The following is a 141,234-nucleotide window of genomic DNA, read 5'->3' as shown; positions in this document are numbered from 1 at the left end:
TTTCTAGGTGTTTATCCACAATAAATACAAGTGTATTTCTGTTTAAGACTTGATCCAAATGCTTTTAGCTCCTTCACTTTTTTTTTCTTATATATTCATTTATTCTCTTTGGAAAGGCAGATTTACTGAGAGGAAGAGAGACAGAGAGAAAGATCTTCAGTCTGCTGGTTCACTCACCAAATGGCCACAAAGGCCAGGGCGGAGCCTTTCCAAAGCCAGGAGCCAGGAGCGCCTTCCGGGTCTCCCACACGGGTGTAAGTCCGAAGGCCTTGGGTCCGTCGTCGACTGCTTTCTCAGGCCACAAGCAGGGAGCTGGGTGGGAAGTGGAGCATCAGTGCCCATATGGGATCCTGGAGTACAAGGCAAGGAGTCACTGAGATAGACCCTAGCTCCTTCCTTTCTAATGTCTAAATGCAAACAGAACTGGAAACAGTCCGGTGACCATGAGCAGGTGGATTGAAGGCAGAATGTGGGGTAGTTATACAATGGAATGGTACTCAACGATAAAGAGAATGAGTTATGGACCATGGCAACAACTTGAAAGAATCCCAAAACATTACACCCAGTGAGGGAACCCAAAGGTACATGCTGTATGATTACATTTATATAAAATTGTAGAAAGTGCAAACTCGCCTTGGGAGAGGTCAGTGATTGCCTGGGGACGGGCTGTGGGACGGGCGGGTGAGGAGGCCCAGGGGGGAGGAGGAGCAGAGGCTTGAGGCTTGATGGATGTGTCCGATATCTTACCTGCGGTGGTGCAGTCACAGGTGCACTCCAATGCAAAGTTGCTGCTGAAAGCTGTTAAATTTTCTTTAGAATAATAAAATGTAAAAACCTTAACGGTATAGTATTATGGGATGTGTTGCTTCATTGACGTTTATGTAATGTAGGAGTTTCAGATCGTACCTACTAGAAATGAACCAATTTGACGATCCTTGGAGGCTAATGCATAGGAAACCATGGCCACTTATGTACTTTGTAGAATCCCAACAAACAGGACAACATTGACGGGAACAGAGCTGCCACTCAATTCCCGGCTCTATCCATGGATCGTGATGTTCCTACAAAGTGAGGGCCTGGGGAGCATCTGACGAGAAGGAAACCACGGCTGATGGAAAACTCGGCCATGAGGCACCCTAGCAGGAGCCCTCCAGGCTAGGCTCAGCAGAATGGGGGCTGCCACACAGGAAAGGCAATGGGCAAGCAAGGAGCCAGGTGCCGCACAGGGGAGCTGTGGTTTCCTCTCTCCTCTCCAGCAGAGGGACCAGCAGGAGCAGGTGGGAGCAATCTTGGGTACGTATTCTGCTCATGTTTTTGAAAACACAAAAGATGCAATAGTTCCCTAAGCGATGTTCCTGTCCCTAGGGTCTCTGTCCTAGGATCCATTCTTCACTAAGGTAACTCTTTATAATGTCTTGGTCATGTTATTCCTGTTCAGATGCACCTGCAGTGACTCCTGCTGTGGGACAAGGTGAGGCGTCCTGCCCAGCATACCTACCAGCTTTGCAGTCTGCCCTGACCCCTCTCGCTGGCCTTGCAGCCAGTCAGCATGGCGGACTGGGAGCTGAGCACAAGAGAAAAGCCGCTGTGGATGACAAGCAGGGACTGTGTCTTCCATACGTCGATGCCATAATGCCAGCTGGACACTGGTTTGAGATGTGGTCTCATCACAAAGCACGCCTTTCCCCTCCCCAAACAAGGCAAGTGTGCACACCACTGTGAAATCACCGAGGGCCATCCCTTCTGCGTCTTACGTTTCACACGATTTGGTCACTTTCTGTGTATTCCGTGTTAGCGTCTTAGCCGGAGTGCCTTCACCCTTCACCTGGACCTCTGTCTGCCTGCGGTTGATGCTGCCTTACAGTCTCTGCAGAGTGAAACTGCTTCTGAGTGCCTGGCAAAGGCAGAAGCTGTCAGACAGCCTCAGATTCCAGAGGATATAATTACAAGCAATGCAAGCTTGCAAGCAAACTACACTTGGCAAGAGTTTAGCTATTTGAGTTATTCAAAACAAACATTTTTATATACTTAATAAAAAAAATTGGACCCTGCATCCACATGGGAGACCCAGAAGAAGCTCCTGGCTCCTGCCTTCACATCAGCTCAGCTCCACCTGTTGTGGTCATCTGGGGAGTGAACCAGCAGGTGGAAGATCTTTCTCTCTACCTCCCCTTCTCTCCATAAATCTGATCTACCTGTCAGTAAAAATAGATAAATCTTTTTAAAAAGAATAAAAAGAAAAAGGAGGAGTAGGGGAAGTTAAAAGTGTAAGTAAGGTTCAAGAACCTATATAATTATAGCAAAAATTATAAAAATATGCAGACAAAACTCATTGAGATAAATATAATAATTGAAATTTAAACAATGTATATGTTTAACAGTATATCAAAGTCTGGGAAAGATAGCTAGTTAATTGGAATAAAGATGTGAAAAAATTATCTAAGATGTAATAAGCCTGTGACTTTATACTAAAATGAAATTATGTTACTACAAAAATTAAAGGAAGGAGAGGATGGATGGGTTGAAGCAGGCGGGGGAGTGGGAAGGAAGGCTATCTCCTTAGAGCTTGTCTATAAAATCTGAAATCTGCTCTCTTTATTTTAGTAAATTATTTTTAAATCCAAAAAGAAACAACGACATAGAGAAGACAAGAATACAATGAAGGAGGGTACAGTACTAACACTAAGCCACCGAAGAAAAGGACAGTAGAGCAAGGGAAATGTCTGGTGGGATCTAATGGCTAAGAACTAATCTAGAACTAATTTAACACACAATGCCACAATGCAGAGTCTAACAAATGACAATGAAGATGAATAAAGAGCTCTGCTTTTAGAACACTCAATGCAGAGGGGTTTGTTTGTTTGTTTGTTTGTTGTTTGTTTTGCATCTTACAACTTTACTGAGTCATTCTTACCCATATTCGCCGTAGATTTTTGAAAGTGGTGACAAGTACCTGGGTGACCAAAGCGTAGCGCTTGTTTGGCAAATCTTCATCCTCATTACGTTTTCTGGGTGACCTTGTGTCTGTGTTATGGGGCGTTCCTTGGCTCTTTTGCTCACGTAGCTTTGTTGAACCTCGTATTGACAGCACATCTGGGGTCCCAATCTCTTTCATGCTGAACTTACAGATCTCTGTGAGTGCCCAAGCGGCCTGCTTCTTGAAGCCCACTCCACGGATGCACTTACAAATGGTGGTGGTGTACTCCCAGGTCAGCACCTCATTTGTGGCAGAACGACCCTTCTTCTCCCTGCCCTGCTTTTTTGTTTGTTTGTCTTTAAAGATTTGTTTTTTATTGGAAAGTCAGATATACTAGAGGAGGCAAGGACTTTAGCCACTGGGCTACTGCGCCGGGCCCCGCCCCGCCCCGCTTTACGGGAGCCATCTCGTAAGCTTGCGTTGGACAGGAGGAGCTCAGAAATTTGTGTGAGAAAGTGAAGAGAAAGTCTTAAAGGCCATCAGAGACACAGTGCTCTCAAACAAGATTAGACTTACAGCTGACGTTTTAAGAGGAACAATGAAAATCAGAAAACAGTAGCAGAATATCCTTAATATGCCCGACCGGAACAGCTGTAATATTACAGTCATGTATTCAGTGAATCTAGCTTGTAAAAGCAAGACATACAGAACATTTTCATGCAGAAAACTGAGAAAAATTTGTTTTCAACATGTCAGGATTTAAAACATTACCCATCCAAGAGCTCATAAATGATTGATTGATTTATATTATTTTATATACAAGGTGGAGAGAAAGTAAGATAGCTCTCATCCACTAACTCATTCCCCGCATGCCCCAGCATCCAAGGCTGGCCCAGCCCCAACTCCTTCCAGTCTGAACGCAGGTTCCTGAGCGGTGCTCTGCCTGCTCTGCCAAGTGCCCAAGTGCCCAAGTGCCCATTCCTAGGAACTTTTTTTAAAAATTTCTTTGTTATTTTTCATGTGAAAGGCAGGGATGAAGGGGAGAGAGAGAACCTCTATCTGCTGGTTCACTCCCTAGAAGGCCACAGCAGCCAGAGCTACACTAATCCAAAGCTGGAAGCCAGGAGCTTCTTCTGGGTCTCCCATACAGGTTCCAAAGCCCAAAGGCCAGGGCCATGCTGTGTTGCTTTCCTAGACCATTGTCAGGGAGAGGGTGTAGCAAGTGGGCGCCAGTTCAAGACCCGGCTCCTCCACTTGCAGTCCAATTCCCTGCTAGTGCATCTGGGAAACCGCGGAAGGTGCCCTGCTCAAACGTTTGGGCCCCTGAACCATGTGGGAGAACCAGAAGAAGCTCTAGGCTCCTGGCTTCAGCCTGGTGCAGTCTTAGTCACTGCAGCCATTTGGGATAGTGAACCAGGACAATCCATCTTCTCTCTCTTGTCTCTGTGTCTCACTCTCTTTCTATAACTCTGCCTCTCAAATACATTAAAAAAAATTAATCTTTAAAAAATTCCTTTGACAGGCACCGACAGAGAGAGAGTTTCCAGCAGCTAGTTCAAGTCCCAAATGGCTAGAGCAGCTGAAGGTAGGCCAGGACAGGAGCCAGGAGCCAGAAACTCAGTCCAGGTCTCCCACACGGGGAATAACAATCCAGTGATTTACGACACCACTGTTGCCTCCCAGGCTGTGTGTCGGCAGGAAGCTGGAGTCAGGAGCTGGAGCCAGGAATCTAAATCAGGTCCTTGGATGTGGGGCATGACTGTCTTCACCAACAAACTAAATATCCCTGTCTCTCCAAGAATCCTACGTGACGTAGCTTAGATAGAAGGAAAGTGATCTATTTCTAGACACAAAAAGTAGAATAATTATCAAAGAAAGGCAAATACATCCATGAACTGAAAAATGGTAGTGACATGAAATTGCTGTGGGGGCGTAAATAAAGCAAAATAGAACATGACAACAAAAGCTTGGGAGTTGGGAGACCAATTAGTGATGATAAACTTTTTTTTTTTTTAGATTTCTGTAACATTTTTATTTTTGGTGATATTTACATAGTTGGTCGGGATGGTAAGGATCGAAGGTTAGGGGAAAGTGGGTGAGAGCATTGCTTCCACATTTTCTCCTCCTGTGTCTGGGGCAGAGAGGGGAGAAGGGAAGAAGCTGCACCCAGCCTCCCCACCACCCCATATCATCCCAGGGTCGCCACTGTGGAGCACACTTTGGGGGCTCTGCCTCAGTGGTTTCCATAGCTGTGAAATGCTGTCCATCTTGCTGATCCAAGGATGAGGAAATCCTTCCAGAGTCCATCGACTGGCATAGTCCACCTTAGAGTCTCCATTAGCCCAGACATATTCTGTCAACGCTTGGCTGACCAAACTGTTTTGCCCTCCTTCCTCTGCTGTGGTAGCAGATGTCCTTTGCAGGCCCCAATGGACTGCCATATCTTCTATATGCATATGGGCATGCCGTCCACTGCTCTGTCTTAGCCACCGAGGAGGCTAAGTTCTGACACGGTCAGTCCACCAGTCTTGCAGTTCTCCCCATGGTTGGGAATTGTGGTTCAGCAGTTGGGGGGGTCCCCACAGAGACTTCACCCAAGGTGATCCCAGACCCGACTCTTGTGTGTGTTTATCAGTATGGAGTCCAGCTCAGTCTATCACCCACATCAGCCTATGCACACATCAGTGGTTGCAATTGCTGGATCAATTCTGTCCCCAGCCCCATCTCTTTCACAAACTAATGAATGCTGTGGCCTAGTCCAACCCAGCCCACTACACACTCAGCCATCCCATACATCGTTGGGAACTGCAGCCTAGTCAGAGCAACCCCCAGTAACCCCCACCAGGCCCGCCCCCAGCCCTGATTCTTGTGCTTGCCAGTATGTGCTGCAGTCTGTCCCATTCAGCTCACGTACACATCAATGGGTGTTGGAGCCTAGTTCAACCCAACCAACCCCGCAATCCAGCCCACACTCATGCTGGTGGGTGCTACTACCTACCAAGCCAGGCCCACCCTGGTTCTCATGCTCGCTAGTAGGAGTTGCAGTCTATCAGAGAGGTGCCCTCCATTTCCCTACTGGGCCCACTCTTATTCCTGGACCTTCCACTCTCTAGGTGGTTCTGAAGTCCAGCTTGACAGGATTTGCTCCCAGTCCCAGCACTTGCCAGCCAATGCTGAGGCAAAGACCAACCAGGCTGCACTTACTCTGGCTCATGCATGCGCCAGTGGTTACAATCTGTTAGCCCAGCCTGGCTCTCCCTCTAACCCAGTTCACATGTAGGCCAGCAGGTGTTGTAGCTCTGCTCAGCCTGGTCTGCCCTCAGTCCCAGTTCTCACACTTACCAGTGGAAGCAGTGGCCCAGGAGGGCGTCCTGTGCTGCTCCCCTACCAGTCTCACAGCCCTCTCCTCCCCGGGTCTCACGTGTACTGGTGGGTGCTGTGGCCCAGTCTGGCATGGACAGCCTCACTCAGCATTTGCTAACAGGTGCTGTGGCCTGGCCTGGTCTGCGGATGGTAAACTTTTCTATTGTACTTCCATTGTCAGCAGTGTGGTAAAGACACTCATTACCTCTGCATTTAGAAAAACTAAGTGAGGATGATAAAATTTCAAAGAAATTTCAAAGAAAAACACTAAAAGAATAAAGAGATTATGTAATTTCCAAATTACCAGAGGGAAATTAGAAATGAAAAAAAAAATCAAGATAAGGTTAACCATATAGGTGAAGAGAATGATGAAACAAGTAGAAATAACACCAAAACAATGGTAGGCAGAAGTCAAGTATGTCAGTAATTATAATAAATGCAAATGAATAAATGGGTCCCTTTGGGTCCCTTTAAGGCAAAGATAGTGTGACTAAAAATAAATCTAAGTATATGAAGCTTATAAGACATACATAAAAGATGAGGATACAAAAAGTTTGCAAGTAAAAGGATGGAAAAAGATGTGCTAACAGTATCTGAACAGTGTGCCATCTGTTAATGTCAGGCAAAATGGAGGAAGAGAGAGATTCTACCTGCTGGTTCATTCCCCAAACACCTGTAACGATCAGGGTTGGGCAGCAGGGATTTGGGCTCGGCCCAGGTCTCCACGTGTGTGGCAGGGACCCAAGTATTTCAGTTATAATCTGCTGCCTCTCAGACTGTATCAGTGAGATCACAGTATCCCCTGGCAGGCATAAGATCGGGGACCCAGTGAGATGCTGGGTTGGAGTCCCTAGAGCCATCAGCTCTTGAAGTGGCATTACAAGTGGAGGCTTAAGCCCATGTCACACTGTGCACCCTGATACCAAACAATGAAGTATTACATTTTTCTTTCATGGAAGAAATTCTGAAGAGTGATGCTTCAAGGAACTCATTTTGAACTAGTTCCCTACTTTCTCCCAAAAATCACCCAAATCTGCTTACTTTCACGTTTTTCCATCTCCTAGAAATGTCCTTGGTAAGAGAATGGTAAGTATCTTAGCCCCAGTGGTCATCAGAGAAGAAGTTAAAGCTGCAGGCAGGAGTCCCCGTTCCTGGTATGACCCTGCATCTGAAATCCATTCAGCTGCTGCCCTTCCGAGTTAGGAGAGATGGGACCTAAAGTTTTCGTGGGGGTTTAGGAACTGCTCACTTCTTCCACTCTAGGATTTCAAGTAAACAATAAAACTATCCAATCACAGTGTTGGAGTCAAGATCCCCTATGGCAACAGGGTTACATTGACAGAAGTGGTGAGTGGGTTTGATAATCTATTTTGTGATTCAGTTTTCCAGGGCAGATCTGGCCACGCAGGGCTCTAACCAGAGGAACAAGGATGGAGGAAGGGAATGAACACAGCTCGGTGCCCCCGAGGAGTCCTTGAGGAAGGCGGTGCTGAAGTGCTGACGCTAAGATGGAAGGGAACTGAGAGCCCTCCAAGGGCTTGCAACAGAGGTAATGGATTTCCCTCAGGGAGCAGGAGGGACAGACGTCAGAAAAGTGAGGGTGTGGGCGTGGGGGAGGCTCTGGTGCAGCCCTCTGAGTTCAAGAGGAAAAGGATTTTGAGGTCACGTGGGCCTGTTGAAATTTCTCTCATCCCTTCTTTGGAACGCAAATTTTACTTTCTTCAGCAATCCTCCTCGAAAGAAGACTGAATGATTTGTAGTCAGTTTGTGGTGAGATGATGCTGTGTTATATTACGTTTTTGTATCATCAGCTTATATTCCTTGGTTGGGAATGTTGTCAGGGAGGAAATGCTGTTTCGGCTTTTGGGAATGCCCACAATGCCTGTTGTGTGGGGCTGTTTGTGAGGGGCATTTGGTAAGTCATTGTCGGATGGAGAAGTTGCAAGGAAGAACCCATCAGATGTCCTAAGGCTCCCAGTGTTCCTTCTCACTCAGAGAGGATGGAGATGGCCTGAGTTGAACCCCCACACTTTGACCTCAGGGGGCCTGAGTTTCACCCACACAGGATCTATTTACTCTCCTCTCCTCCCGCTGTCCGGGAGAGTGATCCTGAAAGTAAATGTGGGCTCAAAGTGCTACGAAGGACGATGGTCCCTCTGGGGACCAGGCTGTGCCTGTGTGGACGTGTGTGTGGGTGGGGGTGGCTGTGGCGTGGTAGGCGGGAACAGGCAGAGACTCAACGCAGTGAGTTTGTGGAGGGGATTTGTCGTGTCCCCCTGCCCCGCTTTGTCCTCTCTCTCCTCGTCCCCTTCTTCTGCATTTGTCTGGGAGGATCCTGGAGTGTTCTTTTGATCAACTCAATCTTTCCCTGGCACTTGAGTTCTGATTGGCTGAAGGACTTAGAGGGGGGAAAAAAAACTTTAATTAAGTAGATAATCTCTTCTTTGGGCGTTTGGCAGCTCCATTTCACCTCCCCTTAACTCTGTTTGGGATCGCTTACACACCAAAGAAGTGGGGCTTGCAGAATTCCATCCCACTACCACTGAGGACAACACTCCCCACCCTGCCTCCCCGTCTCCCAGTTTTTGAGAGTTTTCTCTCCCTGCCGCTCCCGGGGCTATGTTTCCTAAGAAGCCTCCGGTGTGCATCTTTGTTTTCACCTGTGTCATCCAACTTAGCCACACCTGGTAAGTAACCTGGGCCAAGGATTCGGTAAGTGTATGCAATAAATCGGAGAAGGCTCACTTTCATTTCCAGAATTCTGAGAATCTTTGAGAGCTTTCCCAAGAGGAAAAAGAAATTTTCTCTAGAGCAGGGCTCTCACTGACTTATGGCTGATTTTAATACATCTTTAGGACTTCTACCAGTAAAGGAGCAATTTGAAAGATGGGGGAAGCTCCTATTTTCATAAATTGTCGTACCACAAATATTCCTGGTGCCTTGGGGGTAATGGATAGGAGCCCTATTTTTTCAGACCCTGATATGAGCACTGTGGAGAAGACCAAGTGGTTCAAAACAACTTCTACTGTGTGTTGAATCTGATCTTGGGATGGAGGCTGGAGACAAAATTCAGCAGGATCTTATTTTATATTTTCTCACTTTAATTTCCTTGGACTATTTGAGGTAATGGCTCATGTGGTCGTTTCCTGGACATTTACAATTTATCTGGCTATTAAAGCTGTACTGGGTTAACAAACATGGTTGAAAGCAGATTAGAAATCTAAACGTCTCGGCAACATTGATTTCTTTGGCTTACAAACATTTCTAAATTGTTCAGACAGCACAATAATATGTGTGAACGAAAACTGTAAACCACTGTAAATACTGTTACCATGCTTCTTGCTTAGTTCTTAGAAACTACATAAAGTGTCCGTACATGCCACTGTGAATCAGCAAGGGCACAATAACATCCAGAATTAGAACTGGGAAAGCAGGTGGCCAGGGCATGCAGAGTTTCTCCCCAATTCAGACACAACCTCGGCCTCAGTTCATCAGACCTGACTCTGACCCATCTATTTACCCAAAATGCGAACCCAGCAGCCACATAAACCGTGGAGGGAGGAAGAGCAGGAATTTCTTTGCTGAAATAAACTTCTTGTGCTAATTGAGAGTGTATTCTTATCACAAATGAGCCTAGCCATCTTTATTGGCGCCTTAATAGGAAGTATACCAACTTAATACAATCATGTGCAAATTAATGCAATCATTTGCAGCATTTCTGATTACAAATGGAACCACCAAAGAATTGGTTGGTTTTTAATTGGCACTTTAATTAAAAATTTCAACATGCAAAAAAAAAAAAATCTCTTCTCTCCCTGTCATGAGAACAAAAAGACAAAAGGGCTAGAAGACTATTGCTGGGCGTTTCTACTGATGCTCATGGTAGTCTTCAGCTGATTCAGTATCAGCAAAGGAGAAACACGAGATTCCTCTCCCCAGTCACCAGGGCAGTGCGAAGAATTGTTCTATAAAAAATACCTTAACTGTGTGTTCCCTTCCCTGCTGGAGCAGGTCATGTTCATTTCATTCTGACACTGACACAGCCACACTGAAAGGTGCCCGGGTTGCTTGTCTGTCCAAATTCAAGTGTCTGGATTCAAAAAGGGAAAAGAGAAAAGAGATGTGAAAGAAAGTTCTCATTTAAAAACAGGGTTGGAGAATCTTCTCTAAGCCTTGCCTAACTTTAAGGAGAAAATGATGTACAAATCTTCCCGTATTGTGCAAGTCAATTTTAGTTGCTTTTTCTTCCCCCCAATAAGCCCCAATTGGAATGAATCATTTATACTTTGCCAAACATCTGCTGTTGGTAGCAGTTGAAAAGTGAATTTTAGATTGAACATCTCTGATGATTGCAAGCAGGAAACCATTAGGGTTTTGCATAAGGTCATCAGCCCCTTTGTGTAGTGGCAGAGAAATTTGACCAATGACAGCCTTTGAGATGTTTCTCTTAATACTTCATTATCAATCTTTTATGTAAGAGCCTCAAAAGCATTTAACAAATAGGGAGCCACGATTTCTGCCTTTTGTAGGACTGTTTGAAATTACTGTCTGAAAAGAATCCATCCACGGAAGTCCAGGGCTTAAAAAGAAGAAAATAATCATGATAGTGACCCGCAATGTGGCATATTAGTAGGTAAACTAGTAAAACATATATATTTTTAAAAAATGTTTGCCATAGTTTCTTATTATGGGGATATTTCTGAAGATAATCTTTCATGTAGTGACTGGGGAAAAAATCTTTGTTTGACTTTGTTTTTTCTTAATCCTGTGGATCTCAAGATGGTAGTATGTATGGCAGCCAAGCGGATAGCGATGGTTATGACCAGCGCAGGAGATGAACCAATGGGACTTTTCCATTTTCTGGACCTTTGCTTAGCTGCAATGAACAGGCCTAGAAAATCTTTTTCCTCTTAATTGTTGATTTCATGTGATTCCAAGTGATGTTCTTAGTGACATTAAGTCTTACCCAGGTCTCTCTGGCTTGCTCTCTCTCTCCCACTCTCCCTCCTAACTCAGTTACCATATCAGAGAGGCGTGCTGGGATAGAGGGCAACCAGGGCGCAGTGACTTCTTAGGGACCCACAGTGGGGATTTAGCCCAGCTCTGCAGTAGGGGAGTGTTTACGAAACACCTGATGGTGCTGAGGCCTCTTTTGGTTCCCCACACTGAGGTCTATGGGGTGATCCTGGATCCACAACTGTTATCTGAGACACGTAGGGTCAGAGACTCCAGTTAAGCAGAAGGGTCTTTGAATCATAGTCTCACCAGGCATTGCACATAGCTCCAAGTATTGTTCCCGATGCTTGTGCTACCTATGCTATGTTTTTTTTCTGTATGTGTACGTGTGTGTGTGCACTTTTATTTTTGGGAGGGGGAGTATTTTTTCTTTATTTTTTCTTTATTTTCTTGTGCTACTCTTTTTAAATGCCCACCATGAGCAATAAAAATACCAACTCCTACAAGACTGATGAAATTCATCGTTGTTCTTGGTTGCACCTAGTTTTTCTCAAATTGAGTTTTTTCTACCCACAATTATCAAAAATCAAGATGTTTAAGATGAGTGGTCACTGAAGTTAGTGGCATTAGAAAGGCATTCTCCCTCTTGAAGAGATGGGGACTCACTGATGTAAAAAGGCAGGTGTGAGGAGCTGCTGTGGAATCTGGAGAGTAGGCGGCTAACATAAGGCTCACGCGCCCAACACCTTGCCGTCCAGAAAGAGCAGCTGAGGGCTTGGATTAGAAGCTGCCCCCTGGGGAGGCCAGAGGACGGAGAGCAGAGTCCCATTCTCACTGTTACTGTGGCTTTCCTCCCAGACCTGAGCCCTGTGTGTTCATTCTGGAGTGTCTCTCCCATCGTGCACAACAGCCACGACTTTTATGACTACTGCTGTTCCTCTTTTTAACAGCAAAGACTGTGCGGGCCAGGAAAGAGCTGAGTACAGAAACTAATTTTGTTGGTGTGAGTGATGCTGGAGGAGCTGGCATGAAGGGAGGGTGTATTTTCATTTTCCTAGGTTTTTTTTTTTCCAATGGAGGATAAAAGTCTCAAAGAAAGATTTCGTTGTGTGATTACATGGGATGTTTCAAAAAGGGATGAGAAGAGTTTTAACCCCAATCTTCTCTCTCTTCATGGGAAGAGATCATTAACAAACTTTTTATTCTTTTTTTGTCCCAGCTGCAACCATGGGTTTCATGCTGCTAATCCTTCTGGGGACTACTAGGAAAATCCTTCCCCCTCCCCTGGGCTCCAAGAACACTTTTCTATTTTCCCCAGAAAGCCAGGGAAGAATTCATAAGCTTAGAAAATGAGGTCCATGCAAGTTTTTATTAGAACAGATCTTTGTTTTTCAGAAAGCAGATTGCTCATACCAGGTAAAGGATCCATCAAGGTTAACAATGGGGGACACTCTGAGCTGGCTTCACATAAACAGCATTCCCCATCGACTCCCACCTGAAATAGACCCACACTCCAGGCTCATTACAGGCCAAACTTTTATGGGTTGTTTTCCTCCCTCTTTATGGCAAGCCCTTGTTATTGATCATATCATTTCTCTGCATGCGTCCTAGGTTAGCCTTTTCTCCCACCCAAGAGAAATTCAGACCATTGGGGACCATTTGAATCACCGTTATCTGGCCAATCCAATTCATTTATTTTAATAGGTTGTTTTTCAACTTTAGCACCTTGTGGTACAATGCAGATTGAGGTTGTGTGCCGGTGGTCCTAAGAAGACCCTGGCAGAGGCCCACAGTTTATGTAATTCCATATATGGAATTTTTAAAGGTGTCAGGCCAAACCTAAACCATCCTGTGTACCGAGGAATCGCTCCTTCATCCAAAACTGTAATCACCTTTGCTGCTGTCGGTCTTTGCCACTTTTCTGTACTCAGGTTCTTCGGGTTTACAAAATCAGACTTGGCAGTTTCATTTCATGCTAGAATCCAGGATAATAAATAATAAACCAATATGTGATTCCTGGGGCCCTGGTTGGCATTTCTGCATCTTAGTCCCAGGAGCCTGGAGAAATCTCTGATTCTATAGATTGCCACTTCAGAAGAATTCTGTTTCTTTTTAAAGTTTGATGCAATGAAAACTTTCCCTTTTTTAGTAGCTCTAGAATGATTGGACACATAATGCTAAATGGTAGATAAACTCTAACTCTACTTCAACCGTTATGAGTACCTGGTCAATCTTTCATCTGTACTTTCCGTAGTATTTCCAACTGCATATATTTCTCTTACTTTTAAATCTTCCAAGGACTAACATGTTTCAGCACAGGAAGAAAGATAGGGAAAGGAATCTTCATACTGTATCTGATAATACTACAGACTGTCACAGGCAGAAAGCAAATTAAACATCTTCCCCTCTGTAGTGACCGGGAAGGAGTTCCTGTGGTCCCAGGCTTTCTGGGAACAGCGCCTTGGGGGGTCTTTAGCAGTATTCACTTAGAGACCCAAAAGTGGAGCGAGCCCAGCCTAGTCCCCACTTAGGATCCTCAGTTAAATGCTAAGCACTAAAGTGCTTCTGAGGTTCATTGTCTCTCAGCAGAGCTTGCTGCAACGTGTGAAGAAGGAAGAGGAGGACAAGCAAAGCCAGCCTGTCGCTCCAAAGAATATCCCGAGATACACATGACACTCGTCCAAGGGGGGAAACTGGCATGGAAGGCTGTGAAAGGCTGAGAAAGGAATCTACCTGAGATTGCTGGTGGAGATCCGTGGTCCGCAGTTGTTGCCTGGGTCTCCTCTGGCCATCATTTGGCAAAGGCTGAGTTTAGGATAATGTGGGATCTGCAAGTAAGAATGACTGCTCCCGTGGGGCATGCCTGTTTAATTTTTTTTCCTTGTCAATTATAGTTGACTTAGTAATCAAGGTTTTCAACACTTTTTATTTTAGAGCACTGAATTATTACACAGAAATTTCACATTTACAAAAAAAAAATATGTTTAGAATTCTTTACAGAGCTGAAGTCCTTATGAAGAAAGAGATGCTGTTAGAATTAGTGCAATAGACATGAGATGTGACAGTAGGTTACTTATCCCTGGAGGTTTTCCTTTGAGATTCATCTATAAAACTCTTCCCTGGGCTCTGATCTCCACTGCAAACGCCTCTCCCTTGTTCTTTCCTTTCAATGCCGCACTCGTCTGAGTGCCCGTCCGCTAGGTCAGCCTGCGTGTCCTAACTCCTCACTCTGGAATCTGACCGCTGCTTCACGGCCCTCCTGAAGTTGAGCTCTCAACTGACGCCAGCTTTGATCCCTCTCCATGCGTTTGAAAGTGGGAGGAAACTTGGCTTTGTCTGTTTTATTTATTCATTCATTTTAAAGATACTTGTTTTTATTTTTGATGATTTTTACATAGTTGATTAGGGTGCAAAGGGCCAAGCGCTACAGGAAGGTGGCTGAGACCATTTTTCTTTTTTTTTTTTAAAGATTTATTTATTTTTATTGGAAAGTCAGATATACAGAGAGGAGGAGAGACAGGGAGGAAGATCCTCTGTACAATGATTCACTCCCCAAGCAGCCACAATGGATGGAGCTGAAGCAATCCGAAGCCAGGAGCCAGGAGCTTCTTCTGGGTCTCCCATGTGGGTGCAGAGTCCCAAAGCTTTGGGTCATCCTCAACTGCTTTCCCAGGCCACAGGCAGGGAGCTGGATGGGAAGCGGGGCTGTTGGGATTAGAACCGACGTCCGTATGGGATCCCTGCGTGTTCAAGGTGAGGACTTTAACTGTTACACTATTGCGCCAGGCCCAGAGACCATTATTTTCACAATCTCTTTTTTTTCCTTCCTGTGTCTGGGGGAAGCCACACCCAGCCTCACAATCTCCTCCGTACCCTGGGATGGAGAACAGTCACTCAATGCCATTTCAGGGTCCCCGTTGTGGGGCATGCTCTGAGTGCCCTGCTCAAGAAGTTTTGATAGTTCAAAACTTCTGAATTACTGCCAATTTCTCCACTCCAAGCATGATAAAAATCTCTCCAGAATCCACTGGTTGACATAGTCCACCTTAGAGTCTCCGTTTGCCCAGATATTCACTGCCAACACTTGGCTGGGGTAGGGAAACTTGACTTTGACTCTTTCACTATGTCTCTTTCCTGCAAGACTTTCAGTATCCGTGCCCTCTACCTTTAGTGTCTTTCCCTCTCTAAGAGGATACAGCCCGATGCCAATGATGGATACCTTCAAGTGGATAAGAATTAGCTATGCCATTTGTCCTGGAAAACATTTTTACCTTTTGAGCTGAGCCATTAATTATGCAATGACATGTGCCTGGTTTCAATACTCTTTTGTGTAGTCAGAGAGGGATATTACTACCAGCTGCCTTCTCTGTCAGTCTGTGTGTGTGTGTTCATTCACAGATGTTCTGTCACATGTTGTGAAGTATAGAAGGAGGCACAAACACACTCAGAAGGGGCTGTGTCTGCATTCTTTTTGGGTCTAACATCTGGAGAGTTCTATGGAAGGAAAAGCCCCACTGGAGCACCTCCCAGCTAGCACTCCAGCAGCTTCCCCGTGCTGGACCCTCCCCCTTGCCTTGCCTACCCCTCCCCTCTTCACTCCCTCTGAGCCAAATCTGCAGGTGAATCTGCAGTCCTATTCACTCCCTTGTACTCTCTTCTCCCCAGTGACAGCAAATATATAGACTCCCCGACCCATCTCTGGCTGAGGCCAGAGAGTTCATATGGATGTTGGGAGATGGTGTTCAAATTTAGGCAGAAGCCAGAAATGTCACACAAGCATGTGAGGGTGAGTGGAGAAAGGCAGCACAAAAGAAGGGATCAGCGGGCATGAAGACGAATATTGTGGGTGTAGAAGGTCACCCACATGACAGACCAGGACTGAGCTCCAAGCTCTTGCCTTGGGCCCTGGCCTAACCCTGGCTGTTGTGGACATTTTGGGGAGTGCTTTTTATCTCTCTTTCTCACTCTTTCTCAAATAAGTAAATAATTTTTAAAATGCAGAGATCATATGTTAGTAATTGGGCTTATTTGTATGGGTATGCAAGCCATAAAAAAACACCCAGAGACCTCTAAAAAACACCCAGGATTTTGCATGAGTCCAGAGTGCTGTAGGAGCAAGAGAAACAGGGGTGCAGGAAGCACAGGTATGCAGTGCCACAAACTCTGGACTCAGCCTTCCTGGGCTCCCTCCTGCCCATGCCGCTCAGCCCGCCCCATGGTGCTGGCTAACTATGCTGTGTGCCGGTTACTGCATCCACAAGAGGGAGGGTAGACAGTTCCCACCCATGCCACCACAGAGAGACTTCCACACACTGAAATTATGTAAAACAGAGTATTGTAGTGCAAAGAATGTGTAACTTAGATAAAGTATGGCATTGTTGTGGGAATTGAAAAATACAAATAATGCACTTAGGAGAATTCCTGACATACTTGGAAAGTGCTGGCTATTCTTGTGCTTTGAAAGTTAAAATGTGTATGGCAACAGTACACATATATACATATATATATATACACACACCTATATATATATATAAACAAATATATCATAGGATAACAATAGGACAAGACACTAACAGTTTTACTGGTCAGTGTAAAAGCAAAACTAGAGTTGTATATATAAATTGCTTCCCACTTTGCTTGATCATTGTGAAGCACAATTCCAGTTCCATGTAGCATGATGTGTGTCACGTCGGCTTTGGTGGAGCTGGGACTCGAGCGCTGCCCTCCGTGTGCATAGACCCAGTATTCTTGTCTGTGGTCTTGCAGTGTGTTCAGCTGCTGACAGAGCACAGTCATCGTCTCCCTGCATTGAAAAGGAGGTGAGAGCACAGCCTTCTCACACACTTGCTGCATCGCCTCCAGAATCTTCCTCATCAAATTCTCCATTCTGGGCCCAGGGTAGTAGCCTAGCAGCTAAAGTCCTCTCCTTGAGTGTGCCTGGAACCCATATGGGCGCAGGTACTTATCCTGGCGGCCCTGCTTCCCATCCAGCTCCCTGCCTATGGCCTGGGAAAGCAGTTGAGAATTGCCAAAGTCTAAGGACCCTGCACCCATGTGGCAGACCTGGAGGAAGGTCCTGGCTCCTGGCTTCGGACTGGTGCAGCACCGGCCATTGCGATCACTTGGGGAGTGACTCATTGGACGGAAGATCTTCCTCCCTGTCTCTCCTCCTGTCTGTATATCTGACTTTGCAATAAAAATAAATAAATAAATAAATAGAAATGGTAAATTTGGAAGTAATGAATTCATCCAATTTTTCCTAAACCTTGATCCTTCCCACCGTGATCAACCATGTAATAATTATTTTTAAAAATAAAATTTTTAAAAAGTGAGTCAGGAAAAAGCTGCTGTGAAGCTCCTCTAAGTGCTGGCTGCGGCTCCTAGACACACTTCCTCAGTGAGGCTGGCATTGTGGTGCAGTAGGTAAAGCTATGTCCTGGGATGCTAACAGCCCAACAGGGTACCAGTTGAGTCCCAGATGCACCACTTCTTTTTTTTTTTTAATTTTAAAAAGATTTATTTATTTTTTTTGCAAAGTTAGATATACAGAGATGAGGAAAGACACAGAGGAAGATCTTCCATCCAATGATTCACTCCCAAGTGACCACAACGGCTGATCTGAAGCCAGAAGCCAGGAACTTCTTCCAGGTCTCCCATGCGGGTGAAGAATCCCAAGGCTTTGAGCCATCCTTGACTGCTTTCCCAGGCCACAAGCAGGGAGCTGGATGGGAAGTGGAGCTGCTGGGATTAGAACCAGTGCCCATATGGGATCCCGATGCATTCAAGGCAAGGACTTTAGTCACTAGGCCATTGCACCAGGGCCATATGTACCATTTCTGATTCAGTCTGAATCACTTCTGATTCCCTGCTAACATACCTGGGAAAACAGAGCAAGACAGCCCAATTGCTTGAGTTCCTGCACCCAGGTGGAAGATCCAGATGAAACTCCTGGCTCTTGGCTTCAGTTGGCCCAGCCCTGACCATTATCGTCACCTGGGGAGTGAACCTGTGAATGAATGATCTCCATTTCTCTCTCTCACTCTCTTTCTCTGTTTCTCCCCTTTTCTCTCCATGATTTTGCCTTTCTTTTTTTTTTAAAGATTTATTTATCTTTATTGCAAAGTCAGATATATACAGAGGAGGAGAGACAAAGATGAAAATTTCTGTCTGTTGATTTACTCCCCAAGTGACTGCAATGGCCAGTGCTGCCCCAATCTGAAGCCAGGAGCCAGGAACTTCCTCCAGGTCTTCCACATGGGTGCAAGATCCTAAGGCTTTGGGCCGTCTTCGACTGCTTTCCCAGGACACAAAAGCAGGGAGCTGGATGGGAAGTGGAACAGCCTGTATTAGAACCAGCGCCCATGGGATCCTGGCATGTTTAGGGTGAGGACTTTAGCTGCTAGGCCATCATGCCAGGTCCATTGCCTTTCAAATAAATAAAATAAATGTTTAAAACCAATACTTAGGAATAAGATTTTAAATAATGGATTTTTGAAATGTAAGGCACATACCGTAAGCCCACCCTCTTAAAGTTTAAAAATAGGAGATGAGTCATAGATCTATTGACTTACACAACCCTCACCAAAATTAATTTTGTAACATTTTCATTCCCTCAGGAAGAACCCCTTATCCATTATCCCCCATTTGCCATGCCCCCTTCCCCACGGCCAAGCAACTGCTGATACACTTGCAGTTTCGATGGAACCAAGATTGTAAGAATTGCACGGATATAACTATGGGCCTTTTATGTGACTTCCTTAATCTAGAATAAAGTTTTCAAGATTCATTGACATGGTCATACATTCCTTTGTATGACCAAATAATATTCCATTATGAATATACTACAGTTTAGTTGTTCACACATCAATCAAGCGTTTGCTCCTTGGCTGTTACAAGCAGTGCTGCTGTGAACGCTGCAGTACACGTTTTTCTTGGACCTGTGTTTTCAGGCCCCCCAGGAGTGGAATTCCTAGGCCAGAGGGCATCTCCATATTGAACCCTTTGAGACTAACTTTGAGGTTACCCCTTGAGGCCAGAATATTTCCCAAAGCATCTGCTGCATTTTAGAATCCCAGCAGCTGTGTCTGAGGGTTCTGTTCTCTCCATATCCCCACCAACTCTTGATGTTGTCTCTCCTTTTAAGTGGAGGTGATTCTTGCTATGGTTTTTCTTTATATCTCCTTGATGCCCAACCATGTGAGCATTCTTTAGCTTATGGACCAGCTATGCTTCTTCTTTGAAGAAACGTCTATTTGAGTCCTTTGCCCATTTTTAAGTGGGTTTTTGAGTTGTTGAGTTTAACGCATTTTCTCTGTATGTTGGATACATCCTTCCATATTCCTTGGGTGGAAGGAGTCCCTAAAAGTGGGCTCCTTCATTCTTTTACTCAATACTTGTTATTTCTAGGCACTGGTAATACTTGGTGAGCAAAACACATCTCCCCAAGGTCTGCTTTATTGGAGCTGACAACGTAGTGGGAGGAAGCTAACAGTAAGCATAAATGCGTAAAACATGCAGAGTCAGGTACTAAAAGTCAGAGCAGAGAAAGCTGTAAGTAGTGGAAATCACGAATTTAAACATAACAACGAAGGAAAGTCTCAAGGAGAAGGACACATTTGACTGACGACTGATGGATATGACAAAGCAAGCTGTATGGACACCCACATAAGGAGGAGTCTAAGAACTAAAAGCAGCAAGGGCAAAGACCCAGGGACCACGGAGCCTGTGTGTGGGAGAAACCGTGAAGCATTCGGTATTCCCAAAGTAGGATGCCAAGAGGCAAGCAGGTGGAGCATGGCTTTACAAACCATGATTAGCTTTTGACTTCTATGCTACACAGCGTAAGAACCTATCAGAGAGTTTGAAGCAAGCAGTGGCATGATTTTATTTCTCTCTTGGAGCTAATCTTTAAAGAAACCAGTCATTTCAAGAGCAGCTTGTGGAAGAAGGGGGAAAGCAAGGAGATGTTTTAGGGGCTTTTAAAACAATCCAGACAAAAGACAGTGACAGCTCAAAGCAGGGACTAACAGTGAGACACTGAGAACAAGTTAGATTCTGGACACACTGTGAGGATGAAGCTGGTAAGACTTGAGGACATGTGGAATAGAGGATGAAAGAGAAAGAGAGGGGCCCAGCACTGTAGCCTAGTGGCGAAATCCTCACTTGCAACCTCTAGAATCCTATATGGGCTCCAGTTCTTGTCTTGGTTGCTTCGCTTCCTATGCAGCTCCCTGTTTGTGGTCTGGGCAAGCAGTCGAGGATGGTCCAAGGCCTTGGGACCCTGCACCCATGTGGGTTACCTAGAGGAAGCTCGTGGCTCCTGGCTTTGGATCAGCTTGGCTGTTGCAGTCATCTGGTGAGTGAACCAGCAGACAGAAGATCTTTCGCTCTGTATCTCCTTCTCTCGTTTTCTCCTTCTCTCTGTAAAATCTGCCTTTCCAAAAAAAAAATAAATAAATCTTGGAAAGAGAGAAACAAAGGAATCAATGACTTTACAAGATTTTTATCTCAACAGAAGAGGAACTGAAGAAGGAACAGGTTAGAGTGGTAACAGCCAAGAGCTGAAGTTTCGGTTCAGAGCTGAGTCTGAGATGCTTGTTAAAGGACAGGTGCTGGGAATGTAGCTGCGGAGCTGGGGCAGGCATTTGGTGCAATGGTCTGGCTATTGGAATGAGATACCTGTATTTCATATTAGAGCATTTGGGTTCGAGTTCTGGCTCCACTCTCGATTCCAGCTAATACAGACATCGGGAGGAAACAGGTTAATAGCTTACATAATTGGGCCCCTGCCACCTGCGCGGGAGATCTGGGTTGTTTCCTCTCTTCAGCCAAGCCCAGCCCTGGCCCTTGCAGGCACTGGGGGAGTGAATCAGCAGAAGGGAAATCTGTTTCTCTCTTTGCCCGTTTGCCTCTCTTTGTGTATCTCTGACCTTCAAATAAATAAATAGATTTTAAAGGATTATAGCTGAATACTGAAGTCTGGAGTTCAGGAAAAGATCTGGGAGTCACTGGGAGGGTTCAGAAAGGCGTACCAAGTCCACTGACTGGCAGCTGCTCTGCGTAACATCCTCCTTCTGGAGCATGGGAGGAGGTGTCCCCAGAGACACCAGCTGTGCCGTGTCCTGTCTGGAGGGAGTCGCCAGTCGTCCCACGGAGCTTCCACCTGCCGTGTTCGTTACTACAGTGCTTCCAAGCATAGGGCTCTCCCCAGGTACACCCATGCAAATGTGCAATTTCTCTTTACATCTTTCACAGCACACATTAACCGTGCTGTGGGTGATTGGTATTCTGTCTCCCGCCTCAAATGACATCCCACTATTGTCCCACTAATCAAGAACAAGGGCCCTGTCATTTGGTGCTCGTCACAGGACCATGGCCTTGTCTTGATATTGGAGATTCTGAATGTGACTCAGAATGTCTGTGGGTAACTCAAGGGTTCACAGCACAGCTCGCTTCATGAGAACATTGTCCAAAAGAAGCTGACAGTCTGTCTCTCCACAGTGCTTAATTATGTTGGATCCACCAATCATACGCTCTGGTGGACTCTCCCTCATAGCATATAAACCTTTCAATATTAGAGCCTTTTCTAGGAATAAAGAATCCTCTAGACTCTCTGCCCTTTGCGCCTGAAGGCTCCCATCTAGAACCTTATAGAAAGAATCTTCACCTGGGCTTATGGCAGTTTTCTCCTTTGTCACTCATTGTTATTTCACTTCCCTTCTGGATAACGTTTGGCTTAGGAAATGGGAGTCAGCTTCTCTGGCCTGGTAGTGTCCCAACTCTCAGAATCTCATTTCTTACCTCAAGTCTGCCCTGCTGAGTCAGTGTCAGCTCAGGCTTCTTTCCCCAAGGGGCCTGGCCAAGTCCCCAGACACCAACTTCTGGGGATTAGAGAGTGACCTTCAAACTCGGGGTGGATTTGGCCATTCTCAACTCACTTCAATGGCGCTGCTATCCCCAACACAGCAGTGCTGCTTTCCAGCTGGCTTAATCTTGCCTACCTAATTTGAAGAAGCAGATTAGTTTGGCCAGATTTTGTAGTCTTTCACGGCTTTCTAAAATGCAATTATATCCCTTTCAAAATCTTTTTCACCTTCTTATCTGGCAGCCTCCCAGTTTGGTAATAACTTTAATCTGAAATTCAAAAGTCCCAAATCCAAAATATTTTGAGGCTCAGGCCTTGTGGCAGAGTGAGTTAAACCTCTGCAGAGACACCCACACCAGCGATGGCATCCCGTTCAGTTTCCCATCAATGCACATGGGAACGCAGCCAAAGATGGCCCGAGTACCTGAGTCCCTGCCACTGCCACCCACATGGAGAACCATGGCCCAGCCCTGGCTACTGTGGATTCTTTCTCTCTCTCTGCCTTCCAAATACTTTCTTTCTTTTTTTCTTTTTTTTAATTTTGAGCACCTGCATGATTCCCACAAGTGGAAAATTCCACACCCTGTGTGACCAGCCATACTCATCCAGTCATAGTCAAAAGGCAGACACACTAAAAATAGTATATGAAATTACTCTTGAGTTATATGTATAAAGTATATATGAAACACAAATGAATTTCATGTTTAGAACTGGGTCCAATTCTAAAGGTATCTTATTATGCAGATGCAAATACTCCCCAAAATCTGAAATCCAGTCTATTTCTGGATCCAAAGGGTAAGGAGTACATAGCCTGCATTGATTTTTTAAAAACCTACCCACAGGGCCCAGCCCGATAGCCTAGCGGCTAGAGTCATCGCCTTACATGTACTGGTATCACCTATGACTGCTAGTCCTAATCCTGGCTGACCTACTTCCCATCCAGCTCCCTGCTTGTGGCCTGGGAAAGCAGTCGAGGACAGCCCAAAGCCTTGGGAGCCTGCACCCATGTGGGAGACCTGGAAGAGGCTCCAGGCTCCTGGCTTTTGATCAGCTCAGCTCCAGCCATTGTGGTCACTTGGGAAGTGAACCAGCAAATGGAGAATCTTCCTCTCTGTCCCTCCTCTCTGTATATCTGACTCTCCAATTAAAAAAAAAAATCTTAAAAAAAAAAAAACACGCACATAGGAATAGGCATTGTGGCAGAGCACGTTAAGCCACCCCTTGGGCCACCTGCATCCCGTATCAGAGTGCCAGTTCAAGTCCTGACTGTTCTGCTTCCAATATTGCTTCCTGTTAATGCATTCTAAGTGGCAGCGTGTGACAGCTCAAGTGCTTGGGCCCCTGCCACCCATGAGGGAAACCCAGATGGAGTCCTGGGTTCCTAGTTTTACCCTTCCCTAGCCCTGCCTGTTGGGGACATTTGGGGACAGAGCCCAAGGATGGAATCTGTGTGATGTGTGGGTACCTGTGGGGAAAACCACTAACTACATTCTCAGTGTGTTTTATATGAAGAGAGTCCAGCAAATCCTTTGGCCTCTAAGTGGAGGCTGAACTTTTCTTGGTCTAGTTGCTTCCCAAGATCCTTTCTAGTGGTAGTTTCTGATTTTTATCATTTTGGGAATTGCAGTTGACTATAAAATCCAAAACGATGATATGATTTTTATTTATATTCTTTTGCCTAGATGAGTTATCTGTACTGTGTTGTCTGTGTATAGTGTTTCCTCGGCAAAGGCCATTTCCCTTTCTTCCTGTTGCTTGTATTTGCTGAAGTCATGCTTAAAACGTGTGGAGGCAGAAACTGGTTGATGTCTCCCACTATCCTCTGATGCTTGCCCTTTTCCTAGGTCCGTGAACAATTTCCTGATGACTGGCCCAAAGGTAAGACAACGTTCCTTTAATTGGCATGGATTTATTAGCTTGTTGACTGAAGCCTGAAAGGGCTTGTAAAAAGTTTATGGGAAATGGACACTACGCAAAAGGATTATCCATGGACTTTCAATGGTTTTTGCATCAGACTCGTCATTGCATCTTCCATGAGTTTTGAAGACCCACGTTCATGTCCACTTCTTTCCATTAGATCCACAGCTTTATCTTGTAATGTGTGTCACAGAGGGGGTGAGGGACAGCTCCAGGTCCACACTGCACACTAATGTCAGAGCTGAGAACTCAGAAATTCTGATTTGGAGTTCAAGGCTAGGATTCCAGACATGAGTATGATAAAATGGCATTTCATCCCTAGACTTGCCATCGCCCCACTCTGGGATATGAATACAGGATGTCAGCCCACTCAGCCACAGATTCCTTGTATATAACAAGGTTGTGATGCTAACTAAGACAGCACAATTAAAACATTTAGGAGGGGGTGGGTGAGTGGGCAAGAGACAGCACCTACATCTGGCCTGAATGTTGGCTCATGTGCCCGCAGGCTTACCTGATCTACTCCAGCAGTGTGGCCGCTGGGGCCCAGAGTGGCATTGAAGAATGCAAGTACCAGTTTGCCTGGGACCGCTGGAACTGCCCAGAGCGTGCCCTCCAGCTGTCGAGCCATGGTGGGCTCCGCAGTGGTAAGGAGAGCCCCTGCCACAGCTCCTGGGAGCCCCTGGTCCCAGCCTCTGCCCCCACCATGCCTCTCCCTCTCTGGACTCTCTTTTTCCCAGTCGTCCTTCTCACCTAGACAGTTTTCTCCCTTTCCCAATAATCTCACTGTGCAACAGGTATACCTTGCCTCACCCCTAGTTCTCTGCCATCCTGGCCCTCGAATTGGCTACAGGGCAGTCTCAGGATGTAAGTAATGTCAATAGGAAGGTAGGAACTGAACTTTCTTTGGCCAGCTTAGCAGAGACGTACCAGCCCAGTGGCAGTTGGCCTGGAGGCCAGATTCCCAGAGACATGATAAAAGCACTCGTACTGGTCACTGCCCAGCCGTGGCTCTTCTCCAGACCAGCCAAGCAGGCCTTGGTGGCCACAGTGTCCTTGCAGGAGCAGTGGGGATGGTCCTTTACAACCTGCCCTTCAGATTCTTCTAATTCCCATGGCTTCCAGGGGCACCCTTCCCACTCAAATCCTTTACAATCACTTCTGTCACCAATGACTACCAATAGCTACAAGATGACTGACTTGAAAAGGCAGGAAGGGATAGGACAGCCTCAAGAAAAGGATGGATACCTTGAAAATAAGGGGAGATAGCGCAGGGTGGGGAGGGTAGTGGGAGGATTGTGTTCAAGACGGGCAGTGGGGCTGGTGTGTCTGGGCGCCCCTCTAACTCCGGACTTCGGTTCCTGCCAGCGAACCGCGAGACGGCGTTTGTGCATGCCATCAGCTCTGCCGGCGTCATGTACACACTGACCAGGAACTGCAGCCTGGGCGATTTTGACAACTGTGGCTGTGACGATTCCCGAAACGGGCAGCTGGGTGAGGAGTGCCATGGGGGTGGGTGGCCCAGGCCGGCGAGGATCACTGAAAGGCAAAAGAGGTGGGTGGGGTGGACAAGAGGTGCGTGCTTGTGTGAATACAAGGAAAAGCGTGGTGAAGCTGGGGAAAGAGTTTAAGCCCAAAGCCTCTGGTTCCAAACCAAACCATGCAAAATGTAACTGGGGCCTTCTCCTTCACGGAACCACACACATTGCAACAACGTGATGGGGTACCACTCCCTGTAGACTCAGGCCTCCAGACCCAGACAGAAGCCTAACTTCCTCCTGGGTGCCATCCCTCCACACCTACATCCACTTTTTTCTTAAAGGTTTTTAAAATTTTATTGCAAAGTCATATACAGAGAGGAAGATCTTCCATCCGTTGATTCACTGCGCAAGTCGCCACAAAGGCCAGAGCTGAGCCGATCCAAAGCCAGGAGCCAGGAGCCTCTTCCAGGTCTCCCATGCGGGAGCAGGGTGGCTTTGGGCTGTCCTTGACTGCTTTCCCAGGCTGATATGGGTCGTGCATGTCCTGACAAGTGTCCTAACCGGTGTCTCAACCATTGTGCCAAAGACCCTGGCCGATGGCATTTCACAGCATGCCTCTCCCCAATAGTGCTGGAGTGTTCCTTACCTCTTTCCGTACCGTTTTGTCCTTCCTGGACATCAACATCAGACGGGCCCCTGCACTCTGTGACCACTGGATTGGCTATATGCAGGGGAGGAAGGCCCCCAACACTTTACAGAGAATCTACTTAGCAAGTATTTACGTCATGGAGCCCTGAGCGGGGGATTGGCTGGGGCTGGAAATGGGTGCACAAAAGTGGCATAAACACATCTAGGCTGAAACTAATCCGGGCACAGGGCACTCATCCAACATTAATCCTTGCCTAGCTCATCCTTCTCCCCCACCATCCCCAAACCCAGTTAGAAGCAGCAGCCCAGGAGAGTGCTGAACCACCTTTCTCCCTCTGCACTTTTCCAGGGGGCCAAGGCTGGCTTTGGGGAGGCTGTAGTGACAACGTGGGCTTTGGAGAGGCCATTTCCAAGCAATTTGTTGATGCCCTGGAGACAGGACAGGATGCCCGAGCAGCCATGAACTTGCACAACAACGAGGCTGGCCGCAAGGTGAGTCCCGGGTCCCTAGCTAGCATCCTCCACCTGGATCGCCCGGCCACACAAGGTGCGGACAACTCTTTCATCACCGCCCAGATTGTACCCAGTGGGCTGACCCGGGAGCGCCCCTACTCTGGGCAGAGGAGCTCTAGCCACTGCAGTTCTTCCCTGCTTCTCAGTCCTGGTTCTCCCCACAGGCGGTGAAGGGCACCATGAAACGCACGTGCAAGTGCCACGGCGTGTCCGGCAGCTGCACCACACAGACCTGCTGGCTGCAGCTGCCCGAGTTCCGCGAAGTGGGAGCGCATCTGAAAGAGAAATACCATGCGGCGCTCAAAGTGGACCTACTGCAGGGTGTGGGCAACAGCGCGGCCGGCCGCGGCGCCATCGCTGACACCTTCCGCTCCATTTCCACCCGAGAGCTGGTGCACCTGGAGGACTCCCCGGACTACTGCCTGGAGAACAAAACGCTGGGGCTGCTGGGCACCGAGGGCCGAGAGTGCCTGCGGCGGGGGCGGGCCCTGGGCCGCTGGGAGCGCCGCAGCTGCCGCCGGCTCTGCGGGGACTGCGGGCTGGCGGTGGAGGAGCGCCGCGCCGAGACCGTGTCCAGTTGCAACTGCAAGTTCCACTGGTGCTGCGCCGTCCGCTGCGAGCAATGCCGCCGGCGGGTCACCAAGTACTTCTGTAGCCGCGCGGAGCGGCCACGGGGGGGCACTGTCCACAAATCGGGGACAAAAGCCTAACGGGCCCCTCTCTTGCCTCTTTTCCGTGATTGTCCCTGGCATCCTTTAGATACCCAGTCATAGAGGAGTCTAGGGGATGGGGACTCCAAAAGGGAGAGACTCTATCATGTATTTGGAGCTTGCCGGTTGCAGTCAGTGCCCCAGTTCCAGTGGGCTCTCCCAGAGTGGCCTCACAGCCCACACTGGGGCCTGAGGACTCCGTAAGACTCTGAGCCAGCGTTCCTTGGACCAGGATGAAAGCAGGCCTCCCTCCTCCGCCTTCCTAGCTGCCCCAGCCGTCCGAGCCTTAGGAACCAGAAGGGCCCTTCTCAGAACTGTAGGGCCCAGGTACAGCTGCGGCTTTCCTCTTTGCTCCGCTGACTGCCCAAGATCTCCACCACAGCTGCTGCAGGGCGTGGCTCAAGCTTCCGTAACTACTGACACAGACCCCTGGGAATCTCGAATGCTTCCCTACCCCTTCTTTCCTTTCAAGAGAAACAGAAAAGGCTGACCTAGGGGTAGAGGATGCCTTTAGGTGGGACTCGTGGAGACGGAGGTTGAGGCTGAATGACCCCTAGAGTGTGGATGACTTGCCGAGTAGCAAGAACCTGATTCATGCTTGTATGGCAGCCCAGATGGACAATCCGCCGGACTGCAGACGCGGGACTTGAAGGTGTAGGAACCAGGGGGCACAGTCATTTCCTAATCTGTACAGTGACTTTCTCCCAGCTCAAGATTTCCTCCTGAGGCAGTCAACCTTATCTCTTTGGCCTCCCTGAGCCAGAACACAGGTGAATAAAGCCAGTTTCCCACCAAGATCCTGCTCTACAGGCCAGATCCTGGGGAGCAGAAGCTGGGACACGCTTCCCTCTTGCGGCTTTGACAGGCAGGATCCGGGCCCTGGACCTCTTCCTTCCACAGGTTCACTTCCTGCAGTGTGACTGTGGCTCACAGGAAGGTCAGCACTTTGAACCTTAACTTATTGCAGTCAAGTGATATGTGCCCCTTCTCCCTGGTGATGAGCTCATTCTTGGGGCTATTTTGAGGCAGAATGGGGTAGAGGACAGAACCTCTAGGTTCCTTCCTTACATTTGCCTTCCTATACTGTTACTTCCCTGAAGGCCTAGGCAGTTGTGCCTGCCAGTTCCCTGGTCCTGGGAGTGTCCCAGACCAGTCCTGGAGGGAAGTCCCAGCTGCTACCCAGCCCCAACTCCCATCCCCCAGAGTACGGGAAGAGCTGGAGACCTACAGGCTGGCCTCTAGGAGGGGCTCCCACATTTCAAACTCAGCCTAGGGCCAGGGTCCGATGCCACCCCCCTGGTCTAACACCTATACTTCCTCTGGTCCTGCTAACGGGGACCGAGGATGGAGGCTCCCCTTTCTTAATGGGGGGACATGCTTCCCCTCTGGGTCTTCTCGTGCCTCACCCCAGCTCTGTCAGCAGAGCTCCTTCCCTGTTTTTGTCTGATTCACTTCCCGTCCCTGACAAGGAGCAGCGACGCCCCGACGGCCCCGGCTGCCCCACTTGGCTGAATGACTTTATAAGGTACTCGGAACAAACTCTGGCAGGGCAACGGGAAAACATCAAAGTATAACAGTGTGAACTGTGGTTCCTAATAGCTCACTCCAGGTCAGTCCCTGAACCACACCATGCCTCCAGGAAGGACTTTGGGTGGAGTGAGGGGTACTATTTTGTATCCCCAAAACAGGCATGGTTGATACTAGATTCATCTGAGAAGCATCCCTGAGTGCCCTCAGCACTTTTTTATTCCTCTCTTGCTGTATCCATTCGTTCATTTGTTCATTCAACCAACACCTGATTTAAGACAGCACAGCGAGCCACAGTGATGTCCCTGCTTCTGTGGAGTTCAAGGTCTTATCAATCACCTGTGTTTTCCTTTACAAATGTGGACAACTCCGGAATTGTTACCTCGAGGACACCTTGAGGGTCAGTTCATTAGCGCTGTTGTTGGATGGACTGACACTGAGCAGTGTCCATGCAATGAGTCCTGGGACCCGGGCCCCTTCCCTCCCCGTGTGTGGCTCCTGAGGAGCCCATCTGTCTGAGGAGAGCCGCAGAGGGAGGTCCTGAGAAGTGACCAGGGACGCTGGTTGGGGTGGGCGAAACAGTCTCCTTGCTGTCCCTGGCTTGTGAGCTTTCTTTTCGTGAAAGGAATCCCAGCTTCAGCTGGCCTTAGCAGCGGGTTAGGGCAAAGACAGAGACAGGGTCGTCCCCCGCGCTGGTGGCGCCGCTGGTTGTGGGAGGGAAGGGCAGGCCAGGGCACTGGCCTATTGTGGGTCTGGATTGGATGCTTCCACTCATTCATTTCCTTTTAATTAACCCGCATTCCTGGAGGAGAAATATTTATGTTGGCTACCCAGAGAGGCGCTCCTCAGACTGGAAAGAAAGGGGAAGAAAGCCTGTCTTAGCAAAACAATATCTCTAAAGAGCTCAGAAAGAGAAAATAGGGTGAACAAAATGCCATTAAAATAGCCTTCTACCCCCACTGGAGTCAATGAAAACTTCATTTCACATGCTAATCCGCCACTCCGCCCCTTTCTCTTCTCACAACACCTTTTCCGAAAAGTGTTTGGGAAAAGTCTTCACAGTCAGGACACAGCTCCCCGCAGCTCAGACTTCTCCTTGTGTTAGTTCAGCGCCCCAAGTGGGGCTCCCTCTCCAGCAGTGGCTTTTTTCTACCCCCTCCCCCTTTAATTTAAACAAAGACTTCGGAGTTCATCAACCTCCCACTGAAATTCACAGCTGCTGAACAAACTAATCCTCTCTCCCGGTCTTTCTTCCCTTCAATGGGCTCTTGGCTTCAAAGACACTTTGGGAAAGGACTTTGCTGGGGCTCACACTGCTTCATCAATAGAAGTTAGTGCAAGTATTATCTGAAGAGCAAGTGGCTTTACAAACAAATACTGCCTAACAATCCGTCCCTCCCAAACACACACATCTAGCCTGCAGACATGATGGGATTTACAACAGGATTAGGCCGGGTAGCCCCCGGCTTCACACCGAGCCCCTTTGTGCAGCTGAGCTCAGCCCAGAAGTGGTGTGGGGAAAACCCTGGAGCTGAATGTCAGGCCCGGATGCAGGCAGACGGGCAATCACACACACTCATACACACACACACACACCATGAGCAGCGTAGCCACAGGCAGACACACACGCACACACACACACACACACACACGGCCACAAATGCTGCAAAGGAAATAGATCCACAGCATAATCAGTGGGCCAGTAGGGCGGGATGCCTTCCTTTATTCAGTTCTCTTGACTTCTCTTGCCATGAGCCTCTCCCCAGCCTACAGAGGGTCCAGGAAGCAGGAATGGGATGTAACAGTAAAACAGGGCTCAAAGGACACAAATAATCATCGGGAAGATGACCGAGGAAACCAAACCAAGTCACTTTTTATTAAGTACATCAGTGCTTATGCAAATGCTGAGTGCAACCATGAAAAGGCAGCCTTGTTCCAGAACTGGAATTTTATTTGCAGAAAGAAGTCTAGGCTGTACTCTCAAGTTCAAACACAGGTGGAGGGCAGCCACTACCTACAGGCTGAAGTCCCTTAGCTCCTATTTTACGACCTAAGTCAGCTCCCAGCACAAGGCATTCCTGCTTCCATCTGCCTGCCACCTTCCCCAGTTACCCTTCAGAACGCTGGCACTCGAGAAGTTCCATTTCAAAAGCATCACGATTTCTTGGCCCAGATCAGTGTCCACCCTTCATGCTCAAGGCTCGTTCAGAGGTGAACAGCAGCCAACTCCACTCTAGCCCCTAGGGCTATGGGAGAATGTGCACTCAGGAATACAGAGTGAGAGGCAAGAGGGAAAAGGCAAGGTCAGGCTCATAAACCACTGAAGGGAAAAAAAAAAAAACACCACCCATGAGATGGGTCCTGGCAGAGGTAGACTCAGGGGAACTGATGCTGTTCACCCTCTCAGAACCCAGTCAAACAGAATATCTCTGGGGGAGAGACAGCCTGGCCAAGTCCCCCCTGAGTGTGGCACTAGGGAAGGGAGGGGTTGGCTCTGTGCCCTGCCTATGGGGCTGACAGACTGTTGGTAGACATTAAAAAGCTAGAGATAAAGGAGGAAAACACAGACGACCCTGGTTGTTTTGAGCCAAACTATGGCATCACATATGCGGGAGCCAGGCAAGGGGGTTGGGAAAAACAAACAGACCCTGTTGCAGAACCTCCCACCCCACTACAGGGTGATAAATGTGGAAGTGCTCTTCCAGCAGGAACAAACGGCTGCCTGGGTCACACCCGCAGCTTTTGGGCAATGGTGAGGACAGCCTTCAGGATGGGCATGAAACTCGACACCTCGCTGAAGCTGCTGCAGCCCATCACCTGGGTGTGCACCGCCAGAGCTTGCTCCAAGTGGCCTGTGTCCACACATCGGGCCACCTCGTGCAACCCAGCCAGGACCTGAGGCGAGAGCTGTGGAGGGACGGACTCATAGGTTAGCAGGCCCAACCCACCCCTACCCGGGCAGCGGCATACAAGGGATGAGAGAGGGCTCAAACACTGCACCCCAGTGCAAGCAAAGGCGGGTAAGCCATGGGAAACCCACGTCGGTGAGAACAACAGGCAGCAACGACTCCAGCCTCCTGGGCAGGGCAGAAAGCAGGAGGCAGGGGCACAGTAAGGTGGACTTACCGACCCCACGTAGAGCTTCTCATAAAGACATTCTAGACGCTGGGCTGCCTCAGCCAGCTTCCGCTTTGTCTTCTGCAGGCAAGGGAATGAATCCTGTCCCTAAGTCTCACAGCACTACCCAGGCCTACTAAGAATCACAGAATCATATTGGAGCTAGAAAGGCTTCATGCTGCCTCCCCAGTATCTTGGAGGAGGCAATGGAGGCCCACAGCGCTGTGACTGGCTCCAGCTGACCCCGCTGGCCCAGGAATGGTAGACGCCCTTATCCTCGCCTCACTCTCCTCCCAGTGCTCCCTACCACCTCCATGAGTCCAGTCCCATGGAGCTGCACAGACCTCTCAGCCCTCCCCTGCTGCACATGGATGAACTAGGCGCTTTGGGTTGGAGAATATCCTGGTGGGGAGGGGAAGGCGTGGTAGATTCCAGTTAAGAAAGTGTTCCATCTTTCAGACCCCAATTTCCCCATTTCTAACTATACCCCTAAACCTGTTATCTTTTTACTCTACAGAAGCATGAGACACAGTCAGCATGCCCCAGAGCAGCGAGGAAAGTCATACCAGGAGCCATTTATAGACAAGGGGTTTCAGCACATGAGAGGCGGAGAACGTGTGTGTGCGTGTGTGTGTGTGTGTGTGTGTGTGTGTGTGTGTTGGCGGGTACTGTGCAGCAATCCAGACTTACCAAGTCAGTGGCAGAGAGGGAGCAGCGGTGGAGAAGCGCCTCAAAACTGGTCTTCAAGGGCTGATGCTCCGGGGGCAGCTCCTTCCTGCTCATATCCGTAGGTGGCAGCTGCTGGAAGTGCTGATGGAGGGGCAGGGTGGAAGGACGCACAGGTGAGCTGTCCCTGTCACGGTTTCCTGAACAGCTCCCTCAGTCAGTGACTCAGGCTCACAGTGACTGGGTTCAAGCAGTGTCAGGAGAAGACCCCCAACCCCCTTCTAGGCCCTGACACTCAGGCCCTGCCCCTTCAGATGGACCTAGCTTGGGGAAGGAGGCCCACCTATTGTGTACTCAGAGAGGGCTGAAAGGTTTTTCAGGGGTGGCGAACACACTGTGCCTGTCACCTGTGGGCTGAGTTCTCCTGGAGCTCCAGGGGGAGCATGACGCACGCCAGAGGCAGGGGGCTGAGGGGCAAGGCTTAGAACTGGAACAGTAATTGGTGCTGGTGCCATAAATGTCTCTGGCAGCTAGAGAGAGACAGAAAGGCACATCAGGGTGAGCTGACCACACAGGCCTTGGTTTTGAGGACTGGCAGAAATTAGAGTGAAGAAGGAGCCAGAACAGGGCAGGAAGGAGGAGGGTGCTGAGGAGAGGAGAGAGGAAAGGGGAGAGGAATGTGAACAGCAGGGCTGAATTCTCTAAGGAACCTGAATGGGGATGCTGTATGACCTTTGCCCCCCAGAGGTTCCCCCTGGGGGCTGCAACATCTCTCTGGAATCCTTGGGAACCTGTGGAGTAAAAAGATAACAGGTTTAGGGGTATAGTTAGAAATGGGGAAATTGGGGTCTGGAAGATGGAACACTTTCTTAACTGGAATCTACCACGCCTTCCCCTCCCCACCAGGATATTCTCCAACCCAAAGCGCCTAGTTCATCCATGTGAGGCAAGACTCCCAGGGAGCAAGAATGCAGAAGCAGGACATCCTAGAAGGAAGGCTGACCTGGCAGAGAAGTCAGGGTGCCAGCTGTTGGGAAGGTGCTAGGGCAGGGAGCACCCGGCCCTCCAGGAGGACACATCACAGGGAAAGTGCCAGGACAGGCTGGTGGCTGCAGGCTTGGAGAGCTGGGAGCTGGTGGTCTTACAGGAGGCAGCAGGGATGGTCTCTGAGCCCCAAGCAGGCAGGTGGAGCCAGGCTGTATGTGTGGGGCTGCCAGGGGTGGTGGCGGGGCCGGAAGAGGCCACGTTCCAGGGAGCCCCACAGGGTTAGGAGCATGAGCCCCGTGTCCTAAGAGCTGTGGTTGAGAAACAGCTGAAGAACAGAAATAGTCATTTGCCAAGCATTTCACATCATGAGAGCACATCAGAGAGGAACTGTAGCAATAACAACAAACTGATAATAGTAATGATCAGAACTCATTTAAAAAAGACTACAAAGTACTTTTAACCATATTCCTTACTGATTTTCCAATAATCCTGTGTCACTTCATATGTTGCAGAGGGATACAAAAACTCTAAGTGACGGTGTTAGGAATTCAGACTCAGACTTGGAAGCTTTTCACGCTGGACAGATGCCACCCAAACCCGCACCAGCATGCCAGCTGCACTCCTGAGGTCTCTGTGCTCAGCCTAGACCGATGTCTCACCCACTCATCCACTTACCAGGCCTTCCCCCAGGGCCCAGAGGTAAAGACTGGGCCACATGGGGCCTAGGTATCCTGTTGTCACTCACAGTCTGCGTCCCTGGGCTCTGGTAAGGGCTAGGACAGGCAGGGGTCAAGGGGAGCACTGGTGGCGATGGAGGTATGGCCTTTGACCTTGGACACGGTGTCTGAGCCTGTGAAGAGGAAAGGGCCAGCTCTGGGACAGGCGCGGAAAGGAAGCCACCGAGAAGACAAGCATGAGAGACAAGCCAGGAAACCAAAACAGCTCCTCAAGAAACAAATCAGTAACATGGACAAACCTCTATAGAGATGTATAAAAAAGACAGAAGATACAAATTATGCTGGCCAAAAAAGGGACTGTCACACCAGCCCCTGATGCCATTGGAAGTACAGTAGAAGAAACTTCCAACAACTTTCCAGTCAAATTCAGCAGCACAGAAGGAAAGGTCCAGTTCCTCAAGAACTGCAGACCACTAAAATCCAGACAAAACTAAACTGAACAGCCCTATAGCTGCTGAAGACCCAGAATTTATTATTAAAAATCTCCCTGGAAATTTCTAGGCTTAGATGTTTCTACTAGACAATTTTACCAAGAATTCAAAGAATTAACACAAAGCTTATACAATCTCTCCCAGAAAATGAAAGGAACACTTTATAAGGCTGGTATTATTCTGATACCAACACCAAAGATGGCACAAAATAAAACTACAGACCAATATTTCTCAGACATTGACATTCAAAGATCTTCAATAAAATTTGACCAAATCCAAACCAAGGATGTACATATCAAGAAATATTTTACAACCTGGTGAGATCTGCCTCAGGTCAGGCAAGGTTCGCCTAATATATTTAAGAAATGAAGTAAAAAATGCAATTCACCATATCAACAAATTAAAGAAGAAAATTATATGATCATATTAAAAAAGTTAGTTGAAAAATGGAACTAAAAGATAATGCAAATTTACCACCACCTTTTTAAAGCCCCCTTGTATAAAATGATGCAAAAAAAAAAAATACTTGACAAAACTCACTCATGATCCTGTATACAGGTGCTATGTCCTGGATGTATTCCCTCCCCCAAAATTTCAAGGGTTAGAAATTTAAGCCCCAGTGCTTCAGTATTGGTAAGCAGAGCTTTTGGCAAGCGTTTAGGTCATGAGGGCTCTGCCCTATGAATAGCCTAATGCCAATATGTAAAGGGTTTCTGGGAGTGAGTTTTTCTCTCTCTCTCTCTGTTTCTCTCTCTCTCTATCTCTCTATCTCCTTCCCTCCATCCCTCCCTTTGACTTTCTGCCAGGTGAGGACACACTGCCCCTTCCCTCTGGGCTGCAACAACAAGCGCCATCTTGGAACCAGAGACTGAACTTGCTGGCACTTTGATCTTAGTTTTGCCAGCCTCCAGATCTGTGAGAACAAATTTCTGTTCTGTGCAGATTCTGTTATGCAAGTACAAAACAAACTAAAGATGCAAGGAACACAGGAAAACTTCCTCAGCTCATAAACAACATCTGAAAACCTGACAGCTAACATCACTTTTAATAATGGGCATTTGGTTAGAGCAGCTCAGTGGTTGCTTCAGGTGCCTGTATCCCACATCGGAGTGCCTGGATTCAAGTCACAGCCTCCACTCTCATGCCAGCTTCCTGTTAATGAGCACCTTGGGAAGCAGCAGGTGCTGGTCTAAGTGGTTGGGTCTCTGCCACATATATGGGAGACATGACCGAGTTAACAGCTCCTAGTTTTGGACTGGCCCAATCTAGGCTGTTGTAGGCATTTAAGGAATAAACCAATAGACAGGAAATTGGTCAATCAATTTCTCTCTCTCAGCTCCCTTAGCCTTGTCCTATCTTTCAATAAACAAATAAAAGTTTTATTTTTTCTAATAGACAAGAATTTTCCCTCAAAGATTGAAAACGGGCTGGTATTATGGTGCAATTTGTTATGCCACTGCCTGTGACACACACACATTCCATAAAAGCACTGGTTTGAATCCCAGCTATTCCACTTGTGATCCTGCTGGTGTGCCTGGGAAAACAGTTGAGAATGGGCCCCTGCCACCAAGTGAGAAACCCGGATGGAGTTCCTGGCTCCTGCCTTCAGCTTGGCTCAACCCCAAGGAGTTGAGGAATGAACCAGAAGATTTCTCTCTTTCTGTCTCTCCTTTTCTGCGTGTCATTCTGCCTTTCAAAAAATAAATGTTTTAAAATGTTAACAGCAATACTAGAAACTATGCATTCTCTCTCACCATTCTTATTTAACATAGCCCTAGTTGTATTACTCACTAAAAAAGGCAAGAGAAAGAAATTAAGCACATTCTGTTTGGAAAGAAAAAAGAAAGAGGGGGATGAGAAAAACTGTCAATGTTTTTAGGCAACATAAGTTATAGAAAATCCCAAGCAATCCACAGAAAACTCCTAGAACTAGGAAATTGCCTCAAGCAAGTTACTGGATACAAGATGCACACACAAAACTGACTGCATTTCTACATACTGACAACAAGGAGGCGGGTGTCACAATGCTAATTTCAAATAACAATTGAACCTGTGCTCCATGAAGCCAGAAATTTCTATTGTTTTGTTCACTAATATAGCCCAAGTGCTTAGAGCCATGCCTGGCACATAGTTTTTTTTTTTTTTTCTTGAATGAATGAGCAAATGAATTAACAAAGTCTTACCTGGTGAGGAGGCTGTCTGTCCAATCCAGAAGATGGAGTCTCTTTAAGTGGGTGGGTAGTTCGCACAACAACCCGAGGAAAGGGGAAAGGGGGAGGTGATTGGCCTGAGATGGCAGAACCCTGGGCATGAAAAAGCCGATCTCTCAGCTGCTGAACTGCTGGCTGTAAGAATTATAATAAGAACTGTGTTGGGTAAATTAAAAAAACAAGCAAACACCCTCTTAGAAGCCTGGCCTCATTTGGCCAACTTGACTGACCCCCTGCGTTGTACACTAGATGACTTAAGGTTTTCACGTCCTAGCCAGACACTTGGATGCCACCTTTTTGATGTGCCTCCTGCTGAGAATGCCCTGGACTGCGGCGCATTCTCTTTGAAGGCGTAGCTCCACTGTTCAAACAACTGCTTGTCTTTTTTTGACTTCTTCAGGCAAAACTGGTCCTTGGTTAGAATCTCCCAGAGCTTGGGGTAAGCTTCTGTTCAGTCATTGTAAGTTATGGACATCTAATCTTCACCACTGCAACCCCACCCCACCCCTGGAGACTAGAAGCTGTTTGAAAGGCTAGCTCTGATTTATCCTAGGAGCTTCAGCATTAGCACAGTGGGAGCTCTCGGACAGTGTTAGATGGCTAAAACGGTTTGCTCTCCCTACACAGCCCCTGCTCACCTGAGCACAGTTGACTGGCAGGAAGTTCATGGCAGTAGCCAGGCTGCCCTGAGCTGCCAGCAGGTTGGCATACTGAGTGACCCTGCAGGTTGTGGCAGGGCCTGGGCTCACCCCAGCAGGACCCCGCACTAGCTCCAAGCTCCTGTTAAGGATCATCACCTTTTCCATCAGCTCCTGTGGGGACAAGAATGAGGGCGGTTAGTCTCTCCCAGGCAGCTCACCCAGGATATCTCACCAAGGTAGAGGTGAGGGCATCTGACCAGACCCAGTGAAGCCAGTGGGTGATGATACATGAGACAAGACAGGAAGGTCCTTGACCTCGCTGTACAAGCTGTGAGGACCGGACTTAAGTGGGCCCACCCAGGACCTTAGGCTCTCACATTTCTGTCTCCTCTTTTTCTTTCTTTCGGCTGATATAACATTAACTACAGATTCCACTAAATCAATTGTTTTATGTGTGACTTTTGCTTTCCCATGAATCTGTGTACCCCACCCTATACTATCTTCTCTGGTCACTCAGAGAGAGCACCTGGTACAATTTAGATTCACGTAACTTTTCACAGCAGCTACAAGAAGGACCACGCTCACATTTAACTCAAATGCGGACTGTACTTGTATCATCAGACCCTTAATGGGAAACAATTATGCAGCATGACAGTCAAGCAGATGTTGCTCAGCAACCAGGAGGGGAGGAGGTGATACCTTACTTCGTTGCAATGATCTAGACCTTGGGGGGCCCTTCAGCCCTCCCTAACATCTTAGCTCCACCCAGGTCCAAAACACTTGTCAGTGATATCCTGGCATAGTCCCACCTCTAGCCTCTCCTAAGGGCCCTGCAGAGGAGTACCTGCAGAGCCAGGGGGGATGAAGCCCTGTGGCACTTGGCCCAGCACTCCACCAGCCGCTCCACACTCCCTGAGCACACATAACAGAATCTGGCTTCAGAGGTCAGTGTCCTGTCACCCTCCTGCTCCATGCGACTTCCCAGCATGTCTACAGAGAGATGGAAACTTGGTTAATGGCATGCTTTCCCTGATGTTTCTTCCCCCTTCTCCTGTTTGTAAATAGGTGAAAGATCACAAGCCATGAGACAAGTAGCTACACTGGCTTTAAGACAACACAAGCTAACACTGCTCTAAAGTCCAGGGCAAAGTTCTTATATCAGAAGCAATAGGAAGAAGTAAAACAGGACACTAAATGACCTCTACTGTGGCCCTTGCCTTCTGGCTGGGCCAGACCTAGGCCCTGATAGCATGGCCTGGGCTTCTAGAAACTCAAGCTAGTCCTTTATCTGCTGTGTGTGGTGTCTGATGCTCCCATGCTGGAGTAAGGCCACACCATCCTGAAGCCACAGGCCCACTCACCACAGAGCTCAGAGAAGGTTTCTGGCCTGGAGTATGTCAGTAGCAAGACCAGTGCCTCTCTCCAGTTCTTCAGGCTACAGGCACACACCATGTCCTTCCAGCTCTTCCGGACAACACAGGCCAGAAGCTGTGATGAACACAGAGGGAAGGAAGCCTTGAGCTGTCCATCGAGCACTGGTGGCAGGATGCGCTAAGAAAGGCCACTCCTGAGTGGGTCTGATCACCAAGGAGGGGCTAGCAGTGAGTGGGGATGTTCAAAGTAGAAAGGCGGGCAGACACTCTGGAGACTGTCCTAAGGTGTGAGCATCCCGAGCAGAGTTCCAAGGGAACCCCCCCAGCCTACCCCCCACCTTCTCCAGCCTGAGGGGCGGTTACCGAGGTGATTCCACTTTTCTTCTGGGCCAGGTAGCGCTCCTGGGTCTGCTTCAGCAGCTCTGCACTCCCAGCCTGGGCCAGGATAATCGCATCAGCAAAGCGCTCTTCTTTCAGACACAATTCCACCGCGGGGCCCAGTTCCCCCAGCAGGATTGCCTGGCTCAGAAGCCCATCTGCGTCTGCAGGCACAGGCAGCCCATCAGCATCAGCTGGCACTCAGAACCAGAGCCCTGTACCCTCAGCACACCCTGTCCAACTCTACTTGCTCTGACTTAAACCCCGGCAGTAAAATTTGGTGGAGTGTGGCAGGGGCCCAGGCCTCAGAGTAACTCTCAAGAGACAGGACTCAAGACCAGGGAGGGGACTTGAGTGGCAGTACCATAGGTGTGCAGGGTGCTTGCTCAGCGTGTTCATGGCCCTTTCCACAAGAAGGCAGGACAGGAAAAATACCTTGGGAGAAGGTCTCCCACAGGAAAAACCCAGGCATAAACATCTACAGCCAGGAAGAACAAATCCACCCAGCCTTTGAGCTGGCAAGCAGGAAGAGAATGTCTCCTCAAGTCCAAGAACTCTGGGACCACCTACTCCCAAGGAGAACTTCTCTCTCTCCAGGTAAGGTACCTTCTGTGGTGGGGATCTCCCAGGGAGTCATACTCTGAAGGACCAGCTCATCAAAGAAGGCAGAGGAGGTAGAGCCTTCCACCATGGGAGGTTTGGCAGCCTGGTCAAGGAAGCACAGAGGTGGCTACTTACCGTTGAGCCCAGAAGACAGGTGGCTATGGTGGCTCTCTCTGTCAACTGTGTTGTCTGGCCCCTAATGGAAGACTAAAAGAATAGAGGCCAACCCAGCACAGTAGCCTACTGCCTGAAGTCCTTGCCTCACATGTGCCGGGATCCCATATGGGCACCTGTTCGTATCCTGGAGCTGGCTGCTCTACTTCCCATTCAGCTCCCTGCTTGTGGCCTGGGAAAGAAGCAGTCAAGGACAACCCAAAGCCTTAGGACCTTGCACCCATGTGGGAAACCCAGAAGAAGCTCCAGACTTCTGGCTTCAGATTGGCTCAGTTCTAGCCATTACAGCCACTTGAGGGGTGAATCAATGGACAGATCTTCCTCTCTGTCTCTCCTCCTCCATATATATATGAAGCTGTCACCTGCCAGCATCCCACATGGGTGACTGTTCATTTCTAATCCAGCTCTCTGCTAATGGCCTGGGAAATGCAGCAGAAGGTGACCCATCTGGGCCTCTGCCATTCACATGGAAAACCCACAAGAGGCTCCTGACCCAGACATGGCAGTTATGACCATTTGGGGAGTGAACCAGCAAAAGGAAGACCTCACTTTCAAATAAATAAACAAATAAATAAATCTCTTAAGGAAACAAATAGAATAACCAAGTAAGGAGCGGGAAGGGCCCTAGATCATATTTAAGACACAGCTCCTCTCCCAGATCGAAAGCCTGGGGGCTCTGTGTCTCACTGTGGTGCTAAGAGAGTAGGGAGTCTGAACACTTGTGCCAAAGCTGGGCACCACTGAGAGCAAAGCAAAGGGCCAGGAAGGGAAGATGCCCTAAGGCAGGTCTCCTGTGTCACTAGGGGAGAGGCTGAGCTCCTACTGTACCTTGGGGTAGAAGGCCTGCTTCCTGTTACTATCCAACTCCTCCTCTTTGGTCTGTGGGCTGTCACCTTGTGTCGAGTCACTCTTCAACCATGTGGTTACCTGCAGAGGGAAACCCATGAGCACTGCTCTTCCTGGTATCTGGCCAAGCTTGCATGATGGTCTCTTCCCACCTCTACACCCCACCAACTAGATCGCTGAGATTTCTGATCTATGTTCTTGGGCGATAGTCTAATGCTAGGAGATAAAATACTTATATATACATAATTAGCCCCTGATGGGATTCTATTGTTCTTTGCAGCAAGCTCATGTTTCTGATGTGGAAAACAGCTTACCTTCTTCTTAAGTTCATCTTTACTATATCCTAAAAGCTTTAAGAATTTTGCTCTGGAGTCCGGCTCTAAGGTTACCTAAGGAGCAAAGGGACACAGAGAAGTTTCCATTAAATGAGCATGCGTCCACCTCACCCTGCTCCAAGCTGCACATCTGTGCCTGTGTACCCTCAGTTATGGTACTTGGCACTACCAGAGGGGCCTTAGCAGGGCCGTGCAGCCTTCCCTGCTTCCCAGCTGCAGCCTGTTGTCAGGACGTGGGTGATGTTAACAAAGCCCCGTGCTCCTTTGGTCTGAGAATCTGATGTCCAGTTCATTTCCTAGCTCTGCTACCCTGGGTGCCTGATTAAGGTTAAAATGCCAGCCAGTTTTAAAGACACTGCCTGCGGCTGAAAAAGTACATCTGGACTGGGGCAGGTGAGCTATAAGGAAGAGATGCTAATTCCCCTCTCTAGGTATCCTGAATTGCACACTCTTTCTTGTAACTGAGCAGGTCCCCTGCAGACACTCTGGAAGTTAAGCAACTGAATGTGGTGCAATAGATATTGGCTCGTGTGGGCCAGTGACTACTAAGTCAGGGCCACTGACACCAACCCAGGGTACACCTCATCCTCACTGGTGTTTCTGGCAAGTTGTTGAAGATTCTGAACCTCTGTAGGCCCCATTCACAGGACAGGCCCTGCCTGATTGCCTGGGTACTGCTGCTGATGCCCTATGGCACCCATCCATATCCTTCTGAGAAAACTTCTGCCAAGCTCAGACCACAGGAATTGTGGATGGCAGAATGACTAGCTGAGAAGACCACTGGCAACCAGTTTCTCATTCAGCATCTCCCTCAGCTCAGGACCAAGTCTTTCGGAAGTCCCCTTAATCTACATTAGCTGATCGGGGCCCTTCATTTCTTGCACACTGAGTTATATATTCTGGCCCTGATTTTTCTTATGATCTGTCAAGGAGACCTTCTCATTCAACACTCTTCCCTCAAAAATGCTCATCCATGTTCACTTTCCTGAACCTACCCAAAGGACAGCTCTCACATGGCTTTTCTGTCAGACTGCCCTGTAGGCAATGCAGCCCCTTGGTTCAGCAGAAAGAAGGTGGAACCCCTGACTGCTCCTCCATATTCTCCCCTCACATCTGCTCATGTAGGACAGCTTGTGATGCCAAAGCCAATGTGAAATTAAACTGGAACATGAATTGAATCACCCATGCCTCCAAAGGGGAGTGGGTCCTGAAACCTGGGACCTATCACAAGGACTTGCCACTGGTTACTTGGAACAAACCCCAAGTCTGCTTATGGCAAAGTACCCTTTCAACAACCCTCTTCCCTTGCGTTATTCTTTTCTTCCTTTCTTCCCATTACCTTAGCTGCCCTTTGATACAGCCTGTGAGAGCCAATCCTCACACTGGCTCTGCCAGAGTATCTAGGACATCAGCAATGGCTGCAACAAAGAATACCTCTCTGTGGTCCCTTCTTCCCAGAACTCGGCACCAGTGGCCTCTGAGCCTCCAGTAAAGAGAGCAGACTGCATTCAGAGAGCAGGTGTAAAGGTGGAGAAGAGGACAGTGCCCTGTGTCACAGCACTGGAGCTGACAGGGGCTGTCGGGGGCTGACAGGGGCTGTCGGGGGCTGACGGGGGCTGACGGGGGCTGACGGGGGCTGACCGGGGCTGTTTCCAAGCATCCTGCCATCAGGGGTCCTACCTTCAGGAACTGCCAGAGCATCTTTTCATCTTGCAAGGAAGCTTGGTGGCTCTTGTTCTGACAGTAATCCAGGAGTTTCCCAGATCCCAGGGCCTCCTGTAGCTCTACCGACCGAGTCAGGAATTCCAGTTCTGTAGTGACTTGACTGATGAAGACAAGGCGGGGGCAAGGCTGTGGCACCTGATGGGCAGGGGTGCTGGGGAGGCCAAAGGTAACTAGCCTCCCCCCAAACTGGGAAGGAAAAACACCAAGAGTAAAAGTCATACATTCAGTCGAAAACTAACAGCAAATCAGGAGCACAGCAAGGCCAAGGCTATTTGGTTGATTCAAGGATAGGCAATCAATAATAAAGCTTCTGGGACAGGAAAGGAACTAAATAGCAAAATCGTCTCTGAATTTGTAGCCTAAAACTTTTTAAATTGGGCTGGTACCATGGCATAATAGGCTACACCGCACCAGCATCCCACATGGGTGCCAGCTCGACTCCTGCCTGCTCTGCTTCCTACCCAGCTCCCTGTTTGTGGCCTGATAAAGCAGCAGAGGATGGGACCTTGAGCCTCTGCATCCATGTGGGAGACCTGCAGGAAGCTCCTGGCTCCTGGCTTTGGATCATCTCAGCTCCAGCCATTGCAGTCACTTGGGGAGTGAGCCAGTGGATGGAAGGTCTCTGCCTTTTCTTCTCTCCATATCTCTGCTTTTCCAATGAAAATTTTAATAACCAGCTGTGACTGCCAGGGCTGGGCAAGGCTGAAGCCAAGAGCCAGGAATTCCATCCTAGTCTCTCACAAGGATGGCAGGGATCCAAGAATTTGGACTGCCTTCTGCTGCCTTCTCAGGTGAATTAGTAGAAACTGGATTGAAAAGGGAGGAACCAGAACCTGAACCAATACTCTTATATACCATAATTCTGTCCTGCTTAGCTTAAAACTTCACCATCAGCTTGAAACTAAATGTCACAGGACTCCTCTCCTTTTCACCTATCCCGGGATCACAATTACCTGACTACATCAGTATTATCATTTTCTTCATTTCCACATAGCAAAGCAACAACAGTCTTACCTCTTCTTGTCAACATGCTCATGCAACACACCCCCTCATGCTATTTTCAGTGTTCTTTACTGAAATAGTTTCTAGCCTTTGGTTTTCTTCCCCTCCTCAAATCTAAGCTTTAGATGACCACCCATGGTTTGTACCACCTAAATGCGCCTTGGCCTGTGCAAGGCCACAGGACAGAGCCTAGGCTCCTCTGACTGCAGTGCACAAAGCCCCACAAAGCCAGAGTGAAACCTGTCTGCCCCAGCACCTCTTCCTTCTCATCTCTAACTGCTCCACATCCCCAAAGCTTCTTTATCAGTAGCATCACCACCTGGGGCATCCTTCTTACCAAACTAGATACTTTATACAAATCAAAGTTCTTCGCTCCAGTAATTCTCAATTAAAACTACCTGGAGATAGATCCTGTGACACAGTGAGTAAAGCCACTGTGTGAGATGCTGGCATCTCACATAAGCACTAGTTCAAGTCCCAGATGTTCCATTTCCATTCCAGGTCCTTGCTAATGTACCTGGGAAAGCAAAAGACCCAAGTACTTGGACCCCTGCTACCCAAGTTCTCCTGCTTCAGCTTGGCCCAGATCTGGCTATTGTACCCATGTGGTGAATGAACAAGCAGTTGGAAGGCCTCTCTATTCCTCTGTGATTCTGCCTTTCAAATATATATATATTCTTCAAAAAAAGCACATGCCTACTTGAAGAGCTATCCACAGTCTGCAAGCACAACCCAGACAATAAAAATAATCTAGGAGAATTCAGATCAGCCATCAGTATTTTTAAATGCTTTGGGTTATTCCAGTGGGTAGCTGAGGTTGACAATTACTGCTTTAGTCTCTATTCGGTTTCCTTTGCCAAGGCTCCCTTTCTTGTGCCTTCCAAGGCACTTCCCCAGTCAGAGTTCTGACTTCCCTTGGCATCTACAATACAAAATCCAAACCACAAGCATGTGTTGAGCAAGTTGCTTTAACTTTTTATACATCTAATGCACGGCAGTTTTACAAAGTGCTTACCTCTATTGCTACTTGAGGTTCCTGTCCATTCACTAGCTTAAGCTGGGTGGGCATTGCTCTGCACACGTTCCAGGTAAGAGACTAACATTCTGAGAAGTTAAGCAACTTGCTCAAAATTACTCAGCTAACAATGACAGCCTTATGGTACAAAGTCAGGCCTCTTGACCTCAAAATTCTTCACATTATAACTCCCCCAGTTTTTTTTAACCTTACCACCTCTTGGCTGTGGCAGTCTTACCTCCCTGATAAAACTGCTGGAGCTAAAAACAAGAACCTCCACTTCTATACACCTAGGTATTAAATTCAAACCTAGTCCTTATTTTTTAAGATTTATTTTATTTTTATTTGAAATGCAGAGTTATAGAGAGAAGGAGAGCCAGATAAAGATAGTTCCACCCACCGGATCACTTCCGAAATGGCCACAGTGCCCAGAGCTGAGCTGATCCAAAGCCAGGATCCAGGAGCTTCTTCCTGATTTCTTACATGGGTGCAGGGACCCAAGGACTTGGGCCATCCTCCACTACTTTCCCAGGCCAAAAGCATGGAATTGGATCAGAAGTAGAGCAGCTGGCACTCCAACTAGTGCCCAAATGGGAAACTAGGCTGAAGCCTAGCCTACTATGCCATGGTACTGGCCCCTAGTATTCATTTTTTAAGGATTACTTATTTTTATTTATTTTAAAAGCAGAAAGCAGAGATAAAGAGCTAAATGGAAAGAGATCGTCCATCATTGGTTTATTCCCAAATGTCCATCACGGTCACAGCTAGCCAAGCTGTAACTGGAAGTCAGGAATTCCATCCAGGTGTTCAACAAGGGTGGCAGGACCCAAGGACCTGCACAAACAGACACATAAACATACACACACACTCAGCTTGACGCTGAACCCATGAGAGGCTGCGCATGTGCGCGCACACACACACACTTACAGCAAATGAAACGCCTGCTGGTCTTCGGATCCATTTTGGGGGCTTTTTCAGAGGCGATATCAGGGATGCTTGTGCCACCTGCTCAGGTATCTGCATTGGCATGAAAGGCTGGCCTTTGCTGAAGGAAGATGAGATCTAGTGAAGAGAGATGCCTGCATCACCAGCCTGCAGTGGTGACTCAGCAGGGAACTCCACTTAGAAACTCCACCTTGAAGACTCCTTGGAGAAGCCACTGTGACTGTGCAGGGTAGGATGTCCCCTTTTTGGAGCCTAGGGCTGATGCTGCTTGTGAGAGTGGGTCTCCCATGCAGTGGGTTCTTGGAAAGCCTACTACAGTCAATGTCTATGACAGAGTGTGACATGGAACAGGTCTCCAGGAGAGAGGAACAAAGTCCACCCTCCTGAAGCAGTGGTCCCAGCACGAAGCCAGTGCCCTTGAAGTACTCTAGGGAGCTTCCATTGCCACCAGCCAAGGGGAAGGCTGCGGCAGAAACTGACGTCCTCCCAGGGAAATGAGCCCTCCCACACCCAGGGCTCCGATCTCCCAGCCTCCACTTCTTCTCAGGGCATAATCAACTCTTCCCCACAAACGCAGCAGTCCCTTAGCTCCAGGAGTCTCATCTGAGCCCTTCCAACCTTGTCAGCCTGACTCATGTGCTGGGCTTCCCAGTTTCCTCCCATCACAGAGCACACACTGATCCAGCCATCGAGGGAAGCAGCCGAGAACACTGGAGGGAGCCGAGGGCACCACTGCACATCCAGACTCCAGCTGCCCTGGGTGGGCAGCCTGTACACCACCTGGTAAGAGGGAGCACAACCATGAGGTCCCATCCAGTCCAGGAACTACCGACATCAGTGAGACAAACCTATGGGACTCCTGCCCCATCATCTCCACCCCAGCCTAGGCACAGAAGGGCCAGCCCACCTCACTGCTCTCCAGGTTCCAGCACAAGATCTGGTTGTCCTTGGCGCTACTGAGTAGTAGCTCAGCATCAGCCTGACTCCACGACATTGATAGGATTCCCCTGAAAAGTGGAAGAAAGAACTAACACTGTGAAATGTCTGTAATGGTTAAATTTCCTCACATACCAAAGGCAAATCCGGCCATATAAAATGAGTGCTTTCACTTCAAAATGAGGAAAATGAGAGTTTTCGAAAACAACTTCCACACGATGGCAAAGCCAAAACCCCAGCCAAAGGGACTGTGCCCTGTGGTCCCCCTGGGTTACCGCAGGATGGCCTCTTTCCACTGAGCACAGAGTTAAAAGGATTCAGAAGGAGTTAGTATGAATCACACAAGAATCTGTCCCTACCACTGTGTGCAACCAAAGCTCTCTAGGAGGGCTAGGGCAGTATGGCCCCCTGGTTGGAAGCAAGGGCGTGTGGAGCTGCAGGTGCAGGCACCACCATAGGACAGACAGAAGCCAAGCTGCTTTGTTTCGGCAATCTTAGAAAAAGTAACTTTGTCATCTGGAAAAATGGACATGATTCTCAAATCAGGGCACAGGGACTCTCACAAGAAGACTAAACACTGATTCCAATACTCCTAATGACTACAGCCCCTTCCCATTTCTGGAAGTTAGCTGGGCCTCGGATTGTTCTCCACGACCTCAGGGTCTATAGGACTTCCTCCAGGGTAGGGCTGGTGTGAGGACTGGGTCACTGTGTATTCACCAGCAAGGATACGAAGCCAAAGAGAACGTTCTTGAGTTATCCCGGATCAGTTACCTCCACCATGCCCTCAAGGATGCTGATGGCTAAGAGATGCTACCTGCTGTGGCTCTCTAGCACCTTCAGGGGTGAGGAGGCAAAGCGCAGGTCCCACAGCTGAACCACGGGGAGACGGTCATCTTCTGAACACACCACTAACTGGGTGGCTATGTCTGGGTGCCAGGCTAGGCCTGAGCAGTGCATCTGCAAACAAAGTAGACCCCAACAGATGATGTCACCTAATGATTCTGGCCATGAACTTCCTCTGCCCAACAGAAATCAAACACTTTGAGATTTTTGTGAATCTTCTATGTGACTGACAATACCATGTCCATCTAACAAGCAATATTCATAAATAAGTAAAGAAAGGCAGAAGTTTCCACATCAGCTCTGTTTAAATTCCCTGAACCTCCACTCTATAAGAAAACTACTAAGGAGCTAAATCTACATGCCCACCAGCTGAAAGCATACACTTGGCCAGGGGGGAGACTGCTAACTGCTGGACAGAGAAGCCAGTCCAGACCCACGTTCTGGCCTGCAGCACTCACTCTGTTGCTGTGGTCACTGACTTTGATGATAGGTTCATTCTTCCTGAGATCCCACACGACTGCCTTGCCACTGGGGTGAGCAGAAGACAAAATGTGTTGGACTTGCCGGTTCCAAGAGAGAGCCCTGATGTCTTCTGGGGGCTGCTTGGGCAGAAAGGGGACAAGGGGAAAGAGCTTATCACCTCCTGGACCATGTAACATCTGCTACTCCATCGCTCCCAACAGCCCATAGTAGGTTCAAGAACAGATGGGGAGCTATCCAAACCAAGACCATCTCAGGAAGCTTAGGGTTGGCTGTGGGAAGTGTCTGGGGTACTGGCATAGAAGTGGGGAGGGGGTGTCTCTCTTCTCCTTCTGGCCTCCCTTTCCCTTCCCCTTTCCCCGCTGATCTCCACTCCCGCCTCCCCCCTTCGCTCCCCCTTCCTGCTCCACTGGAATAAACCTCCTAAGATACAAAAAAAGAAAAAAAAAGTGGGGAGGGAATGGCAAGCACACATTACTTTTATTTCTACCCCAAAATTCTCCTAAGAGAATAGAGTCAAGATTGAGAAACAGCCCCTCACCTAGCACAAAGACAGAGGGAGAGGAGGAGGAAGGCGAGGGAAGGAGGAAAACACAGATGCCCAAGACTCGCACTTTCAGGGCACAAGGTACCGTCACATTCGTATTTCACTTACCGTACCGTACTGTAAGCATAAGATAGAGCAGCCAGGAAGCAAAAGGATGGGCCCAGTTACAGACTGACAGACACTTAGAGACTGAGGGCGCACAAGATCCCCGCTACCCACCCTACAAAAAGGGGCCTTACTCTCGCTTCCTCTCCTCTGAGCCCGGGACCCTACCCAACACTGCCAAAGCTAAACTGCGATAACTAGCACTCCCTCCCCTTCTCTCAGCATCTCCTCATCCCCTGCCCTTTATCTCCTGTCTGGAAGCTCCTGGAACAGCTAAAGACTTCATTCCAGCCACTGCACACACTCCCACTCCCCCAGTCTCCAACACAGCTCTAGCTGGCTGCGGGCTGTCAGTCTGTGGAGCTTTATTGCCCTCCAGTGGTAAACTTTGAAATCTCTCATGCTCTAGTTGGCTCCATGACTGTAACACTACAGGGAAAAGGCAACTGCACACTCTTAATAAGCAGGGCCCTCAGCAGGGGTACAGAGCCTCCTCACCTGTGACTTGGATCCTGGCATCATTGGCACACTCATATTATTCAAATCCCAAATGAAGATTTCTGAATCACTGGCCCCGGAGGCCAGGAGGTTGCCCTGCACGAAGAAAAGAGGTATGGAGAACACACCGTGCCAGGAAGAACTGAGAAGAGAAAAGGGGCCAAAGATCCCCATCTGGGCCTATCTAAGGCTTCCCCTGTAACAACCTGGAACAGATCCAGAGTTACAGACCAGAGGCCCCACACAGAATGCTTCCATTCAGACCTTTGCTCCATGGCTTGGCCATGTCTGACCAACTGAAAGGTAGTACCTGGAAGGGATTAAAGTCGAGGGCTCTGACAGCCCCCGTGTGCTTCTGTCTCTGGGCAATCACAGGCTCTTTCCCCGAAGACAGGATGTGGGTCACATTGTACAGAGTAAGCATGCCATTGTCCCCGCCGCCTGCAATAACCCCGGAGCCTTCCAGAAGCCCATTGCCAAAGCTCCCCCAGATCAGCTTGTGAAACCTACAAAGAGGAGGAACTGGCATCAGCATCAATTTAGGTCTATGTCAGGCAGATGGCGGGCTCCTCCATCAGCCTCTGCCATTAGCAGACATCCCCACTCCAACCCAGGAGCAACCTGTCTCTTTCATTCCTCCAACCCTGCCCCCAACAGAAGGGCACTGCCTTCTGAACAACTATCCTACTTCTATTACAGGAAGTAATACTATTGCTGGGCTGGGTGGCGATATTCTGTTGTTTTGTTGTTGTTGTTTAATTAACATTGGAGTTACATCACCTTGTGATAATTACTTCAAACAGATGATGTCATCTAAGTCTCACAAACCCAATACTTGGGTAATATAGCTTACGTACTTACTGAACTGTCTCTTTGGACTAGGCACTACCTTCAATACATGTATTAGCTGATTCAATATTTAAAAACTCCATGAGGTGTTACTATTACTTCTATTTTCAACCGAGGAAATGGAAACCAAGAAGTTACACAACTTCTGTACACAGAGCTTGTTGTTTATTTGCATTTGACATCTAGGAAATGCAGAATCCATGTTTAAAGTCAGGGTCATCTTATTGCAGAGCTGAACTCCTCAAATTAGAAACTGCAGCCTCCTGCTGAGAGAAGCATCCTAAATTCTTCTGTGATGGATAAAAAGCAGATCTCAGGGCCTGGCATGATAGCGTAGTGGTTAAGTCCTCGCTTTGCACACCTGGGATCCCATATGGGCACTGGTTCTAATCCCGGTGGCCCTGCTTCACATCCAGCTCCCTGCTTATGGCCTGAGAAAGCAGTCTGGGATGGCCCAAAGCCTTGGGACCCTGTACCCACATGGGAAACTTGGAAGAAGCTCCTGGCTCCTGGCTTCGGATTGGCTCATCTCTGGCTGTTGCAGCCATTTGGGGAGTGAGTCATTGGATGGAAGATCTTCCTCTCTGTCTCTCCTCCTCTCTGTATATCTGACTTTGCAATAAAAAAATAAATCTTTTTTTAAAAAAGAAGCAGATCTAAAAGCCAACAACATGCCATCTCTTCTCCCCTCTCTGCTATGTTGCTGCAATGGGCCAGTCCTAAAGACATGAAGGCACAAAGGGATAATTGGTACACTTGGAAGGCATTTTTCCTGCTTTCTGAGGATGCTTTCATCAAGACACTGAGAGTCTTGCACAAAGAAGTTGCATAAAAGAAAAGTTTGCCCTGGATTTCCTACAGAAAAATTCTAGTCTCTGGCAAAGCCCCAAGGGAAGGCATGCAAAATCCAGCAAGCCTTTTAGGTGGCGAGTCTCCCACTCCACGGCTGCTAGCCAAGGACATTTTTACAGTCCTCCAGAGAGCCAGATTTCATATGAAATGATGGCTCAAGATCCCTAAATGCAATAAAATATTCCCAGATCCTAGAACAGTCAGCGAAGGAACTGAGTGGGGTAATTAGGCAGGAATTTGCCTGATCTGTTACCAGAGCAGTCATCCTATTGGAAGTGAAGGGTTGAGCCCTAGTTCAGACCAGGTCAGCGTGTGAAAGCACACAACAGAGCTATCACAAAGGTAGTCCTAAGACTACTGCTGGAAAGGCTGTTTTCTAAGGCTGCCTGGAAAATAGGAACTGACAGATTTAAAGAGAAGGCATAGGGAGATGGGAATCAAAGAAATTTTACTTATTTGTTTATTAATTTATTTGCAAGGGAAGAGATTGAGAGAGAGATAGACAAAGAATGATTGGGTCAGGCCAAAGCAGGAGCCCAGAGACGAATTTAGGTCTCCTTCGAGGGGGGCATGTACTCAAGCACTTGAGTCATCACTGCTACTTCTAGGGTACGCATTCGTAAGAAGCTAGAATTTGGGAGCAAAGCCAGGCACTTGGATGTGGTGTGCAGCCATCCACAGTGGGTATCTTACCCACTGTATCAAACATGCTAAACACTCATGAAAATATAGGCTGACTTTTCTACTGAGGAAGTTTCCAGATCAAGGATGACAATGCAGAGAACATATAGCATCACTGAGTGATGGGTGCTACCAAAATAAACAGGTTCTTAGACTGTAATCAGACCCTTGTGAAACAGCATCCCTGGAGACAGGTCCCCGAGTGGTTCCAACAAGCAGCCAGGGCTGAGAATCCCTACAGTAGGGAGAGGCCCTGTGCCAGCTGCAAATAGCAGGGGAAGACCCTGAGTTTCATAAAGACAGAATTCTGCTTCTAGAAAAACGAAAAGAGATGAGGCTGAAAAGAAAAAACTGAGGCCTGTGATACCAGGACAGGATACTGGCTAAGCTCGCATGAGACCAAGCCTTAGCACCTTAACACTATTGTACAAATTCTTGCTTCCATCATATACTCACTTGGTTTTAGAGGTTCTGCTTTTATTTTCTTAGTAAGGTTCTCAATATTTACATTCGTGAACTAAGATGAAAAAGTTTTCCCACATCCTGGCCAAAATCCTTAGGGCAATTCAAGCCTCCTTAAAAGTCAGAGCGAGCAATGAAGACATTATCCAAGCTGGAGAACAAAGACTGTGGGAGCAGAACAATGGCCATGTGCGAAGTAAGCCTCTTTTCTGAACCCCATTAAACATCACGCTACTCTACGCCTACTATGCATCCTGAATTTACACTGGAGAAAGTAGGGCTGGGCATGTTGAATGATGTACCGAGAGAACGATAATCATCATAGCAAGAATATGAACCAGTTCTGATCGACAACAAAGCTGATGCTCTCTATTCAATAATGCTGATGCCTCTGACATCAACAAAATGCAGGGATTCAGAACAGGGAAATTAAGGAAAGTACCCCAAATAATATTTTTCTAGCATGGTATTGTCCCTTATATAAGCACCTGAGGGGAATCACAATGCTAAAGACCAAGAATTGAGATAAAGGTAGAATGAGGAAAGATCACACACTTTCTCCATTTTACCAGATGGAACCTGCAGAAGCGGTGACGCCACTCAGGGTGCATCAGGGTAGGCAGGTGGGATGCGGCAGATCACACTGACCTCATCCAGCCACAGCTGCTGGATCCTTAGTCCATGAAACAAACCACGCATTACTCTTGCAGAGATCTTTCTTCTTGAATCTAACGGTCCAGACGCCACTTGCTTTGGTGCATGTGCTAAGCCGTACAGATTCTGATTGCATCCAGAAGCATCTACCGACAGCGGCAGGCTCTCCCCTACCTACACATATATCAGCGCTTCAGAATATTCTTTCAGGGAGATTTCCCAGGCAGATAATATCCCTCAAGGATTAAGTGAAAGGGGAGCCTCAGAACCCAAATTCAGCTAACACATGGGCTCAGTAAAAAGGGCAAGCAGAGGAAGGGTGAAGATTTTTGAAAAGTATATGTTTACTAATGATGAAGAGAGTTAAAAAAAAAATAAAAGAAAAGGAAAAACAAAGAATGCAGGGAAGGAGAGACTGAACATCAGATCTGAATTCAAGTCTTGGCAGGTCTAAAGATTTGCTTGTAAGTAATTTTGTATAAACTTTTTAATATACATAACTGAAGAAATCAAAGACAACTGATTTATTTTGTCCAAAGCCACACAGCTATATTAGTATCATAGTCAAGGCTACAACAGAACTGTGCTTCCAGCTACATGGTACACAAGTTGACACGGAAAAGAAAGTAGAAATGAAAGTATAAAACCAAAGATGGACTCCCAAAGAAACTGTTGAACATATCTATCCCACAGGATACTGGACTGTCTGACATTGTCTGTACCAACAGTGTCAGGGAACCTTAAATAACAGACTGATGGACTTATGACTGCTTATGAAGGACTAGGCCATTGTAATAATATGGGGAATATCAGTCAGGGGTGGGAATTTGGAGAGGGGAAAGGGAAATCCCAGAATTATTTAAATTCAAAATTAAAATAAATAAAAATTTTTAAAAGAAAGTATAAAGGCAAGGATAAATGCTTCTATATCTCCCCAGTCATCTTGGTCAAGAGTGTGTGATCTTGACTTTTGAGTAGGTGACCTTACCCAAACTGGAACAAAAATGAGTGAGGAAACAAGAAAAGATGCTTTCTTCAGAAAGGCCTCAGCAGGACTGTATCAACAGTAATCTCTCACAGGTCCTTGCAAATGAGAATCAATCTCTGTCACAGTTACAGAGAAAAGGAGAAGCAGAAATGAAATAGTACCCATAGAGTTTACTGCACTGTTTATTTTGGTTACTGGCCCAAAGCCCTGAATGCTGGAGCAGTGGTTGGAAATGAAGTTCATGATTCTCAAGTTCAGAATTTACATACCAAAGTGTCCCTCCAGCCTCGTTGGCTGCACAACAGACAGCCCACCACTCCCTCCACCCCACCCCAAAAAGCTCTTAAGGCGCAAAGACTAACTGAAGACTGGCTGGAACAGCCAAAGTTTTGAAGTGTTAGATGGAAGGTTCACTTTGGCAACCCAGAACTTTGTCATAACATTCATTCACTCAACAAATATTTATTAAATATAGAAGTAGGCACTGCTATAGCTACTGCTAAGGACAAGGTGAGCAGTGAATAAAACAGAAAAATCTCAGCCTGCATGAATCTTAGAATTCAGTTCCAAGATTTCTCAAATAACTATATTGCCTCTTTCTTAGGAACGCTCAGGTGTAAGGAGCCACTGCTGTGCTTAAGGCATTGCTCGGCTTGTTGGAAGGGCCCTTGCCCACTGCTCACTTCTCTTGAATCTTAGAATTCAGTTCCAAGATTTCTTAAATAACTATACTGCCTCTTTCTTAGGAACGCTCAGGTGTAAGGAGCCACTGCTGTGCTTAAGGCATTGCTCGGCTTGTTGGAAGGGCCCTTGCCCACTGCTCACTTCTCTTATCTCCAGGAGAACAAACAAGCTTGATAGCTCACCCTCTTTCAGAAGCCCTTTCTGAAATACTTGCTTAGGGAATAGGAATATCTCCCAATTATTGCTAAATGGCCCAGTGCCTATTCTTCCAATGTTGCAAGCCTTAGATATATAAAGGAATGTAAAACACTGTAAAATAAGAGATAGCTTCACATAGTGTTATTAAAATTCAGGAAAGGATGAATAATAACTAACCTCTCAGGATTAGATTAAACCATGAAAAGAAAGAAAAGGGTACTTAACCTAAATATTTTAAAATTCTGATTTGAGAGGCAGAAAGAGAAGGCGGGGGGAGAGAGAGAGAAAGTGTTCTCATTAATGGATTCAATTTCTTAATGTCTGCCAAGAACCAGGAACTCAATCCAGGTCTCCCACATGGGTGGCAGGAATCCAATCTCTTGAGCCATCACTGTTCCCTCTTGGGGAAGAAGTTGGAGTCAGGAGATGTATCTTAAACCCACATTCTAGAATATAAGATGTGATTCTTAACCAGTATCTTAACTATTAGACTAAATGCTCACTCCTTTCTGCCTAAATGATTCCATTCATTTCTCAGAGGAACCAAGGAATGTACAAAGGGTTTATCAATCATCAGATGGAATATTGCCTTCTAGGCCAATAATCTCTAAGCAGAGTAGACAATTCATGGCATACCAGAAAAAAAGACATATATTTAATGGAAAATGCTGGAAATCACACTATATCAATACTATAATAACATACTGATATTATGCACATAAAATATGCATACGGTAATTATATATTATATACATAACTTTCACTTTTTCTCTGATAGTATGAAAGTGTGGAGGTTAAGATGTTGCATCCCCAATGGAGTATCTAGATTTGATACTCAGTTCTGGTTCCTGACTTCAGATTCTTGCTAATACAGACCAGGGGAGGCAGTGGTGATAGTTCAAGTAACTGGGCTTATACCAGCCTTTGGGAGCCCTGAACGGAGTTTCTACCTGCTGGCTTTGGCTCGGCCCAGTCCCAGCTCTCACAGAAATTTGGGAAGTGAACTAGAAGGTGGGAATGTTCTCATTCTCTCTTTGTGTTTCTCAAATTTTTGAAAAGTGAAGACCATTGCTTCAAACTATAAGCCCTCACCTGTACACACCTTTAAAAGACAGGGGTATAATGGAATGAATGTGACCTTTGAATTTAGATAGGCATGACTGGAATCCTAGCCTCTCAGTATTGCCATCTTCCCTGCATAAATTGAAAGGAATTGTGTCTATCTCTTAGGCTTATCTTGATGAGTGAATAAAAGGACAGAGTGCATAACACAGTGTCTGGCAGGCATACACGGGCTCACTGAACGAGAGTAACTAGCTTAGCAAGGCCTACAATGTTTCCCTATATCCTTTTCTGGCAAAAGAAAGAATGAGTCAGCCTCTGCTACATCAGCCCTGAAAGTCAGGAATCCCCACCCACCAGAATTAGTCAGTGCCTGAGAGCCATGAGGAGAGGACCATTTGCTCTCCTGGTGGGCAGAGAAGAGAGATCTTGTGTAAGATTATATCTTCATAAGAGCCAAGGGAGGAAGGAGCCCTCCTCTCCGGGTCCAGGGAGAGCTCAGGCCCACATGGGTCTAGACTTGTGAGCAACATCTTGATCACATGTGCTGGGACTGAAGCAGTTACTGCTACTGATCAGAAAGATGCAGTAGTTGTTTTCAGAATTCTCTTGCAAGATAAGCCCACAGTCAACTTCTCTCCAACTTGGAGGAGCTTTCTCCACTCACTTGTCTCCATGTGACCTCTGAGAGGCACATACTACTCCCAGGGTTTCTCATCAGGACCTGCCTCACACACCCATTAGCAATCTAGATGTAGTACCTGCTTGAGCCAGAAAGGACTCCCTTGCATTTCAATTCCAGAGAAGGGTCCCTGAAATCAACCTCAAAGATTTGCAGTGTACCACTTGTGTTAAAGGAGGCATCTAGCTGCTGGGCAGATGTTCCTAGGCCAAAAAGAAATAAGAATCGACTTAGGGTATAAATTGCTTAGAGAGTGGAGAGGAGCAAAACAAGAGGGTTGGGTAAATCTTTTTTTTTTTTTTTTTGTGGGGGAGGTGGTAAATCTTTTCACAAAGAGCAGCTCAAAGAGAGAGCAATAAGGCATGGCATGTCTACCTTGAGCCACGGTCCAAGGCTTTCTCCAGGTACCCAAACATTCAACATTCCCTTACTCATGCTGTGAGCCACCCCCACCCTCCCAAGATTCAAAAGCTTTCTCAGATACTCAATTCAGGATTTAGATACTAAGTTTCCCATTCACTTATGTATGTCCAGTGGATCCAAGTGCACAGAATATTACCTGTTGCCAGACACACAGGGTACTGATTGGCTGGGCTCCAAGCTTGCACAGCTGGTTGCTCAAGTTTCTTCAGCTTCATGGTTGGTCCTGCAAGTGGCAGAAAACTGACATGGCCAGTGGCCCATTCAGAATAGAAATAGCAAGTTCTTGGCTAGACCCAGGGAGCATCTGGGGACAGTAGATCTTGTTTCTGTCTCCATGAGATGGAATATTTCAGGGCAACACAGGACAACAGACACGGACAAGTCCACGTGCAGATTTTATGGGTTATGTTTGCCCAGTTACCTTAAGTTTTATGCTTTAAATCCCAAAAGGTATTTAACCCCCCAGGTTGCCACAATGATAATCAAAGGTGATAATCACTAAACCAGGTAGTCTCAGTGATTTTGTCCATTTCTTTGGATTTAAAAATAAACTTGCTGATCACTCCCAAATCCGTATCCCCAACAGAAATCTCTATCCTGAGCCCCAAATTCTTACACACAACTATTAATTACTGCTGTTTCCACTTGACGTGCTAGTCTGTCTACATTGGAACTCTGTTGTACCACTTCATCCCTACACATTTTTCTGTTCCGTTTTTAACCCAGAAACCTGAAAATCACCCTCGATCCCTCTTTCTCCCTTACTCCTTTCTAACTAGTCATTTACCTCCACAAATATCTTTATTTTTCCCTGCCTCCACTGATAGCTGTCCATCTGAAGATGCTGTCCTCTCTCAGTTTACTACCACATCTTACAAGCAGCTGTCTGCTTGCTCCTCACTTGGGCCAGCCCCCAAGCCACTCTCCACATAGCAGCAGGAATGAACTTCGAAATATTTGTAAAAATTTGATTTTTGCAACCTATGCTTTAAATCTTCCAGTGATTTTGATCACATTCAGAATAAAATCCAAATTCCAGCTTATAGCCTATCACTTCAACCTTATCTCACTGATTTTCCCCTTACTCACCATTTTTCATTTCTTGACTTGTTCCTACCTAAAGCCTTCGCAAATTCTGTTCCCTATACTGACTACTTTTCCCTTCCCTCTCTTCATGACTGGCATCTTGTCATTGGGTCAGCTTCTTAACCTCTCCAGAGAATTGAATCACTCAATCAAAAACAGCATTGGTTTTCTTTTTCCTGGTGATTTACAATTACACATTCATTGATTTTTACAGTGCTGGTCTCTTTCACTGGTATATAGGCTCGATGAGAGCCAGCACGGTGTCTGCCTTGCTCACCATGCTGTAAGTAGATCCCAAACCAATCATTAGTCCCCATTAAGGAATCGATAAGCACTTGTTGAGTGACTGTAAATATCCACTTTAATATATGGTTTTCAATCTAGTCCTAATACGTATTCAAAGTCCCCTCCTCAAAGGCTAGCAAATAAAGTTTGTTTTTTTTTTTTTTTAAATTACTCAACTTCAGGGAGGAAACCTGAGACCTACTATTACCTACCTGATTAAACTAGTCAGGTTGGTCTTGGCAAGATGTCCAGCGGACCCATTTGAAGTCAACAGAGGCACATCATAAGACTCACCAGTGCCACCTGCTGGTCACAGTCATTCTCATGTTTCTGGGGAAATACTAATAAAAATGGGAGCTGAGATTAGCAAAGTGCCTTTGACGTGTACATCATTCTCTCAATGGCTCTGTGAACTAGGTACTTTTGCAGAGCAGATAGCTCGCCAGGCTGGTATGTGAATCCCAGTTGGCTTCAAGAACCTGTACGTTTTAACCATAACCCCCCAAAATAGTTTATATTGCTGACAGTCTAGGAACGGGAAACATGTGCTCTTAATTCACTTTGTTCGAAGGCACTTGTTCACAAAGGGGGGTACCTATGCGGTCAGAAAGGCCAAGGCAGTGATGGGGTGCAATGCAGCTGGGCGGGCGCAGGAGGCGGGGACCGACCAGCAGACAAGAGGGCCACAATCAGGCGTGCAGAGGGCGCCGGCCACCCCTCCGGCCAGTCCCTGAAAGGACAGGCAGCACAGCCCTCAGCCCCGCGGAGGGGCGGCGCGCCAGAGACCCTAACCACAGCCCCTCCCGCCAGAGCAGCACACAGGACCCAGGACGAGTGGGAAGGGGTCCAGTCCCAGGACTGATGGAGCGGAGGTCCTCGAACGGCGCTCTGCCCCGAGCCTCGCGGGCGAACAGGACCCGCATGCGGGGGCAGGCGCTGCCCAGGTTTCCTCAGTGGACGAGCCCCCGCCGCGCTCACTTCAGGGTCTCTTCTGCGGGGTTGGCGGGACCCCAGGCCAGCCGGAAAAACCAACCTGCGCGGAGGGGCCAGGTCAGAGGTCAGGCAGGGCAGCCAGGGCTGATCCTCTCGGCCGGCGCTCGGGACGGCGGCTCCGGAGGACCAAAAGTAGTCCTGGTCCAGCCGGGCATTGCGGTCCACCGGTTCCTCAGGAGCAGGGCCGGTAACCCGGGCGGACTCAGACAAAATGAGGAGGATCACGGCTTTTCACTCAGTCTTCCCCACCTGCTCTGATTGGTAGGTCAGATCCTGCACTAGTTAAGTTCTGGTCTGTTCAACTCGAGCCAGACTCCCAGGGTAGCCTCTGAGAAAGGAAAATTACTAAGCCAACTCATTATCTACTTACTGAAGCGGGAGAACAGCAGACTTTAGCCCCAGGAGCTCTCAGTGGAATCCACTTAGTTGAAAAAGGTAAAGAAGCAATCGAGGCCGTATAGGAATGGCAGTGAGTGGTTCACGGTAGCTCAGCAATAACCGGTGCCCGGGAGATGCTGCATGGATTAAAGGCCAGGAAGTGTGTGGAGGGCATTTACAGCCCGGGGAGGTTTCTGGAACTCGAGATGGGTAGGATTCCTGGAAGCTACGCGAGCTATCAGCGGCCAAGGATGCAAGGGGCTTAACTGGTAAATAAGGTGGTGCCCGGCATCTCATTCCTCGAATGAAAGAGGCTGTGGGCTGGGAAGAAGCACATTGTTAAATACCAGCTCATCTCTACGCTAACTAGGAGCCGCTGAGAATTAAGAGGAGGGTTGCAATCAGAGGTGATGAAAAGCCTGCGTTAATACAGCGGTCATGATTGGAAGAGAGCGCGAGAGGCTCAGGACTGACAACCCTAAGGAGTCAAGATTGTTGCGATTTTACAACCTGGGAGACCAGAAAGAAACGGGATGCTCTTTAGAGCTAAAGAATGTAAGCAGGTGGAGAATCACATTTATGTTCAGGGAGTTGTTACACACATAGCCACAAAATTTCTGTGGGCAGCTTAAGATTTTTTAGTTGACCTAAGTTGATCCAAAACTTACTGAATGCTTGAATTCGGTATTCTTGCCTGGTAACACCCACAAAGGAGGGAGCTAGCGATTGTAGAGTTCCTTTTCACGTGGCCTTGGGACTCAAGAAGAAACACAGGGAACAATTTTAAGGAACTGTGTTTGGTCCACTTTATACTTATTTCTTGAACTTAGCACTAGACAAGACTTAAGTTCACAGTGGACCTTGGGCAACACCTAGCATCAGAAAATGCAGTGTTGGGCCCAGTGCAGTACCTTTCTGGGTAAAGCCCTTGCCTTGCATGTGCTGGGATCCCATATGGGTGCCAGTTTTAATCCTGGCTGCTCCTGCTTCCCATCCAGCCCCCTGCCTATTGCCTGGGAAAGCAGTACAGAACAACCCAAAGCCTTGGGACACCTGCACCCACGTGGAGGAAATTCCTTGCTTCGGATTGGTTCAGCTTCAAGCTGTTGCCACCACTTGGGGAGTGAACCAACAGACAGATATCTTTCTCACTGTATCTCCTTCTCTGTGTATCTGCCTTTCCAATAAAAATAAATCTTAAAAAAAGAATGAAGTGTTACCGGTGAAAACTCCAATAAATTTGAACTAAGTAGCACATGAGTAAACAAAAGTGCTTTTACCTCAACTCAGACATCTCTCAGGAATTCTTTGGGCTGGCACTTGGGGCAGTGGCTTAATCGCCTCCTGCAACACTCACACCCTGTATCAGGGCACCTGGTTAGAGTCCTGCTACCCCAATCCAGCCACCTGCAAACAGGCATCCTGGGAGGGAGCAGATGATGGCTCAAGTGATTGAGTCCCTGGCATTCACGTGGGAGACCCAGATGGAATCCCAGACTCGGCTTCAGCCTGGTGCATCCCTGGTTATAGAGGCGTTTCGGGAGTGAACCAGAAGGTAGGTCTCTTCAAATAAAATGGAAAATAAAAATCTGCAAGAAGTCCATTCACCTTGTTTTATAACTGCTAGTCTCCTAGGTAACTACCTGAAGGCAGTTATTTTGTCTTCTCCACTTTTCTATCCCTAAAGACCAGTGTGTCAATACATTTTAGACACAGATATTTGTTAAATGCACATCAAATGCTATAAAGGACAGAGAATTAAAACATAAAAAGCCAATGGGGGCCTGCAAAGTGGCAAATCAGAATAAGCACCTACTCCCTCATCTCACAAAGGCTGCTCCCACAGTAACAGGGCCCTCTACCTAACAGGAACAGACATGCTTCCACAGCTCACACTGAACTTGGCCTTTTTAAGAACACGTCCCTGAAGGAACACAAAGACTTCAGGCTGGTTCACTCAAAAACAAATGCAATGAGACTCAAAAAACATGGGCTTCCTCTTCCTAGTGCTGTGAAAGGAGTCTGGGAAATAAAGCACTAGGACTACAGATGGGGTCAGTAGTCATTGCTGAATACTGTCATCTCATTAAGAATCCATGACTCAGGTGCTGCTTTGGAATAGTGCACATAAAGAATTTTTTAGAGATCAAAGGCAAATATAGTCTAGGCTAAAGACACTACCTATCCTATTACGTTCACAAAAGAGAATACGGCATTTTTTTTTAAATTAATCACTTTTAAAAACTTTTTTTAAACAGGAAATAAACCTTATTTCAACTTGGGAGTTGGGAACATTTCTTCCTTCTTCCCTCACCCTGTAAATGGGAAGTTACCCTTACCACCTGCTATGCAAATGAACCCTTAACAACCTCAACAGTCCCAGTGAGATGAACAGACTGACATCTTCTGGAGCTAATAACCCCTCCTCCACCCCCTTCCAATTTCCACACAGGAAAACAGGGAGGAGGGCAGGCAGTGGGCAGCAAATAAAAGGAAAAGGCTGCGGCTCCTCACAGCAGTGACTATTCCTGGGGAAATGAGGCACACACACCACAGCATTCAGTTTTATTAGGGATTCCATTAAGATTCAATCTCTAAGAATGAGGGAGTCCTAGTTAGAGGGCACAAACGCCCACGACGCCACCTCAGATCTCATAGTGAGTCACGGGCTCGGGCTCTTTGCTGGGATCGCCGCCTCGTTCCAGGTACAGATTATTGTAAGGATACTGCTTCGGCCCCTGCAGAAAAAAAAAAACACCCAGGTCAGTGAGAATACACAGCCAGCAACACGCAGCTGCGCCCCTCTTCGAGCAAAGCATCATGTGTGGCCAATGGGCACACAGCAGCCCCTGGTCAGCCCCAGCCAGGTTAAACAGCACAAACCACACTCCTCTTCCATGCTCACCCCAGGGCGGAGAGAAACCCGCATTTTAAGAGCAGTGGTGCCTGTAACTGTGAGAAAGGGAAAGGGTGAAAGGGGGGACGGGGAGGAGGGAAATATAGAGGAGAAAGAGAGCCCCAGCTTTCTAAATGAGAAGACGCATCCATCCATCCCACTCTCTCTCGGGGTCGAGACAGACTCAATCTCCTTTAAGTCACTCAGCCTCTAATGGTTTCCCCACTAAAGTGGCCTAGCAAATGAGGCGTGCAGGAGCAGCGGTGGGGGAAGCACCGAGGAGACATGGCTGGGACGTGCTTTAGGGGCTGCTGGCTTTACCAACAAACAGCTGTCAGAGAACACAGCTCAAGGGGAGGAGGAGAGGGTGATGTGCTTACAGAACTGAAAAATGGAAGAGCCACACTGGGTTTCCTGCTCTCCTGAAGTGAAGTTAGTGCTCACCCCAGCCCTCCGTGTACTCTCCAGCATAGAGCCCCTGGGGCTCGGCAGGAAGGCTCGTGTCAGTGCACACAGGCATGCCAGCTACCTTCAGGACATTGATTATCTCTGCAAAGGTAGCACCAGGCAGCCAACTGCAAACACAGCAGCCGCCTCGCTTCTGTTCCTCTCCTTCCAATCCATCCTACAGATGACTTCCAGATCAATCTTCCTAAGAGCCCAGCCTTTACTATGTCACACTCCTGTTTAAAAACCCAAAATGGCTCCTTGCTGCCTACAGGCTGGCCAAGTCAGCACTGTATTCCCAGCCACAAGCAGTCTGCACATGCACACAGTAAGGGCTCCATAAATATTCGGTGAATGAATGCACTACTGCAAATCTCTTAGTGTGCAACAAAAGCCTCTTGGCCTGATCAACTCACCCCATGGTATGTTTTTACCACTGTGATCTAATTGCACGTCAATTTCCTTCCTTGTTTAAAAAACAATGATAACAACAAACACAAAACACTGACCCCTTCCCTAACTTGTACTCCCCCTCACTTGGGACTGGAGGGTGGTATCAGGTAGCCACTACCCCTTCCGGCTCACAAGCAGCCGGGAAAAGGGGAAGGGTGCACCCCACTCCAGACACAGGATTAAAGCAGCAACGTGTCTCTCATCTTTCCCTTCTTTGCCCATTCTACTCCTGAATGAGTTTCTGCGATTTCTTCACCTTTTAAATAAACTTGACAAAAACAAAACAAAAACACTGATTCTAGAACCTACTGTGGAGCTACTGAATTAGGATCCCCAGGAAATGAGGATTCCAGAATCTCATTTTTTTTTCTAGCGGCTCTCAGAATAAGGCAGCTGGTCTCCCAGGGTTATTTCATAAACCACTTTCACTCCAACTAATTGACCCTTCTTTTCCCTGCTTTTTTTTTTTCTCTCTCTCTCCCCCAAATGTTTTCTCCAATTTCCTGCCAACATCCAAATTCATTAAAAAAAAAATTTATTTACTTATTTATTTGGAATTCAGAATTACACATAGAGAGGAGAGACAAAACTAGATCTTCCATTGGCTGGTTCACCCCCAAATGGCCGCAATAGCCAGGGCCCAGGCCAGGCCGAAGCCAAAATCCTGGAACTTCTTCCAGGTCTCCTATTGCAGGTGCAGGGCCTGAGCACTTAGGCTGTCCTCTGCTGCTTTACCAGGTCATTAGTGGGGAGCTGGATTGGAAGTGGAGCTGCCAAATCTAGAACAGGCACCCATGAGATGCTGGTATCATAAGCAGTAGTTTTACCTGATACAAAACACCATTGCCCCAAATGTAGCAGGTGGTGTAGCCCCTCTCGATAATATCTTGTCCCACTTTGTACACACATTTGCTGTAAACATGGAAGCATCCTACCAGATCCCCACATGCTCAAATGGTGTTCAGTATCTCATTTATCTATCTTCTTAATTCAAAGCTGGAAAATTGTGGTTTTTTTAAAAAATGTATTTATTGGAAAGTCAGATATACAAAGAGGAGGCGAGACAGAGAGGAAGATCTTCCATCCAATGATTCACTCCCCAAGTGACCGCAATGGCTGATGCTATGCCGATCCAAAGCCAGGATCCAGGAACCTCTTCCGGGTCTCCCACATGGGTGCAGGGTTCCAAGGCTTTGGGCCGACCTGGACTGCTTTTCCAGGCCACAAGCAGGGAGCTGGATGGGAAGTGGAGCTGCTGGGATTAGAACCAGCATTCATATGGGATCCTGGTGTTTAAGGCGAGGACTTTAGCTGCTAGGCCACGCCACCCGGCCCGGAAAATTGTGTTTTCAAAACCCAAAGCTAGAGAACATATTTTCTATGTTCTTTACATTTACCAAATTTAACTATGCTTTTAGTAGATATTTGATTGCTTCTGGTACCATACTGAAAGTGACTTTCATGTCCGTTTTAGCTTGAAATTGACTGCACCTTGCAAGATTACTTGCTCCAACGCAATTGATAAGCACAATGCCCAAAGGGCACTCTGCAGACCTGATGACTCATTCCTCACCAAATCCTGACTCTTAAAATGTGGCCTGTCAGACAAGAGCACTCCGTGCTTGTGCCATACCAATAGGCAGAGCCCTCCTATCTCCTAAGACTTCAGGAAGACAAGTTTGGTATCAGCTGGATCCCTACTCCACAGACTTCACTCACTCAAAATCTGGGGCTATGGGACCAGAGTTGTGGTGTAATGTGGGTAAAGCTGCCCTGTGGTACCAGCATCCCATATGGGTACAGATTCTAGTCCTGACTACTCCATTTCCAATCCAGCTCCTTGCAAATGTGCCCAGGAAAGCAGTGGAAGATGCCCTGGGTCCTTGGGTTCCTGCACTTATTTGGGAGACCCAAAAGAAACTTTTGACTTCAGCCATCATAGCCATTTGGGGAGTGAACCAGTGGATGAAAGCTCTTTCCATCCCTCTTTCTCTGCAACTCTGCCTTTCAAATAAATCTTAAAAAAAAAAAAAAAAAAGACCTTGCATATGCCAGGATCCCATATGGATGCCTGTTCTAATCCCAGCGGCCCCACTTCCCATCCAGCTTTCTGCTTGTGGCCTGGGAACGCAGTGGAGGATGGCCCAGGGCCTTGGGACCCTGCACCAACATGGGTGACTCAGAAGAGGCTCTGGACTCCTGGCTTCTGATTGGCTCAGCTCCGGCCAATACAGCCACTTGGGGAGTGAATCAGTGCACAGAAGATCTTCCTCTGTCTCTCCTCCTGGTTTTCCAATTTAAAAAAAAAAAAAAGGGAGGCAGGGGGGTAGGGGCAGACCCTGCGCAAACGTACCCATGAGAACACTTGTCAGGTACTTACCACAGGCTGGTAGGAAGGGTAAGTATCTCCCAACCAGAACATGAAAACCATGAAGGCCACAAAACCGAAGAGATGCTTACACATGGCGTCCCAAGGAACAGGTGTGGGGGAGGTGTCCACACGGTTCCTGACATACATGTCTAGGTTCCAGTGGATCTACGGTAGAAAAGCAGATAACCATCACATACAGTTAAGACACAGCCCACAGTGACCCAAGCCTGACACAAGGCTCAACAGAGCATTCTGCTACCCAGAACAGGCTGCAAGCCAGACACACCGGCCCACGGGTCCTAGTCTTGGTCCAGCTTCTGCTGACCCAACAATCATGGAAATATACAACTTCCATATTACAGACATTTCACTTTCCCCAGAAGTCCCGTTCCACATTCCACACTGGACCTTGCTTCCTTGAACAGAATAGCTTAGTGATATTTGGACAGGGAACTATCAATTGGGCTAAAGATAAACATCATCAAAGATATAAGCTAAAGGAAGCAAAGTTAAATGAGAAGAAGCTCTCTCACCGGCTCACCCCAGTTCAGCCTTAGGTCGGAATGGTCCCAGTCATACCATGGATCCCTCTCTTGTTGTGAGCGGTCTGGGAGCTTTGGGTAGTCGCCATACCTGAGAGAGAAATCGAGGACTTCCAGAAGGAGCTGCAAACCGCCACATACAACTCAGTGGCCTCATCTCAGAAATAAGAAACCAAGTGACAGAGCTGATCACTTCACCTAGAGACAGAGGAACTGACTCTCAAATCGAGATCCCAAGTGCTAGTCACCACGCAAAGAGCCAGCCACACAAGTCCACACATCACCTTTCAGAAAGGATTCTGAATGTTTTCAGCAGCAAGAAATGACAAATATTAAGGCACTAGAGACATTTACCTTGGTTTGAACATTATACAATGTTTACATATATCAAACATCACATAGTACTGTTATTTAGGTACAATTTTGATGGGTCCATTAAAAAAAAAAAAGGAAAAAGAACAAAGTTTATGTCACACTGTGACAAATAAAACATATTTAAGCTTCTCTTATTTTAACAAAAGTTAAAGAGGCCACACAATGCTATACTGTTGGGAGGTGAAAGGGAATTTATTAATGAGTTATTCTGATTCCCTCATTAAACAGAAAAACTAAAGTCCAGAATCTGACTCCAAAGTCACTCAGCTCATCAGAATAAAAGTGACAAAGGGACTGGTTAAAAAGTAATGGCAAGGGTGCTCCTCAGCCCCTGAGCAGCCACACATCTCCACAGCTAACACCTCACAGGACTTCTGGCCAGGCTGGGTCGTCTTCTCCCAAAAATGGAGGCTCATTTTATCCAGACTGCTGCCAAAGCTGCCACAACACAATAGTAAGCACAGCAAATTATGACAACTAAATATGTGTCAACAGAAGATGATGGGAAAAAGCAGAGAAGTAGGGACTGCTGAAATAAAGACGAAAAATGCGATGGTAAGACAGGGAATGCAGGCAGTAGTTACTGCTTCAAATCAACAGTCGGCAGCAATGCTGGGGGTGGCTGGGAAACTGGCTATTTAATCCACCTTATAGTTGCTACAATTTCCACAGCCCTAACAGGAAAAACATTTTTTGAAAAAGAAACATCACACACAAAATCCACAGAGCACTCCATCTACAGATAACGGTTCTAGTGACAGGAGTCTAGCTCCAGCTGGTCACGTGCCTGGCTGACAGCACCTGAGCCCAGCAGATGCTCAATCTAAATGAAACTCCGCGCTCTGGATGGAGCCAGGGAAGGTTCCTGCTATCTGCGGATCCTCCAGGGAGCCATTAAAGCCTCGACTTCCTCATTTGAGGAACCGGGCTGAGCCAAGGAGAAAATTGAAGTCCTCTCGGCTGCAGCTGCTCTCCCAGCCCCTCCCGCCTCCCGCCACCGAGAAAAGCACCCCCACACCGCTGACGCGGAGAAGGGGGGGCACGAGAAGGTACAGGTGAGAAGGTCCGAGCCGAGCCACCCCTTCCCAGCCTGCCCTCTCTCTCTCACCCCATGCCATCATCCGGGTAAGGTTCATAATCTTCCACGCGCATATTATACTTCTTGGCGGCGGCGGCCCGTTCTTCGGCGGTCTTAGGATAGGGCCCCGGGAGCATGTCCTTCGTAATATGGGAGGCTGGGCGGAGAAGAAGGTAGGTCAGGAGAAGCCCCGTTCTCCCAGCGCCCTCAAGGCTTCACGAGACTAAGGCCAAAGCCCGGGACCCCGCGGCCCCAGCACGACCCTCTACCTCCGCCGGGACAAAGGCACCGAGATAACCAATGACACACCCTCCTGACACACCAAACCTCAGGCGGCATCCCCTTCCCACCCTGAGGCCTCTCGCCCTTTCCTGCGGACCTGTCCGTGCGCCCAAAGGCACCACGTTCCGGGCTGCCCTTTGCAGCCACCCGACTGCCAGGATCCCGGTCCTGGCCGCCGCCATCTTCACCTTCCTTCTGGGTTTACTCCGCACATGCGCAAAAGCGCGCCACGGCGGCTGAGCGGGGCCAAACGCAACCGCCGAGAACGGCCGTGAACTCTGCAAGGTTCCGACCGAGGAGGGCTCTCGAGACGCAGTTGGGAAGTCTACACGGAGACCAGCGGGTCCGTAAAGGATGGGAGGGCTAGCGGGAAGTAGAGAAAAGCCAGCCAAGTCGCTTTTTTACTAGTTCAGGTTGTTGAGTCTTTTCTCCTTCGGCCGATTTAAACCCATGCAGCAATTAAAAGGGTCCCGGAGCGTCTCAGGAGGATCTCGGCGCCCCTCCCCCAGGAGCGGGGTAGGCTACGACCCTGGCTGACCCTCTGCTCTGGCTGCTCGCCTTGTCCTTCTGCTTGCTTGGTCTTCTTGCTTCCATTCCCGGACGCGATCATTTTCCAAATTCAGCATTTGATCTTTGTTTTTCTGGTTCGCTTCTCCACGTTCCGGCCCCTCTGGGATGCTGCAAACGGCGCAAAGCAGCCTTGGAGAGACTACGGGCTCAGTCGGTTAGTTCTTCCCAGTGTCCCAGGCACTTCAGCCCAACAGATATGAAAACAAACCTACTACAGAGGTAGCTCCAGGAAACAGCCTCAAGCATTAAACATGCTAGGATCTGGAGATTTCACCCCGGCCCATGAAGAATGCAAACTCTTGAGCTAACAGAACAAAGGGAGATGTTTACACACGGATATGTTTTCACTTTATTTACACGTTATAAATAAGCACCTGTTTCCAGGGACTTTTAGGGTGATCGCTGGGTTAGAGCAAATTCATGATTATAGACATTCGCAAATGTATGTCAGAACAATGAAGTGGATGTGGACGAAAGGCATGTTTAAATCCAAGGATGCACTGCTTCCCAGACACTTGCTGCCTTGTAAAATGATCAGCAATTGGTGTTCAGAATAATCGGACAACATCTGCGCTGAGCCCATAGCAAGCCCTATATGTGGATCAGAAAACTGATTTGCTCTACTCATTTTAGTTAAGATAGTATATGTCAAAATTTGCCCTCTCTTAAATGTACAATAGAGGCCACTATTGGGGAACTGTGGGCTGTCACTGCTTAGGAGGCTGGCATGCCACATCCAAGGGCTGGTTCCAGCCTTGTCCGCTCTGCTTCTGATCCACTTTCCTGCTAACACTTTTGGAAAGGCAGCTGATGATGACCCAAGCATGCGGGCCCCTGCTACCCATGTGGGAAACCAGGATGAAGTTTTCCTAGTTCTTTGCTGCTGCCTGGCCCAGACCTATTGCAGCCCATGTACGGGATGATGGAAGATTTCTTTGTCTCTTCCTCTCTCTTACAAATAAATAGATAGGCATCATTTAAAAGTGTATAGCAAAGTGATTTTTCAAGTGTTTTTAAACAATTTCTATGTCTTTTTTTTAAAGATTCATTTATTTTTATTGGAAAGTCAGTTATATAGAGAGAGGAAGAGAGAGAAGAAGATCTTCTGTCCGATGATTCACTCTCCAAGTAACCACAACAGCTGGAGCTGAGCCGATCTGAAGCCAGGAGGCAGGATCCTCTTCCAGGTCTTCCACACGGGGTGCAAGGTCCCCAAGGCTTTGGGCCGTCCTCAACTGTTTTCACAGGCCACAAGCAGGGAGCTGGATGGGAAGTGGTGCTGCTGGGATTAGAACTGGTGCCCATAGAGATTCCGGCACATGCAAGGTGAGCACTTTTAGCTGCTAGGCTACCACACCTGCCCCCCTGTCTAAAACCTAATGATTCTACCCTTTGGTAGATAGCCAATAGAATTGAAGATACCTAACCACAGAAAAACATGTGCGAGAATGCTCATAGCAGCATAATTTATACTAGGTAACAGTGGAGGCAGCCCAATGTCCTTTTTCATGTGGTGCTGGATTCCATTTGCCAGTATTGTATTGAGAGTTACTGCATCTATAGCCAAAATGATTTTTTTTAAATTTTTCACTTTATTTGAAAGGCAGACACAGACATCTTCCACCCTCCAGTTTACACACACACACACACACACACACACACACACACACTCTGCAACATGCAGGAGCCAAGAACTCAGATTGGGTCTCCCACATGGGTGGCAGGGACCAAAGTAGTTGGGGCATCTTCTGTTGCCTTCCCATATATGTATTAGCAGGAAGCTAGAACTTGGAGTGAGACCCAGGCTCCATGCTGTCACTCTCACATCTCTCAGGCTTCTGTCTCTGATTTCCTGTTGTAGATTTAACAGGCTGGAGTGAAAAGGTCAGGCCCACATAGAATAAACTCCACTTGATTAACTCAAAGTGAACTGATTGGGCTCTTAAGTACATCTTTGTCAGGGATTGTAACCTAACTATAGGAATGATACCCGATCCTAGTTACAAGTCTTGCTTTCATTTAAGGGAACAGACTTATACTGAATGTGTACACCAGGGGATGCGAATTTGGCTATCCATTTTAGAATTCAACCTTCCAAAACTAGTCACAAGAATTGTGTAAGTAAGTAATAAAGATAATGGGTATGATCTTTCATAACTAATGTGGAGTGTCCGGCGATGTGAGATGTCCAGGGCTGGCCACTAATAATAACATTGGTATTAGGTTTTTTCTTTTTAAAGATTTATTTATTTTTATTACAAAGTCAGATATACAGAGAGGAGGCGAGACAGAGAGCAAGATCTTCCCTCCGATGATTCACTCCCCAAGTGAGCGCAACAGCCGGTGCTGCGCTGATCTGAAGCTGGGAACCAGGAACCTCTTCTGGGTATCCCACATGGGTGCAGGGTCCCAAGGCTTTGGGCTGTCCTTGACTGCTTTCCCAGGCCACAAGCAGGGAGCTGGATGGGAAGTGGAGCTGCCGGGATTAGAACCGGCGACCATATGGGATCCCAGCGCATCCAAGGCGAGGACTTTAGCTGCTAGGTCACGCTGCCAGGCCCGGTATTAAGTTTTAAACGTACTTTAAGTTCCTAAAGTTCTTACGTTGTTACGTGCAACTAATTCCCGCAGCCAAGTCCTCTTTTTACAATTAGTTTACTGGAAGTCAAAATCCGAGACACAGCAAGGTGCTTAGTAGGTCCTTTATACCACCAGGGTAGGAACGGGAGCAGGGGTTGAGGGGGAGAAAGCTGGAAGGGACACATCTCCCGCGGTGGTGGCAGGATAGCAGCTGCCAGGGAAGGGGAAGGGACAGAGTCGATGGGAGAGCGAGGAGGAAAAGAGAAAGTGGGGCACCTGGGGGCCTTTTTGTCATTCAGGTGAGCCTGCAAGGCCTGTGTGTGTGTGTGGGGGGGGTAAGCCCCAGGGGATTGGTGCCTGAGATCGGCACAGGTGATTGCCTACAGACAATTGGTAAGTGGGCGGGAGTTGGGAAACGGGTCCAAGAGAGATTGGGTGTAGGATTCTCAGGTGAGATACTGGGTTACATCTGATTGGTGGATAACCAGAATGGCGCGAATTTCGTGAGCTGTGAGGAGGAGGAAATGGCACAGGGTCCAAGATGGGATGTTTGAATCATTCCTCACAATTGGTCTGTGGAAAGAATCTATTCAAGTAAGAAAGAGGATGGTATAGGCAGGAAAAGGGAATGGTGTTAAAAGCCATTACACCTTGATTTAAAGGAATTCAACTTGCCATGATCACTTTTACCTAATCCTTTAAAGTCTGCAGCCTTAGACTAAAAAAAATCTATCAATGTGGTAATTGTAATTCAAAAGACAGCAACAGGGTCTGGCATGGTAGTCTAGTGGCTAAAGTCCTCGCTTTGCACGTGCCAGGATCTCTTATGGACGCTGGTTCTAATCCCAGTATCCCTGCTTTCCATCCAGCTCCCGGCTTGTGGCCTAGGAAAGCAGTCGAGCACGGCCCAAAGCTTTGGGACCCTGCACCCACGTGGAAGACCCAGAAGAGGTTCCTAGTTCCTTCCAATACAAATAAATTAAATAATAAAAAAGACAGCAACAGAGGAGAAAGGCAGGGAGAGATCTCTCATCTGCTGGCTCACTCCTCAAATATCCACAACAGCTTAGCCTAGGCTGAAGCTGAGACACCAGAACTCCAACTGGGTCTCCCATACGGGTGGCACGGCCCAGCTACCTGGGTTATCCCAGCTGCCTACCCAACCCGGTGTAGGTGGATAGAGTTTGCGTCTTCCACACCTAAGGATGCAAAGGTCAGTGCCTACCTAAGCTTGCCGCCTTCGCCTCTTGTGCTCACTGAGGCAGCAATATTTCGTCTTGACCCCTTGTTTAGTGGCTCCCTGGTCGGGCTCCGGTTCAAGAAAGGAGCCTGGCGTGTAGAACTGTACGGTGACCATTAGGAGGCGCGCCCCCACGGCCTCGGCGCCGGGTTCTGGGTGTCGCTGGATCATCTCTATGGTTTCGTTGTGGGTTTTGTCCGGAATAGGCGGAACTTCCGCTTCCGGCGGGGCCGTCCTTAGCGGCGGAGATGGCGGCGACAGCGTCTGAGGCCACGGCCTCCGGCTCTGGAGAGTCCCGGGAGGAGGCCGAAACGCCAGGTCCCGCCTGGGATGAATCTCAGCTTCGAACTTACAGCTTTCCGACCCGACCCATCCCGCGTCTGAGTCAGAGCGACCCCCGGGCAGAGGAGCTGATCGAGAATGAGGTGGGGGGCGGGGCCGCGCCCCGAGGGGAGGAGGACGGGACCCCTGGGGAGCAGAGGTGATAAGGGAGAGGGCCGGCCAGGCTGCTGAGCCCTTCAAGATGGAGGGGAAGGCGAGGGCAACGTGGGTTGGGGGCGGGTAGTGTAAGGGACAAAGTGTTTAGAAGTTGGGAAGTAGTTGAAATCCTGGAGCAGGATCCACCTGCCCCTTATCAGCACTGCCTTTTTTTTTTTGGTCGCCTGACGCAGGAGCCTGTGGTGCTGACCGACACGAATCTGGTGTATCCCGCCCTGAAATGGGACCTGGAATACCTGCAAGAAAACATTGGCAACGGAGACTTCTCCGTGTATAGTGCCAGCACCCACAAGTTCCTGTACTACGACGAGAAGAAGATGGCTAACTTCCAGAACTTCAAGCCACGGTCCAATAGGGAGGAGATGAAGTTTCAGGAGTTTGTTGAGAAGCTGCACGATATCCAGCAGCGTGGTGGGGAAGATAGGTGAGTGCCCGGAGCATGGGTTTTCCATCAGATTTTGGGCATTTCCTTTTCCTTGCCTTGTGTTTGTTGGGCGCTGTGTTGGGAGTTGGACGAACATGGGCATCTCTCATTACTGGCTTCCTGCTGAGTGAATATTCTGCTTTTCTATCCTGTGAGGGGTTTGAATTCTTAGTACTGGACTAGTAATCAGAGAGATAGGACATGATTGAATGGTCAGTCTGTAGGTTTTGTTTTTGTCGTGAGTGAGATCCGGGCTTGCTTGGAAAGGTCGGTCAGGTGAAAAGGGGTATCATTGGGTGGATGCTGTGGTGACATCGCGCTGCAGGTGTGTGCGAGGTGGGGAGCAGTGGGAGGGGTAATCGTTTGCTCATTTCCATTGGGCAGCCCGAATAACTTTCAAGTAATGCTGAAAAGCAGGGTTTATGTTCATTTTTAAACATGAACATCTAATTGTAATGTTTACGAAGACTTCTGAGCATACTGAAAGATTGTTTGAATTGTGGAACAAAGGTTACTCAGATTGGATTCTAAGAGAGGGTGCTGATGCTCTATGTTGTCATAGCGACCACAAGACGGCCCTGGGAGATTACTGACTCCTCTGTGTTGAGGACAGCTGCTTGTCTGAGTCCCAGGCAGTATTCTGTCCCACACTGTTACATGGCCGTTGCTCTCACTGAGGCCCTCAGCTGCCATTGACAGGTCATTCACAGTTGCTGTCTACCCAGGCCTTTTCTCTAAGTCTCCTGAGTCCTTGTCAGTGACATGTGGCTAAATGAAGGGGCTCAAACTATCTTTTTTTTTCCCTTCTTCCTTACACTCACAGCTTATCATGATGATGGAATTTTCACCAAAAACATTTCTGAGGTCGGAACTGTTCATTCTTCTGTCCTTTATGTATGACCAAGGCACATTCAGTTATCTCATGCATCGAGCTCCTCAGCTTGAGCCCACTGCGCATGTGCAGGAGATACTGATGCTGGTCGTGGTGCTGGTGGAGAGTGCAGAAATCTATTGAGTGGCATGTGCTCCTGGAGTGAGCATGAGAGAAGATGCAGGTTTCTGTCCTTTGAGGCCTCTTGCCACCTGTGATGAGAGCATTTTGTGTCACTGTGTGTGACCCATTGGTGTAATCTATAGAGGGTTTTCTCTTTAAAGATCGATTTATTTGAAAGGCAGTTACAGATATGGAGGGGTGGGGAAGGAGAAGGTCAGATCTTCCATTTGCTTTTTTGCTCCCCAAATGGCTGCAACAGCGGGACAGGTAGAGGGAGAGTGAGAGACAGAGAACTAGAGATCTTCTATCCACTCATTCACCCCCCAAATGACTGCAATGGCCGGAGCTGGGAAGTTTCAAAAGCAGGAGTTTTTTCTGGGTCTTTATATGGGTGCAGGGGTCTGAGCATTTTCCCATGAGCGTTAACAGGAAACTGAATCAGGAACAGAGCAGCCAGTACTGAAATCAGTACCCACATGGGATGCCAGCATCGTAGCTGGTGTTTTTACATGCTATGCCACAATGCCAACCACAGATTAGAAAGTTTTCTAGGAAAGTTTATACTATGGGCAAATCTTGCCTTATCATCTGACTTTGGCACCAACCAATTCTACTTTGTGTAATGTGTTGTAGTGATTACGGGATAAAAGATTTTTGTATCTTCTTTTAGCGATCTCAAGCATTTACTATTCAGGTATATTGTTTAGATTTTTGTTTAGGAGCTAGCCCTGTCTATTTTCAAACTTTGTGTGTGAATGTATATACCATAATTTCAGGGTCAAGCCCAGAGGTCGCATTCAAATCTTGAGGGTTCCATGCCTTCAAAAAGGTAGCTAGCTAGTGTTTCTAGCTTAGCAAGAGTTCTTTTACCTTTAATTCCATTTTCCCACAGACCATTTAAACAAGATGTATTCATAAGTGTCACACAGGGCCTGAGGATGGGAAGGGAGATCTTGAGTTGGCTGATTGATTCCCGAGAAGGCTGCAACATCCAGGGCCAGGCCAAGCTGAAATAAGAAGCCAGGAACTTCGTTTTGTCTCCCATGTGGGGCCAGGACCTCAAGAACTCGGCCCATCATCTGCTGCTTTCCCAGGTGATTAGCAGGAAGCAGGATCGGAGGCAGAGCAACCAGGACCCAAACAGGGAACCCACTGCTCCATGCCAACCTGCTATCAACATTTCTAAATAGTATCTCCTTAAACATGATTCTGGGAGCCAGTAGGTGCGGTAGCAAATAAACTTCATCTGTGATCACCATCAGTAACCCCTGTGAGCACTGGTTCAAGTCCCAGCTGCTCCACTTTCGATGCAACTCCTTGCTAATGGCCTGGAAAGGCAGTGGAGGAAGGCCCAAGTTCTTGGGCCCCTGCACCCATGTGGCGAACCGGAAAGAAGTGTCAGGTGCCTGGCTTTGGATTAGCCTACCTCTAGCAATTGTGGTCATTTGTAGAGTGGATGAAAGATCTCTCTGTCTCTCCCTCGCTCTTTCTCTGCTTTTCAAATAAATAAACCTTAAAAAGAAAGTTAACAGTTCTAGGCAGTGAAATGCCTTTGAGCCTTTTGAAGTAATGTTCTTAGGACTAGAAAGGGCTACTCTGGTCTTCTCTTTGGGTTTGCTGTCTTAGTAAATGTGCCTTGTGGGACTTGATCAAGTGTGTCTGGATTTTTGTATCTGTTAAATAACTTCTGACTTTGCTCGAGTGTAGTTGGAGCCTAGCATTATGTCTTCTTTCCCTTAGCTGTAGAAAGCTGATATTTGTGACTGACTGGCTGAATTAGTTAAAATGAACCGGAATTCACACCGTAACTTGGTGACATGATAAAGCCAGTTTTGTGTCTCACTCTTTCTACATGTTCATCCTGGGTCATGTCATCTTATTCACTTGGGAACCCAAACTATCCCAAAAGTGCTTATCTGGAACTTTGGACATGTTACCTTGGACAGCTTATTCAAAATTACAGTTGAGGGGATGGTGCTGTGGCATAGTAAGTTAAACCTCCACCTGTGATGCTGGTGCCCTATGTGGAGACCAGTTTGCATCCTGACTGCTCCATATCTGATCCAGCTCTGCTAATGTGCCTGCTCCATATCTGATCCAGCACTGCTAATGGGAAAGCAGTGGAGGATGGCTCAAGGCCTTGAACCCCTGTACTCACATGGGAGACCTGGAAGAAGTTCCAGGCTCTTGGCTTCTGACTAGCCTAGCTCTGGCTTCTACGGCCATTTGGGAATCAATCAACAGATGGAAGATGTCTGTCTGTCTGTTTCTCTTTTCCTCTTCCTCCCTCTCTCTCTCTCCATCCCTCCTTTTCCCCTTTTCTCTTTGTAAGCATGCCCTTTGCATTAAAAAATAAGTAAATTTTAAAAAAAGGTCACACTTGCAGCAGTGCAAGTTTCTGCTATGGATATTTCATTGACCAAAGCAAGTTCAATAAGGAAGCCTGGCTTCAAGGGAATCTATAAGACTACCTCTGGCCAGAAGGGACGAGCTCTTACTGAACAGGGATGCAGTCCTCCACAGTGGCCCTCAGGGGCCAAAGCAGATGTCCCTGGAGCAAGGTTGATTCAGCGTTCAGGGGTCTGTGGATAGGCTCCCAGGAATCTGTATGTGCATTTTTATGGTGGACCTGCGAGGTTCTAGCACTTTGTGGAGATGGTGGTATGAATCTGTGGTTGTATTTCCACCCTTGGGGATACCATGCCAGGGACTGTGGGGTGCTTGTACTAATGAAGTTTTTTCTTGGGGAATGTAGGTTGTATCTGCAGCAAACACTCAATGATACTGTGGGCAGGAAGATTGTCATGGACTTCTTGGGCTTTAACTGGAACTGGATTAATAAGCAACAGGGAAAGCGTGGCTGGGGACAGCTGACTTCTAACCTGTTGCTCATTGGCATGGAAGGTAAGAAATCTTTAGGCCAGGAGCCTGACTCAGATTTGTGTAAACTTTTTTTCTAATCCCCTATCCCTAATTAGTTCCATGATTGACCAGGTCCCTTAATTCTCAAGCCTCGACCTCATCTATAGAGGAAACATAAAATACCTTCTAAACCTGAGGAGACTTCAGAAAATTTATGGGAAAATAGAGTTAAAAATTAAGCTTATTTTAATGCCAAAGTATTTTGGAATTCATGTGTAGGTTTTTCATGATGCACATTTTTGGTGAATTTTTTGAAGAACCCTGTATGCATGGATTTCAAAATTTTTTTGTTCAAAATAATTTTTTTTAATGAACTTTGTGAAGTACCCTCATTGTGGCAGGAGTCACATATGTGACATATCACATTGTGATCATATATGTTAAATCTTGAAGAAGCTAGCTTTATGCACCTGGAAAGTTCCCATTCTGCTTCTCAGACGCGATGTGAATGCATTCCTTGGCGTACTAGAGATCCTTTTGAAACACTCTTGCTCTTTGACCTCATTCAGATTAAATTTCTCCTGGGTTTTCAGTGTAAATCCACCCTTTAAATAAATAATAGATGATGGATATCAAAATCCAAATATGTAAAGAGCAGTGATAGGCAGCACCTATGACTAGCCACTCAGGGTTCCTGCAGGTGATTTTATGCAGACATAAGCAAGCATGTGACTCTGTTTTTATTTATTTGTCTTTTGACTAAAAATGAGAAGTCTGCAAAGGCCAGTTAGGCAAGGGAGGTTCATTGTCTTGTTTTTATTTCTGGCGCTAGATTGGTTCTAGGCCCTTAGTAGGTACTTAGTAAATGGGAACTAAACTGAATTGAACAAGGAAGCAAAGGACTGGTTAATCCCACAAAATAGGTTGTGCATGCCTTGTTGATAACAGGCATTTTTAACTCTGTTACTTCCCCTAAGTTCTTGACATGATCAAGGAAAGTACATGTATACATAGTTTGTTACACTTCTATTAAGAAGAGTAGCCATTGCTTGGAAAAGTCTATTTTGCTAGTTGGTCATAGACCCATACCCTCAGCTAGACTTATTACCTGTAAAAATGTAACAACTAATTTGTTGAGAGTTGTAATTAGGGTTTCTTTGCTTCTGCCTGGCATTTGCTTAGAAGGGGGCCTGGGTTTTCCACCAGCACAGGCTCTGCATTCAACTTGTGTGGTGGTGGTACTGCTGTAGGTAAGATGGTATCTTTCTCCCAACAGGAAATGTGACTCCTGCTCACTATGATGAGCAGCAGAACTTCTTTGCTCAGATTAAGGGCCACAAGCGATGCATCTTGTTCCCTCCGGATCAGTTTGAGTGCCTCTACCCATACCCTGTCCATCACCCATGTGACAGACAGAGCCAGGTGAGCTTGTGTGGTCTGAGTAGGATAAGGAACTTGAGATTCTGGAAGTGCCTTTGGGCACAAGGCCTGGGCTGTCACTGGATTACAGATCAGTTGTGTCCTACTGACAAAGCCAGAATATGATTTCATTATGTAGTTCACATAGCCCAGATTCCTGTAGTGGTTACCCCATGTTGTAAGTATAAATAACCCCACAAGTGGAATTCCCAGGAGCAATCCTCATCACTTACGTTGGTGGACTTGGGGTTACTGTTTAGTTGGCTCACAAGTTCATGCAACAAACTGTTTGTATCCATTGGATTTAAGTGTGGGTTTATTTTGTCAGGTATGCTTTTTTTTTTTTTTTTTAATATGGGGAGAGGAAAAAAATCAGGATTTGTCACTTTACCTATTTCCTGGATCTCAGGGAGTTATGTGGTTGATTCCGTGGCCAACAGATACAGATACATCTCCTTTCTTGGAGCAACACTTACCTAGCTATTCATGTAGGTGTTTTTATGGCTTAGAGCTTGTTTTATAGAGGAAGTTTGTGAAGGTTTGGGTGAAAGATGAGTCTTACTTCCTCCTGTTCTCAAACCATGGAATATATCTTCTGACCCCAGAAATATCCTAGGATTCATTTTTGTTTGTTTTATGAGGAATACAATCTATGTGTAGTTTTATGGGCTATAGAACAATTCTTTTCAACAAATGTACACTGTGCATAGGTCAAATCAGGCAGTTAGAATCCTCACCTCCTTGTCGCCTCTACCTACCTATCTATCTATCTGTCTATCTATCTATCTATCTATCTATCTATCTATCTATCTATCTATCAATCAATCAATCATACAGTTCTACAGGCTCAGGGATTTCCCTTTCCCCCCTTGTATTATTTTTTTTGTTTGTTTAGAACTTATAACCTTCTCTTCCAGTTCCTCATATAATACACAATGCAGTACCACAAACTATAGTCACACTTTGTGCTATGCAATGCTAGCACCCATTCTGTGTGTTTTCTTAAGATTTTATTTTATTGGGGCCGGTGCTATGACACATCAGGTTAGACCTCTATCTGTGGCACTGGCATCCCTGTATGGGCACCGGTTTGAGTCCTGGCTGGTTCACTTCTAATCTGACTTTTTACTTTGGGCCTGGGAAAGCTCAAGGCCTTGGGCCCCTGCACCCATATGGGAGATCTGGATCAGTTAAGCTCCAGGCTTTGGACTGACTCAGCTCCAGTATTACATCCATTTGAGGAATGAACCAGCAGAAGGAAGAGATCTATCTCTCTCCTTGTCTTTCCCTCTCTCTCTCTTTCTCCCTCTTTTGTAACTCCCTTTCAAATATAAATAAATCTTAAAAAAGTTTTCTTAATAGTGAAAATTTGAAAATGTATATTTTATTTCTTTGAAAGGCTGAGTTACAGGGAAATCTTCCATCTGCTGGCTCACTCCCCAGTGGCCACAATGGTCAGGGCTGTGCTAAGCTAAAGCCAGCAGTTTCTCGTGGTTCTCTGATGTGGGTACAGGATCCAAGGAGTTGGGCTATCCTCTGCTGTTTTCCCAGGCACATTAACAGAGTTGCAGTGGGTGTGGAGCAGTGGAGATTCAAACTGGCACTATATGGGATGTTGGCACTGCAGGCAGCAGCTTTATGCACTGTAGCACATGCAGTGTCGTGCCCGTTGTCTCCCGCTAATCTCCCCAGCTTCACACTTCCAGATTGACTTCCTCACATTCCACATGAGAGAGAACATGCAGTTGTCTGTCTTTCCATGTCTGCCTAATTTCACTTCGCATAATCACCTGAACCCTAGGATCATTGAGCATTAAAGCATGGACTGCCTTACCTCATCTTGTGAGAGAGTTTAAAGTGTGTTGCATGTTGTGCTGAATACAAACTCTGAAGACTGAAAGTTTTTTTTTTTCTTTTTAAATACCAAACTAATTGGCACATTGCAGTTACTGATAAAGATTTGGCAATGAACTAATTTTTTTTTTCTTTCTTTTGAACCTTGTAGGTGGACTTTGACAATCCTGACTATGAGAGGTTCCCAAATTTCCAAAACGTGGTTGGTTATGAAACAGTGGTTGGCCCTGGTGATGTTCTTTACATCCCAATGTACTGGTGAGGAGGGGGCTAGGGCTGGGGGCCCCTGGGGAGGTTTCTTTCCCACTCCTTGGGGTGGTGTGGAGGAGTGTATCAGTGATTTTTCTGAGTTATGGCAGGATTGGTGTTCTGTGGTTTGCAGGAAGGTTGGCATGGAGTGTGCTGCATATGAGGGAAAGGACGGCACAGTTGCCAGGAAAGAATTCCTCAAGCCCAAGAAATCCCAGAGGCTTGCAGCTAGGGAAACCATGGGAAACTGCTTGGCTCTTGGATATTTGGAACCTGACTGATGTTGTCTTTAGCTTCCCTGTGTGGTTCAGAGAAGAACATAAAGATACTGTGATCAGGGTGTTCTTTAACTGGATACTACCTAGCTTTCCATCCCTCCCTCTGAAAAGCATTGGTAAACAGGAGCCTGTTTGTCTCTTGCAGGTGGCATCACATAGAGTCATTACTAAATGGGGGGATTACCATCACTGTGAACTTCTGGTATAAGGTGAATATAGTTGATTTTTTTTTTCTTCCAGATGGAACTGGGGCTGGGGTGAGGTAGGTATAATAAATGGCCTTGGCTGGGGCAGGGTGGTTGGTTATCCCTGGAAGTGATTCTGAGGAGATGAAAAGGAAGTGACTTGAGTTGAATTTCTTAGGAGGGTAGGGGTTTCCAGGAACAACAAAAAATGACGTTGAGGCCTACTGCTGCTTCCTTTGTAGGGTGCTCCCACCCCTAAGAGAATTGAATATCCTCTCAAAGCTCATCAGAAAGTGGCCATCATGAGAAACATTGAGAAGATGCTTGGAGAGGCCTTGGGGAACCCACAAGAGGTGAGTCAGGATTGTCATGAGATTGTCCTTACCACCTCTCAGGGTCTACCGTCTTTTCTCTCCATAGAGGTTATGGGCATGTTCAGAAAATTCTTGTTTTCTTGTGAGAGCTGGGCTTGAGTGGCGGATCAATTATAATCTGTTCCGTGCTAGTAGTAATGTTTCCCGCGGGGTTTGTGTGCCAGCTGGGGACCCCTGTGGGGATTCTTTTGGAATGGGAAGTGAGCAGCAAAGCATCTCCTTGCACTCTCCCAGCTGTGCTGTGGCTGCTGCAGGCAATATTGACACCTGCTTCCCGCACAGGTGTACCACTGGCCTGAACGGAAGCGAAGAGAATTTGTGTTGGTGAAGCACTTGCCTCCTTCCTGTAGGTAGCCTCGACCTCCATCACCTGTGGGCTTAGGAGAGCGCCACAGTCCCAGTTGCATGTGATCTTCTGTTGAGGGTATAGAGACATTTAATATGCTGAGGGCATGTTGGAGAGGCAGACATGTTCTTGGGTGTCATTAATTCCCTTGGTCTTCATGAGTATGTTGTTTCTTACAGTGTATTGTGAAAGAGACAGTAAGAGAAGATAGACCCTGAGGAGAGGGCATGCCCACAGTGCTGATTTGACCTTCAGAAAGCCAGTTGATTAGAGTTCACAAGATTGTGTGAAAGCCTTGTCCCGTTCCTTGGCTGGACATTATATGTCTCTGGACACACCTGGTCCAAGTTCAAGGCCAAGGGACAGGCAGTTCTGACTGACTCCTCATGTCTCTTTACAGGTGGGGCCCTTGTTGAACACAATGATCAAGGGCCGATACAACTAGCCTGCTGGGAGTCAAGGCCTCCTGCCAGGTGACTGCTGTCCCGGCCACACCGCTTCATTGATGAGGACGGGAGCCTCCAAGTACTAGAATTGCACGCTGCACTTCATGGACTGGACTCTTGCCATGGCCTGGAGGAAGGTGTATGGGGCGAGGCAGGGTGGTTGGCACTCCACTGCCATCTGGAGGGACTTCTTATCCTTGCCTCTGGTGCCCCAACACCTCCCCTCTCTGCCCCCCTAAAGTCCTGCATTCAGTGTGTAGAGTCCCAGCTTGTGGTTGTCATCATGTCTGCGTGTTGGTCTGTCAACCTTGGGATGTCTGTGTCCATACACACACATGTGTATCTGTCCTGCTTCCCCTTCCTTTGGGTCAGGATGTTACTTCTGGCTCTCAGCCCTGTCTCCTGTAACCTCAGTGCCTCAGCCTGAGAGAGGAGATACTCTGGGGTCCCTGCTGCATCTGGGCTACAGGGCCAGAGCTAGGCTGACCGTTGGGGCAGTCAGCCTCCCACTGGGTTTTTACATTGTCGGGATCTAGGCCAGAAGGGAATGGCTACTGGGACTCTAATGACTGAGAGAGTGGCTTGTCTTGAAGAGCCTAGAACGCCTTCCAGTGAGCGAGAATTAGCCAGGGTTCCAGCTGGGACCTGTAAGCTCAAGCCATACACAGGAAGGAACCTTGGGACTTAAAAACCAAGGGCTGTGCAGAAATTCCAAATTATAGACACATGCAGCTTTTCTCTTTCAGCACCAGCTCTTACCCCTGTGCTAGGTATCCAGGGAGTTGTAGCTGTGGTTCCTTCAGGTTCTAAGTGTGCAAGCCTCTGTGTGTTTACGTGTACATGTGTGCGTGCACCCACACACACTTTAATTCATACGCATGTGTGCCTGCACCGGCCAGTCTCCATGCTCACCTTGTTCAGTGGGACAATGCATTGTGGTTCCTCAGAAGTACTGCCTAAAGCTTTTTAACTTGGATTTTAGCCATCCTTTATTGGTCAGGTCTCACTAGAGCCTGCCTTAGGCTAACTGGCTAGAACCTGCAGGCCCATGATGACCCTTCCTGCCCAGGTCACATCCTCTACTCCTGCTGAGTTCCTGGCTCAGGAGATGAAACGGGGTCAAGCTGAGGCAGCTAACTCACTACCGTTCATCCACCTCAGGGCAAGGGTGAAAATGTACCCTTGCCTCTTAAAAGCCAGCACCCCTGCCAGTCCCAGTGTTGTGTTCCACAGCACCCTCAGGAGTCAGGATCCCTGGTAGAGCATGGGAAGAGAATGGCTTTTTCTGTTGGTTACTTACAGGCACCCCACTCAGAGCTTCAGCTTACAGCTGGGCAGCTGTGGAGCGCACAGCTTGAAAAGCCAATGTTCACAGCTATTTAGTGGGAATGGGATCTCTGGAACTAGGCGGGGTGGTAGCCCTGTGTCTACTTCCATTTGTATCATCCCCTTCTCCCAGGAAGGGAGGAGGGAATTGGAAGTTTCTGGTTTTATTTTGGTTCCTTTTTTTTCCCCCCAAAGGTTTATTTCCCAGTGTCTGAACTATGGCACCCCTAACAGTCAGTTTACAGTGCCCTGTTGGACTGAGCTCTGTGTGTGTGTGTTTGTGTGTGTGTATCTTGAGGAGGGCTGTTTATTTTGAACACCTCATTGCTGGTGTTCTTTGATGCAGTGTGGATGTGCAGACAAGGTTCCTTCTCAAGTGTAGCTCTTTCAAATATAGCTAATGCTGGGAAACAGGACTGCAGTGGTCTCTATCCCTCCATCTCTAATGGGAAAGAGTGCATCAAAGAGAACAAGACAGCTGGAGGACAAGTGTGGCCACAGCCACAGTTGCAAAGAAAGCAGATTGTTCTTCTCAGCAGGTTGTTGCTGGCTCAGCACTCAAAGAAGTGGGTGATGCACAGCAGTGAGGCGTGCGCCGTTCAGCTGGCCCTTGCTAGGCGCTGTGCTGACAGTTCTGACCTGAGATGGCCAAGGAAGAGGGAGGGAGGGAGGAGGCTAATTTTGGAACCTATACAGGATTGGCCCTGATCCTTGAATAATATAGTAGTGACACCTGGTTTTCAATCATCCAATATGTGCCTAGTGTTTTTATCTTTGTTCCTCACTATCCTACAAGGTAGATATCCTCACTTCACAAATAAAGAATCGGAGAGCTTAAGTGGCAATCAGGGTTCAAACCCAAGACTCTGCCTGCAAACATCTTGCTTTCTATGTTGTCCTGCATTGCCTCTGTTCCTTGTCCCCCAGGCCTTTTAAGGTGGGTTCAGACCAAGAGGATGCAGCAGCTAGCTACAGGTCAGGGTGAGCACGCCTCTGAGCTTGGGAACACTGCTTGGGAGGTGATATTGTGAGTTAAGAGTACTGGAAGAAGCCATGGGCAGACAGAATTCTAGGTTCCTGAGGAACTTGTGTGTCTTGTAACACCTCACAGCATGCTTGTGTAGTAATAGAGTTGAAGCACTAGTTCCAGATGATCACTTGAGGGTCTTGATTCACGTTCTGCATCACTATCCCTGGTGAATTCAGAGATGGAACCTCCTTCTCTTAATTGGGTTAAGGCACTGGGGCTCCAGTTGTGCTCACAGCAGAGGAAGCATTACTGTAGGAGTTGCTGACTCCATCCTGGCCAGCACACACTGAGGAAGGATGGTTATTTGTGCCCATGTAGTAGGTCAGCCATAATCTAAATACCAGCAGCCACAGAGAATGACTATTGTGAAGTCAAATATTTGTTGGGGGGTTAGAGTTCTAGGATTGGAGGAGGGGCTGTTCTGGGCATCAGTTGAGCAGATGCCCAGGATGCCTGGGGGAGACCAGCTTCCCCTACAAATCAGAGCTCTAAATTACAAGGTTTTTACCAACGTGAACAGTTGGGGAAAGTCGTCTGCTCTCATTTGCGTAATGGTTTCTGTCACTGGTGATTAGACACAGGATGAAGGAAAAGAAATTTGACAATTAGGAATGAGCGATCATTAATCTGAATCTGTTAGGAGACAGAGGCGAAGGGTCCTTATCAATGGGCCAGACCAGTGTGGGGAGATAATCCCTCCTCTGCCTTGCAGTCTCTTAGGCTGCTACCCCTTCAGTGTGCTCTCACAAATGGATGGCTTGAGTTTCTTAACAGCAAAAAAAAAAAAAAAAAAAAATCAATGTGCAGTCGAGAGCAGCACAGGAACAGACTTCTTGGGTTAGGAGTCAACAAAACAGAGGTGTAAGATAGGAACTGTAGGGAAAAGGACAATAGAAGAGTTTTGACATATGTGTGAATTTTGTGGAAAATGTTCTGTGATGATCAACACCCCGGATCTCCTACCTTGGATGAGTGTTAGATCCTAGCAGTATGGGGCCTGAAACAGCCCAGACATTTAACAACTCTGGGAGCTTCTGCTTAGTAGGAGAGAATGCCAAGTGAACTAGCCGAGGTTACGAACCCATCCACTTGGGCGATGCTCCCCAAGTGGACTCGATAAGTTACATTGAAGAGCAAAGTTCTACCTCTGGACTCCTCCAAGCCCTGGGCTCCCCAGGGAAGAACTGACAGCCTGGAGCAGATGCAACAGGCGATGACCCTCTGTGACTAGTGTTACCCTGATGGAGTAGGCCCAGAAATAGCTCAGGGCATTGCACAAGGCTGTTCTATTGCCCCTTGTCTGGGACATCCAGCTGCTGGTGCTCTAGGCCTTGCCCCCTGTGATTTCTTCTCAGACTTCTTCCAGCACCCCTCAGTTCCTCTGCAGAGGAATCCCGTTACCACAGCATTTTCCCCCTAAACAGGTGCCTTTCCCCCAGAAGCTCACTGGTAGCAAGTGTTGGATGGATTGGGTTGTAGGACCACTCTCCCTCGCATTATGTCCATTGGAGGTCTATCTTTCCTGACCTTTGAGAGCTCTGATTATCTGCCCATTGCTAATCTGATTCTGCATCTGCTCTGTCCTCTTGCCATTCCCTTGTCAGTTCTGCTCATCCTCACCCTGGGGCCCATGCCTGTTTGTCTTCGGCCAACTTGATGTAACCCACGTGGGTCTTGGCACCTTGTAAGATTTATTTTTATTGGAAAGTCATATACAGAGAGGAGAAGAGTCAGAAGATCTTCTGTCCACTGATTGATTCCCCAAGTGGCTGCAACAGCCAGAGCTGAGCTGATTCAAAGCCAGGAGCCAGGAGCTTCTTCTAGATCTCCCACATGGGTGCAGGGTCCCAAGGGTTTGTTCTGTCCTCAGCTGCTTTCCCAGGCCACAAGCAGGGAGCTGAAGTGGGGCTCCCGGGATTAGAACCGGTGACTGTATGGGATCCCAGAGCATTCAAGGTGAGGACTTTAGCCACTAGGTTACTGCGCCAGGCCCAGTTCTGGTGCATTTTGAGGGATGAAGCCTCACACACATAACCTTCAGCCATAGGGGCCTCTGGTTGGGGGAGGGACCTAGACCATGATAGAGAACCAGGAAGGGCTGGGCATGGGCATTGATCAGGACACTAAGTATGGTGCCAGGCTTGGCAAATGAGGGTAGAACTAAAGCTTGTAAATGACTTGTCCTGAATGCTTTGGGGTCCCAGCAGTTCAGGGATGAAGGGCATTTTGTAATGAGATTCTTTCCTCAGGTATCTGGTTCTATGTCATCAAGCTTGGCTGACCTCTGCATTCTAGAGGTTGCTGGAAGGAAACTGGCACATTGAGTAGTCAGCTGTCAGGAGTGGAGGCTTAGAGGAGAAAGCCTGAGAGACAAAATGTCCCCATGGCCAGCTCATCCCAACTCTGCTCCTCTGAGAGTTTGAGTCTGAGAGAGAGACATTTAAAAACTGCACTACCTTCACCTACCCCTGGCCTCTTTCCACCTGAAATTGGTCGCTGTTATCTGGGAGCGAACGTGTGTCCTTTCTCTTTCAGTGGGCAGAAGTCTAGCCTAGAGTTTTAAGAGCCTGGCTTTGGGAGGCTCCCTGGATTTGTCACAGATTCCCAGCCTTGCTACTTCCTAGCTCACTTTGCTCTTGGTTGATTACTTAACCTCCTTGAACCCCAGTTTCTTCAACTATGATGATAGGTAAGGGTGGGGGAAGGGGAATGGTGAAAATATTTACCTCAGGACTGTGGGATGAGGCAGAGCAGTGTCTGCAGAGCTTTAGCACAGTGCGTGGCAAGCACTTAAATGACCATGGTGGTGGTGGTGGTGGTGGTTACATTTATTGTATGACTCAGAAACTTGACTTTAGTGTTGTCCTAATGTATTCCTTCCCTCTCTCCTTGCTCAGAATAAACGTAGGAAGCATAAGGAGAAGTATCCTCCAGAGATGCCCATGTTGAGGTTGAGACATGCAGGTGCGTCTTGGTACCTGGATGCATCCTAGAAGAACCACAGTGGAGGGAAGATGTAGGCTACCTTTCCTGCATAGTCAGCCAGACTTCCGTGCTACACACATAAGCCTAGGGCGCGGGGTGAACTGGAAGGCTTGAGCTCTCTGCCCTGAAAGCTGTGAGCAGGTGGGTGTTTTCTCATTGCCTCACACCCCACGACACCAGGGCAGTCACACCAGTGTGCAATTTAGTCCATGCCTTTCAGTGTAGTTAGAGTACAAGTGTTAGGAAAGAGTAGGGTGTTAACTGTTGAATTGCTTCTGTTCTACATAGCATAGTCACTACTTATGGCATTGTTAGTTTGTTGGGTGAGATAGCAGGCCATGAAAAGTTAAGAGATTCCCAGAGAAAAGTCACCTAACTAAGCTCAGTGGTCATGGTGTGCCCCCCTTGTAGGAAGTGACAGCATCTGAGCTGGTTCCTGGAAGATGAGTAGTTAACCAAGAATTGGAGAAAAGTAGAAGGCCTGTGTTTCTGCTGTGGCTTCTGTTTGTCCTGATCCAATAACCTCTCTGCTCTTTTATATTAGAGGATTTTGCTGTTAATGATGCCAGGGAAAAGGCCAGATGATGGATCCCAAAAAAGAAAAGAATCCTTTGATGAGTTGCAGAAATCTTTAAAAATCATTTTGGCTGTTGGCCCAGATTTGTCCTGTGGTGCAGATGGGTTGGAATTGCTCATGTGTAGCCCTCCTCTCTGTATCCATATTCTGGGCTCACAAACTGCTTTGCCAGATCCTGCTTGAGAGAGACACTGGATCCAACAGCTTATACTTCGGCCTGGGGTCCACGCCCTGACTGGTGTTCTCATCCTCTTCCTTCCCTGGATGATTCCATTGATCTTGGGTTCTGTCCACACCCTTGGCCACCTTACCTCTTTCCCCATTGTGAGCCAGACCTCTCTACAGTCCCCGCTGTGCCACTCGTGTCCTGCTGCAGACCTTGGTACCCAGTCCCAGGAGTGAAGAAGCCACCTCTTTGCCTTGTGCCAGGGCACCCTCTGGGCTGCAAGCCATTCTGTAGTCTCCTTGCAATCGCTTCTTCCTCTCCCAGTAACTGGCTCTGGGCCTTGGAAGCCTTCTCTCTGTCCTTAGCCAAGTTTGCTGTTTTATTCCATTTGCTTAACACTTTAATTGTTGAGGTCAGTTCTGTCTTTTGGGGACGTTCTGTCCCTTAATCCAAGGTCTAATCACATCTGGGCTAGGTTTTGTGTTCCTTCTTGAATATATACCCTGCAGGGCATTGTGGTTGAGAGTGAAGGCTCTGCATACTACATCACCATTCTGTGTGACCTTGGATAAGTGATATGGATGGGAAAAGCATCAGCCACATTGTCATTTGAAGCAGGGCACCCAGAAGGAAGCTTAGCCGTGGGACAGGTCCATAGCTAGCGCTTAAGCATTGACTTCAGGAACTCCAGCCTTCCTGCTTCCAAGTCAGCCTCCTCCCTGCCTGCCTTTCTCACTAAGGGCCTGTTTCTAGTCTCAGAACATGTCTAGTCAGCAGAGGCATGAGCTTCAACATGCCTGCTGGGGTCTCTGCTCAAAGTCTTCTCTTCTCAGTGGCTGCTTAATCTTAACTCTCACCAGGATCCTATCCCCTCTGCCCTCCCTGGGGAATGTGCTTCCAGAATTTCTGTAGTATTGGAAGGACCTGAAACACCCAATGAGAACAATAGGCCATCAGGCCTGCAGCTAGGAGGGTTGTTCTCTGGTGAGGCCCTGGAGGGTTGGGGGAGCCAGCCACCTAGACAGACACACAGGAGATGCTGGGGTTCACAGATTACCCTGTGGCTAAGAACCCAGGACACAAGACTGGCTGCCATGTCAGTCTAGAGGCAGGAGGACTGTGGGCTTAAAATATTGTTTCCAAAGTTTTTGAATTGTGTGCTTTGGGTCATATTTCAGCAAAACCCAGCCCTCAGTGCAGTCATAAGAGTATTTGTGCAGTGGAGACTTTGGACTTAGCTCCTGGGTTTGGCTCCCATGTGGCACTTCCAGACTCCAGCTTGGGAGAAGTCACCTCTCAGGGCCTCAGCCTCTGTACCTAAGGGACAGGAAATGGCATGCAGCTTGCAGCGTTGTAAGGCTGTACTGACACCCAGTTTGTGGACATGCAGGGAAGGGCCTGATTGAGAAGAATTTTCTTAGTACTTGGAGAAAAACTGTTGGCAGCAGGGCCTCTCTAGCTTCTTCTTTTCTTTTTTCTTTCTTTTCTTTTCTTTTCTTTTCGTTATGTAATTTGCAAGTCTTGAGTTACAGAGGGAGGGACGGTGAGCGGAGATCTTCCATGTGCTGGTTTATTCCCCAGATGGCTGCAACAGCCGTTGCTGGGCCAGGCTGAAGCTGGAAGCTTCTTCTGGGGCTGTGTTGGTCAGAGGAGCCCAGGTCATTACATCAGACCTGCATCAGAAGTGGAGCAGCAGAGACAGAAACCAGCCCCCAAGTGGACACTGGCATCACAGGCAGAGGCTTAGTCCATTATGTGTTAACACTGGCCCTCCTGGAGCCTTTTCTGTTTGTGCAGTGACTGAGGATACAATGCTTAGAGTGGATTCACTGAGCTGACTTGGAGTGGGAGAAGCAAAATGGAAACGATGAAGTTTGTGGTAGGAGTGGAAATTCTGGGAAGGCCAGGGCTGAAGCCAGAGGTGATTTGGTGAGGGCAGGATCTTGACCAGCAGCAGAGCTGGGGCTCTGGGTTGCTGTTTAATCCCCAGAAGAACAAAGGACTGACCAGGAGGGTGTTTGTGCAAGACACAATGGCCAAGTTGAAAGAACACAAGGTCCATGGGCAGTGGACCTCAGGGTGAAATGTGGGTGTGCTGCATGCTGGCTGGGTGCCCTGCGCCGTTTGCGCCTCACTACACTTCAGTCCTCTTATCTTTAAAACTGCTTGCTACTCCTCTCCTGGTAGGATTGGTAGACCGTGTGTATGCAATGGTTATGAAAACTGAACCCAGCGTGAATGCTGTTGGGCAGTGGTAGGGAATGAACACTTACAGGAACCTTCCCAGAGTGACTAGGGCACCAGATCTCAGAAGTTACTTGGTTACTTTCTTTAAGGAGCCTGAAAGTCAGCAAAGCAGCATTTCCCATCCAGACATGGTATATTCACTCAGTCAATAACTAACTAATAAGGATTTTAATTTAAGAAGGAAGCTCATCAGGGCTGGTGCAGTGGTGTTAATCCTGCATCTTGCAAGCACCAGCATTCCATATGGGCACTGGTTTACATCCTGGCTGCTCCACTTCCCATCCAGCTCCCTGCTTGTGGCCTGGGAAAGCAACAGAGGATCACCTAAAGCCTTGGTATCCTGCACCTGCGTGGGAGACTGGAAGAAGCTTCTGGCTCCTGGCTTCAGATCAGCTCGATCCTGGCTGTTAACAACCACTTGGGAAATGAACCAGCTGATACCCTTTCTGTAAATCTGCCTTTCAAATAAACCATAAAGAAAAGGGGAGAAAAAAGCTTTATGAACAAAAAAACCATGTTTTGAAGTTACATAAACTAGATTTTAGTTTTAGTTCCACCTTTTGCCAACAGTGAGATAGCCAGATTACTTTGTCTTTGAACTTGGGTTTCCTAACAGTCTTTCTATGTGGCTGTTGGGAATGAATGAGGTCACTCAGATGAAAGTTAACTTCCTGTCTAGTGCCCTCTGAACGCCAGGCAGATTTAGTTCCTGTTCTTCATTTCTTTTCTGGCTAGGAAGCATCCACTTTACACAGCATAAAAGGCGGGAGTCAGTTTTCTGTGTCTTACTCTGAACACAAAATACCCGGTTGCCCTTCTTTTCTGGGGTGAGGTCAGTTCCACTAAGGGAGAGTGAGTGTGAATAGAGAATGAGGCAGAAATATGGAGTGGGGGTCCTGTGGCATCTTGTTAGCCTGGGCTGGAGTCAGGAGAGATGCCAAGAGGTGAGAGAATTGGGGAAGAAAGAGGGTACTGCATGCCTGAGGGAGCACCTGGTCAGAGGGAGTCAAGGACAGAATATGGAGCCAGGGGTGGAAGCCCGAGGGTTCTGTATTGAGAAGCCCTGGAATTGCAGCTGCAGGTCAGAGGTGTAAGGGATCACACCTTCAGCCAGGGCTCCTCAGAACCTTGGCAAGTGATGCGCCACCTGGAAAGGAAGCAAATAGAAAGCAAGCGTGTGTTGTTGAGAAGATACTGTTTCTTTTTTTTTAAAGATTTATTTTTTTTATTATTGGAAAGGCGGATATACAGAGAAGAGAGACAGAGGAAGATCTTTTGTCCGATGATTCATTCCCCAAATGAGCGCAACGGTCGATGCTATGCTGATCCGAAGCCAGGAGCCTCTTCCGGGTCTCCCGTGCAGGTGCAGGGTCCCAAAGCCTTGGGCCGTCCTCTGCTGCTTTCCCAGGCCACAGGCAGGGAGCTGGAAGGGAAGCGGGGCTGCCGGGATTAGAACCGGCACCCATATGGGATCCCGGGCGTGCAAGGTGAGGACCTTAACCACTTGCGCCACCGGGCCAGGCCCGATACTATGTTTCTAAAACAGCAAATGGCAGCCCCAGTCGAGGTATTTGATGGCCTCATTGGAGTTCTAGGCAACATGCATTTTAAGTCCTTGCCATATGGAAGAGAATGTGTTAGAAGTAACAGGCTTGCTTTGTGGGGCCAACTAAAAAGTATTGAGTACTTGAAATGTGAGTTGAACTCTGGTTTGGTGAGAAAGTGCTGTTAGGTGCTGAAGGGCAGTAAACCCAGGGACATGAGCGGACCCACCGCTGCTCACAGGATCAGAGGCCTTGAGGCAGGCTTCTGAGATCTTCAGGGGCCTTCAGAATCTAGATCCTGACCTAGCCAGTATTCCTGGTTGTCTTGCAATCTCACCCATCTAAGAAATAATCTCCAAAGTAGGTAAGCATCGTGGTAAAGGCTGTAGAACCAAGGATACATACACAAGAAGGTCAAACCCAGGTCACTACCGTTTGCTTTAAACAGTTATGCAATTTGTACTTCAAGTCCTTACAAAAGAAAAGAGAATTTGTTAGATTTGCTTTGTTATGACAAGTAAAAGATGTGAGGTGTTTATACTTGAATGTGAAGTTGAAATATTGCTTAGTTTCAGTGAAATTTTGGAACATTTAAGATCACCTAAGATTTTTCTGTATTTATAAACTTAATTTATTGGGTACAATTAAGTATTCCAGAAGGTTTGATTTGGCCAGATAATGAAATACTGAAGGAAATCAAATATATTAACCTTAAAAATGTTACTTAATTAAAGGAATTAAGATGGGTCAGATGTATCAGTCGAGATTGAGCATGTTCAGAGTATTACAGCCAAAACTGAAGCATCTCAAACCTCTGTGATTGAAAGCTGAACTTAGAAAAAAAACTAGGATTTAGGATTTGTAACTTTGAAGAATGTAGTATGTTTTTGAAGCCATGGTAATTTCTGAGTGATTGTTTCTGTGTAACAAAAATGGGCATCAGAAAACTCCCAGGACAGGTTATAGATGCGGTACTTGTGCAAAGCCAAGTCCCTCGGCCTCTCACTGCCAGGCACCAGCAGTAAAGGATGGCCACCACTGGTCAGATCGAAGCCACTTGGGTTTTTGTTTGGCCACTAGCTGTTTTTAAAATTTTTCCTAAATCCACTGACAACATTAAAGAACAAAAATGTTCATGTAAAAAAGATTTCTGGCTTCTGCGGCAAATCAGAAAATCTGGCAACTATAAAAGCACATTTCCTGTATGACAACAATTGGATGGAGCTGAATAGCAGCAGCCCCTTGGGTGTGTGTTCTTTCCAATTTGCCACAGTCTCCTTTCATTATTGTACCTTGAGCCTCATTTATCTCACTCATGTGACCTGTCTGGCCCACAGAGACACTGGAGCGTGTGACCCGTGAACTCAGGTTTTCTCTGGGGTTCCTAACAGCTGGCGCTTTGTAACCCAGGATAAATGCTTTGGAATACTGCGTGCCCCATCTTCTCTCTCATCGTCCTGCTCCCTGCTGCAGCGAGGCCCCCTTGCCTGCCTGGCCTGGCTCCGTGACTGATTCCAGCCGCTGCAGGAAATACGAAAAGGTGTTCCCAGGTTTCAGCCAGGCCAGGACTCGATGTCTCGGTTCCTGTGAACTTGTTGACAGCCCGACTTTGGCCTGTGATGGGTTGTTTCAGGCTGTTCTTGAAGTTCTCATATGTGGTCTTACTGATGTAATTTAGAATCTTGTGCACCTCACCTGCCTGGATGGTGTTGTTACTCTGCTGAGGGACAAAACCAGCTTGCTGATGGCTCAGGTGACCTGGGAGATGAGCCTCGGTGTGTTTGGCTTTTTAGAGAAGAGCAGAGACAGAAGCCAGCAGGTTTTTAGGTTCAGTGAATAGGTTTTCTAGACAAAGGGAGGCTACTGTGCATTTACAAGCAGAGATGTCAGCAGGAGAAAATTTAAGAGAGAAGAAGATCTCAGAGGAGGCATGGGGTGACAGGATGTGGATTAGCAAAAATGCATCCTGGGCAGTCTGGAAGCTCAGAGACAATACTTCAAGCCGTGCAGGAGGGCGCACCATTGGAAGTCTGTATTACCCTGGAGTGGTTGAACAGATTCTAGAGGGTAGAAAGAAGACCTTAGGTGTGATGCTGGGTCACAGCTTGGGACAAGAGAAATTTCCAGCAGAACAACTGACAGGGCTGTCATAGTATCTGTAGATGTGGCAAAAACATCTGAAACAAATGGCCACGAGGCTTGGTGCAAAGCCAGAACCAGCGAGGGTTGATTAATCGGTCCCTGTCAGCCTTGGCCAGAGGGAAGGCTCTAGCAGCATGCCCAGGGCTCAGGCTGGGCCTGTGTCCTGTCTGACATTTTTATTGACAACTGACTGAGGCAGTAGAAGCGTCAGGTTTGCAGGTGATAGAACTAGGAGGGGCAGTTAATACTTGCATGAAAGAGTCAGGATTTAAAACGATTTCAACAGGCTGAAACACTGGGCTGGAACCAACAAGATTAAATTTAACAGGGATAAATGTAGAGTCCTGCACTTAGGTTAAAACAAAATCAATGACATAAGTACTGGGTGGGGGGGGGGGGCAGGCAGAGCTTGACAGCAGTTCACGAAGAAAAGACCTGGGGGGTTTAGTTGACTGCAAACTCAATATGAGTCAACTGTGTGATGTGACTGTTAAAACCCCAACACACACGTATTGCATTAGCCAGAACAGCAGCCAGAGCAATACAGGTGTTTACCCACTTCTTTCTAGGGCGCTCAGGCCACCTCAAAAACTGGGACCAATTCTGAGGCTTTTTTTTTTTTTTTTTTTTTGAGGGTCAGTGACAAGAGGGTGTTTTCAATGAACACTGTGCATTGAATAGCTTGCAGGTATTTCCCAGAGAGTCTCTGGTGCCAAGATGCTTGCAGTAAAGCACAAGAGTCTAAAATATATATGGGATTTGGGGGTTCGTGTTGGAGGTGTACATTCTCTTGACTCCCCTGGGGAACTTGAAAACATTGATCTGCCGGTCTTCTCTGAAATTCTGGATGGTGATAAGAAGGGCTCTAGGGTGGGGTCAGCATGAAAGTGGGTAGAAAGCAGCAGTGAGGTGGAGGGAATTTGAGATCTTAGACCTGGAGGAGCATCGTTGCAACGCCTTCCCTCGAGATGTGCCGCTCCCACTGTGGCCACATTGTGGCGCACTCGCTCCATGCAGGGATCCTGATCCACAGATCCGTGCAGAGTGGGTGGCCAGGCCACAGTTGCATTTCCCGCACTATCCACTGCGGGGAGTTCTCAGGCCCAGTCTTGATTAAGGGTGGCCAAGAAGTCCTGTAATGCAGCAAGAAGGCTGAGGGGTCAGGCCCAGCGAGATAACCTAGTGGCTAAAAATCCTGGCCTTGAATGCACCAGGATTCCATATGGTAGCTGGTTTGTGTCCTGGCTGCTCCACTTCCCATCCAGCCCCCTGCTTGTGGACTGGGAAGGCAGCAGAGGATGGCCCAAAGCCTTGGGACGCTGCACCCACGTGGGAGACCTGAAAGAAATTCCTGGCTGCTGACTTAGCTCCAGCCATTGTGGCCACCTGGGGAGTGAATCAGTGAACAGCAGATCTTCTCTCTGTATATCTCCTTCCTATTAAAAATCTTTAAAAAAAAAAAAAGGCTATGGTGTGATTCCTGTGATCTAAGAATTCTTAGGAACCAAGAGTTCATTGCTGCAATGTCATCCCGGAAGACCTGAAATTCCTAGGTTCTACCACTCTGTATCTCAGGTTCCTTAACTTTGGAAGTTCTGTAATACTGCCAGGTTCAGAGTTAATATGAGTCAGGCTTCTAGGACAGCAATCCTAAATATATAGGAATCACCAGAGGTGCCAGTTGGAAATGCAGATTTCTGACCCCATCACTGGATTGAACCATTCTGCGTGGGGCCCAGGAATCTGTATTTTAAACCAGTTTCCCAGGTGTGAGTGCGTTTTTATCTTTAGCTTCACGTGAAAAGCAGAGAGATCTTGATCTGCTGCTTCACTCCCCTCTGCAACAGCCAGGGCTGGGCCAGGCTGAAGCCGGGTGCATAGAGCTCAGTCTAGATCTCTTGCGTGGGCAGTAGGGACTCAGGCAGTGGGTAGACGTGAGCACGAAGCTGAATCAAAAGCAGACCTGGAGCTTGGTCCCAGGGACTCCAAGAGTGGGTGTGGGCATCCCAGGCAGTGGCTGCTTAAGCCAAATGCCCATCCAGTAAAAGTTTTGTGTTTTGTAAAGGACGGAAACAGATGCTCCCTTCACTGGGTTCACTCCCCAGATGCCTACAGCAGCCACTGCTGGACCAGGCCAAAGACAAGAGGTAGAAATCTAATCCAGTTTTCCTACATAAGTGGCAGGGACTCAAGGACTGGAACTAGTTCCCGCTGTCTCCCATGGTGTGCCTTAGTAGGAACCTGCAACTGGAGGTGGAATCTGAACTTAAACCCTGGTGTGTCAACGTGGGATTTGGGCCTCTTACCAAACACTTGCCCTGCCCAGATGATTCTGATAGCCATGGTCCTCTGACCACATTCTGAAAGACTGACCTAGGATGTCCAGGGCTCCTGAGTTCTCTTCCCTCAAAGCCCATGGTAGGGGTGTTGTGGTGATCATGGGGCTGGGCCTGTGCACAGTCCACAGGCTTGCTCGGAAAGTAAGTAGCCAAGCTGTGAGTGAGGGGCGCAAGGATGTGAAGATGGGGACCACACCTAAGCTCCGAATGGATGTTTGAGACCAGAGAGGGTGCACAGAAGGCCACTGGTCATCGGCTCCAGGGAGTGGCCGCTGCTTGGTGTAGAGCACTGGAGGTATGTCAGTGTTCAGGCCTTAGAGTGCACTGAGTTGCAGAAAAGTGGGGCCTGTGGGTGCTGGGAGGGAAAGGAGGTAGACTGGATCCTGCCTGGGCCCAAGACGACCAAGTAGAGACTGTTATGCTCAGGAAAACCCCATGGGGGCAGCCACGTTTTGTGATTGGTGGCAAGGCCTTTAGCCTTCTGAAGAGGAGGCTGGTGCTTGTTCAGAGCTTGGCCCTGCTGGGCGGAGGGGAAGTGTCCGAGTCTGTGCAGGAAGGTTAGCTTATGGGAAGGGGTTTTCAGAAAGTCCCTTCCTGGATTTTCTGATCCACTTAAGGAGGGAGTCAGTCTCCAGGAACACACACACACACCTACACACATCCTAAATATCCTCTGACCCTTTTGGTTTATCTTGGGGCTCAACTTCCCCCAAACAAGGACACTCCTCCTGACAGCCCCTCATGAATGTGTGAGTGACTGTTAGCTGGAAATACCTCTCAGGAAACTCCAAAGACCCCCACAGGAACATTCTGCAAGGAATCCTCAAATTCCAAACCCTTGAACACGAGCTAGAAGGGGGCTCCAATACCATCTGATGCAGCCCTTCTACCTTGATCCTGGGCAACAGATGTTTTGTTGTGAACACCCTGCCTTGGAATCCCCCAAGGACCCCAGAGCATGGTGTGGGAGCTGAGACACATGCATTACCCAGAGGAAAGTAGTAAGTGGTGAGAGCCAGTTGGTCAACACCCAGGAGGGGTCACTGGTCAGCAAGAACCTGTAAAAGAAGGCTGCCTTAGGCAGTTAGAGCTGTGCTTAAAAGGGGAGAGCATTTCTTGGTGATTATGATTTTCCTGTAAAATGAAGATGGTAAGACATACTGGCCTACAGGGGAACAAAGTGACAAAGGCCTGACTTTAGCTGAGGTTTGAAGACACCAATGTGATAGAGGACAGAATGAGAAAGAAAAGGCCAAGAGATCTTGCTGTGGCAGGAGATGGGAGACAAGAGCCCAGAGGAGAGAACCTCAGCAGGGGCTCCTCCATGGGGATAGTAAAGATGGGCGGAGGACAGCACCCAGCAGCAGAGGAAGAGAAGGGCATTTCATGGAACCAGTGTGTGAAACATGCCTTAGTACTATTTCTCAGATAAGTAAGGTGAGGCCAGGAAAGTGAGGGTCATGCAGTTGGAGAGGTGGTTGTCAGGGTCAGCTCTGGGGAGGAGGGGTGAGCGTTCTAGTGTAGGAAGCCGCTGCCCACAATGCCAAAATAAAATATGGATGCTAGTTCAATTTCTGGCTGCTCTTCTTAACAATCCAACTCTGCTAATGTGTTTAGGAAAAGCAGTGGAAAATAGCCTAAGTGCTTGGGCCCCTATTACCCACATGGGAAACTCAAAGGAAACTCCTGACTTCAGTCTGGCCCAGTCCTGCCCATTGCAGGCTTTGGGGGAATGAACCAACAGATGGAAGATCTATCTCTTCTTTCTGTCTCCACTTTTCAAAGTAGAATAAATCTTAAAAAAAAAAAAAAAAAAACAGGGCCTGGTGCAATGGCTGAATTGGCTATTCCTCTCTGCAAACACCAGAATCCCATATGGGCACTGGTTCATGTCCCAGCTGCTCCACTTCTGATTCAGCTCCCTGAATGGCCCAGGAAAACAGTGGAGGATGGCCCAAGGCCCTGGGACCTTGCACCTATGTGAGAGATCCAGAAGAAGCTCCTGGCTCCAGCTGTTTGGCCATTTTGTGGGTGAACCAGGGAATGGAAGATCTTTCTGTCTCTCTTTATATGACTTTCCAATAAAAATGAATAAGTAGGGCCCAGCATGGTAGCCTAGCGGCCAAAGTCCTCACCTTGCACATGCCAGGATCCCATATAGTCACCGGTTCTAATCCCGGCAGCCCTGCTTCCCATCCAGCTCCCTACTTGTGGTCTGGGAGAGCAGTAGAGGATGGCCCAAAGCCTTGGGATCCTGCACCTGCGTGGGAGACCCAGAAGAGGCTCCAGGCTCCTGGCTTCAGATCAATTTGCAGCCACTTGGGGAGCAAATCAATGGATAGAGGATCTTCCTCTCTTTCTCTCCTCTGTATATCTGGCTTTCCAATTTAAAAAAGAATCTTTTTTAAAAATGGGGGTTGGCACCATGGCTCAGCAAACTAATCCTTTCTGCAGCCTCGGCATTCTGTATAGTCACGAGTTCAAGTCCTGGCTGTTCCACTATGATCCTGCTCCCTTCCTCTGGCCTAAGAAATCAGCAGAGATGGCTCAAGTCTTTGGGACCCTGAATTCACACTGGAGACCTGGAAGAAAGAGCTGGCTCCTAGCTTCAGCTCAGCTCCAGCTGTTGGGAATGAACCAGTGGATAGAAGATTCTCTCGCTCTCTAAAGCTGCCTCTCTGATAAAAATTTAAAGAAAGGAGAGGAGCAGTTTGGGTGCAGGAAGTAACCATCAAGATCATCTAACCCATTGATGAGAGTTGGATTTTTAAGACAGATTTATTTTCATTTGAAAGATTCACAGAGAGGAGAAATAGATCCTCCATCTGCTGGTGCAGGGCAGGAACAGCATGGGGTCGGGGGGGGAGCAGCGGGAAAAGGGGGAGGAGGAAGAGGTGGGGGAGAAGCCGGAAGGAGAGGAGAGGAGCTGCTGGTACACTCTTAAATGTCCATAGTGGTTGGAACTGGGCCAGTTGGAAGCCAGGAGCTTCTGAGTGTGCCACATGGGTGTAGGGCCTTAAATATCTGGGCCATCTTCTGTTTGCTTTCCCAGGCACATTAGTAGAGAGCTAGATTGGAAGTGAAATAGCTGGGACTTGAACCCATTTCCATGTGGGATGCCAGCACCACAAAAGTGGTAACCCAACCTAGTGCACCACAGCTCCAACCGTAAGGAGTTTTTTCTTTCTCACACCAAAGTGTGCTCACTGCTAGGTTATTTTATCAGCTACTTATTAGGTAAGTGGCCTTGGGAAAATTATTAATTTCTCCCTGGATTTTCTCATGTGAAATGTAATATAAGGATAATAATACTAGGGATTGGCATTTGGCACACCAGCTAAGATGCTCCTCGGGACACTTGCACCCCCTATTGGAGTGCCTGGGGTCAAGTCTGGTCTCTGCTTTGGATTCTAGATTCCTGCTGACACACGCTTTGGGAGATAGCAGATAATGGATGTGTGTATGTGTGTGTGTGTGTGTGTGTGTGTGTGTGTGTGTGTGTGTGTGTGTGTGTCTGCCTTTCAAATAAAAAAAAAGTACTATGATAGGGTTGTTACAAGGATTAAATGAATTGACATATGTAGAGAACTTAATATGGTATTAGATACATAGAAAGTGCTACTTATAAGAATGTGACCATTTTCCTCCTCATCCTTTAGGCAATCAGGAGTAGAAAGAAAGGCCTGAGCATCTCCCGGGCTGTGGGGAGGAGCAGTGAAAGCCCCCAATGGTGGGTCTCAACTCCCAGTGTGACGGCGAGTGAATGCAGAGTGGGCTGGGTCTGTCAGGTGTATGGCCTGGGGAGGAATCCTGAGAGAGGCGAACATGGTGCCTTTACGACGATAAGGGAAAGCCTGGGAGATGTCCAGTGAAGAGCTGCAGATGCCATCGGAAGCCGGAGCTGAAGTACCGGGGTGGGAGTCATTAGCCCACATCCAGTGAGCACCCCTGAAGCTCAGTGCACATGAAATAGGGCCCCTTGGAGGGTCCCTTGCAGTTGCTAGTTGGAATTTGAAGTCCTGCTCGTAGAGGAGTGTATCATGGGAGATGGTGCAGTGGGAAGTGCTGAACACCTTCCCACTGGGCCTGGGCCCCTTCTGCATGGTGAGTGGCATGGGAGAGGAGAAACACAGCTACTGGAAGAGTAGGACATAGAGGTCGGAGAACGGGGAGACAGACAGCTTCTGGGACTTTGGCAACCCCAGGCATTGCAGCAGAGGCTCCTGCCCAGGAGCTGTTTTCAGAGCAAATGGCAGGTAGAGCCTGGAAAGAGATGGGAGGGTGGGGAGGCTGGAGAAGAGAGTTCAGGGGAAGTGGGAGGGAGCTGTGGCTCAGGAGGCTGGGTGATGAGGGAGTGTGTGAGCAGGAGAGATGGGCTTATCGGGAAGAGGGGCAGCAGAGACCCTTCGAGCTGCAGGTTCCACAAGAAGCCATCCCGTTTCTCCCCTCCACATGCACACATATTGAACCCCCATTTCAGGCTATTGCTTCTGTCACAGACTCAAGATACAGAGAGAAAGAGCCAGCATGGCATCCCGTAGCTACAAGTCAGCAGGCTTTCTATACCCGTCTTCCAGGTCCTAGGACTCCCTGACTCCTCTGCCCCTCAGCCTTCCCTCTCCCAGGAGGAAGGCAGCTCTTTTAGAGAGACAACTTCAGTGAGTTCCCCACTGCAACTCTTGGTGTGTGGGGAGCACCCTGCCCTGCCTCCTCCCTTCCCCCCCCATCTTCTGCCACTCCTAGTCACATTAGCTAGCCTACTTTTGGCTTTGATTATGGTGCCTTGTGGGAAGAGGAGCGCTAACCCATAGTTCCTGCATTTGTGCCCAGCATGAGGAGGCTGCGTGGGACGCCAAAATGCCTCTCTAAGTGGGCTCCTTAATTTCTTCCTACTGCTCTCCACTGTGCCTGCACGTGGGGCTCCATTCAGATCAGCAGCCGAGCGTGCTCTGGGCTCTGACTGGAGCTGTTCTCACCTGTGCTCCAATGTAGAGCTCACCTAGTCCTGGCGTTCCAGGAGCTGTTTTCAACCTTAAATTCTGTCTGATTCTGAACATGGAAACATACACTGCCACCCAGATCAAAGCTGCCCTCTTTGCTCCAGACCTCGCACCCCAGCAGCCCTGGATGGCCCTGAGAGCCAGCAGTGCTGCATCGAGCGCATGCCCAAAGAGTGGTTCCTTCATCTCCAGGTGAGTATCCTGGGGCCCAAAGAGGTGAAGGAACCCATCAAGAGTCACGCATCAAGAGCAAAAATGCAGGACTTGCCCCTCAGGTTCTCCCAGTTATAGCACTGTAGGAGTTGTTGATTTCCATCTGAGCCTTGCCTCCAGGGTCCTTGTGTGCATATGGCAGGTGTTCACTGAGACCCTACAAACTGCCTGGCACACAGGAGGCCCTTGGGGAGCCAGTGGGGACTGAGAACAGGCACTGTCTGCCCTCTGAGGCCTTTCTGTCTAGGGGTGGGAGTTGAACTGCATCTGTGGGAAGTGTTCTAAAGGAGTGATCAATGCTGTGCTAAAGAGTATGGCAGTTAAGTGTCTGGGTGAGTGGAGACTCTAGGGTGAACTATGTCAACCAGTGGACCTTACAAGGATTTCTTCAACCTTGGAGCAACGAAATCAACAGTATCTCAGAACTGTTGAAACCACTTGAGCAGTAACCCCCCAAAACATGTTCTACATTGGGGACTCTGGGATGTCCTCATGTGGCCAGCCCCCATCCCCAGGTACTGATGCTGCTAGGCTGCTAGGAGTGGGCCTCTCCCTCTCTTTCCCCTTCTGTCAAATACAACTGCAAGCACTTCACTCACCTACTTTCTTTCATACCTTAATCCTTACCAATCTAATCAGTGGTCCACATGGGCATATATCCATCTTAACTATGTAAACATCATCAAATAAAAAGAAATTAATAAAAAAAAAATGGAGGGCTGGTGGATTTGGTAGTTGGGATGCGCCTGAGAGCTGATAATAGCCAAAAGTAACCCAGGAGAAGAGAGGAGGGAAGCGTGATGGAGTGATAGGAGCAGCATATGCTGAGCCTCAGGAGAAGGGTGCAAGATGGGACAAGGGATGTGGGAAGGCCCACAGGGCTGGTGTCTGGGGAGCCATGGCCAGATGGGCAGGCATGGCCATGTACCAGAAAGGGCTGTGTGGGTTCTTTCATGCTGGGCCCTTCTCCTAGGATTCCATTTGTGTTTTAAAAAGATTGCCAAGGGTCACCAGGTGTCCCATCCCCAACCCTGCCCCAGTTGAGTTCCTTTTATTCTGTTTTCTTCTTCTGCCTCCCTTTGGGAGTTCTGGCACAAACATCAGGACATTCCTGGCAGGGCTTGTTCCCATGCAGCACTATGCAGATGTATCATTGTATGCGGATGTGTTGATATTTTCATGAAGGCTGCTGTGATCCAGGTACTGCTCCATTGTCTGTGGCATTGTGGGTAACCAGCATATAGAGCGTGTGTGAGTGTGTGTATGTGTGCATGCGCATACCATATTAGGGCATTGGGCATTAAATGTATGACTGCCCCTATGGGCAGCTACATCCTCAAGTGGCTGTTGGTTGGGTTTCTGGCAGGTGTCATTGTGGGTGGCTGTCTCTGGAGGGGCTGTGTAGCCTCAGGTGTGGTTGGGGTGCATGGTCCGGATATGGTGAATTGGACACAGTGGCGTGAGGTGTCCATGTGTCTGGCCATGGCATGGGAGGCTTCGGCTCCTGTCGTAAATCCCAGGAGGATGAACCGCCCAAGGACTGTTTGGAGGTGCCCTCCATGGCCCCTGGGATGATTGATGCAGGAGCTGGGGCCTCTGCCTGCCTCAGCCCTGGGATGCCCGACTCTGGGAGCCTCCCCTTCTGGTGCTGGAGGGGAGAGGGGAGATGGGAGTGCCTGGGCTGGCCAGACAGAGCCAGATTCCTACGGAGAGAGCCAGGGGAGGGAAGGCAGGGCAGCGGTGGTGGCAGAGATGAAAGTGGTCCGCTGGCGGGCGTGCACAGGGGAGGGGGACACTCCTTTCCCCTGTCAGCACTTTTTAATGTCCCCTGGGTTAGAATGTGTGGGGGGAAGCAGGGCAAGGCAAACCAGAGCTCACCTTTCCCAGGCCCTGAAGAAGGGGTTTGGGTGGGGCGGGAGGAGGAATGCAAGCCTAGGCATGACTGGGAGGGCAGAGCTGGTGTGCAGAGGCCCTTCCTGCCAGACTAACCCTGACTCAATGTGTGCGGGGAAGGCTGGATGGGGAAGCAACTGCAGTGTATATGTGTGTGTGTTCATGTATAGTGCTCTGTGTAGGAATTTATAGTCTGTCTCTGGGGGCTTGTGTCCTCACTTGGCCTGCTGCTCGCGTCTGGCCCTAGGTAGGCCAGAAAGTCTCCATGAGCCTTTGCACTTCATCACCAGAGTAGAGATAAGGGTGTCTGTCCCACAGGATGGGAGCAAGGCTGACGATGGAGTGTCCACCACAAGTCACACTGCATGTACCTGCAGGGTGTCACCGTGAACACTTGCACATGGACAGGGCGGTTGACTATGTGTGGACTGCATAGGGGCCGGGGGCAGGCAGGGATGGTGGTGGTGGGAGCTTTGTGTATCCGTCACAGCAGCGTCTGGGCAGAGAACAAGGTGGTCCGAGCGAGCGCTCTTTGCTGCAAGTCTTACCAGTGCTCAGGTGTGCAGCTGGGAATCGGGGGCAAGACAGAAGGATATGTACTCTGAGTGGGAATGTCCATGTGCCCGTCAGTGTGTACCCTTAGCAATGCCTGTGTCTGTTCACACTCAATTCTTTTGTGTCTCTCGGGGATCATCTGAGTTGCCCTGGATCCTGAAAAGGACGTGTGCCTGCCACAGTATGTATGAACTGTATCGTATAGCCTTGGGTGTGTGTGTGTGTGTGCGTGCGCCTCCATCAGTATGTACTGGCTGTATAGGACAGCATTGAGTGTGTGTGTGTGTGCATCTGTCACAATATGGGCTGGCTGTATGGAGCAGCTTTTAGGTGTCTTGTCCTCTATGTGTATGTCTGTGAGCCTATGTGTCTGTCGATAGCAATGAGTATTGGCTGTGTGGGACAGCCTTGGGGTATCTTTGCCCTGGGTGTGTGTGTGTGTGTGTGTGTGTGTGTGTGTCCTTGTCACAATGTGTACTGGCTGTGTGGGACAGCCTTGGGGTGTCTTTGCCCTGTGTGTGTGTCCCTGTCGCAGTGTGTACTGGCTGTGTGGGACAGCCTTGGGGTGTCTTTGCCCTGTGTGTGTGTTCCTGTCGCAGTGTGTACTGGCTGTGTGGGACGGCCTTGGGGTGTCTCTCCACTCTGTCTGTGTCTCTGGCTGTGGGTCCCAATGAGAATGTGGCCAAATGTGCCTTTGTCTCAGTTGTGTGGGTGTGATGGCAGTGTGCGGTGCTGTGGCGTGGCTGTGTGTGACAGCGCGTGTGTGTATGCGTGCGAGTGTGTGTTTGGTGAGCGGCTCTGCTGCCTTAAGCACCTTTCGAATACATTGGCCACAGCTCATTGAATCCTTTAACAATCTGACTCTGCTCTTCCTTCCCCGTTTTTTCTAATTCAGTTCCTCTTATTACAAAAATAAAAAATAAAGCACTGCCCCTTTCCAGTGGCTGGCCCTGCGGAGCCCCTGCCTCGGGACCAGTCTCGTTTCACTCCATTTCGGAGAAAACAGGAAGTTGGTAATTTTAAAAAATATTTTCTACTTTATTTGGGATTTAATGTTCTTACAGAATCCTGCTGCCTCCCTCCGTTCCCCCCTTCTACCCGCCCCCAGCCCCGCATGCAAGAGGCGTAATGGCCCGTTCAGCATATTAGGGGAGGCAAGCGGGTATGTGCGTGCATGCGTGTGTGTGTGTGTGTGTGTGTGTGTGTGTGTGTGAGCGTGCGTGCACACACACGGGTAAAAGCACACAGAGTCGTTGCCGACACACATGCCAATACACAGCAGCTCAGATGTACGCTTGGACGTGACCTCAAGCCCTCTCCCCTGCTACCAGTATACCTACTGCAGCCCTGTTCCCAGATCTTCAGCTGCTATGAAGGGAAGTAAAATCAGGAACACAGTAGGGGGACACCCAAAGGAGATACAAAAGACTGTGACAGAGACGGGAAGACGGAGAGAGATGTGTGCCCAGAGAGAAAAGTGTTGGGAGCCACCTCGTACCGTCAGAAAATGCGGAGAGTCATTCAAGGGAGGATAGTGGGGCCAGGCATGGCCCCTTTGTGTTCAAGGGAGTGCTGTGTGGGCCAGAAACGACGAGGCAGGGTCACAGGGAGTCACGGCTAGCTTTGCGAACACAGAGTCCTGAGCATGTCTATGTGTGCAGGGGAGGGGGAGGATGGCTTTTGGACTATACTAACTGAAGTTCCACCCATGTCTACAGAGGCTGGCAGAGCCTGGGTGTGGCAGGGTATGTATCTGAGACCCTGTGTGTGCCATGGGGCATCCTCCATGGTCTGTAAGCCTGCACCAGCCTGACAAGGGGATACGCAAGCCCATATGCCAATTGTCAAGCCCAAGGAGGAAGCTATTTGTCCTGTTTATCTCTGTGTCTCCATAAACCTAACAGGTGGCTGGGCACATTGTAGGTTCTCAGTCTGGGAGGGCCTGGGTACTGCTGGTGGAGACTGTAAGGTGCCCAGCTTGACCTCGGAAGAAGGCAAGGAGGGTGGTGATGGCCCATGTGTTGGGTGGGAACTCTGGCTGTCTTGTCCTATTGCCTGTGGGCTGAGTTTTGTCTAGGATATTGAGTTCTGTGCATCATCTCAGCCCATTCTGTGGGTAAAAGAAACAAAAGAGCCATCCATTTGTTAACCATGGATGAGTTAAGTGAGAAAAGGGCAGTGGTGGACAGAAACTCAAGAGAGATCAAGAGCCATACTGACTAGACACACAAACTGATGAATGGATTGATTTCTACACAGACCAAAAGACAAATAGAGACACAGATAAATAAACGTATAGACAGACTGACAAGGATAGAAGGGTAGTCAGACAATCTCAAGGAGTGACTTGACAGACTGACAGACAGGCGGACCAGCCGATAGATAGATGGACAGACAGCTGATTGCACAGAGAAGATGGATGCATAGCTTGGTCTATAGAATGCAGAAGGCAGTGTCAGTGGCCATCCCAGCAGCCCTGCTCCCCTGCCCTGCACTCTTCTTTCCTTGCTATGGAACCCACTTTTGTTTGCTGTTTGCAGTTCACATGCACTGGGGAAAGGACGAACAAGGCCACTGGGATGAGACATGATGAGACATGGGATGAGGTCCACTGGGATTGGACCGTGTGTAATGCTGGACGTAGGCTGATGAGATTTTTGGGAAAATTTACTTCATTCTTAGGAAGGGACATGCCACTTTCATTTTCCACATTTTGGGCTTTGCTATGTGAAGATGTAACATGCTGAGCTGTCTCATCCTTTTTGGCACACTAAGGTGCAACCTGAGTTCAAAAGCTGACATGCCAAGGATGGCAGAGGAGGGATATGAAGCAAAGCTGGGTGCTGCTGCTGAGGCCCTCTGGTCACATTAATCAGTTTTAGAGCCTCCTTGTCCCCAAGCACCTTATGTCAGACAACATTTTTTCTTTCTTCTTAAACCTTGTTTGGTAAGGTCATCTATTGCTTTTGGCCAAAAGCATTCTAATTGTTACACAAATCAGCTGGGAAGTTGGAAGGCAAATAATGAATCAGAGGGACATGGGAATGAAGGGAAGAAACCAATAGATGGAAAAATACACAGATAGGAAGAGATGGTCAGTAGTAGACCAACAGATGGACAGTCATAATAATAAGTAATGTATTAGTCATGCTTTTGTCCCCATAGCGAAACACCTAAGGATAACTACTTAAGAAGAAAAGAGGCTTATTTAGCTCTAAATTTTGAGCTGACATGGACTCAGTTCTAGCCACAGCCCTCCAAGCTGCACCGTATCAGTTGGCTGGGTGGCACCTATGGGAACAGTGAGCAGGTCTCAGACAGCAAGCCAGTGAGAGGCTGGGTGTTGTCAGGTTCAGACTCTAATGATTGCTTGAAGTCAGGAGAACTTACTGGGCAAGACCAGTATGCCCTGCTGAAGTTGGGGCCACCAGTGATCTAAGGACCTTCCACCGGGCTGTACCTCCTACAGGCTGTACAGCCACCCTGGAAATCAACCACTAACACTTGAACCTTTGGGAGATGCTCAAACCATATCTATGCCAGAGCTGACAGTGAACAGATTTTTTTCCATTAACAAAGCAACCATGGGCAAGAGAGTGGATGATAGGTGAGCAGAATGAAAGGCAGAGGTGGATTAGACAACTGGAAAGGGAGACTGGAACACAGGGGGATAAGTGAAAAACTGGTGATGGAGACACACAGGCAGACAGGCCACTAATATCTCCAGAAAAGATTCCCTTTTTCTTCTCAAAGTTCTCATGGTTACCTGCACATGAATAACACTGTCTGGTCTCTACCAACAGTGTGGTGAGATTGATTTCCTTCTACATTTGGATGAGCTTCAGGTCATACATTCTCTGAAAAGAGAAATCACATTGCATCTTTAATATCCCCAAATTGGGCCCGGCAACAAGGCCTAGCAGCTAAAGTCCTCTCTTTGAATGCGCCGGTATCCCTATGGATTCTAATCACAGCAGCTCCACTTCCCATCCAGCTCCCTGCTTGTGGCCTGGGAAAGCAGTCAAGGACAGCCCAAGGCCTTGGGATCCTGCATCTGTGTGGAAGATCTGGGAGAAGTTCCTGGCTCCTGGCTTCGGATCGGCACAGCACCAGCTGTTGCGGTCACTTGGGGAGTGAATCATTGGATGGAAGATATTCCTCTCTGTCTCTCTTCCTCTCTATATATCTGACTTTCCAATAAAAATTAAAAAATAAATCCAAAATAAAAAAAAAGATCCCCAGATTAATGCAGAACTGAGCACACACTAGGTGCTCAACAAAATTTTGGAAATACATACTATAGGTCAATGGTGGGTAACTTTTTCTCAGCCCTTCCATCTGAATATTTATCACATCATTCAGGGGTCGTACAAAATCATCAACTTAAAAATTCTGCTAAAAAAAAGTCGGTCTGCTAGAAGATATATTATATTGGAATCCCATCTGCAGCTACCTTGGCAAGGCCAGATCAAATGATTCTAAAGGCCTTATATGGCCTGCAGTCTGGATGTTCACCCTGCTGTATGTGGGCAGAAGAGGGGAGATGGGCCTGGCACAATGGCTCAGTGGCTAAGTCCTCACTTTGCATGTACTGAGATCCCATATGGGCACCAGCTTGTGTCCCGACTACTTCACTTCCAGTTCCCTGCTTATGACCTGGGCAAGCAGCAGAGAATGGCCCGCAACCTTGGGACCCTACACCCACATGGGGGACCCAGAAAAAGCTCCTAGCTTTGGGTTGGCTTAGCTCCAGCCATTGCAGCCACTAGGGAGTGAACCAGTAGATGGAAAATCTTTCTGTCTCTCCTCTCTAAATCTGCCTTTCCAATAAAAAAATAAATCTTTAAAAAGTATATATGGCAGGAAGGAGACAGGCAGGAGCGACAAATAGGAAAGTGGAGGAAGTGTTTACAGATAGATGAATGAGTGGTTCTTCTGGCACAGACGTTGACAGACTGTTAGAGAGGCAGACTGATAGTTACGTTCATGTTTGTACCACCAGGCTGATTTCAGTCAGATGAACACAGAAGCAATGATTAGTATACAGACAAGTGGACAAGAGAGAGAGAATATGGATGAACAGACCATGAACAGGCAGGCAGGTGTATTATGGATGGATGGATGGCCAGCCAGATGGTTGGATAGATCAAAAACATGTAGAAACACAAATGGGCAGGTGGACAGACAGGCAATGCAGTCCAAGCTAGGTCATGTAGGCAAATGCTAATCAAACCTGCTAAAAACCAGAATAGAAATGGGTACATGGACAAATGAACAGATAGATGGACAGAGAGTTCAACAAAAGATGGACGATGAGGAAGGCCCTGGTGGTTATGGTCATGACCTGGTAGATCTTTCTTTCTGTTGACTGCAGTTTTCTCACATGGGAATAGCTCAGTCACTTTTCCCCACCCCTGTCTGAATCTGTTTCTGTGTCTCTTGCTCCCCTCTCTCTTCTCTTACTTCTCCTCTCTGCCACTCCCTCCCGCTTCTCCCCTGTTTCTGTCTCTAAGCCAGACTCCACATCCTTGGTCCATGCTTTGCCTCCCATGATAAGGCTTGTTATTAATGAGAAAGAAGCTGCCTCTGAGCAGGCCTCGGCTGCTGTCGGGGAGGAGTTCAGGAACAACAGGAGGGTACACAGCCTCATCCCACCTACCTACTCCTGCTCCTGAAACCCCAGGCAATCTGTGCCCCAACATCCAGCAACCAGGTCTTGGCCAGAGCTCTTTGAGCACCCCTCCCCTTCCTTCTGGTCAAGATTCTGAGACTCTGAGTAGGACCTCTGCCTCGAACCAGGCTCTGCTCTCTAAGACCACCTTTTGAATCAGCTCCCTTGATTTAACAACCAGCCTTTAAGCTCCTGCTTTATATGAGGCACTGGTTGGTGCAACAGACACAAATGGGACATGAGGCAAGTTCCTCTTCTGGAGATAATGTCTCTTTTCCTTTCCCATGTGTCTCTCTTTGGGTGTCTCTTGTTCTGGCCAATCAATCAAGAGATTGTCATGTAGCTGCACACCACACACTCAGGCTGTCTTCCCTTCTCCAGCCCTGCACTCTGCACTGTCCCCACCCTGCACTGCGGGCACCAATTCCCACATGCGCTGCAGCAAGGTGATTAGTTTCGTGTCGTCGGCACTTTCCTGGAGCAGGAGACCCTGAGGGATTGGTGGCTGTCTGGCAGTCCCCCTCCCCTCTGCCCCAGGAGAACCCATCTGTCAGGGAACCAGAAGGATGGAGTGACTTGACACAGGCAGAGGGGAAACTCCAAGCCACCCCTTCTGGTTCTTATTTCTCCCCCTCATCTTTGTGTCTTCTGCTCTCTGATGATTCCTTCAGCAGCCTTACTCCAAGCATGCGCCCCGTGGACCGAAGTGTCTTGATGTGACATTTAGAGCCCTACATGATGTGGGCCCATTCCCTTCCTCCACACATCCTTCAAGATTGGCCACCTTCTCTGGCAAGCCCACAGCTTCTTGCTTCCCCACCGACCATGCTTCACATCATTTAAAGAAGATCTGGATGGAGCTCTGGGCATCTGGCTTCACTCTGGGCCAGCCTGGGCCATTGCACCATCTTGAAAGTGAGCCAACCTGTGGGAGACCTCCTCTTCCCCTTCCTCTACCTCTCCCTTGTCTTCTTCCCCCCTTCCTCCCTCACTCTCTAACTCTACTTTTGAAATAAATAAATTCTTTAAGAAAGAAAAATATTGCATGAATTCCAGTTTTGTTGTTCCAAAATAAATGTTTTTTCTTGCCATTTGCTCACAAACTTTTAAAGTACCTCATATGTACTGTCCTATTATTTCTTTCAGTATAATTATTTTGAGATATGTCCACATTGTTACACTCACCAGCGCATTCCTTTTTATTATTGTGTAAGTAATGCATTGTATGAATATACAATAACTTATTTCACTATTCCTTTGTTGATGGACCTTGGATTATTTCCCAGTTAGGGTAATTATTATTAATAAAGCAGCTAAAACCTTTATGCTTTAATTTCTCTGGAGAATGGAAAGATGGGGCCCTATGGCAAGTATATGTTTAACTTCATAAGGAACCGTCAGATTGTTTTCTAAGGGAGTCATACCATTTTATACACCTAGCTAGCAATGTAAGAAATTTCAATTGCTCCACAATTTTACCAATATCTCTCTTTCTCATTTTGGCTTTTGCAAGTGATGTGATGGTATACCATTATGGTGATAGGGCATTACTTTGCATTTTCTTAATGACTAATGAAGTTAGGCAGATTTCCAAGTACTTTCTCTCTTTTGGTTAAATGTTCTAATCTTTTGATTTTAAGAAAGTGGATTTCTGTCTTCCTACTATTTCATTGTGTACTTTCATATAAAACACAAGTGCGTGGACCCAGTGTGGTAGCCTCGCAGCTAAAGTCCACCTTACACGTGCTGGGATCCCATATGGGTTCCGGTTCATATCCTGGCAGCCCCGCTTCCCATCCTGCTCCCTGATTGTGGCCTGGGAGAGTAGTCAAGGATGGCCCAACGTTTTGGGACTCTACACCCACATGGAAGACCTGGAAGAGGCTCCTGGCTCCTGCCTTTGGGTAGGCTCAGCTCTGGCTGTTGTGACCGTTTGGGGAGTGAATCAGCACATGGAAGATCCTCCTCTCTGTATATCTGACTTTGCTTAGATTACTGTAACTTTGTTGCTTCCCTCCTGGGCCAGTGAAATCACTTCCTTATTAATATATCTGTCTCTATTCTCTTCATCCTTCATCTCTGTGTTCCACCATCCCAGGCTCATCTTTCCATCCAGCTACTTTCATCCTGCTTGTCTCCTGCTAAATAACCCACTGTAGTGTACACACTGCCTTCTAAATTACAACTGAGCTCCTTACTTTGAGATTATAAACTTCCAGTAGCCTACTCCATATCTATTCCCCTTTTCATCTTGGATGGTAGAATTTGCATCTTAATCAAGTGAACAATATGCCTAGGTTTGAAAAATAAAAGCCTTCATCTCTCAATGTTTCTCACAAAGCAGAGGCCCCAAGATTAGGTTCTGGCCGGTAACATATAAACACTAGTTGTTTTGTACTGCCTCCTGGAGAATTTCATTAAAGTTACACGCAGAGGATGGAGAGGTGGACAGATTGCCCCATACCTGCTGTGCTGGAGCTCCAGTAAGCATCTTAGACTATAAAGCTACCTTGAAGGTGGAAGCACTCCCTGGGGCTCTAAGGGACTGGGGTCCCTGATGGCGATACAGGTACTGGTCCCATCTCAAGCTATCAAATTCGGAAGTTATTTTACTTAGAGAAAAACAAGCCCTTTTCTGCATTAGCTACTGTTCTTTGACTGCTCTGAGTCTATCCCTACCCCTGCCTGACATGCGTGATACTCTAAGCTCTAAATATTAGCCTGGGAATACTCCCCAATCTCCTTTCATTCTACCCCCCTAAAAAATATATGAGGTAGTGGCCCAACGCCTCTGCTTCCTTTTCCTAAGGAGGTTTGTTCCAGCCTGTCTCTACTTTTGCACATCTCATGTCCTTTCTCCCTGCCACCTGTGAAGGCAAGTGCAGATGGCTCCTTCTTCAGGAATCCACCCCTGTTCTTCCATCCAAATGTGATTTCTCTCTCTTCTGAACTCAGAATATTTTGACTGCAGCATTCTTAGCACTTAGGGTTTGTCCCAAATGATCAGTGTTCAGCTGCCTGTCCTGCTGGATTGTAAATTCCCCCTCACTGTGCCCAACACAGGGCTAGTGTTTAGCAAGGATTTGGTAAGGTAATGCATGAACAATCAAGGGAAGGAAGGAATGCAAACAAATAGTGGGTACTCTGTGGCTCTCATCCGGCGCATTCATCCATCTCCACTCCTCTAAAGATACAACACCAGCTTTACAAAGTTGCCCCACTGTTCAAGGAGAAAAGAGGCACTAAGTGTGTCAAGATGTTCCCTCTGTGTGGAAAAAACAAAGCTAAGGGAGAACGACTACACTTGACCCAGCCTGCCCTGTAAGAACAACAACTAATTAAGTCCTGACTGCACTGCCACCATGCAAAATGATCGACATGCAGCATTTCACTTACTCTAACCCACCAAGACCATAGGAGATTGGCACCAGTTTATTTCCCCTGTTTTCTAAGGACACTGAATTTCAAGAAGGCTTACCTAGCTTATTCAGGGTCTCAGCGCTTGAAAGGACCAGAACTAGAATCCTCCCTGATTCCAAGTCATGCTCTTAATCACGTGCCAGCGTGAGATGCGGCTGTCCGTCTCACAAAGTGGCAAGGCCACGGCCTACAGGAGCATGGGTGTTTTCTGCCTTCTCTGAGAGTGCCTACACAGTCCCTGCTTTGTTCTGAAGGCACAGCACAATTATTGGTGTTAAAGTAATCCAGAAGCAGTTTTAACATCCTGGGAAGAAAGAGTAGATCCATTTTTCTCCAAATGCAGCTCAGAACTCCGGGCACCAGGTATAACGCAAGCATAAGAAGAATCTCCGCTGGTGAGAAGAGGGCAGACCAGCTGAAAGCTCAGAATCCAAGGAATGGCAGGGTCTGGGTTTCCTGGGTTTTCTTTTTGTCTCCTTCATATAGCCCGGAGTCAGAGCTGAGGAAGCCAGTAGTTGGAAATGTCATGGCAGACCAATCACAATGACAAAACTAATTCTCACTAGAAGTCGTCTCTCTCCAAACTAGGAATGGATACCCTAGGAAGACAACTTTCAGAGAATATCCACTGTGCTCCAGCCAAATGCTACAGAAAAACATAGCTCACCTCCTATCCAAGCCAGCCAGACTGAGTACTGAGTCTTGCTCGCCTGGACAGCAAGCACTGGTGTTGTGGCACAGTTAAACCACCACGAGGGATACCTGCGTCCCATACCAGAGCGTCAGTTTGAATGCCAACACCTGTGTTTCTAATCCACCTTCTTGCTAATGCATTCTGGGAGGCAGCAGAAGGCTCAAAAGCTTCTGGATTTGCCCTCACCCAGCCTTTGCCATTGTAGGCATTTGGAAGTGAATAAGCAGATGCAAAGTCTTATTGTCACTCTGCATTTGAAACAGATGAAAATAAGCATTTATGAAGTGTCCATCCACCAGGAAGACATAGCAATTCTAAATGCCTATGCACCAAGCAACAGAACTGCAAAGTAGGTGAAGCAAGACCTGATAGAACTGAAAGAAGAAATAGACAAAACACAATTACAGCTGAAGACTTGAACAATCTCGTTCAACAACTGAAAGCACACTAAGAGGGAAAATTAGAATTCGACAATACCATCCACCAATCAGATATAATCCTACCGCACTGAGTGCTGCATTCAACAACAGCAGAACACACTTTCTTTGTAAGTATCCATGGGACACACAACAGGATGGACCATTTCCCACAACATTAAACACACCCAACAAATCTGAAGGAATTGAAATCAGATGTAGGCATCTGGTCTAGAGATTAAAGCGCTGGTTAGGATGCCCACCTCCCATGGTGAAGTGCCCGAGTTCAAATCCTGGCTCTGGCTCCTGACGCTAGCTTCCTGCTAATACATACCCTGGAGGCACCAGTGATGATGACTTAAGTGGTTGGTCCTGCCACCCAAATGGGAAAACTGGATTGAATTCTCAGCTCTTGGCTTCAACCAGACCAGTCTTAGCCATTGCAGACAGTTGAAGAACGAATCAGCAGATGGAAACTCTCTCTCCTTCTCATTTAAATACACACACACATATAAGAAATGAAGAAATGATATAGAGTGTGTTCTCTGACCATAAATGAAATTTTAAAAATAGGATAGAAAGCAGAAAGATAACAGGAAACTCTTAATAAAACACTTGGAAACAAAGCAAGACACAATAATCTGTGAACCAAAAAAGTCCCAGAGTAAATTTTAAACTACAGTGAGTAAAAGAATAATACATCACATCAAAATTTGTACTCCATAGCTATAGTAGTAATGACAGGAAAAATTATAGCACACAACTATATACTAGAAAAGAAGAAAATTTCACCTTAATCTATGAGCAAGCCTCAAGAATTTAGAAAATAAACTCAAAGCAAGTTAAAAAGAAAATAATAGGAGCTGGCATGATGGCATAACAAGCTAATCTTCCACCTGCGGTGCCAGCATCCCATATGGATGCCAGTTTGTGTCCCAACTGCTCTAGTTCCAATCCCGCTCCTTGCTAACAGCCTGGGAAAGCAGTGAAGGATGGCGCAAATCCTTTGGACCCTGTGCCCATATAGGAGACCTGAAAGGAGCTTTGGCTCCCAGCTTTGGAGCAGCCCGACTCTGGGCATGAATGCCATTTGGGGAATGAACCAATAGGTAGAAAATCCCTCTGTGTCTGTCTCTATCTCTGTCTCACCCTCTCCCTTTGTAATTCTGACTTTTGAGTAAAATAAATAAACCTTTAAAAAGAAGGAAATAATGAGCAGAAATCAAAGAGATTGGAAACAGAATAACTATAGAGAAATACCAGTGAACAAAACTGATTCTTTGACAGATCAATAAAATTGACAATCATCTAGCAAGAATGACAAACTGAAAAACAGCCAAGACACCAGTTACCAATTTAGGGAATGAAATGGGACATAACTACAGACCTTGCAGGCATCAAATGGATAAGGAAGCACCAAGAAAAATTCTACATTCCACAGTCTGATCATTTTGATGGAATTAGCGATCCTTGAAAAACACAAGCTACCAGGGCTCGCCCAACATGAAGTACTTAGAGCTGCCCTCTAAATTGCTAAGGAAATTAAATTTACAATTTTAAGACTTCCAAAAAGGAAGTCTTTAGGCCCAGATGGTTTATTTGACGAATCTTATCAGATATTTAATGAAGAATGAACAGCAGTGCTACACAATCTCCTTCAGAAAATGGAAGAAAAGGAAACACTTCCAAATTAACTTTGTGATTTTAGTATTATCTAGAGACCAATAGACAAAGATGATACAAAACAAAACTACAGAACGCTACCAGGAATATAGACATAAATTCTCAACAAAATACTAGTTAATCAAATGTAGCAATATGTAGATCTGTACTTGTAACTGTGACCAACTGAATTGTTTCATAGGGATGAAAGACTGGTTCATTATTTGCAAGTCAACACCTTATTAACATATTTTAAAAATCACATAATTGTATTAATAGACATGGAAAAACATTTGACAAAACTCAACTAGAAGTGCTAGCCAGAACTAGAAGACAAAGAATAAAAAGGAAATAAAAGGTGTATAGATCAGAAAGGAAAACATTATTTTTCCCTTAGAAAAATTTCCTTAAATCTAAAAAAAAAAAAAAAACCCAAAACTTCTCAGAACTAATGAGTTCAGGAAGGCTGAAGGATTAATGTAAAAATACAAAAACCTCAATCATATCTCTATGCATTAGCAATGAATATATGGAAACTGAAATTAAAACAGGATGCTGTTTGTATCTTCACTCAAAAGTAAAATATTCAGGCGCAAATCTAACCAAAGATGTTTAAGACTTGTTTACTGAAAACTACAAAACGTTGAAGAAAGAAATAAAAGCAGATCAAGTAAGTAAATAAACAGAAGAGGCAGACCAAACTTACAAATTGGAAGACTCAATGCAGTTGAGGTAGGAATTCTTCTCAGTTGTTCCACAGTTATACAAAAATTCTTTTTTTCCAATTTTTTTTCTTGCTGTATCCTGAGAAAGGAAGAAGAGAATGGGAGAGGGCTGCTCCCAGCACCTAACCACATCAGTACCCGAGGATGTGGGACAGCCACTCAACGTCATCCTGGAGTCCCCAGTGTAGAGCATGTTCCAAGGGTACTGCCCAAGAGGCTTCAGTGGTTCTAAGGTGTTGTTGTACCAACATTCTCATGAAGAATCCTAGTAAGATTTCTCAAAAATATAGAGAACGCAAAGAGTTAAGACTCAAATGCAGGCACTTTGGTATGGCGAAGCAGCTGTCACTATTGGGGTATCAACCCATCCTCTTGACAGCCCTAGACTGTAATCTGTAGGTAAAGACAAAGGAATGAGAGTAGTTAAGAACACTTTTGAAAAAGCTAAAGGGGAAAGACTTGATTTGCACAATATCAAGGTACATGAAAGCGCTCCTGTAACCCAAACTGTGGTACTGATGGAGTTCAGACATGCAGATTAGCTGGGACAGAAGAAACTACAGAGAAATAAACCCACATAAGTACACTCAAGTGATTGGTTAGAAAAGTGCCAAGCACAACTCCAGGGAGGAAAGATAGTGGGTTCCACACTTGGTGCTGGAAGCACGTGAATACCCACAGACAAAAAAAAAAAAAAAAGAGGGGTGAGGAGGAAGGAGAAAAATCTCAACTAAAGTCTAAGATTTCTGTGCTGGAGGAAGACATGGAAGGAGGTGAGGGAGGAGAGAACTGGCTCAGAGGCCACGGCTCCAGGACACCTGGACACCATTGCCAGAATTAGGCTTCCTCTCCTCGTTCACTTTCCATTCCGGCCCACCACAGTCAACGCCTTACTGTTGTGCCTCTCTCTATAAGCTGAGCTATTTTCTCAGCTTTCCTCTGAAGACCACAGAGGTGTTTATTTCCTTTACCCCCCACTTCTTGGCCGTGGGTTCGAGCCCTGGCTCTGTGCAAGGTGGGTTGCTTGGCATCCACTGCTGTGTTTTTTTTCTGAGCAACCCGAGAGCTTTGGCACTATTTTGGGCTTTAATTTCTTTACTGTGCATAGGGAACCAAAAAGCATTTGAGAAACAGTCTGAGTGAAGAGTTCCAGATCTTTTTTATGGCTGCCTCCCTTGTTTTCCAGTTGTCTCTCTGATATGTAATTTGATAATCAAATTTTAAGCAACTTACTCTTGTAGTCTTTCCAAACAGCAACATTAGTTTTTGCACGCGTACCTTATTGGTTGATGTAACATGCAGTTAAATTGTGTAAGAATCATATATGCAGCTAGCGGAAACAGACTGAGTTAAAAACAAATGACTCTTAATAAACATGCTATTCATCCCAACAAGGGGAACAGGCATGCACACAGCATCCTGACCATGAACACCTGATGAGCCATGGGTGCCAGTCAGTCCATCTCACAGAAGGCTGACGGGCAGCTGCAGGCAGTGAGCCAGGTGAGCTCAAAGTGCTTTTCATAATATCCATTATAACTAAAACATTGGTTGCCTGCTTAGTGCCAGGCACATGCTAAACATTTCCACACCTGTGTCAATGATTACGTGAAGAAAAATATTATTATCCCCATGCTGTAGAGCAGACAGCCAAAGCTTACTGAAGTTCCCCAAATTTCTCAAGATTTCGCAGACACCAGATCCACATGATGGAGCCAGGCTTTAGTTCAAACTCAATGCTTTGCACACTATGCCACATTATTGCTAGCACTTGTCCCATCAGCGAACAAATCAATCAGGCAAGTAAGCCAGGGATGGAGAAAGGTTTGGAAGTTGGAAAATTGTTTCCAGCTATCAGGGAAGTGTCCCTGCAAGACTAACTGACTATTCAGCAGAGAGGTGAGCCTGCCTCCCAAGGAATGGGCTAGGTGTTCTTGGAAGGACTCATGGAGTTGGGGGAAGGCCCATGTGGGTGCCGGAGGAAGCTGGCATCGTGCTGGACCTGGTGGTCCCAGCTCCCACACCTCCTCTGGACCTCAGGGCAGTCACCACAAGCCTTCCTTTAGCTCAGTACCATTTCCTTCATTCATTCTCTCATTAAGGCATCTGAGAGGTGGAAAGAGAGAACATGCCCTTTCTTGTTGAGGGAACTTCCAAAGCCCATAGCAGCAGGGGCTGGGCCAGGCTCAAACCAGGAAGCAGGTTATATAGATGACTGGAACCCAACTATTTGAGCTGTTACTTCTGCCTGGGTCTGCAGGTAGCCAGAAGCTGCAGTCTGGACCAGGAACTGGGAGTGGATTTCAAGTATTCCAACAGAGGACATGACTGACCAACTGACCACCTTAGCCACCAGGCTGACACTAGCTGTCAACCCTGACTTTTGATTCCAATTGCATCCAATTGGAATTTTTAAATCTTAATGATAAAGAGAAAGAGAAAAAAACAGCAAATCTATGCTTTCAAACCGCAAAATAGGCAGCTCAGCTGCCAAAGCCTCCCATTTCTGCGTTTCACCTTCATCCTGAATGAATTAAGCATGCAAGCGTCAGTTCTGCCCGCTGCAGGGCCAGGAGAGCTCCATCAGGCTCCCCACCTCCTCCGGGTTTCTGTCCACTCAGGACTACTGAGGTCCGGGCCCGGGGCCAAAAGGACGTGAGTCAGATTCATCCTGTGTTGAACCTGCACTCCCTCCTGTCCCATCCATCCCTATTTCCTTTCTCATGCCTCCTCGGGGAGCCTTACTCACACCCTCAGGCCCCTGTCTGTCTATCAGAACCCTGCCCACTGGCTCCCTCGTGCACTGGTTTTCCAGGAGAGCCTCCCTTGGGTCCCCAGCTGACACTGGGATGCTCTCTGTCCCCTGCCCTGCTGTCCCCACGGTGAGGAGGGGCACAACACTCTGCTCCCCAGGCTCCGTGGTGAAGTCACTGCCTCTGACACTGGCTTCCCGTGTTGAGTGCACGTTCAAGTCCAGCTATTCCTCTTCAGACCCAGCTCCCTGCTAATCCACCCAGGAAAGCAACGGAAGATGGCCCAAGTGCTGGAGCCTTGCCATCCATGTGGATGGCCTGAATGGAGTTCTAGGCTCCTGGCTTCAGCTGGGGCTGGTGTTGTCGGGGGGGAGTAAACCAGTGGCTAGAAAGTCTCCTTTCCTGTCTAGCCCTTTCTCTGTTTATCACTCTATCTTTCAAGTAAATAAAGTCACTCTCACTATGTGTACAAAGTAAATATACATTTTAAAATGCAATGGGAGAAAATCATGCAAGACTACCTCAAGGAGGTTAATCCGCCAGCACAGGATGAGCAGTGAGGCAGGCAGAGTGGAATAGGCACTAAGGATTGTAAGTACAGAAAATAGTGTATGCAAAGGCCCTGGGGCAGAAACAGATGGGCCAACAGGAGTGGAACACAACAAAGAGCAGTGGATACAAGTCCATACCATGTAGGTCAAGTTGACTTTTGGAATTTTCTGCTAAGAACAAAGGAGCCAACGAAGGAGAGGGAAAATACAATTAATCCACCTCTCTGGTGGTAGCCTGGGTGCCTGGCCCAGCCCTGCTGCACGGCCATCTGGGGAGTGAACCGTGGATGGAAGATCGCTCTCTCTTTAACTCCAATTTTCAAATAGATGGATGACTTTTTCTAAAATATGAAGAAGAAAGAAATAAGAGAGAAAGAAAGAAGAAGGAAAGGAAAAAAGGCTGTGTCCTTGCAGGAGTTCATAACCTAGTGGGAGAGATTGGTTGGGTCATAAACACAAAACTTGGCCGACTGAGCTGATGTGGAATGATAACGCCTCCTGGTAATGGGAACCTTATCTTAATCATATACAATAAATTGAAAAAAATATATGAAAGACAGCCCCTGGAAACCATGAAGCTGTATTGTGGAACAACAAATGAAACCACCCAAGGCCAGGAATGGAAAGGAAACTTGATGTGGCATAGTCCTTAGAGAGAGCAGGGCAGGAACTGGACAGGGACGTAGAAGCACACAGGCCCCAGGCCTCTGCGTGCTGGGCAGCCAGGGCTGGGCACGGGTCGGAACGTTAGCAGCCACAGAGGGATCCCTTCATGTAAGAGAACCCACGGAGCTCCATTTCCTGATAGGAACTCCTTAGAGAGCCCTGTCATCTTTGTGGCCCTCAAAGTGAACAAGGAATCTTCTTTGAGGAATTGGAGGCCCACATGCCTCATACATCCCAAATATCCAAGCCCAGTCCTCAACTCCGGCTCATGACTCCAGCCATCTGGAGTGGAGCCATGATGAAACTGTAAGGTATATTACAGCCTTGAAATGCTGGGAAAAAAATCCTTATCCACTTAAAGGCCTGCATCCAATTTACTCAACAGAAAAAGTTAAATGAATGCAATTTAATGTACAAATTAGAATTTACTTCACACAGATTTTTTTTTTAAGATTTATTTATTTTTATTGGAAAGTGAGATTTATAGAGAGGAGGAGAGACAGAAAGAGCTTTTGCTTGTTGGTTCACTCCCTAAGTGGTCACAACAGCTGCAATGGCCGGAGCTGAGCCGATCCGAAGCCAGGAGCCAGGAGCCTGGAGCCTCCTCTGGGTCTCCCATGTGGGTGCAGGGTCCCAAGGCTTTGGGCCATCCTCGACTGCTTTCCTAGGCCACAAGCAGGGAGTTGGATGGGAAGCAGGGTGGCCAGAATTAGAACCGGCACCTACATGGGATCCCGTTGCATTTAAGGCGAGGACTTTAGCCACTAGGCTACTGCACTGGGCCCTACTCACAGATCTTTGCTACAAGATTTCTAAAAGATATCCATCCTTAAGCAAAAAGGAAATTGAACCCAAGAGAAATACTGGGCTGTTAGACAAATTAGTAAGATACGCACACACACCCTATATGGGTACTGGTTCGAGTCTCGGCTGCTCCATCTTTGACCCACTTCCCTGCTAATGACCTGGGATAGCAGTGGAGGCAACTCAAAAGTTCCAGGTTCTTGGCTTTGGATCAACCCATCTCTGGCCATAGGGCCGATTTGGGGAATAAAACAGCAGACAGAAGCGCTCTATTATCTTTGCCCCTTTTTCCTTAACTCTGCCTTTCAAAAACAAAGAAAAAAGGTTTAAAAATATAAATAAGAATGATTCAATTATTTCGAAAATGCAAACAGATATGATGGCATAAAAAATTAATAAATAACATGAATGAAATGGTTTGTATTCTAGATACTTCTATTGACAATTGAAACATTGACTTTAGCCTTTAAAAGTGTATGCATGTTTAAGAAAAGCTAAATTTACCTCTTATTTCTTCAAAAATAGTGTTTGACTTCTAACCACTAAACAAGAATATAAAATGCAGAACAGAGTAAGCATCATCAATGCCATGGAAGGCAGAAAAGAGGATAGAAGCAGCCAGGCAAAGCAAAAGAAAAATCATGGCTGGAAAAGCAGAATAAAATTGAATAGGGCAGAACACTAAAAATTGCCAAATGGGGCTCAGCGCAATGGCTCAATTGGCTAATCCTCGCCCTTCAAGCATCAGGATCCTATTTGGACTCTGGTTCATGTCCCAGTTACTCTATTTCCCATCCAGCTCCCTATCTGTGGCCTGAGAAAACATCAGAGGATTGTCCAAAGCCTTAGGACCCTGTACCCATGTGGGGGACCCAGCAGAAGCTCCTGGCTCCTGGCTTTGGATTGGCTCAACTTGGGCTGTTGTGGTTCCTTGGCGAGTAAATCAGCAGTTGGAAAATCTTTCTGTCTCTCTGTAAGTCTGCCTTTCCAATAAAATTCAATAATTTAAAAAAAAAAGTTAAATCAAGCAAAAAAAAAAAAAACCACAAAAAAGATGACAGAAATCCAAATGTCTTGATCACAAAATGCAGATTTTCCCAGGGAAGGGAAACTTAGAATTGAATTTTTAAAAACTTCAGATCCAGGGACAGGCATTGCGGTGCAATGGAATGGCTACGTCTCTTGTGGAAGTGCTGATTTAAGTCCCAGCTACTCTGCTTCTGATCCAGCTTCCTGCTAAGGCCCTGGAAAGGGCAGCAGATGGGCTCCTGTCACCCACATGGGAGAACCAGCTGAAGGTCCAGGCTCCTGGCCACGCTCTGATTGCTGTGGGCATTTGGGGAGTAAACCACTGGATGGAAGAGTTCTGTCTCTTTGTCTCTCCCTTTCTCTCTGCCACTCTGCCTTTCAGATAAATAAACTAATATATTTCAACAATTCAGATCTGATCTGTTTACAAAAGACTTGCATAAACCATAAAGTCACAGAACGTCTGGAAATGAAGATGCAGAACAAGATATGCTAGGCAAATATTAACTCAAAGGACGCCAAGCCAGCAATCTTAGTATCAGACAAGAATTTATGAGCAAAAGCATTACTGGGATGAAGTGGGATATTACTTACTGATTAAAAAAAAAAAAGGCTAGCTAACATGGAGGGTTAGCAACCATCAACTGACTGGGGAGATGCTGCCGCAGGAGACTACGTGCAGCTAGGCAGGAACCTCTGGCACGGCTCGGCTGTTGCCAAGGGAGCTCTTTCTGCTTTGATTGTGCAAGGGCATTGGCTCACAGCCGCTTGTCAGTGTCCCCAGCCCAGCCCGGGAGCACCAAGACAAGGCTCGGCTGGAACTACACTTTGTATTTTTCTCACTTGCAGTCCTCGTGTGGTTTCGATCCATGCTCATCATAAGCATTTGACGTTTGGCCTTTGGCAAGTCTGGGGGTGACAAGATGAAAGGGCATGCAGCCTTCCTTCATGGTGCACAGAAGGCAAAGCCCAGGCTAGAAGGGCTGAGTCCTCTGGGGCTCAGAACTACCTAGCACTCCCAATGCATCTGTGGTGTCTTTCTCAAACACAGTGTGTAACATGGAGAGATTGGGACATGCCCCGGCTTGGGGCAGGTGGTTGGAGAACAAGACAGCAGGAAGTGGAGTGAGTCTTTGGTCCCCACTTCCCAAGCTGAGTCAGGATCTTGTGATTTGGTGCCCTGGCCTCAGCTTAATTAGACAAGAACAGGCATGCAAGCTGTGGCATACGGATGCCATTGTCCCTCCACACCTGTTAATAAGGGGCTCATCGGACTTGGCAGTGGGGCCTTCTTGGCCTTCCACTTCAACTCTGGCAAGCATGTCCTGGGCCAAGGTCTTGCCCTTGAGCATGGAGCTGTATCTCTCAGTCTTTCTGTGTTCATCCTTTGGAGGATTAGTGAGTTCATTTCCATGGCAACTACCACTTGGGGTATTTGTCCAACATCTTGGGGAAGTCCTTTCTCTGCTCACACAACTGGATTCCCCAGAGCCAGTTGTTTGTTTGTTTGTTTGTTTAAGATTTATTTATTTTGGGCCCGGCGGTGTGGCCTAGCGGCTGAAGTCCTCGCCTTGAATGCGCCAGGATCCCATATGGGCACTAGTTCTAATCCCGGCAGCTCCACTTCCCATCCTGCTCCCTGCTTGTGGCTTGGGAAAGCAGTCGAAGACGGCCCAAAGCGTTGGGACCCTGCACCCATGTGGGAGACCTGGAAGAAGCTCCTGGATCCTGGCTTCGGATCAGCATAGCATCGGCCGTTGTGCTCACTTGGGGAGTGAATCACTGGATGGAAAATCTTCCTCTCTATCTCTCTTCCTCTCTGTATATCTGACTTTGTAATAAAAATAAATAAATCTTAAAAAAAAAAAAGTGAGCCAGAAGATGGAAGACCCCTCTGTTTCTCATTTTCCTTCTTGCTCTGCCATTCAGTGAATGAAAATAAACTTTAATAAAAATCTGCTTTTTTGAATCTTGAAAGCAATGCATACATATTCAAAAAATACACTTTCCACGAACTTTTTGAAGACTCCATATATTGACAGATGGACCCGGGGAGGCTACAATGGGTGTCTGTACCCTGGGGCTGTACCCGGAGGGTAGATTCCCGGTGGCTGCATCCAGAGCTGTTCTAACGCCTCCCTCTTCTTAACAAATCTGCCTAAATGAGAACAGATTTTTTTTGTTAAAAATAAACACCACGGGAGGCCATGTTGTGGCATAGCAAGTTAAGCTGCTCCCTGTGACACAAGTGTCCTTTATGGGTGCCGGTTTAGGTCTTGGTTGTTCCATGTCCAATCCAGATCCCTGCTAATGGCCTGGAAAGAAGATCAGAGAGGCTGGCTGCACGGGAGACCCAGATGAAGCTCCTAACTCCTTGTCTCAGCATGGTTAACCCTTGGCCATTGCAGCCATCCGGGGAACAAACCAATGATGGAAGATTCTCTATCTCTCCTTCTCTGCAACACTTTCAAATAAATAAATTTTCGAAGTAAATAAATAAACTTTAAATAAATAAAAAAATCTTTTCTTTTAATTAGGACCATTACAGAAGACTAACTATTAGTAAAACTGAAAGCAATTACAGAATTAGAAAATTCACTGTTCATCACTGTATTATTCATTTAAAAAATATATTTATTTATTTTTATTGGAAAGGCAGGCTTACAGAGAGAAGGAGAAACAGAAAGATCTTCCATCCACTGGCTTAATCTCCAAGTGGCCACAACGGCCACAGCTGAACTAATCTGAAGTCAGGAACTTCTTCCAGGTCTCCCACGCAGGTGCAGAGTCCCAAGGCTTTGGGCCATCCTCCTCTGCCCTCTGAGGCCACAAGCAGAGAGTTGGAAGAGAAGTGGAGCAGCCAGACACGAGCCACCACCATGCTGGTGCTTGCTTTGTGCTGGCCTTACCATTGCATTCTTAATTGATCGAGGTAAGATTAACAATAGATGCTTAGAAAACAAAACCTGGATTTAAAAAAATGCATAATATTCCACAGCGTCAAAATTCACCCCACTCCCCAGATAATGCATTACTCTGACAGGGAGAAGGTACCTTTACAATGAAGAGATCTAGATGATGACAAATTCAAACTTGCTATCACATATCACAGCCGAAACCGTCATTATGTGTCCAGTATGAGGCAAGACACACCATCCAGGTGGCATTTCTGCCCCAATGCTTAAGCTGAATTTAATTGTGAGGACATGTCAGATTTAAACTAAGGACATCTGTCGGGATTTTCCCAATCTTCCAAATTCATGGTAGACATTTTTAAAATGATTATGTGGACTCTGTGTTAGGTTGATGTGAAGTTCTGAAAGTGATCACTGGGCAACTTTATTCTTTTTAAATTTTTTAAAGATTTTTTTTAATTGGAAAATCAGATATACAGAGAGGAGAAGAGACAGAGAGGAAGATTTTCTGTCCGATGGTTCACTTCCCAAGTGGTCACAATGGCTAGAGCTGAGCCAATCTGAGACTAGGAGCCAGGAGCTTCTTCTAGGTCTCCCACACAGATGCAGGGTCCCAAGGGTTTGGGTTGTTCTGGACTGCTTTCCCAGGCCACAAGCAGGGAGCTGGAAGGGAAGCAGGACTGTCACGACACAAGTTGGCACCTACGTGGGATCCTGGCACATGCAAGGCGAGGGCTTCAGCCACTCGGCTACCACGCCAGGCCTGGCATCTTTATTCTTAATAGACAACATTGACATAGTTAGGGGTGAAACGTTTTATCAGCAAAGTAACACAGGAACATTTTGGAAAGAGAAAGCAAATCGTGGGAAACGGTTACCAACTCATGAATTGACGGCAGGGTTTGTTTTGAATGTGCACTGAAGCAGCGAATGTTTCTGTGGATTAAAATTTTTTTTTCTAAATAAAAATTTGGAGAAAAGACATTTAATGCAAACCCAATCAATGAAAGTGGATCTAGTCAATGATCATAAACGGCTGTTCCAACCATTAGGTGAAAAGCTGATGTGGAGGAAAAGCTGATGGGAACTTTATAAAGAGCAGAGCAGGCAGATAACAACTGGACCCTCGGCTAATCTTAAGACTATACAAGGAAAGACAGTGAGAGCTGCACCTGATGTGGTACAGCTCACACTACCCGTAAAACGTTCCTGCCAACAAACCAAACCCAAAGCCATATAGCTCTAGAATCTATCGATTTAAAAGGACAGAGAGTCACACTGAAGGACACCACAGGGGCGCAGCGGCCAAAATTCAAACTGAAGAAGATGCCACAGGACAACAGTTCCTTCCATGAAGTGCAACAACAAAAAAGCAAATGTAAATGGGACAAAGGAAACTTCAGACTCACATCAACCATGCATAACAATGAACCTTGATTAGAGAGCCTAATATAGGGAGGTTTCGATTCCACATGGATATTAGGTGATATAATTTTTATTAGATGAGGGGATCATATTGTGGTTATAATGGATATTTTTCACTTTTTTAAAAAGAGTTAGAGTGATTGATTTCATTTGAAATACAGAGAGAGATGAATCTCCCATCTGCTGGTTCATTCCCGGAGTGGCTACAACAGCCAGGACTGAGCCACAAGGAAGCCATGACCCAGCAAAACAGTCTGGGTTTTCTACACGGATGTGGCGACGGCTTAACCACTGGAGCCATCGCCTCCTGCCTTTCCATGGTGCACGTCAACAGGAAGCTGGAGCCCAAGGTGAAGCCAGAATATCAACCCAGGCACGCTGATGTGGGAGGTGAGCATCTCAAGCTGGCTCTCAACCTGTAGGCCAAATGCCCGTTCCAGAGTCCTCCCATCTTAGAACTGTGTGTTGAAGTGCTTGTGCATGAACTGACTTGATGCCTATGATCTGTTTCCATATAATCCTAAAAGGGCAAGTAGGGGGCTACATGAAACATGATTAACCACATGTTGACAATTGTTGAAGCTGGGTGATAAATCTATGGAGGCTTTAAAATATATATATATATATGCATATATTTGGAATTGTCCAGAATAAAAAGCTTTCAAAAATAGATTAACCCAATACTTCCATCTTCTCTCAATACAGTTTCTGGAAATAGGTTCTCCTTTGTTGGAAACAAGAAATACCTGTCCCTTTGCAAGCAGGGCTCAGGTGAGGTCACCAAGAGCTCCTGAGGAGGGAAAGGCACAGAGTCACCACCACAGAGAGCCAGATCTTCTCCAGGCGGCGTGTCCTAGGTCTGGTAAGCCAGACCCAGCCCTGTCGGTGTGAGAGAAGCCCAGTGTCCTATCCACTCCAGGGCACGGACTGGGATGAGCAAGAGCTGGAAAGCTGGACCACAGCAGAGGGAGCTGGTCCAATCGGATGTCTTTGGAGAGGCTTTGCTCGGGCTGAGGTTGGAGAGCAGCGGTCAACTTTGGGGATGGAGGGACACAGGCATCATGGAGACCTACCAAGCCTGGAGTGTCCACCTCTCAGAGCTCCAGGTGCCCTGTGGCGCAGAGACAAAATAGCTAGGCTCTCCCTCCATCCTCTCAGCTTCATATGGCTCCAGCTGAGGCCCATCTTCTCCCCTCCTCTCCTCCTCTACTCTGGCCCATCTCCATCCTATCTCCGCTCAAGTCCCCACCTCAGGTCTGCTCTCCATTCCTTGTCCTCCACCCTCCCAACCACCCCAGTCCAGGGTCCAGGAGAAGGACAGCTTTTATGTGGCCTGTAAAATTCTATTATATCTGTATTCAAAACCTAGCCACTGAGAACCACTGGTTGTAAGCGTGTTATTAAGCGTGTAAATACGCTTCCACTCCAGGGCTTCTGAGGGGCGGAGGGCCAGTGTCTCAGCCGGGTGTCTCTGCGTGGGAGCCCCTGCCCACCCGGCTCCACCCAGCCCGGCAGCTGGGCTGGAGGCCGACTCCTCCGGCCGGCAGTCTCCATCGTCCTGCAGAGCCCAGAGTCTGGGAGAAAGAGGGCGGGAGAGAGGGTCGAAGAAAAAAAACATTAGGAAAAAAACTCCCACCCAGAGAGCATTCTTTCTGCAGCACTCAGGAAAAAGGATGTCTCACAGGGGACGGGAAGGCGAAATTTTTTCACATCCAAATGGATTGCAATTTCCCTCCATTTAGCACCTGAAGGTAATTAGCTCGAAGAGACTGCCGAGTGCGAAACACGTTCACGGAACATTAACTCTCACACATTCTCCAGTTGCAGGGAATTAATAGGAAAGATTAAAGTTTAAAGAGAGCAAAATGCCATTACCTCGCCAGCCACCTCTCTCCGCGGCAGTATCCAGCCCCCGAAAACCTTTGGCCACTGCTTGGACCCAGGACCCGGGTCTCAGCCTCCAGGCCGGCTGGCCGGGACATATAAGTGTGTCCTAGGGCTAGTGTTAGCATGGGTCCGTGTACACACTCATGAGCACAACACAGCATTCTGCTCCCTCCCATGACCAGTGAAGCTGACCCCTGTAACCCATCACGTCAAGCTTGGGCTAGACGGGGCTGACACCTGGCCTTCGTGTGTGTCCAGGCCCTGGGAGAAGGGAGGTGCTGGGAGGAGTCACCAGTTCAGGTGTGCCTTGTGGTTTGGGAATGGAGGGTGTGATCTGCTCGGTTGGCCAGCAGTGAAGACAAGAAGGTGTCACTGGCATGTTGGGTATACACAGTTGGTGTTACGGTGGAACAAGTTCCCTCCTTGTCCCCACCACTGCTGTTAGCCGGCGGGCCCCCACCCTCCACCCCCACGGGCATACATGCACAGCCTCCCACCATCACTCAGTTGGCCTCGCCACTCTGCATCCTCCAAAGTTTAGGTAGGTTTCAAATTCCAAATGCTTCTGTGTTGCTTCAGTGTTTTAGGAAAAGATGAGAGGCAGAGGGAGACACAGAGAGAGTGGGGGAGAGAGGGAGAGGGAGAGAGGGAGAGAGAGAGAGGGGCAGGCAGGAGAGAGCGCGCGAGATGAAATTGAGACATGGAAGAATTTATTGCCCAGAAAATTCCATTCTGCTATCTGATTCAAAAAGTCCAGTCCCCCCAGCTTCGGAAAATCTATTTTCCACATTTTAATACCCTGCAGAACAGTCCTCATAACTCATCCGAGTGTGTTAAGCACAGTTTTATTAGATCTGAAACAAATTTTGGTGGGGAGATACTATAGGTCATTAACCATGGAGTAATTTTATCCTTGTTTCCCTAATGATGCCATAATGGCGAGCGAATTTCTTAACTAAAGACCAAAGAACATTTTGAAGGTCAGTTTCATCTGTGAGCTCCTTCAAGCGCTTCTCAGAGAAGATTGGAAAACTCGCCGATTTTTTGAAGAGTCATTAATAATGTGAAAGCTGAAAGCACCCTCCATTTGCGTTCCTGCTTTTTACCTTTTAATTTTATATCGGCCCCGCTCAGAGCCCTGCTCCCACTCCTGCACCCTCCCTGGACCTCCCCCGCTTGCCCAGCCACCCCACGCAAGGAACAAGCCTGCCTGGTCCCAGGTACCAGACAGGCTGTGAGGGAACAGATGAGGGGTGCTGGGGAGGAAGGCTAAAGAGCTAGAGAGATCAGAGAGACCTCTGGGGCCAGAGATGGGGTGGTGGCTTTACTGTCGCTGCAGAGTGAATGTGTACCATGTGTGGGTGTTGCCACAGGCATGTTTGTGTGTGTGTGAACAGATGGATATTGTAAGAGACTGAGGTCCCTGAATTGAGTGCTGGGTGCACATACCCATGCTGGGGATCTATGGGGGAACTTTAGAGTTAGGTGTCCCCTGTTGGACGCAGGCTGGGAGAGGGGACCGGACACCAACACAGCACACAGGGTCCCAGGTGTGGGGGCATGGTGGGATCTCTCAATAGAGAAGGCCTCCATGTAGAGTGCTTGGTGGGAGTGGTGGCCTGGTGGGAGTGTATGTGGGGTGGTGTGGGGGCTGGGAGTGGTGGGCTTGTCAGGTCAAGGATTCTCCAATATTCTCCCTCCTAGTAAATGCCTCTAGACAGCCTGGCCAACACACCCTGTCTGGCCTCACCCCTCAGCCTTTGGTGAGCTCACTACCTTGTTCTTCAGGCTTGGAGTCTGTCACCTGTCACCTGTCACTTGTCACCTCCACAACCCTGACCCCGGGCTCCTTGGACCCCCTCACCTGTGTGCCCCCAGACCTACTCCTCCCCCGTCTGGTGGCTGTCATTGCTGGGTGCCCAGCCGGAAGTTGAGGTGGTGTGTGTGTGTGTGTGTGTGTGTGTGTGCGTGCATGCGCGCACGCATGCACTGGTTTGGGGAGGAGGGGGCGGTGTGGTGACACTCCATGCTCCCAGATGTGGTGGCAGCGATAATTCCAATTTTATGCCTTTGTTATGGCTTTAATCACTTTCTTTATGCGTTTTGTTCCAGCGATCAGGGAGAGACACCTGATAGGCAAAGAGGATACCAGGGGAACCATTTTTATTTGGAATGTGGTGAGAAGTCTAATTAGAATCTGAATTCTGCTGAGCCTTGAAATGGCCAGCACTTTATCCTGATCGCCTTAGATATTGTTTCGAGTCAATCATCTGTCATGGTGCGGCAGGAGAGCCTCTCCCTTCTCCCCACACTCCCTCCACTGCAGGCCGGCCAAGGGGCCTGAGAGGAGGGGGGTCAGGCCCCTACCCTCCTCCTCCTCCTTTCCCTTCTTCTCCTCTTTCTGGGGGTGGGGGTGGGCCGGGTTTGGAGAGCTCGCCCTTCTGTTGGCTGGTATGATGAGTTTGAGCTTGTAGGGGGGTAGGAGGTGAGGGGCCTATGTAAGAGTAGGTATTGGGGGGCTGGGCCAGATTGGTCTGAGGCTTTTTCTAAGTGCTCCCTGGACCCTGACTATCCCTCCTCTTCACCCTTCTGCCAAAGGCATGTGTCTGCCCTCATCTCTTCACTGTGCCTCCAACATAATGTTTCCCACCTGCTCGTTGTACCCCAGACTCTGTTCCCATTGCTAACTCCTCCCCCACCCAGTGCTGCATGGTGTTCAGCCCCATTTCTCTTAGCTTGTCCACTGGGGTCTGGAGACTGGGATACCACTTTCATTTGTTCTGTCTGTTCAGGAGTTGCACCATCTGTTAAATCCCCCAAAAGGGTTCCACCTCCTCCAGAAAGCCTTCCATAACTACTTGAGGTCCCTGAGAGGCCTGCATGAGTGCCGTGAGCTCCCCCGGCCAGCCATTCTCTCCCGTGCCCTTACCCAGGCCACACTGTGAGCACAGAGGACCAGGCACACCACAGGGAGCTGCACCATCACCTCCAAAAGCTGTCCCCAGGCAGACAAACTGGATGGTTGGGATCTCCTTGGAAGGTCAAGGATCTCCACTGGCCAGTGTCATGGGCAGAGTGACCCAGTGTCTGCCTGGCTGGTCAGTATGACTTAGGTAGCAAAGTGTCTTCAACAACAACCAGTGTTGCCACGAGCCTCACGGATGGGCACTGTCTTCTAGAGACTGTTAGAGCAATGGGCATGCCTTAAGGCTAACCCACAGAGCGGTGTGGCCAGTCCTCCCTATGGAGAAAACCTCACAGATATACAGGGTCCCTTGACCACCCTCCCTGATTCCTTACCTCTTCCTGCCTATCTGGACTCCACTTGGCTCGCAATCCTGACTCATTTTTGTCCCTAAAGGGTCTCCTTTCTTGTTTGTCCCTCAGCTTTCCTACATTCTAGGTAGACAGCAAAAGTGGGCCCAGCCACAGTTTGGCCAATCATGGGCTGCTGGCCAGGATCCAGGGGGTTCTCTAAAGGCAAGGCTGCCTCGGCACCACAGGGCCACAGAGAGTGAAGGGCTGCAGAGGAAAGGGGCAAGGGATCCATCCAGAATTGGGCGTCCTTGTTCATATGGGAAGGCAGGACAGTAGCTGGAGGGCCATAGATGCAAGCTACCTCATGGGAAATGGCAGCCTTCTTTAACACCTCAGGAGCCATGAATACAGCAGATGATGATGCTGATGCGTGTGCATTGCGTGTGTGTGCATGTGTGTAGAGGAGGGACTGGGGTTGAAGCAAGGCCCTGGTGTGGTTGGCCTGCCCATGCTGAAGGCTGGACTGTGAGGACGTCTCATTGTCTAGATGCTGTTCCCCCTTCTTTGTGAATAGGAGGTGACCAGGCTCCTGGCTCGGGGAGGACATGTGTAGGGTGGGAGTCCTGCCAGGGGGTAGGGTGGTGGCGGGGCCTGCACTCACAGAGCCTAGCCCCTTCCCATCTCAGATACCCCCGGGGTACTGTCCGCTTGCTACATCCAGAGCCCGGCTGCAGCGGGGGAAGATGAAAAGGAGGAGAAACTGTTGGATAAAAAGAAATTCAAAAAAAAAAAAAGTAAGTGAAATATTCAAACTGGAAAGTGATATTATAGAAACTGCAGCCCACGGCTCAGTGCATTCAAATTTATTCAAACTCGGTGCCTGACAGTGATGGATGCGGCAGCTTTTCCCACAATATGGAGAAGGCGCGGGGGCATTTAGGACTGTAGGTCCCCACTGGGGGGGGCGTACCACCTCCTGTGCCTTGCTCCTCCTCAATGGGAAAAAAGGTTCTGAGTCCCTTCCCCTCTGCTCCCTTGATCCCCAATCGCCACCTATACCCCCGTTCCTGGGGGCCCTGGGGGATCCACTTGATCATCAACAACTCCAGTGCTTGAGGTGTGGCCAAGTCACAGACTGAAGACCAGCGTGAACTCCCAGGCCAGGGACGTGGATGGCCACACATGCTGGGCATGACTGGACATGGGTGTGGCCTGCGTCAGACAGGAGCAGGGCTGTGTGGTTTGCAGTCAAGCAAGGGCGGGATTCCAAACAGCCCATGGCTGAACTGTGATCCCAGGGCCTTGGGCATCCATGTTAAGGAGCCACCAAGTCACTGATTTGTACTTCACTTCTCAGCCAGACTGGCAGCCACTCTACCCAGGGCCTGCATGGAAACAACAGGTCTGAGGGCTTGGTCTGAGTTGTGGGCAGGTTATGGAGTATTGGTCAGTGCCACACGAGGTCTCCTTTCTGGGGTCCCCTGCACTGCCCCAGCCTTCTGACCAACACATATAACTGCCACACCTGGGAGCATTCACCTGCTGCTTCCCCCAGTCTCCTACCCTTCCCTATGCCTCTTCCCACAGACTCCCCCAAGTGAGGGTCTGGCACATAGCCTGAGGTTTAGTGCCCTGCTGTCCCCTCCGCAATTAGGCATCTTCAGCAGATGCCGGGGGTGGGGGCGGGGGTGTCCTCAAGCCGGAGCTTCCTGGGGTCTCTAAGTCTCAAAGACGAGTGAGGCAGGACTGCTGCATTCAGAAGCCTTCATCCGTGGCCCTTATTTTGTAAGTAAACCATAGACGGGCAAAAGTCCCTGCTCCGATCCACCCACACATTCCTTCATGTCTTCTGCACCCATCTATGCCTCGCTGGCATCGCTGCCCCCTAAAGGCCCTTCATCAAGTTCTCCTGGGCCCCATCACTTCCAGCAGCTGACTTACGGGACCCCTCCCATCAACCTCAGCGGAGAAGGCATCTCCTTCTGCCTTGAAGTTCTGAGGTTTCCAATTGTTCTACAACTGCTGCCAGATTAATTTTCCTAAAGCACAGCTCTGATCATGTCTCTCCCCCTGCTCAAAAGCCCTCGATGGCTCCCCATCGCCTACTAACTAAAGTACAAACTCCTGACTCTGATTGTCACAGTGCTCGAAGATCTGGCCCTTGCCTGGCACTCTCTCCAGGCCTTCCCATTACCCTTCCTTCATGCTCACACGTGCCGCCCAAATTGGACTCGGAGTGTTTCTTACAAATATCCCCCACCGAGTGATTCCCACCTCTGGGTCCTTGCTCATTGTCCTCTGCTGGATTTCTGGAATGGTCTTGTCCTCCCACACTCCAGCTCTTATCTGCTGGCTGATACGAGGAGCCTCCACGGGATGCGAGTATAATGCCATCTCTCAAGGAGTCTCTATAGAATGCCTAGCAAGGGGGCCCAGCGTGTTAGCCTAGTGGCTAAAAGTCCTCGCCTTGCACGCGTCAGAATGCCATATAGGTGCCAGTCCTAATCCTGGCAGTCCCACTTCCCATCCAGCTCCCTGCTTGTGGCCTGGGAGGGCTGTCGAGGATGGCCCAAAGCCTTGGGACCCAGAAGCAGCTCCAGACTCCTGGCTCAGCTCTGGCTGTTGCAGTCACTTGAGGAGTGAATCATCAAATGGAAGATCTTCCGCTCTGTCTCACCTCCTCTCTGTATATCTGCCTTTCCAATAAAAATAAAATAAATCTTAAAAAAAAAAAGAATGCCTAGTAAGGTGCCTGCTACTGCTACTGCCACTGCTGCTCCTATGCCATGGTTAGGGTTATTCCCCAGCAGTGACAGCACCAGCAGCACCAGGGTTTCCCTTCCTTGGGAACCCTTTGGCCTAGCTCCTCTCCTGATCTCCTAATGCTGTCACCGCTTGTATGAGGGGGCTTCAGAACACACACATACTCACACACTTTCCCTTGTAACTCTGTGAGTCTTCTGAGGCCATCCCCTTACCCCAGGACCCTTGTCTTACAGCTGTGCTGGACTTCCAGTTTTGTGAGAGTCAGGTCCCAGTGGTTTTGTCTGTGGACCTCCAGCCCAGGAGACTCAGCACACTCTTGTTGGTTGAGCAAACGTATGAGTGGGCAGGTGAGTTGAGCCAGTAAGAGCAGCTCGGACACAGTTCTGCAATGAAGGCTGACTTCTGAGCTTGCAATTCAGGAGGGCGAAACTGCCCCCAACCCACACCCTCCACCTCCGGCGTTCCCTCCTGCCATGCGTGCAGGTGAGCTGGGATGCAGGCGTGCAGGCTGAGTGGCAGGTGAGTCATCCCTCCAGAGCCACAGGGAGCATGGCAGAGTCCAGCCTTCACAGCTCATCCATCAAAGGGCACTTATGGCTGGCTCCACTGAGCTGAGGGGTCCAAGCTGCCCTGCGGGGGTTCGCAGTTCACTCGCTCCTGGCAGACAGGCCTGCAGCCTTTCCTGTGGCTCAAAGTGCAGCAGCGACCACAGGGAGACAGACCTTCGCCTGGGGCAGGCCCCGCAGCGGCTTCTTCACCCCTTTGGTGGTGTGTTTCAGTGCCCGTGTAGACTACGCGGCCGTATTGCCTTCTCGGGTCTCTTCTCTGCAGAGCCCAGAACGCTCGCCAAAACTGCTGGGTGAGGGAACTGAGCGAAGCCAGGAATGGGTGGGCAAATAAAGAGGGAAATGGGGGGGGGGGGGAGAAAAGAAAAAAAAGGTAAGTGAGCAAAGGGCCCAGCGAAGCCAAGACCAAGTACCTGCTCATTACCCATTACCCAGCACGCAGGTCACTTCCTGCAGCCCTATGTGCAGAAACCAATGCATTGCCATTGACTTAACAGTGTATATGTGGGTGTGAGTGTGTGTGTGGGGGGGTGGGGGGGTGTTGGGAGGGGGGGAAGAGGGGGATAGAACCTGGGTTCCTGACGCTTCCCACAGGTCATCCCACCCCGCAACCGCCCGGCTCCTCCCCAGCGTTGTCCTTGCCTAACATGGCAGGATCAGCTCCTATGCTCTCTTCCGCAGCCCATTGGAGGAAGTAGGGCTGAAGCCCACTGCTATGGAGAGACAAGGTCCCTGTCCTCCCTGTCCGGCACCTGCTTGGATGCAGGACAGAGACCTCAAGGTTTCCTTTGGCTGCCTCCCTTCCCGGCCCCTGGGGAGGCACAGCTGGGAGCCTTTGTTTTCCCTCAAGGGTCGTGCCTGGTCCCTTGGGGCCCTGCGCTGGGGGGCACCCTGGGGCCCAGCCCGCCGGCCGGCTCGCTCACTCTCGCAGGGCCCGACGCAAACAAGTGCGCTAAACTCCGGGAGATTTACAGCAGCGGCGGCGCGGGCCCGGCCGGCCGCCGGTGAGCTATCTCCAAACAGCGCACTAACCACTTTCCATTTTATACCTCACCAGCTTTATAGCATCTTAAGGATTTCTGTGCACGGCTGGCTTCCCGCCCAGGGAAAAAACCCAGCCTTGTAAATAAATACTAAATATATATGAACAGGGACGACAGCGAGCGACACGGAGGAGGGGCCCGGGTGCGGAGGGCGGCCGGGTCTGGCCGCCTGGGGAGGAGGGGCAGGCGGGGCGCTTGGGGTGTCCGAGACAAAGGCGGTGGTGGCGGGAGAGGCTGTAGGCGGGTAGGGGGAGGGAACCCGAGACAGCCTAGGAGGTGGAGGCAAGACAGAACCTATGTGCGCCTCAGCGTGCGTTTTTGTGTGTACCCCTGAGTCTTTGTGTATATGTCGGTGTGCTCGCGCGCGCGCGCGCGTGTGTGTGTGTGTACGTGCATGAGTGCACGTGTTTCTGTGTGGATTTGAGTATGTGGGTGTCCTATGTGTTGTGTATGTACAGGTCTGTGTGCGCACATATGTCTGTATGCGTGTGTACACATGCATGTGTATGTGTGTATATGCATATTTGTTGCAGTGTGTTGTGTGTGCACCTGTTACTCTGTACTTGGGTGCCTGTGCATGAGGGAGTGTGGGTGTGTACTCTGTGCCTGGGTGTGTATACATCTGCACTTGTGAGTCTGTGTGTGCCTGGGAGTGTTGCATAGCCTGTAGGGGGGATGAGAAGCCTCTCTCACCACTCCTGCACTTTCTCAGGATACGGACCCCCGGGAGGGTTCTGCTGTTGTGGGTGGAGGGCGTGTTACCTTGCAAGTGGGTGTGGGCTGTGGGCTACCCTGCGTAGTGCCCTGAGGAAAGAGTTCATGTTTGTATGTAGGAGATCACCTTTGCATGCAGCTATGTAGCCTGGGATGTATGGGAAGGTGGCACAGATGGGACAGTGCCGAGTGGCATTGGGGCACGGGTGCACATGTGGACAGAAGTCCCTCGTGTGTGCAGGCTGTGTCAGGATTAGGCTGTCTGGTGGGAGGGGAGAAGGAGAGGGCAGCTGTGTTTGAGCTGGGGAGGAGTGAGCAAGGCATAGCCGATTCCACACATCTGGGGTGCCGGGGTGGCAGAGCTGGGGTCAGCAGTGCACCTTCAGGGGGATGTGTGTGGCCCTGGGAGCCAATGTCCTTGTATGCAGGGGGTGCCAGGGTTCACCCCCCTACCCCTTGCCATCTTGGCTCCTGGAGTGGCCACAGGGGAGAAGGTCCCCAGTGCCATGTGCAGTCCCTGCCCATGTTGCCGCTGCCCTGAGTCCCGGGCCTCTGGATGGGAGCCAGAGTCCAAGTCGGGGCGGGAGGGCAGAAGGGGCCACGTTTTCCCCTCTCAGGGGACCCAGCGGTCCCTCTTCATTCCCCCCTTGTCTTCGATATTAAGTATTCAAACCTCATTTACATCCTTATTTTTCAATTTGCTGCCACAGTAGTTTAATTTATTCGATATAATTTCTTTTTCTGAGGGGACATTAATCATTGCCCTGTGCTTTTGGGCGCCTGTGGGATCTCTGAGTATGTGTGTGTGTGTGTGTGTGTGTGTGTGTGTGTGTGTGTGTGTGTGTGTGTTTGGGGGGGACTGTGTGTGTGTGCACGTGCAGAGGGGACTGCGTGGATTTGTGTGTGAGTATGTTGGGGCGTATTTGTGCCTGCAAACATAGCTATTATGTGAATGTGGGGTATGTGTGGGCGTTTGTTCAGGAGTCAGGCAGGCACATTGGACAGGACAGTGACGTGAATGTTCTACACTGAGCACATCTCTCCTGGCCCTTTACAGGAATCATTAAGGAGGGGGAGCAGTGGTGCACATGGGAGATGGGATACCCCACACACCAGCTAGCTCTTCTGCCCTTTTGTTGCCCTGATCAGTAAGCCCACCCCGCCCCCGCTGAGTCCATCCACTCCACTCCTCCTGCTCTTGTCCATCTCCTGGGCTCAGGCTGGACTTGCCTTCCTGAGAGTGGGCTCTAGACACTTGGAGGTGGAATGTTCTAGAATCCAAAGCCTTTCAAGAAAGCAGGCAGGATAGACAGAGGCAGTAGTGGTGGCAGACCCAGAGAGGGAGAAAGTCTGCCAGTGAAGAGCCAGTCGGGGCTGGGGTTTGGGAAGAATGAGGGAGGAAGAGACATGGAGAGTGACGGAGAGAGGAGAGGGAGAAAGAGCCAGCCAGCAACTGCGTCTCAGCCCATAAAGTCCCCGGAATGGGAGGAAGGGGCGAGGGAGACTGGCTGGGCCCGGCCAGTCACGGCTCAGTGCAGCGCCAGTGGGGGCAGGGGTGAGGGCTCCTGCCCAGGAGCCGGCTGGCTGCGGGGACCATGAGGGGCCTGCGGGAGGCTGGGCAAGCAGACTCCTCCTGGGGCTTTCAGTCAGAGGAGGACTCAAGGAGCATTCCAGGGGAGCCCAAGAGCCCTCCTGTGCCCATTCCTGCCCCCCAACATCCCCAGCCACCCCTTCCTGGGTGTCCAAGACCCCACTGGGCCCCTAGCCTCGGAAGCCTTCTGCTTCCTTCTCTGGAATATTCTTGTGACATCTTTTCTGGTGGGCCTGGGGAGGGATGGGGCAAGAAGAAATGGGAAGGCTGCCTGGGTGCCAAGATGATGGCATTGCATGTTCTCATCATGGCCACCTCTTGAAGGAAGGTTCAGTCTCTGCACCTCAGGGGAGATGGGGAATGTGCCCAGCTTGGGGACAGAAGTCAGATCTGTGTGGGGCTGAGTGTAGAGCCATTTTCGCTCCCCCTGCCACCTCTCTGGGGCTGTCATCACCCCATACCTCCTGGCCTGGCCCCTGTGAGCATATACATATACATGTGTACGTGTCTGCACACACACACACGCACGCACACACACACACACACACACACACACCCTGGATCTGGGCCCAGGGCCAAAGCAGAGCAGGAGCCAGGGGCTAAGGCCTCCTGCAGGTGCCAGCAAAGAGCCTCACTCTGCTTTCAAGCTCGGACAACACCAGGCTCTGACCATCCAGGGGCTCCTTTATACCTTGCTCTCCCTCGCACGAGGGTAAGTGAAGGACTCTCTCTGGAAGGTCCTTAGGTCTTTAGACCCAAGTGTCTCACAAAATGGGCCTCCTGGCACCTGGCACCTGAGGTGCCCACCACACATCTTCTGAACCTTCACACATTTGTCTGAGCTCTGCAGATTGCCATATTCCCATACCAGGCGAGCTTGGCTCTTAAGTATCCCAGCATCTAAACATCCCAGGCAACACAAAGTCATTTGGGCGCATGGATCACGGAGCACCAAAGGAGCACTGAGCCTCCCTGGCGGATATCTGAGATGGAAGAAGAGTGGGGAAGGGATCTGCCTTGCTTCAGCAGGGCTCTTGAGGGTCCCCATCTTCCCAGCCCCCTCCTGGCTCCCTTGAATTCTTCCTGGCAGGGGCCCCATCACCTACCTTGCCATGGTGGGGGGCTTGTTCAGTCGTCACCCACGAGCCCCCAACACTGATGTGTCACAAAGAAATCTCACCCACTTAGGTCAGTGGTAACTGGATGATCATGACAGGGGGTCCCTGAGTAGGCCAGGGTGGGGGCAAGGGGACAGGCCTGGGGCCGAGGAGAAGGTAGTGCGTTCATTTGAATAATGGGCAAAATCAAATTAATTCTACATTAAATAGTTGTGAATAAAGGGTTGAAGTCAGCAGTTTCAAACTTGTTTTCCTTAATTACTTTCCGTGTTTAATGTCATTAAGAAGATTAAAAATTCATTAACAAGAGTACTAAAGTGGCAAATCAGGAAAGCGATCACTCCAGGTTAGAAACTCCGCTGAGGCCGCACACTAAGTCTCCTGCGGGGGGCATGGGTGGGGGTGGGGCCCCAAGGGCGGCGGACAGGCACAGCCTTCCTCAGCTTCATCAGCAGGCATGCCCACGCAGCGGCATCTCTCACGCATGTGCCATTCACCCACACCTAATGCTTCTGGGAGTGGGGCCCAGGCCAACCTCGAATCTGTTGCCGGCTGCCCAACCCTGCTCTGTTAAGATGGGGAAGGAAGGATCAAAGCTTTGGGACAGGCCTCCTGTAGCCCCAGGGAACCAGTGCCCACCCACCAGCCTGCCCCACATCTCCTGAGACAGAGCTCTAGACTTCTGGTCTGCTGGTGGCTTCTGTCTCTCCAAGAACCCCTGTCCTGCCCTCCCACACTCAGGCAGGTCTCAGGGCAAACCAGATCAGTTTCCTGGGAGGAGTTGTTGTCTTTGAGGCTTAATTATCCTGGAAAAGGATCCCTTTTGTCTCTTAGCTTATGGGGGTGGGAGGTGAAGGTTGGCGAAGGGTCACATTTCTGCCAAGGCAGGGCGGGGTGCAGGGTGAGGGACATAGGGCCACCATGGTCAGGGAGCAGGTAGGATAGATACAGACAGGAAGCAAGGAAGCAGGTGGAGCTCTGGGAGCAGACCCTGATCCAACCCCACAGCC

General features: G+C 48.2%; 4 protein-coding genes across 5 annotated transcripts; 2 read left to right on the top strand and 2 right to left on the bottom strand.

The window, feature by feature from the left end:
- The first annotated feature begins 23,949 nt into the window (after positions 1–23,949).
- WNT8B (Wnt family member 8B) lies at positions 23,950–27,436 on the top strand. Its single transcript, XM_040991818.1, has 5 exons — positions 23,950–23,978; positions 24,526–24,664; positions 25,386–25,511; positions 26,496–26,638; positions 26,824–27,436. Exons 1-5 carry the CDS (start codon positions 23,964–23,966, stop codon positions 27,367–27,369), a joined length of 969 nt encoding a protein of 322 aa, XP_040847752.1. The 5' UTR covers positions 23,950–23,963; the 3' UTR covers positions 27,370–27,436.
- A 3,185-nt stretch (positions 27,437–30,621) lies between these two features.
- SEC31B (SEC31 homolog B, COPII coat complex component) lies at positions 30,622–58,685 on the bottom strand. Its single transcript, XM_040992506.1, has 26 exons — positions 58,612–58,685; positions 57,165–57,251; positions 56,685–56,808; positions 49,804–49,999; positions 49,494–49,589; positions 48,322–48,465; positions 47,835–47,977; positions 46,989–47,088; positions 46,700–46,861; positions 46,064–46,198; positions 43,075–43,305; positions 41,374–41,448; positions 41,042–41,140; positions 40,043–40,142; positions 39,422–39,600; positions 39,047–39,173; positions 38,530–38,675; positions 37,683–37,856; positions 37,018–37,179; positions 34,342–34,516; positions 33,683–33,991; positions 33,412–33,470; positions 33,087–33,209; positions 32,704–32,823; positions 32,023–32,094; positions 30,622–31,803 (listed from the first exon to the last, which is right to left on the bottom strand). The coding sequence occupies exons 2-26, from the start codon at positions 57,241–57,243 to the stop codon at positions 31,624–31,626; spliced, it is 3,510 nt and encodes a 1,169-aa protein (XP_040848440.1). The 5' UTR covers positions 57,244–57,251; positions 58,612–58,685; the 3' UTR covers positions 30,622–31,623.
- A 3,636-nt stretch (positions 58,686–62,321) lies between these two features.
- On the bottom strand, positions 62,322–68,426 carry NDUFB8 (NADH:ubiquinone oxidoreductase subunit B8). The gene is made up of 5 exons (XM_040992300.1): positions 68,312–68,426; positions 67,963–68,089; positions 66,471–66,570; positions 65,947–66,102; positions 62,322–62,508 (listed from the first exon to the last, which is right to left on the bottom strand). Exons 1-5 carry the CDS (start codon positions 68,394–68,396, stop codon positions 62,416–62,418), a joined length of 561 nt encoding a protein of 186 aa, XP_040848234.1. The 5' UTR covers positions 68,397–68,426; the 3' UTR covers positions 62,322–62,415.
- Positions 68,427–72,777: 4,351 nt separating this feature from the next.
- On the top strand, positions 72,778–84,270 carry HIF1AN (hypoxia inducible factor 1 subunit alpha inhibitor). 2 transcript variants are annotated; one of them, XM_040992299.1, is made up of 8 exons: positions 72,778–73,029; positions 73,276–73,526; positions 77,276–77,424; positions 78,659–78,804; positions 80,807–80,913; positions 81,328–81,391; positions 81,610–81,720; positions 82,267–82,373. In XM_040992299.1, exons 1-8 carry the CDS (start codon positions 72,853–72,855, stop codon positions 82,303–82,305), a joined length of 1,044 nt encoding a protein of 347 aa, XP_040848233.1. In that variant the 5' UTR covers positions 72,778–72,852; the 3' UTR covers positions 82,306–82,373. The 2 variants fall into 2 exon arrangements, with proteins under 2 accessions (XP_040848233.1, XP_040848232.1); XM_040992298.1 differs by lacking the exon at positions 82,267–82,373 and adding an exon at positions 82,488–84,270 and having other exon boundaries at positions 72,780–73,029.
- The last annotated feature ends 56,964 nt before the right edge of the window (positions 84,271–141,234 follow it).

Source organism: Ochotona curzoniae, unplaced genomic scaffold (assembly GCF_017591425.1).
Source record: "Ochotona curzoniae isolate NIBS_2020 unplaced genomic scaffold, NIBS_Ocur_1.0 contig_66, whole genome shotgun sequence".
In the NCBI taxonomy this organism is placed as follows: domain Eukaryota; kingdom Metazoa; phylum Chordata; class Mammalia; order Lagomorpha; family Ochotonidae; genus Ochotona; species Ochotona curzoniae.
The sequence above is the reverse complement of the archived record's forward strand: the minus strand, read 5'-3'. Positions and strand labels throughout refer to the sequence as shown.

What these genes read in the sequence shown, in the direction of transcription:
- WNT8B (XM_040991818.1), top strand. An exon ending in TTCCCGAAACGGGCAGCTGG is followed by an intron (nt 25,512 to 26,495) that starts GTGAGGAGTGCC and finishes GCACTTTTCCAG; the next exon opens with GGGGCCAAGGCTGGCTTTGG. An exon ending in ACAACGAGGCTGGCCGCAAG is followed by an intron (nt 26,639 to 26,823) that starts GTGAGTCCCGGG and finishes TTCTCCCCACAG; the next exon opens with GCGGTGAAGGGCACCATGAA.
- HIF1AN (XM_040992298.1), top strand. Translation starts at nt 72,853, where the DNA reads ATGGCGGCGACAGCGTCTGAGGCCACGGCCTCCGGCTCTGGAGAGTCC. An exon ending in AGGAGCTGATCGAGAATGAG is followed by an intron (nt 73,030 to 73,275) that starts GTGGGGGGCGGG and finishes CGCCTGACGCAG; the next exon opens with GAGCCTGTGGTGCTGACCGA. An exon ending in CTGTGAACTTCTGGTATAAG is followed by an intron (nt 81,392 to 81,609) that starts GTGAATATAGTT and finishes CTTCCTTTGTAG; the next exon opens with GGTGCTCCCACCCCTAAGAG.
- SEC31B (XM_040992506.1), bottom strand. Translation starts at nt 57,243, where the DNA reads ATGAAGCTGAAGAAACTTGAGCAACCAGCTGTGCAAGCTTGGAGCCCA. An exon ending in TCGACTTTAATCCCTTCCAG is followed by an intron (nt 49,590 to 49,803) that starts GTACTACCTTTC and finishes TTCTTCGTGCAG; the next exon opens with GGCAACCTCCTGGCCTCCGG. An exon ending in TGCCAGTCAACTGTGCTCAG is followed by an intron (nt 37,180 to 37,682) that starts GTGAGCAGGGGC and finishes TAATTCTTACAG; the next exon opens with CCAGCAGTTCAGCAGCTGAG.
- NDUFB8 (XM_040992300.1), bottom strand. Translation starts at nt 68,396, where the DNA reads ATGGCGGCGGCCAGGACCGGGATCCTGGCAGTCGGGTGGCTGCAAAGG. An exon ending in TACCCGGATGATGGCATGGG is followed by an intron (nt 66,571 to 67,962) that starts GTGAGAGAGAGA and finishes TTTCTCTCTCAG; the next exon opens with GTATGGCGACTACCCAAAGC. An exon ending in ACCCTTCCTACCAGCCTGTG is followed by an intron (nt 62,509 to 65,946) that starts GTAAGTACCTGA and finishes TTTTTTCTGCAG; the next exon opens with GGGCCGAAGCAGTATCCTTA.